General features: G+C 31.6%; 14 protein-coding genes, 2 long non-coding RNA genes and 1 other non-coding gene across 24 annotated transcripts; 11 read left to right on the top strand and 6 right to left on the bottom strand.

Annotated features, from left to right (window-relative positions):
• Positions 1–684: 684 nt before the first annotated feature.
• Positions 685–8,344, bottom strand: LOC111013028 (Ubiquitin-like superfamily protein). 5 transcript variants are annotated; one of them, XM_022287351.2, is made up of 17 exons: positions 8,189–8,344; positions 7,042–7,167; positions 6,691–6,808; positions 5,991–6,068; positions 4,637–4,755; positions 4,466–4,537; positions 4,198–4,359; positions 3,740–3,809; positions 3,467–3,645; positions 3,065–3,229; positions 2,853–2,924; positions 2,634–2,763; positions 2,312–2,548; positions 2,126–2,254; positions 1,578–1,900; positions 1,310–1,387; positions 685–723 (listed from the first exon to the last, which is right to left on the bottom strand). In XM_022287351.2, the coding sequence occupies exons 2-17, from the start codon at positions 7,162–7,164 to the stop codon at positions 715–717; spliced, it is 2,064 nt and encodes a 687-aa protein (XP_022143043.1). In that variant the 5' UTR covers positions 7,165–7,167; positions 8,189–8,344; the 3' UTR covers positions 685–714. The 5 variants fall into 5 exon arrangements, with proteins under 5 accessions (XP_022143043.1, XP_022143041.1, XP_022143040.1 ...); XM_022287349.2 differs by adding an exon at positions 7,396–7,453 and having other exon boundaries at positions 2,126–2,548; positions 8,189–8,279; XM_022287348.2 differs by having other exon boundaries at positions 2,126–2,548.
• Positions 8,345–17,723: 9,379 nt separating this feature from the next.
• Positions 17,724–21,420, top strand: LOC111012967 (S-adenosyl-L-methionine-dependent methyltransferases superfamily protein). The gene is made up of 8 exons (XM_022287278.2): positions 17,724–17,993; positions 18,263–18,363; positions 18,457–18,597; positions 18,880–18,961; positions 19,174–19,367; positions 19,516–19,627; positions 19,835–19,939; positions 21,079–21,420. The coding sequence occupies exons 1-8, from the start codon at positions 17,844–17,846 to the stop codon at positions 21,205–21,207; spliced, it is 1,014 nt and encodes a 337-aa protein (XP_022142970.1). The 5' UTR covers positions 17,724–17,843; the 3' UTR covers positions 21,208–21,420.
• An 8,860-nt stretch (positions 21,421–30,280) lies between these two features.
• Positions 30,281–31,739, top strand: LOC111013118 (PLATZ transcription factor family protein). Its single transcript, XM_022287497.2, has 4 exons — positions 30,281–30,369; positions 30,465–30,710; positions 30,834–30,974; positions 31,176–31,739. Exons 1-4 carry the CDS (start codon positions 30,367–30,369, stop codon positions 31,515–31,517), a joined length of 732 nt encoding a protein of 243 aa, XP_022143189.1. The 5' UTR covers positions 30,281–30,366; the 3' UTR covers positions 31,518–31,739.
• A 5,718-nt stretch (positions 31,740–37,457) lies between these two features.
• LOC111013004 (uncharacterized) lies at positions 37,458–41,045 on the top strand. The gene is made up of 9 exons (XM_022287323.2): positions 37,458–37,688; positions 37,785–37,975; positions 38,397–38,578; positions 38,679–38,963; positions 39,051–39,109; positions 39,206–39,242; positions 39,320–39,391; positions 39,484–39,811; positions 40,505–41,045. The coding sequence occupies exons 1-9, from the start codon at positions 37,562–37,564 to the stop codon at positions 40,856–40,858; spliced, it is 1,635 nt and encodes a 544-aa protein (XP_022143015.1). The 5' UTR covers positions 37,458–37,561; the 3' UTR covers positions 40,859–41,045.
• Positions 41,046–50,091: 9,046 nt separating this feature from the next.
• Positions 50,092–51,745, top strand: LOC111012972 (uncharacterized). The gene is made up of 2 exons (XM_022287282.2): positions 50,092–51,330; positions 51,488–51,745. Exon 1 carries the CDS (start codon positions 50,201–50,203, stop codon positions 50,783–50,785), a length of 585 nt encoding a protein of 194 aa, XP_022142974.1. The 5' UTR covers positions 50,092–50,200; the 3' UTR covers positions 50,786–51,330; positions 51,488–51,745.
• A 2,946-nt stretch (positions 51,746–54,691) lies between these two features.
• LOC111013100 (calcium uptake protein, mitochondrial) lies at positions 54,692–57,447 on the top strand. Its single transcript, XM_022287474.2, has 6 exons — positions 54,692–55,671; positions 55,771–56,062; positions 56,226–56,309; positions 56,410–56,617; positions 56,839–57,135; positions 57,226–57,447. The coding sequence occupies exons 1-6, from the start codon at positions 55,278–55,280 to the stop codon at positions 57,445–57,447; spliced, it is 1,497 nt and encodes a 498-aa protein (XP_022143166.1). The 5' UTR covers positions 54,692–55,277.
• A 1,870-nt stretch (positions 57,448–59,317) lies between these two features.
• On the bottom strand, positions 59,318–62,387 carry LOC111012988 (Calcineurin-like metallo-phosphoesterase superfamily protein). Of its 2 annotated transcripts, none has more exons than XR_015792639.1 (9): positions 61,852–62,387; positions 61,218–61,301; positions 60,968–61,002; positions 60,728–60,839; positions 60,539–60,627; positions 60,192–60,303; positions 59,958–60,079; positions 59,655–59,794; positions 59,318–59,563 (listed from the first exon to the last, which is right to left on the bottom strand). XR_015792639.1 is itself a non-coding variant. In XM_022287306.2 (9 exons), exons 1-9 carry the CDS (start codon positions 62,047–62,049, stop codon positions 59,486–59,488), a joined length of 864 nt encoding a protein of 287 aa, XP_022142998.1. In that variant the 5' UTR covers positions 62,050–62,384; the 3' UTR covers positions 59,318–59,485. The 2 variants fall into 2 exon arrangements, 1 of the variants encoding a protein (XP_022142998.1); XM_022287306.2 differs by having other exon boundaries at positions 59,761–59,794; positions 61,852–62,384.
• Positions 62,388–63,072: 685 nt separating this feature from the next.
• On the bottom strand, positions 63,073–64,578 carry ABCI1 (non-intrinsic ABC protein 10). Of its 2 annotated transcripts, none has more exons than XM_022287303.2 (2): positions 64,464–64,578; positions 63,073–64,016 (listed from the first exon to the last, which is right to left on the bottom strand). In XM_022287303.2, the coding sequence occupies exon 2, from the start codon at positions 63,914–63,916 to the stop codon at positions 63,227–63,229; it is 690 nt and encodes a 229-aa protein (XP_022142995.1). In that variant the 5' UTR covers positions 63,917–64,016; positions 64,464–64,578; the 3' UTR covers positions 63,073–63,226. The 2 variants fall into 2 exon arrangements, with proteins under 2 accessions (XP_022142995.1, XP_087984123.1); XM_088127997.1 differs by having other exon boundaries at positions 63,073–63,871; positions 64,464–64,566.
• Positions 64,579–64,721: 143 nt separating this feature from the next.
• LOC111013137 (Translation elongation factor EF1B/ribosomal protein S6 family protein) lies at positions 64,722–68,391 on the top strand. Its single transcript, XM_022287528.2, has 2 exons — positions 64,722–65,044; positions 67,737–68,391. The coding sequence occupies exons 1-2, from the start codon at positions 64,862–64,864 to the stop codon at positions 68,010–68,012; spliced, it is 459 nt and encodes a 152-aa protein (XP_022143220.1). The 5' UTR covers positions 64,722–64,861; the 3' UTR covers positions 68,013–68,391.
• Positions 68,392–68,833: 442 nt separating this feature from the next.
• Positions 68,834–68,907, top strand: TRNAT-AGU (transfer RNA threonine (anticodon AGU)). Its single transcript has one exon. It is a non-coding gene; the product is annotated as a tRNA-Thr (tRNA).
• Positions 68,908–69,493: 586 nt separating this feature from the next.
• LOC111013133 (uncharacterized) lies at positions 69,494–76,111 on the top strand. The gene is made up of 3 exons (XR_002601647.2): positions 69,494–69,582; positions 75,197–75,307; positions 76,025–76,111. It is a non-coding gene; the product is annotated as an uncharacterized LOC111013133 (long non-coding RNA).
• Positions 76,112–77,030: 919 nt separating this feature from the next.
• On the top strand, positions 77,031–80,481 carry ALDH11A3 (aldehyde dehydrogenase 11A3). Its single transcript, XM_022287523.2, has 9 exons — positions 77,031–77,310; positions 77,673–77,866; positions 77,955–78,083; positions 78,360–78,479; positions 78,761–78,897; positions 78,978–79,133; positions 79,477–79,855; positions 79,950–80,066; positions 80,142–80,481. The coding sequence occupies exons 1-9, from the start codon at positions 77,166–77,168 to the stop codon at positions 80,253–80,255; spliced, it is 1,491 nt and encodes a 496-aa protein (XP_022143215.1). The 5' UTR covers positions 77,031–77,165; the 3' UTR covers positions 80,256–80,481.
• Positions 80,482–84,867: 4,386 nt separating this feature from the next.
• On the top strand, positions 84,868–89,901 carry LOC111013007 (bHLH transcription factor RHL1). The gene is made up of 7 exons (XM_022287327.2): positions 84,868–85,389; positions 85,508–85,630; positions 85,710–85,877; positions 85,984–86,049; positions 87,236–87,301; positions 87,432–87,503; positions 89,231–89,901. The coding sequence occupies exons 1-7, from the start codon at positions 84,925–84,927 to the stop codon at positions 89,594–89,596; spliced, it is 1,326 nt and encodes a 441-aa protein (XP_022143019.1). The 5' UTR covers positions 84,868–84,924; the 3' UTR covers positions 89,597–89,901.
• A 6,710-nt stretch (positions 89,902–96,611) lies between these two features.
• On the top strand, positions 96,612–98,511 carry LOC148209938 (uncharacterized). The gene is made up of 2 exons (XR_015792720.1): positions 96,612–97,558; positions 97,981–98,511. It is a non-coding gene; the product is annotated as an uncharacterized LOC148209938 (long non-coding RNA).
• A 9,226-nt stretch (positions 98,512–107,737) lies between these two features.
• On the bottom strand, positions 107,738–109,603 carry LOC111013081 (CBL-interacting serine/threonine-protein kinase 6). Its single transcript, XM_022287451.2, has one exon. It carries the CDS (start codon positions 109,254–109,256, stop codon positions 107,949–107,951), a length of 1,308 nt encoding a protein of 435 aa, XP_022143143.1. The 5' UTR covers positions 109,257–109,603; the 3' UTR covers positions 107,738–107,948.
• A 7,203-nt stretch (positions 109,604–116,806) lies between these two features.
• Positions 116,807–122,821, bottom strand: LOC111013145 (uncharacterized). Of its 2 annotated transcripts, none has more exons than XM_022287537.2 (8): positions 121,783–122,809; positions 121,595–121,697; positions 121,435–121,509; positions 121,173–121,320; positions 120,245–120,314; positions 119,184–119,225; positions 117,503–117,625; positions 116,807–117,310 (listed from the first exon to the last, which is right to left on the bottom strand). In XM_022287537.2, the coding sequence occupies exons 1-8, from the start codon at positions 122,429–122,431 to the stop codon at positions 117,180–117,182; spliced, it is 1,341 nt and encodes a 446-aa protein (XP_022143229.1). In that variant the 5' UTR covers positions 122,432–122,809; the 3' UTR covers positions 116,807–117,179. The 2 variants fall into 2 exon arrangements, with proteins under 2 accessions (XP_022143229.1, XP_022143230.1); XM_022287538.2 differs by lacking the exon at positions 116,807–117,310 and adding an exon at positions 118,701–118,749 and having other exon boundaries at positions 121,783–122,821.
• A 4,224-nt stretch (positions 122,822–127,045) lies between these two features.
• Positions 127,046–130,729, bottom strand: LOC111012996 (zinc knuckle (CCHC-type) family protein). The gene is made up of 5 exons (XM_022287316.2): positions 130,311–130,729; positions 129,582–129,704; positions 129,152–129,251; positions 127,953–128,068; positions 127,046–127,431 (listed from the first exon to the last, which is right to left on the bottom strand). Exons 1-5 carry the CDS (start codon positions 130,617–130,619, stop codon positions 127,237–127,239), a joined length of 843 nt encoding a protein of 280 aa, XP_022143008.1. The 5' UTR covers positions 130,620–130,729; the 3' UTR covers positions 127,046–127,236.
• Between the last annotated feature and the right edge of the window lie 414 nt (positions 130,730–131,143).

Here is a 131,143-nt window from a genome sequence, read left to right as displayed (position 1 = left end):
GGTACCATAAAATTCTACACACTCCATCCACTTGCCGATCCTCACCGATATTAGTCGAATGTCTCAACCATCTACTCGTGTCTGACTCACTGATATTAGTCGAATATCTACACCATCTACTCGTTGCTACATAGATAAAAGGGCAAAAGTAATAATGGTACAAACTTCTGTGCAATTACTTCATTTCTTTTCCAAATCATTGTTGTAAAAGCCAATAAAGGGCAAGTGAACGTTGGTTTTTGCTTAAGCAGCATAACCGAAACCCGAAAAACAGTTTCTCCAAAGCATTCAAAGCAAATTTGGAATCAATTAAAAGCATAAACTTAAGAAGATGATGAAGATTCTATATAAGGACTTTTGATCTAGAAGTTTAATGGCCACTAACATATATGGGAACACCGTACATTCGAATGCTTTCTTTCCTTCTTTTGCATTTTGGGTTCCGGTTGCTGGGCAAGAGGGCGGGGTGAACTAGGAATGTCGCACCATATCGTACAAGGTGACGGGGAGGGGGTCGGGTCGGGTGGGGGAGGGGGGAGAAATGCATAAAAGAGATTGAGAAATAGTACGCTTAACTAGAGCAGAGGGCTGTGATGCTCCTTGCAACTTGTAAAGTGATTCCACTGTTGATTGTGTTTCGTGATGATTTTCCCAGAAGTTTGAAGGTGCAATTTCAGATTAAGATCCCATAATCTCTGGTCACCTTGTGCTGTATCAATCTTTCTGCATTAGAAAAACGTAAAACAAAGACAACTTTGCTTAGAAACCAGAAAATATAGTTTTGAAATTAAACGTGTAAACACTACTTTCACCTATGTATTTATTTGTTTTAAAAACGTTCCCAACATCTAAACTAAATTTTAAAAACTAAAATAAAAAAGTAGTTTCGAAATTTTGGTTTTTGTTATTGAAATTTAGCTACGAAGAAAGGTGAAAATATACTATAGAATGAGCACACACCAAGACCGAAAATCCAAAACAAAATGGTATCAAATGGGCCTGCACACTACTTTTTCTAACTTTTAAAATTTGGGTAGGATTTTAGAAACATTTGCAAAAGATTACAAACCAAAGCAAAAAAATAAAACCCAAAAATAAAAACAATTTTCCATAAGGTATCTGAGTATACCAAAAGGGCCAGAACACAATATAAAAGCCCCACTTTTGATGTACCCATTTATTCATTCTTCCGTTGTAAGTACAAGTAGACATAAACAGGCATTATAATACCAACCCCAGAGTAAATGAATATGCATGGGTAGAATGATAAAAAGGGATAAATAAATCAATGATTTCACAGGAAGAGCACCTTTTGACGTTTCGAACTTGGAGCATCTGCTTCGCCATCGGTGCGTCTGCGTGACGTCTCAGCATCCCCATTTGAACCCTGACAAACCCACTTTTTAGATCTTTATTTATTTACTTATTTTTTTCAAATATTAAGTTACAGAATGGAAATTCAACTATATATCGTTTTCAAGTCGGTATGTAATCATCATTTGCAACAGACAAATCCCCGGCTTTCGAAATGATCAGGGCAATGAAATGCACAACAGGTGGTCATTGGAATTTCTTACTTGCATGGAAGAACCGGAGACGTTTCGACGCTCAGAGGCATTGGGCTCTACTGAAGGCACATCTGACTCGTTGCCTCGTTGAGATGTGAATGGCATGATTTGATGAAATATGTTGGACAAAAACATTCCTTCATCCGTAGTTCTTGGTTCTGATTCTTGTACGTTTGAAACAGAACTTGACGCCACCGCAGGAACAGAACCACTAATTTCTTGGAAACTGGCATCTTCAATGTTGATTTCACCACCAGGAAAGAGAGTCCGAAGAAACTGGACGACGTTGCTGGGAACTTGTCGTTCAGATTCAAGGTTACTTTGAGGTCCACCTGTAGAAAACATGTCAATAAGTCAATACAATGTGAGTTGGATAGCAGCAGCACCTACTGCCTTGAAACGTGAGGTCATGACCCTGAAAGATAATGCAGTTCCAATTCTAAAGCCAAAATATCCTAACCGACCACAATTTAGTTAATTAGCAGAAACGGAAATGGAACATTATGAGGAGAATAACTAGAAGAATTTGAAGGTAAGCGTCATAATAACAGAGTTACCATCTCTTGCAGCATCTTCTACATTTTGCTGTTCCACAACAGATTCAAGAATTGAGTGCTGCTCACTGTGAAGGCCAGTAGATTGACGCTCTGATGAAGCCTGACTTCCACGCTCAGCCCTTGCATTTCCTGAAGCAGGGTGAGGAAATCTTCCAAGAACAGGATAGTATAACCCAATTGAATTACCAGAAGAATTTGAAGGTAAGCGGCTAAAAGGTCCGGGTAAAGCTGCAGCAACCATAGTCCTAATTGGCACTACTCGCACTCCAGATTCTCCGCCCATAGTTGGGCCCTCTACAGTCCTAGTGGCTGCTTGATTGGTGGTATTTTCGCCCACCCCTCTGCCCGCTTCTTGTTGCCCTGAAGGCTGCTGAGTTCCACTGCGTTCCTCTGGATTGCCATTTGGTGCCGCAGTCGATGAACCTTGAAATTAGTGAAAGGAACTATGATTACTCTATATGTCCAACAAAAGATGAATAGCTAAGGAAAAGTCAAGTTTGCAGGTTACCTCTTCGTATTTGTATGTCAATACGCCTTGGAAGAAATCCAGAACCAAGACCATGAATTAGTGCAGAGCCAGGCTGCATGGCACCCATGGGAACCGCACCTAAGCTCGCATTTTGTTGAAAAGGAAGAGGCTGTTTATAGAATTATAATTAGCAGAAGAAGATATGATGACCTCAAACCTGAAAAATAAACAAATTCAAGCAAGGTGTGAAAATATTACCTGAACCATGATGGGGTTAGGACCAGTTTGGGAAATGAAAACTGCAGGTCCTGCATTAACAACAGCTTCTGACTGCACATTGTACATCAAATTGAAATATATGGACAAAAGGTTATGTTACCATCCAGAAAATGAAAATAACAAAGAAAGAAATCAAAAACCATCTAAGTTAAAAGGGAAGCAATGGTGAAAGAAAAGGGATTAAGACATACCGGAGTTTGACCCATTCGCAACGTCATCATAGTGCGACCAAGTTCTAGAAGATATGCACCTAAGTTATTAAATATATTTCCACTTCTCCATGCAGAAGACTGGGTATTCATCCGTAACGTAGGATCAGTAACATTCCTGTGATTCTCCAGTTGCCTTGCAAGTTGCTACCAGAAAATAAGCATAAAAAAATTAATTGCGTTCTCTCCTTAATCAACAGAAGAAGCAGCTATGATCTCGTACCTAACTACATTAAAGAAAAATAAAACAAAGAGTGATATTGGAATGTTTGCATTCACCAATGAGTTTACAGATTGAATTAACAGCCAAACCACAGACACTTGACAAAGCATAAAAGCTAAAATTTTAGACTAATTGTGAGAACTAGATGGTTTAGAACGCACAAGTAGGCACTCTGAGACTTCTTCTGCAAGCATCTGTCTAGTAGAAAGCATGACTTCAGCCAATGATGCAGGAGTAGGGAAGCTTTCTTGGGTGGTGCTGGGACGAGATGAGGAATTAGAGCTGCTTTCCTCATCTCCATGAATATTAGCTTCTTCAGCATTATTTCCACCAGCTCTGCCTGCCAACCATTTCATGATAAACAAATATTAATTACACGCAATAGGAGACTTGCCATATGACAAAAAGAACTTATCGAACAGAACAGAACTTACCAATATTTTCGAAATCACGCCTCATATTACTGAGGTTGTGAGACAAAGTTGTCAAAGAATCGGGAATCACCTGCAAACACCAAGAATCACTACCATTCATTTCAACCAGATGCGTTTCAGAAAAGTCACCTCATTGAGGGCAGAGTTAAAGGACAATAAGAGCCCAAGAAAAATATTCAGAAGCTTATACATGCTTATTTGCAAAGGTTTAGTTCTGTTTTTGAAAAGTCAAAATGCTAATAGAAGTGCAAAAATCCATCAAACCAATGTACTATCATTCATCCTTTTACTTGTAAATCAAGGATAGACCTTGATAAGAAGAATTTTATCAATATAATCACATAAAGCACTGGCACTAACCAAAGAATCCTGGATATATTGACTTTTGAAAATACATATAGTAAACCAAAGATGAAAAAGAATCTGAATATCTAAAGAGTCCCCAAGTCTTAACTTACAGGAGGAGGAAACGACCCTAGAGAAGGAATTGATGGATGTCCAGAAGTGCCATGAAACCTATCAGATAGTGGCCTTGAGCCGTTGTCTCCAGATTGATGCTGGTTCAAATCTATCATCCCAGCTGCAATCACACGTTCTCCAGTTCTTTGCTGGTCAATTTCCTTCAGCATCCATCACCACTCAAATGAGCAAGATATAATTTTACATACAATTGCACAAGATGGATGAACACACTTGGGGAAACTAGAGTTCAAAATGCAAGCTTACCCTGACATCCATCCCTTCACCACCGGTTACAGAATTTGAAAGTCCAATTGAACTGAGAACAGCAGATACAATCTGTGCACAGCAAAAAGATAAAGTCTTTGGTAACACGCCTAAAATAGACTACATCAAGAACTTGAAAGAACTTCGTCATCATCCATGTCATAGACTGACCCTGTTGATTTCTGGAGGCACACCATCCCCTTGAACGGGCATACTAAAGGTTTCAATCACCACACCCGGAGCCACCTGATTGCCATGAACACGACTCGTACTTGAGTTTGGATCAGTCTCTGCAAACAACTTTCAGGAATAAAAGTTTAGCTGATATAGAAATGGTAGATGCGTCAGTTTGCACCATAGTTTTAAGTTATCTAAATGGTGAAGCAAAATAAGAAATTTCTTTCTTCCATCTGATTTTATTTTACAGAAATATGTAATATGATTGCCAAATATCATTAGAATTGAAGAAATGGTTATACAAGTTTATTATTGTACTTTAACATTCAATAGGGTATAAACCCTCATGGTGGCGCAACACTGTACAATAGGGAATAAGGGGCTATCTACATAAACAGCTCCATACCTTCCCTTCTACCCTCTTTTTCCGATTTAAAGTTTGCAGGTCTTCACCATAAAACAAGAAAAGAACTTTTTGGCAATCTATGAAAAGTGTTTATACAGGGGATACAACCCTAGGAGCCTACAAAAAGGTATACCAAGTAGAAGCAGAAAACTTAGCTATAGCCCAAACTTCCCCCCAATCTCTACATTCACCATTGAAATTTCCTTGATTCCTTTCCAATAAAAATTTTCAAAGAATGGCTTTGACTTCATTGGTCTACAACATTATTGCCTCAACCTTAAAATTCTGTCCATATGGCTACTGCTTTACTGGGTCTTTGGTCGTATGAGGGGAACAACATTGAACAAAATGTGCTTCTGATTCTCTTGGGTAGGTACACATTGCTTCAGAGACACAACCACCATAGGATGCCTCTTCTGCTTATTACACCAATTCCTACCATTTTTTTTCTTCCATGATGCTTCTTCGTGGCAGTGATGTATATTTAATCTCTCTCTCCCTCTGTCCCTCCCTATGTGTTAAAAGGTTCCACACTTCTTCCTCGTTTGCTTCCACAATGCTTCCTGACATGAATTGCCTGATCTTATTTCTACCATTAGTGATAATGCTGAATTTAAGTTACAAGAAAGTGAAAAATTGACGGAAAATTAGATTATTTCAACGTTTCCATAATCACAATGCCAGTAGTTCATGTCTATATTATGTTAGTTATTAATTTGAGGCTTTTGCTTCACAATGCCTCACAACTTAAGAATTATTCGGTTGTGCATAAGTATATGCTTCAAGGTTGTCTTCGGTCTTTTAAAATAAATGAGTAGCAGATTTTGCATGCAACAAAGCTTCTTCAATCATAATAAGGCTTATAAAAAATTCAATAAAGTATACTACTGTTTACGAAGGAATGCTAATTAAAGAGTAAAGATACATAAAAGCAGACTGAACCTGGACGATTTGGCAAACCCTCTGATGGTGGAAGAGGCTGCCTGACAACCAAATGCAATGTGTGACCATCTTCAACGTCTAACTACGATTAAGGAATACCTAAGCATATATTCCCAACTGAAAGATCAAGTGATCACTAGATACGTAATAGTGAATGATTTGCAGTACAGTATGCAATCCACCCATCAAAAGAAGATTAATCCAAAACCACATACACCAATTAGATGCCACAAACTTGTCTCTCTCTCATATTTTTTGAAAATCTCTTACTGAACGTATAATTGAAAAGCCATAGCAACCTTTCAGTTTACTCTTTTTGGATGAGAGTATCCATCACCAATTCCAAGAATTGAGACTTGAGAGTGCAACCTTCGTCCTCCTTGTTTGTTACATGCCCCAGTCGGATATATATATTTTTTTTTCAATTTAGCTTATTGATCTATTCTTATCTTCCATTTAGGTCAACATAAAAGAAGACCAAGACAAAAACAGGTCAGGTAAAAAGGATTTCTACATGTCTGCAGTAAACATGAGCACGCACCTGTGTGTGTATATGGCTATATGCATATATGAAGGGATGAATTGCAAATTATTTTACAACCCAGGCAAAATCCTACATGAAAAAGCACCTAATATCACAAAGAAAACAAATCAAATATTTTTAAAATAAAGAGATATGGTAAAATCATATAGAGGATACGGTAGGCAGACAATAGCTGATCGTCCTTCAGAACTTTTCCTCGACATATAAGCCGTTGTTGTTCTGATAACACGCCGGTTACAGAAGCAATTTGTTCTTTCAATGCAGGGACTGGCATCTGCACAAGTTTACAAAAATTAATTGAAGCTTCAAAACTTGTATGATATTTAAGTACACATTTAACTTATCTGATTTCTTGCAACTCAACATGTTAACTTGAAATGTTCGATGAAAGAAGCAGTAACATTTTTTAAATTATAAGTACATTCTTAAACATTATCTTGGGTCAATTGATCAGAAAGTTAACTGTAGCGCAAAATTTATGATCTAAGAGAAAATGAAGATATTAACCTGTTTATCAACTCTGAGAGTATATGTTTGTGAATCTAAAGTTTTTATCTTAATCTCAATAGTGGCTTCAGATCCATCAGCCTCACCACAACTGGTGGTTCCATCAACAAAATTGCTTCCCATGCTCTGAAAATCAAAGGAAAAGGAGTAAGATACTCTCACCATATCGGAGTCAGAAGCTGGGGTTTGAGACCCACGGGTTGCAATGCTTGAAATCTGGTGGCATGATAAATTGTAACTAAAACCTTGATCGTTATCCCCAACGAGGGGAACGAAATAAGCAAAATTTTGCTGAACTTATTGAGAGATAAGCATGAAGCATATACATCGTGGTCGAAAATTTGTGACTAGCACCTTTATTGCAATTGTTTTTTTTCTTCTTCAGTATCACTGTCGCTGAAACATGCTTTTGCTGTAAAACGTAAAATTAACTTCTCAATAAAACTTTACGAAGAAAAGAAGTGCACAAGCTTTGATATGCCAGTCCGATGACTAAAATACATGCTATCTAAATTTCCAAACAGTCGATATGGCTCCTCCATATAAACCAATAAAATTGAGACTCCTCCTCTTTGGTATATCTATTACTCCTGTGGGTTCTGTTCGCCAATGCTAATCCAACTTGAAAACTTACTATAAGTGAGAAACTTTTTTCAGTATTAACCATCCATTCAAAACGATCAGCTATTGAATCCAAAGCAAGCATCTCAAGAAATGGGGGAAAAAGAAGAGACACAATCCAAGCCCCAAACTAATTCAGTATATCTTCGTGACCAGAAAAAACAACACAAGAGTGAGGTGTCAGAAAATCAAACCTAGTAGAGGAAAGGAAAATCAAGCCAACAACAATCTTAGGGTTCCCAGAATCAAAACAACAACATACGGATTCAAGATTCACCCGAACAAGAAAACAGAACACTGATGATTACCCAAATTCATATTGGGAAAGAAAAAAACCCCCGATGAGCGAAAAAATGAAAAAATCAGAGGAACCCAGATGAAAACAGGGATTACAATCAATACCCTGTAAAGAAATGAAGCACTGTGATAGAGAGAGAGAGGATTCAGTGGTGCCACTGTGTGACTCTGTGGAGATGGAGGAGAAAGAGAGAAACTTTAAGGCAATATAAAGATGGAGAAATCTTACAGTGAAGCTGGGGTGGAGGTGGTAATTCTGAAGGGGCGGTGACCCTGCAAAAGAGAGAGGAGGGGGAGATGGGGAGGCCCTTGGGAGCTTTGTACTAGCTGAATTTTACAGCTAGTGACTGCATTCCTTACGGCTTGCCCAAGACAAAATTGATTTTTTTTTTTTCTCGACAATCTCCATCAAAGAAAAAAAAATCCGAACTTTTTTTTTTTAGAAAAAAACTTTGATTTCATTGTAAATGCCTTTTAATCAAATTTCAATTTAATAATATTTTTTATATAATTTAATAAGGTTGTTGAAATTGAATATGAAAATAGTTGTGTTGTTGGAAAATATTATCTGATTTAAAAGGATACATTTGGTCTTTCAATTAAAAAAAAAGAAAAATAATGAGAAAAACGTTTTTGAACTTTCAAAACTACCTAATAGAAACTTAAGCATGCTTTCAAGTGGATAACGCATATATATCTTCGAAAAAAATAATAAGTGAACTATTCAAAATCCAATTTACACAAACTTTTTTATTGTGTTTAAAAGGTCTATAAGTTTTTAAAAGTATCCCATATATATTTTTCAACTTTTCAATGTTTTCTTTGTCTGATTTACGAGATTTATTTAATATTTCACACCTAATAATTTATTAGACACATGTCTCAAAAAAATCTATTAACACATGATACTTTTTAGAAATTTATTAAAGACAAATATTCAAAATTCAAAATTTAAACTTGTAATTTGATGGAGTTACCCAAAACAAAAGTATTATATAAAAGTATAAATGATGTATAGGTACAATTGATTTATTAAAATGTTACTCGAATATAGGTTGGACCGACCTATTATTAATGTAGTCAAGGATAATTCAACTGATTTTATCTTTGCCTTTAGAAGATTAAAAAAATTAAAATTATTTTAAAATTATTTTAAAATTATTTTAAAATTATTTTAGAAAAATATTAAACTAGACCACGTTTATTACTAAGCCCAATGGGCCTGGCCTATAAAATATCAAGCTTTGATTCATTGGATCAAGTTTTAGATCGATCCACTAATTATTTTACCAATCCATATATAGGATAGTCATTTTCAATTAAACATTTTAAGAAATACTGTTTTTAAACCAAATTTTAATAGGGCAATATTGCATTGGTATTTTAAATTATGTTTAATTTTAAGTTTCTTCTTTTGTGTAGAGTTTTCATGGAAATTTCAATATTTTATGCCGTAGAAGACAATCAAGGAGGTCGGTCAACTATATTTAGAGGGATTCCAAATGATACTTGCAAGGAGGTAAACTACTCCGATGTTCAAGTCAATAGATGATCTGAGTTTAACATATCAGCTTCAGACAAATTTTCATACCTAGACTCGTGATGCGGTGGTGTATTTATAGTGGTTAATGAGGCAAATAACCGTCTCATCCATGTACTTCCCTCCTTGTGCCAAGTTCCTCCGGGCAACCACTGGTATACGCTTCGAACCGATCATTCCCCTACTCCGAGCAAATGAACATTTGGCATTTGGTTCATTTTCTAAGTACACAGTGCTGACTTATTAGGTCGGCCTTATTGGGATCCCCATAACACGTCAGCCACGAACAGTTGGACCCCAACAACCCTTAAACTCAATGCGCTAGCTTTCCTTCTTTTTTTTCTTTTTTCTTTTGTTCCTAAAATTTATTGACAAACTTGCGACTGGCTACAGCCCGAGTTCTTCAATCACCATAAGTAATATGAACCTTTCAAGTGGTTCAACTAACACTAAATGTAAATATGATGTTTGTCTATTATTCAAAAAAAAAAATGATTGTCAGATTAATTAATGCATTCGGAAGATAATTAAACAAAGTTACGATAGCTAACATGAGCTTAGTCTAATAGTTAAATCATCTTGCCGATATTTCTCTTCAAAAAAAAAAAAAATCTCAATTTGTCTATTGTGAATGTGAAGTGTGAATATAAAGAGGGAAGACATCTATATATCTACGTGCAAAGTCTAAAAGAATTATTTTATTCGATCTATGTGCATAGTCTAAAAGATTTGTTTTATTTTATTTTTAGAACGTTATATCACTGACATAGGACGTGAATAGAGACTACTAAATTATACTCGCGTGTTGAGAATTAAAAAATTTATTAAATTAGACAAGATTAGATAGAAGATACTCTGCCCTTCATTGTAATATAAAAATCAATGTATCAAGTTGATGTGAGTTATAATAATTAATATTAGGTATTATATGACAGATTAAGTTTATAAATTTGTAAGGTCTAAGAAGGATTATAGAGTGCAATATGTCAATATATATTATATCTGCAGTTTGAAAAACCTTAAAAAGCTAACATGAATATAATTCAACTGGTTGAGACATATATTTTGGTCTCCATAGATGGTTGTACTAAAAAATCTCAACAAAATTCCCTGCATAATTCCATTTTATAATTATTTCATATATTCTCCTAATTCTTCGCAAACACTTCATCGATTAAACTCAATACAACTTGCCGGAATAATCTACCACCAAAACATTTTAAAAATGTATAATCCGTTAAAACAATTATTTCCAACACAGATATTAAGAGCCAAATAAAACTAATAGAAAAATAAAAAAGAAAAGAAAGGAAAAACCATTCCACAAAGAACATACTAAAAAGTTTGAACAGAATGACAAAAACACCCCTAAAATGTTGCGGCTTTTCCGTCTTCTTGTCCCTTTTTACTTTCTTCATTAACAATCATATTTATTGTTTTCTTAAAAAAAAAATCATATTTATTTATTTAAAAAATCAGAATTATTTAAATAAATTTGATATATGTTTTTTTTTGTTGCCATTTTATATAAGAACCAAATCTAACACTTTCATAGTTCTCAAATTTACATCGTCTTTGGATATTAAATTTATATTTAATAATAATTATTAAAAATAAGAAATCACATGTTATTGATCTTTTATTTGTTTATCACACTTTATTCGAAAGCAGTTGAATATTATCAACATAATCTTAAAATATAATATATGTCAAATATATGTTAAACGAATTAAAATATATGTTAAATAATGAACGAAAATCAATATTAAATATTAAATATTATTTTGAAGGGCAAAAATAAATTTTAAATTCCTAAGATATCATTAAAATAATACTGAGTTACTAACAAATTCTAAGAGAAATAAAAATTTAAAAAAGGCCAGAAGCTTTGAAATCATAGGAAATGGATAGGTCTTGTTTGATGGGAGCATCGTCTACTATCAACATAATCTTAAAATATTTATTTTCTTTTTTACTAATTAACAATTCTCCCTACTTTTTTTTTATTTTGATAAAAAGAACAACATATTCTTTAGAACAAGGAAAAAGAATACAATAAAATTTAATTTCAATGCTTTTTAGTTCTTACACTTAATCCAGCATTGTTAAATATGATATGAAACTAATATGGTTAGCAATTTCTTAACATATATTAACAATAATTATTAATAATTTAAAATACAATAATAAAATTAAAAACATTAGAAGTAGAAAGATAAAAATGACACAATAATAAAAAAGTAAAAAGATGCATGCAAAGTATAACTCAACCCAGAAAAACGAATAATTGAACGATAATCAATTGTGCATTTCAAGAGTCAACATTTCTCAAATATTATTTCATAAAATTTATCGAATAAAAAGAATTGCATCCTCAATTTTCCAACCGACCCAAATTCAACCTAGATGGTTAAAGTTAAACCGGGAAAAAACTATTCAATGTGCGTCGTCCTCTTTAACTATTAGATGTATGGACAAAACAGTATCAAGAATGCACTATAAAATCAATTGCTCCAGTCCCTAATCAAATAATCCTCCTAAAATGGTTAGTTACCCTTAAGTTCGGTCAATAATTCAGTTCTACTAAACGAATAATGACGACTAAACTATCAAAAGTTCGGTTTCTATTTACGCTTTGGATCTCTAAAACGAGCCCTAAAGGAAGAAAAGAAAAAGAAGATATGGAAGCTAATGGTGCCTAGGTTTATGGCTTCTTGGTCCATGGTAATCTTCTTGAATGCCTGGTAACCAATGAGAATATGGTTTTCTTGAGCCCTTGTTTGGGGCTCTTGATCTCTTCATCGCCTCTAATCCATTTCCTCCATCTCTCGCTGCGGAAACCGCTGTTTTAAACCCGCCTTTCTCCAAACGAATCCCTTAAGAAGAGAAGAAAAAGTTCAATTTTTTGTTCTCACCAAACAAACCCCATCTTGAGAAAGTTGAAAAAGTTTGTACCTTGAGCCTCGGAGATGAGAAGGAGAAGAAGAAGAAGAACCGCCATTGATGAAGGCTTCATTTGGGAGTGTGAGAGAGCTTTTGTTTAGTGCAACAATGGCGGACGCCAAAAAAAAAAAAAGAGAACTTTTTTTGGTGATTTGATATTTTTGAGAAAGCTTGGAGAAAATAAAGATATGTGAATTATGCAGTGGAATGTAATTTTGGTAACCATTGTTTCTTATATACAAGAGAGAGAAGAAAGAAAATGATGGGAATTTCGAGCTACTTTATTTAAGGGTTTTTTTGTCTGTCTCTGTGGAGATGGGGGGAACAAGGGCATCAATGGTGAAAAGACCAATCATTTTTTATGGAATGTGGAATCATTGAAAGGCTTTTTGTTTTTTTTTTTTTAATTTTTAATGCTCTCAAAAGTGATAACTTTAAAGTTAACATTAAGTTTATAAAATGTATTTCTTGTTTTATATCTTTTTTTTTTTTTATAAATGTTTCCAAAATCTAAGGTGTATATTTGAAAACCAGAGAATAAATAGTTTTAAAAACTTATTCTTATGGGTAGAATTATTGACTAAAGAATTAAAATGTGTTTTAAGAAAGATAAAAAAACATATCAAGAAATTTGTGATAAAGTAAACACAATTCCTAAAAGCATGAAACTAAAAGTGAAATACTCACTGATAGGCATAATGTATTAATAACATTCCTATGTTATCTTCCTTTGGTGAAAACATGTTTGGATAATTGTTTTTTTTTAGGTCGTGTTTTTCTTTTAGAATAATTATTCATATATATATATATATATATATATATATATATAATATTCATTATTTCTCTTGAAAACAATCCTGAATAGTTAATTCAAATTTACAGTAATATTAACATACAAATTACACACAAGATTAGAGGTAACCGTAATTTTAAAAAACATTGAAAACAAAACAATATACTATTTTAATATTATAGTCTAGAAGAAAAATAAAGTTTGCAATAGAAAATCGTTTCTTGATGATACGAAATGAATTTTGAGATTCATACGTTTTAGGTTCTATTCATGAGGGGACAACTTGATTTGCCATCTACCAATAAACATATATATATACTTCAGGTTTAATTTGGAACTTTCCTTTTTCTGATTGACTAATCACAAAATATGGTGATTGATGCAATTCAATCTTGTCATATGAAATTCTCCCTTCTTTAGAAAAGAAAAAAGTTGAAATAAAAACTTTGTACTAAATTGAAGTTTTGAGATTTTACATAATCATCTCAAAGATTTTTCTTTGTACTACGCTCATTAAGAAATAAAATTTTAAAGTGACCATGATTGTGAATATGTTCCAAATTAACATAATCATCCATATTAATTTTCGTTACTTTGTTAAAATATCCAATTTTTGTCCAACTTAAATTATAGTATCTCAAATAAGTGGCAAAATATATCTTTGTTTCTATCAAACTAATTTCTATTATAATACACCCAACCAATAATTTATGAAATGTAGATTTAAACTATAATATTTTAAATAAGTGAGATTTTGTTCTTTATTAAAAATGAAAATTAACACTGGAGGGTCAATGACGACATGCCACACGTAAGTGTTGCTAGGAGTCCAATGTAGAGTCCAAACTAATATACTGAGAAGACTTAAAGCGGATCCTTAAACTAAATCTTAAGGATTGACCTAATAATATTGGTCGGATGGTTGACAAGAAGAAAACTGTCCAATTCCCCACTTGTCATTACTTTGAATTGCACACACGTGCTTCATGGAATGTGCATAATGTCTGATCACAACCTCAACCGTCCGACACATATATAAATATTTGAGGTAAACTTGTCTTCAAGTATGTGTGAGTCTTCGAACACATTCATTGAGAAATAAACAGTTCAAACTTCTACTAACTTGAGCATCAAAGTGCTCATGTCTATTTTAGAGGTAAGCTTTGATTTGATTCATTCAACTACGAATCTTTCGAACAATCAGATTTAAGTTGAAACACACTTTAAAGATGCCACCAAGAAAAATTATTTTTTTTCCTCTACTTTTTTCTATTCTAACTTTAAATATTAGATCATAGACTATATTTCCAACTAATTAAATATTCAAATTAAAGTCTCGTATTAGGATTTCAATCCCAACAATAAGGTTATATAAAGAATTAATTAAAGATAAAATTAAAATATATAATTATGTATCACAAAGTTTAAAACAAACCACCCTACCTTTTTTATTTCCACTATAAAATGTTTTGCAGTGTCAAATTTACCAAGTACATAAGGTACAAGAACAATCAGACAAACTTACATTAAAAAACCAACCCATTAACAGACAGCAAAGGTATATGATCATCAAACATGTTTTCCTTTTACATATCTATCTTGCCTAGGTCTTGTTTGGTTGTCTTTCCAACCAAAAAATAAAAAAAACTTAGATTATACTTGATTTTTTTAATCCAAAATTTAGTCTTTTTATATAAGAATATTCTAGATTTCATTCCACAATTTTGTTTTCAATTCTTTCAATAGTAATATATTACTATTTCAGATCGTGGGAAAATTTTAGAAAATTGGGAAAACAAATTTGGAGATGAACCATTTTTTTTTTAGATTTATCAATTTCAGAACTTAATTCATTTTTGATTAATTGTGATAGTTTTGGTGTTAGAATCTATATAAATAAATTAAATTTACCCAACCCATCAACTTAAACTTTTGGGTTGAATGGTGATTTGTTCATTCTTAAGATGGTATCAGAACAGGAGATCCTATCTCCATGAGATGAAGCTTTTGGGTTGAGTGGTGGTATGAAAATTCTATAAAAAAAAAGTGTTATTATTTAAATAGCTAAAAATAATTTTACAACGAATTGGTGTTGGGAATATGATCCCAATGAGAGGTAGTTTTGGAGTTGAAGCTCAGACAGCAGACATGGTTATGCGCATTTATCGGAATTGGTTTTCGCTGTCATCACGTTGTTCCATTTCAGCTTACGTTGTTTCTTTACCAATTTAATGCTTCATATAGTTCTGAAAAAAATTTACTAAATATTCAAATTAACACGATTTTTTTTTTGGTCTTGTAAATTAAAAATAACATTCTTTTTTTAAAAATAAACTCTTTTTATAATATGATATAAATCATTATAAAAGAAAAAACATTTAACTGGCGAATCCCATTTCTATGTACTGAGCAATTTAGGGTTTTCCTATTTACCCATAGTTACCGTTAAAGAATTCACAATTAAGAGAAATGAACGTAAAAATAAATAAATATTTTTTTTCAATTAAATAAATTACTGTCAATTTTTTAATAATAATAGGTAGAAAAACTATCTACTAATTGGTAGAAAATTAAAAATTAAGATCAATAAAAGGATAACATACTATTTACTGACATTTGCATGACACCATATCCACCTTATTTCATTTTGAGATATTATCAATTACAAACCGTAGAAGAAAATAAAATCAAAATTTTCACAAATTAAGAAGCATACATGGTTAAAATGCATTTACTATACAAATATTTAAAAATTAATTTAACATTTTTAAATATTTTCGATCACTTTAAATTAATTCAACAATTTTATTTGTTTGTCAACGTGAACATAGTTTAATAGTTAAGACACTCTGCTCCTTTCTCAAAGTTGGAAGTTCAATCCACCATTCCCATATTTATTGTACTAAAAAAAGTAGTGTTTTTTTCGTAGGTGCCTATTGGATTAACATCTTCTGGATCTTCGCTTAGGAAAATACCTGTCTAGCCATACATAGAAGTAATGGACTAGGGGTCAACGTCGAGTGCTTCCCCTTGTAGTCGTAGTGCTCGACTCATCGCTACTTCATTGTGACTTGATCATTCAGAATCGATTATTTCTCGATTATAATAGTAGAGACCAGACCTGAAACTGAGGATAAAATCGAAAGTGCAATAGGGGAAAGTACATACCCATGCCTAGGAATATAGAAGCGTCATCCTTCAGATGGCGACATTGCTCTTTTAAAATTGTTATCTTTTCAATACTTAATATTGATGGCATTGTATTTAGTTTAAAATTATAAAATTACTTCGTGAAATTTAAATATGGCGTTTATTTTATTTTTATTATTATTATTTTAGTACAATAATGTGAAGACATAAGAAATCGAACCTCCGAACTTGAGGAAAAGAGTTATATCAATTATCCTGAACTATGCTTATGTGGCAAATATGATGTTTATTTAATTCTAAAACTTTAAATTTTGTTTACATGTCTCCAAATTTTGAAAATATTTACATTTGACATTTACCGTTAATATCGTTAACTAAATACCTAATGTGTATTGTGTAGGTTAAACAAATGTTAGATTATCATTATTATTATTAGTACAACATTGTGAGGGGGAGATTTGAATTTACGACCATCTAATCGTACATAAGTACCTTAATCTATTGAACTATATTCAAGTTGGTGTTGGATTATTTGATATATAGCATGAGAAATGAGTAGAGATACAAGTGGAAGATTATACAAACTAGAATACCAATGACATTCGTAGATATAATAAAATAATAATGATATAAATTTATGTTAATAGACAATGAAATAAAATAAAATTTAGTCAATAGAACTTAGTTCAGAAGTAATTGACACCCGTGTCTACTAAAAAGTGAATCTCTTCTTCCCACTCGTTGTACTAAAAATTCAACGGTACGTAAGATATAACTTATTTATTTATTTTTAAAGAAATTTAAGATATAACTTATACTCATATATATTGTACTACAAAATAATAAAATAAAATTGAAAATTGTACTAGAAAGTAACGTTGAAAAAATATTCATGTGAAAACGAATGCTCCAACGCGGCACCTCTCGCGCCACAATCTGAAAAAACGCACCAATTAGCTATTAACATAACAATCATTTATAAAGTTGATAAATGATTCGTGAATTCATGGACGTGTCCATCAATAAATAAAATAATTTATCAATTTTATTTTAAAAAAATATTTTTTCAATTTAATACCACCTCATGTCAAAATATTGTCAAATCGAAAATAGTTTAGTGGTAATTAACATATATCTCCAATTAAGAATTTGAATTTACCAGTTTAAATATAGATAATTATTTTCTACTATTGTGAATTTGAATCCATTAATTAAATTCACAATTTTTTAAAAAGAAATATACACGTGCAAATATTTTTTTTAAAAATATATCTAAAATAACCAATATTGATACCATCCACAAATAAAATTTCTCCGCGGAGAGTTATTTAAAAAATAAGAAAAAGGAAATTGCAGAGATCATCATAAAAAATCGACTTCAGGGAAGAAGTTCCTTAGTCTTGCTGCTGCTGAAGGGGAAGAAGAAACAGAGTTCCGAGAAGCTCTGAATCCATTTTCATGGCGGTAGCAACCTTATTTCCTTCCCAAACTTCATACAACAATCGCCGCTATCTCTCTCGCGATTCCCGATTTCGGTCTCCTCTTCGGTTGTCCACTCGTCGCTCTTTTTCCTTCATCCGGGCGAGCTCGACACTCGTTCTTGAGTCGGTTAGCTCTACGCTGTCTTTCTTATTCCAATTATCGTTTCTATTTCTCATTTTTAGTGTTATTATTGTTAAAATGAGTCTATGCTGTATTTCGAAGTTGAATTGTATTATGATTGGGAGGTTGAGATTTGGAAATGTATTCTTCGCGATTGAAATTAGGCTGAATTCCATTATGTGCTTGGTTGTTAGGGAAATTATTTTTAGATAAATTAGTAACTGTAACTCAACTTTGAACTGTTTCATTATGTCGATTTTTTTTCCTGCTCCCAGGATTTAGGCATTCAACAAGATCAGAATTCAAAAGTTGACTTGTTTTCATGCCCTGTCTGTTATGAGCCACTGTTGAGAAAGGGCCCTCCAGGTTTCAACTTGTAAGTTGGCTTAATAGGATATCTACCATCTTTTGATATTTATCTTATTACATTAGATGATATTTTGATCTGGGTGAAGTGGAAAATTTGCAGGCCAGCTATATACAGGTCTGGTTTCAAGTGTAGAAGATGCAATAAGTCATACACTAGCAAAAACATTTTTTTAGATCTCACAGTTACTGCTGGAATGAGGGATTATGTTGAAGTCAAACCTGGGGGAACTGAGCTATTTCGGTAATTGTCTAATATTCCCTTTTCATATTGTCTTCTTGATATTCCGTTCACTTCTAAGCTGTCCTACTTTGCTTCATCACTTAAGTATTAAGTTGATATCATCCATTACAACTTGTGTTGTGAAAGTAAGGGGTACTGTATGGACAATACCATACAAATGCTACTTCCCCACTACTAAACTTTTTACTGGTAGTTATTTTTTTTTCAAAAGAAGAAAAAGTATTGTCCAGTACTGTATTATAGCAATTTTTTCCCCTAAGGGAACTATTTTGTACTTTGTAGGAGTCCACTCGTTTCATTTCTGTATGAAAGAGGATGGCGTCAAAACTTCAACCGAAGTGGTTTCCCTGGCCCTGATGAAGAAGTATGCTTCCTCTTGATCATAACACTAGCATTCAAATGTACTATGATCTTAGATCAATATTTTGATGCCATTCAAAAGATTATTCGTGGAGAAAAACAAGTCTTATTGTGTTGTTATATGAGTTGCCTTGATGTTGGATATATAGCCTTTTCATTTCCTTGGATAATGTGAATATGGGCTAATATCTTTTCTGTAACTATATACTATTGCAGTTTAAAATGGCCATGGAGTATTTTAAATCTGCTGAAGGTGGTCTTTTAGTGGATGCAAGCTGTGGTAGTGGTTTGTTTTCCAGAAAATTTGCAAAATCTGGGTCTTTTTCAGGTGTTGTTGCACTTGATTTTTCTGAGAATATGCTCCTCCAATGTTATGATTTCATTAAGAAAGATGCTGCTCTTTTGAACAGGTAATTTTATTTTTAAACTTTTCTCTTGTTTAACTCATTGGAATTGCAATCTCTGATATACTCTGCTGGCTTATGTATTAAGTCCTCTCAACTTGCAAGAAAGTGAAGGCTGTCCTGATTCGTTAATCTTCTTTTGGGTAATATGCAGCAATCTTGCTCTTGTGAGGGCAGATATCTCTAGGCTTCCCTTTTCATCGGGATCAGTGGATGCTGTTCATGCTGGTGCAGCTTTACATTGTTGGCCATCTCCTTCCAATGCTGTAAGCATTTTGTCCTGTCGGATCATACTATAGCATTTGATTTCCTACCGGTATCTGTAATCCACTGAATTCGACTAGAGGTTCTAGAATTATATTATTCTTCATCACTGCTCTCATCCCATTGTTTTCATTATAGAAATTCTCTTCTCATAAGGTTAATATTTTTCTGCTTCTTTAAGTAATGGTATTTTTAACTCTTCTTATCAGATTGCCGAGATCACTCGTATAATGCGGAGCGGTGGAGTATTTGTAGGAACAACATTTTTGCGTTACACTTCCTCCACTCCCTGGTATATAAGATTTTCCAGACAGGTATATCTGATCTATTCTCTCTCATCTTTAAAAATAGTGGACGCGAAATTGTCTCATTTATTCTAGAATGTTCAGCGATGCTTTTGAACCTTGACTACCAACCTCTAAATGCCCTGCACTTCTGGACATCGGATTAGCTGAGAATTCAGTTTCCCTAGTCATCAAGAAGCATCTATGATAAACATTAGTGTTATAAAACCATCATGGCTTGGCTTAGAGGTAATGGGTTCAAACTGGTAGCCACCTACCTGCCAAATGTAGTAGGTTCGGCAGTTATCCGTGAGATTAGTTGATGTGCACCCAAGTTGGTTTGGATACTCACAATATTAAAAAAAGAAAGATAAACATTGGTGTTATCTGATTGATATTTTATGGGTGTGAACTTGGTTATCATGCATTTACATCCATGAAGTTCCTCCTTGCATAATTTCCAATAGTTCTTGTTAATTTACTTATTGTGTCACTTCAGGATGGCAAAAAATGTGTTTGGACATCTTTCAAGAAGATATAAACAAACTAGCTTCCTAAGTAGTAAATGGAACTTCAACCTCTAAACTACAAATAATCCCAAGTTCTGCTATAATCCTTCAAATGTTCTAATACTATCTGATCCAAAACAAGCATGTAGATTGCTGCTTACGATCTTATGATAAAAACAATTGCATTTTAATGGCGAAAAGTGTGATAGAATATCTTGGCAATTCAAATCAGGAAAGAAATAGAAAGAAATAACAACTTAGGAGAAAACCAACTCAACTTCCCACTGTCCCCACTCTACCAGATACTCAATCCAGAACAAAAATTTTCTGCCTCTCTCACCAACTAATTTGATAAAATCTCTACCCTACTAAACGTATAAACATTAAACACAACTTAACCAACTCAGACATGAAGGAAAATACTAAAACATGATTGAACCATAAAAATAGGAACTAATCGAGTCCCCATTCTTTCTGCTCCTCTTTCTAGCGATGGATGGGAGGTCTAACAAAAAAGTGAATCAGTGATGATTGGTTTCTCTCTATGACGATCTTGACTGATCTAGGCTCCCTCCCTCTGATTATGAAGGATTCAATGATTTTGACTTATTCTCTATTCTAAATATGGATCTCTGAACGTTATAAATTTTTGTGTGGCAGCGTTTTTCTCAGGAGTTTGGCTACTTAACCGAGGAAGAGATTGAGGATTTGTGCAAATCTTGCGGTCTGATTAACTATTCAAGCAAAGTTCAGCAATCTTTCATCATGTTCTCTGCTCAGAAGCCTTGAAAGCAAGGTCTCAGTCTCATGTTCATTATGATGATGGGTATGTTCAGAATCGAACTCTCTGCAGAATTACATTGATAATTGAATTCAATACCATGTAAATGCAAAGGATAATTAATGGAACTGAATATAATTATTTTGTCAATAGAGTAGAACTATTTCAAGATTGAAAGACGTGTAATAATCTTTCTTTAGTTTACTGCTGCATTTGATTTATATCCATCTTTTTTCCGCAGAAGAAAAGTTGTAATTCACTCTGGAGTCGCAAAGATTTCATTATTATATTTCCTTTTTTTTTAGAAAAAGAAAAGATGGTGACATTTAATAAATAATTTGATATAAACATATGGAGGTGAGGTGGGTGGGTTTCAGACTGACACAGAGCCAGCCAGCCCAGCCCAATCCCCACGTGCGGCTCCCACGCTCTTCTTCTCACCTTTGACCAATGCCCTTTTTGTTCTAAATTATAATTTTAATTACTTTCCTAGGTCCTAATTATACTTTTATTAGCTATCAAAATATATATATATGTCCACGTCGTTAATATTATAAATGGAGATTTGACGTTTTTTTCCTTTTTAATATGATATGTGGTAGTAAGAATTTGAACTCACGACTTTTTTGATCGAAAATAGGCGATTTAAACAATTGAGCTTGTCAAAATTCTAAGACTTTAAAATATAATAAAATATAGAATGCATGTCAATGACTCGTATAATGATCTCAATCCATTTGATTAATAATGGATTATTAAAATTATGAACTAGTTACTATTATCCATCAAGTCAATCAATGATAACAAATCTAAGGAAAATATCACATTTGCACATTATGAAAAACATATTTATAATTGTTTTGGAAAAAAAAGGGTTAATGGCTCAAATTTTCTCAAGCTTGATGGTAATTATCTTGTCAATTTTCCCTCCGAGTGGGTAAGATATCAATTACTTTATTTAAAGTTGAAGGTTTAATCTCCTACCTCCATATTTGTTATACTAAAAAAAACATTATCATTATTCAAATACATAATTGAAGCACATCAATAGACCTATATTTGTTGATTTGTATATAGTATAAAGGTAAATTTCATAAATTTGATCTATATATAACTTAGTTTGTATATCTTATAAATTTGCAAATTCAATATAGCCTAAAATAAGTAAAACTAATGTATCAAATATTGACTCGACTTTTTAATTCCAATCTCAAGTTACGACCTAAAAAAAATTAGGGCAAGGGCCATTGGATCACCTTGCACGTGAGCAAACTTTATGCCAAATTATCTTTCTGCTTTTTCTTGGCCATGGCACGTGGGGTTGGCCACTCTTTCCTTTTATTTACACTTATTTATTCAATTTTTTAAATCTTTGTGTAGAAGAGTTTAAAAAGAATATTTGGAAAGAAAAAAAAAATCTGATTCGAAGATCAGTTTTGCACGTGCGGGGTACAATTTTAATTGGTCGGTTTTAAAAGACCATCCCTACTTGCTTTTACCGACCGAAAGTTCCCATTTTTATTTCCATTAGCTCATAATTTCTCATCTTTGAGTTTTAACTACAAAATAAATAAATTAAACCACAAAATAAATTAAAAGGTTAAATTTTACTTTAATCCTTATGCCTTAAGCTTTTGGCTCCTATACTTCCCAAATAATTCTCTCTTTATTTTCAATTTTTACTCGTTTTAGTCCCTGTATTTTTAAAAATTTACTGTTTTAGTCAATTTATTTTCACTTTTATCTCATTTTTTCTATAATAATTTTAGCATGACATTTCACTCGTAAATTTATTGAATTGTTGTAATAAAATTGTATCAAAGAGTTTTCATTCTGTACAAAATTATTTTGAAATTTCTTAAATAGGGATCAAAATGATATTTTTTTAAGAGTATAGGGACTAAAACAAACGTTTTGAAAATATAGAGACACAAATGAATCAAGATTGAAAGTACAGAAATCAAAATATATGTTTGAAATATACAAGACCAAAATAGATTTTAAACCTGAATTGAAATTATCGTGTCAAGAATGATCTTAATTTCTACCTAAATGATCAAGTAAAAATGTCCTTTTTGTTTGTTTGTTTTCTATTTTTTTCCAAACATTTTATAAATGTTATGTAAATTATAAACTAAAATGAAAATGGAAAAACTTACGGTAAGAATTTCAAAAATATTTTCAAAATGTAGGAAGTTTATTATTTTAAAGGAACAAAAAACAATATTATCAAACCAAACACTATATATATATATATATTTTTTTTTTCTTTTTTGAGTACAACCTAAATATTTGAATTTAATTAATCTGTCTTATATATATAACTAATAATCCATGATACTTCTTTTACCATAGTTAAGAGGAAGATTACAGGAAGAAAAGACATATCTAAAATAATATTCTATTACATTAATTAAAATAATATGAAAATAGTAAAAATGTCTTGGGAATTAAACTATACATTTTGTCACGATTGTCTGTTTGAGTCCACAAATTCAATTTAGTTACCTTTTTTCACATGGTTCAAAAATTTTGCAGCTGTAAATTAAACAAGTCCAAGAAAGTGCATTGTTTTAGAAGAAAAAATAAGTTTTTTTTTCTTTTACCTGAAATATTCTAGACCCACTAACCCTTTGATGAATAGTTTAATATTTTGGAAAAAAAGCTTTGTTTTTGCCTTCACAAATAAGAAACATAATGTTATGTTTAAAGCTTTAGAATATTAAAAATTAAAGCATAATTCAGCTCCTCCATGCCATATCTAGGTACATATTCGAATGATAGGAGAGAATAAACAAATTAACAAAGAAAATATTGATGTAGAATTTGAATTCGAGCTCCAACGTCGAATGATTCGATAAGTAGTACAAAAACAAAGTTGCACATTCGTATGGTGCTAAGTTCAACACACTTTGATAATTAAATCAGACAAATGATCGTCAGTTAAGTAAAAATTTCAAAAAAGTAAGGCTGTGTCGAACATCCACGTTGTACCCATGCTTTTTTTTTCTCCTTATTTATAGATAGAGTCTCTCCCGATTGACTTGGGTGGATCGTCGCCTTGGTTTAGGTGTGGTTCAATCCAATTGGATGGTTCGTATCCCACACATTACTTCTTTGGTCTCACTTCAAAGTAAACCTAGTACGGTAAATTTCACCCATATAACATAAAACATAAAATATACATCCCAAACATAAAAAAGTAAATATATTTTAGTCATGCATAACTTAAAATTTTAAATTAAGCAGTGATTTAATAAATGAGGTCTTTTCAAACAATTGGTAACAAAAATATAATTTTAATACAACAAAAATGTGAGGATGAAAAATTGAACCTTCCATCTTTCTTACTCAGAAGAGCAAAATTATCTTAATTAACCACTTATCTAAAACTTTATTTATTGATAAATCTTTTTTTTTCAATATTCAGTAGAATAATGCTTATAAGTGACAATTTAATTGATTTCGACTCCTCTTTAGAATTCAAATATATTTTTCTGTAGACTCTTGAAAAATAAAAAAATCATTTATGGGACGAAATATGATGATTTTTCTAAAATTTCCAAAAGCCTTTGGCTTTGATTTGATTAATTGAGAAGAGATTCTCATGAATGGTTGAAAAACCTTCAAAACTTTCGTAAGCTAACAAAGGAAAATAAAGGTTAATGAAAAGAAAAATAAAAAAATAAAAAATAAAAAAACAGCTTTATAACGTTTCGAAAGCTCTATTTGATTTGAAAGGGTTTAGGCTTTGGTCAAACTAGACGGCACAGAACAGTGTAGATTACTATTTTTTTTAATGTTAAATTACTATAACTTGATCTCATTTAATTTTAATTTGATTTCTAATGAATGACTAGTTAAGGATTTTACATTTTAAAGAGAAAATGGACTTTACAAATGTTTATAATAAATATTGGCTGCTCCATCTATTGTCAATTAATTTTGAGGAACCTCGTGAATATTAATATGATATTAGAGTTCAAGAAGCTCAAACGAGCATCCGATCTAAAAATGAGATCCGACCAAGATCAATAAACTAAAAAAATCACGATCTTGAAGGGACATGTTAAACATTCTATATTGAAAAAAAAAAGAAAATTTAAAAAGATTTATAATAGACACTAATTACTCCTCCACTCATTACTAATTGATTTTGGGCGATTAAATCACATGAATATTAATATGACTTGAGGTTTACGTTAAATGATGTGCTTCTGACGATGAAAAGAAAAAAGAATAAATTCAGTTTAAAATCCTAATTTCATGACAAATGATGTGCCCACATGGAAATTTTCGCTCCATCAAATCTATCCTTTTATTTTTTTAAAACCCTAATTCTACAAAATTCAACTCTCCAAACTTTTGCTCTTATATTACCTAAAAATATCATTCCCTCATTTATCAATATAATTTGATATTGATTTTCCATATGCATGGATTTTAATTATTTTTCTATTTTTGATTAAGAAGCTGTGATCATGTTAAACAAAATTGAATTACTAAACATAACATATAATTAAATATGACAACCTTAACATCTTTTTTGAGTTTTTCCCATATGATAATGATATGATATCGGTGAAAAAAAAAACCATTCAAATTGAACTTTCTAGAGAAAATTGAAGAGGGGTTGATCCACATCCTTGAAAGAAGCAATTTTTTACTCAAATCAAAATTTAAAATTAGTTATATTTGTCATAAGAATTAAACCTCCTTCAAATTAATATTGCAAACCCCAAGATTAGCCCTTGGTTAGAGCATAGAGCCATAAAAAAAAAAAAATACAAAATTTGAGCACTTTTTTTTAATGGGGCGTTTTCTATGTTGTTCCTTACAAATTGAAGCCAAAAACAATAGTTTAGGTCAGCTATCCATTTTGCCCTAAAACTAGTGCTTTGTGAGTTGTGCTTGTCTCTCTGTCAAACATTAGTTAATAATTTGACGCAAATATGATTTACAAAACCCAAAAAAAAAAAAAAACATTATTATTATTAGAGAGCATAAAACCATAAAATTTGAACAGGTTCTTTCATTAGTGGAGTGGTTGGGTTTTTTGATTTGTGTTTGGTTTCCATGTTTGATTCCTTTAAAACCGGATTTTATAGTACAATGCAATATGTCTTGTTCCACTTCCCACTTCTTCTCTATTATTTGCAAAAAGAACAGACAGAATACAAGGGATTTGAATCTAAAAAGCTAGTACAAGAACTTGCAAATCATGTTTTTTCGTTGGTATTTGGTATTCATGTCAATCAAACACCACTTTTTCCCCCTTTTTCTTCACGAGGGTCACTAAAAAAGAATTCCGTTGCATCGAACATAGTTTGACAGGTTAATATCATATTACTGATCTCTATTAGTTAAAGTCGGATATTTAAATCTCCTATTGACGCCTCCTTGTTGAACTCAAAAGAAAAAAAAAATTAGTATTTGACCAACAATTTGACGAATTTGGGTTTGTATGGAATAAATTTGAACATATTAGTTGGTTTGTGCTAAGGAATGAATTTTAAAAGTTTTTTGGTTTATGTAATTTGTTGTTTTGGATTTCTTAAGAATTTATGAAATATGAATTTCTACGTTTGGATGCTAATAAAATTTGGGAAGAAAAATTGGCTAGATTGACATGGGAGTCCCTAAAAATTTAGGTATATATGTAACATGTATTTGAATTACGTAGTGAAATATGAATTTCAAAAGTTTCGCGATTTTTAATACGTATGAAGTTTGTTGTTTGGTTTTCTTAAGGAATTTAAAAAATATGAATTTCTATAAATATGATCAATTTATATAGTTTACATATTTAGATTGCATAAGTGAATGAAATTTTCAAAGCTAGCTCGATTATAATATATAGTTTGGTTGTTTTGTTTAATCTCGAAAAATATGGATGTGCCTAAGAAATTTTGGGAGAAAAATATAATATCATATTTACTATTTGGCTCATAAATTTGAAACATGCGAATTGCTTTTTGGCTTATATTTAAATTTGATAGATAAAAATTGTCTTGAGAGATGGATTAGGATAAATAATTTGGAAATAGTAATTTTATGTACTAAAAGTAAGTTTAATTATGAGCTACACCATTTCAAAAGATTTTGGGCAGGATTTCTAGAAAGTATTTGTACGTAGCCCTATGGTAGGATGAATTTTAGTTGTGACGAATATGAATGAATAATTGTATCTAAATCAATTCAATAAATTAGAAAAGTACAATTTATGAGATAAAATTTAAACTCACCACCTTTTAATCTAGTTTTAGGTAATAAGTTGACAATAAAATTAGGATTCCAGATTATTCTTTCGAGAACAATATATAATTATTATGTACGTGTGAATTGTGGGTAGTGCAGTGCCTTTCTATTTAAAATTTTGTTTATTTTATGGGTAAAATTTTGGGTAAAACTAAGAAACATAGCTTTGTTCAAAGAAAGTTATATATTGGGTAAAATTTTGTTTTTTCAAGCACATTGTACATGAACATAGCTTTTATTCAGTATCAACTCGATGATTAATTTCAAATTTTTATGTCATTATTATTTACAAATTTTGTGTTATTTTAAACCTTCAACAAATGTGATTACGAAGATAACACACAAGTATGTTTGAAACCTTGAATCGCGTCGTAACTAAAGATGAAAGCCAAAAGTACAAATTGATGTCAAAACTTTCAATCATTTAGGTTTAATAATTATTACCTTATATTAGGGTTTTATGGCTACTGATTCATTAGACCTTTCCATAATATTTTTAATTCATACTAAATGAACCCATGATGATATTGACAACACTAAATGAAGACAAATCTCCCATATTTTTTATAATTTCCTTTGCACAACATTTCTAGTCAAAAACATTTCAAAGTTTCCCTCTCTCTCTCTCCTCATTTTTTTTTCTCCCTATTTTTAACTTCGTCTATATTATTGTTGAACAGTGTGCATTACTATAGGGTCCTTTAATTTAATTGTCGTTTCTTTCTCCCTTTTATTCTGCCTCTAATTACTCTTTAATAATTACTTTATAAATTAAACCCATATAAGTTTCAAAGTATCTGTATGGTAGAATGAAAATACAGCTAAAAAAATTGGAAACCTATGGCTCCAATTCAATCAACAGTCAAGTTGGGGAAGTGAAATGATATTTTTCAATCTTAAAGAATTCCCAATTGTATTTTGGCATAGCAGAGTGAAACCTTGCATGTTATGAACCCTACCAGAATTCAAATTATGATACATTTTTATTTCAGGCATTTTGTTCCAGTTTTACCTTTTGTTAGTGGTATTTTTGTCCTTTTGCTGTAAATATTGATGCTGTGAGGTTTAATTGGGAGGCTATATGAAATCTTACCATTAGTTGTTTGACACATTACATCAGTTTTGATGAATGGATTTTAGCCTTTCAATAAATGGTAATATATATGATTTTTTTATAATACAATAAGTATCTTAATTAAGTTGAGCTAGCCTTATGTTGGCATCTTAAAAATGAATATTTTATAGAAAACATAATCATATAAATATGGAGATAGAAATTGAGATCATATATATCTTTAGAGAATAGTAATTATATATCACAACAAAGCATAATTTATAAAGTTGTCTATTTTTAGGAATTATTTATGGATATATCAATTCATAGCTTAATGTTCTTACAAAATAGTAAAAAAATTGAAAAATAGTAATCCAAATATCTTTTTCTAATATGTTGTTCTAAAAAATCCAAACTTTTTTGGAAACAATATCTAATCTTTTCTCGAAAAAAGTATATCATTTAGATCACCAAAAACAATGCCAAGGTGGGGGGAAAAAAAATACCAATAAGGCAATGTTGTTTTTTTTTTTTTTTTGACATATTCTAATTTTGCATGATATTTTTTAAGATTTGCCCTAGCAATAATTATCAACCGTGTTTCTGCCCAAATCTGCCGGGTGAGATCTAAAAGGAGTTTGATTGGACGAGTTGAACATGGAGACCTGCAAGTAAAGAAAGAGCACTCTCTTAATCCAAAGTTCTAATCTCTAGGTCGGTTTCAGATAGGATTTCATACATGATTGAGTGGAGTGGTGTTGTATTTATAGGGGTTAGGTGGAATTCTTCCATTGCGAGAATTACAAATAGGATCACAAAGATAATCTCGGTAACCATTGATTCCGCTTGAACCACTTCCAAACGTACGTACTAAGGATTTCCTTTCCTTCACTTGAGGCTCCAAGTCAAAGGAGTCGAGCTACGCATGTCACGGTACCTTGAGTTTGGTGGCCAACCTCCGCTCTCATTCCACGTGGCATGCTGTGATTTTTCATTCTATAATTTAACAATATTTTTAATACTACATAAGAAAATCACTAACAAAGTAATTTAATTCCTCACATACCATTTTCAATGAAATGTTATCTATTTCAAAAAGAAAAAAAAAACTAATTCAACTTAGCTTAGGGACAACAAACCATTCACATATCTTTACACTGAAATGCCATTATCTATTTCGGACGTAAGGTCATCATTGTTTTGGTATCACCCAAAAATTTTATCTCTCACTTATATACTCACGAGATCTTCCACTTGTCTAGCCGATATATAAGACTTTGGTCGCATTCTCAACACATTCATTGAACCAATTACATAAAATTAACTCGGCTACCGATATTAACAAAACCCTAAAAACTATCTAGATTTAGAGAGAAATATCAAAAAAAATATATATATATCATTTATATTGCATCTTCTATAGAAATTAGCAAGAGATGGGCATCACAAAAGAGAGAGAGAGAGAGAGAAAAGGCAGGCTAGTAGTTCAAGGAGAGATTAGTTAGTTTAGCAATATTGGAGCACTTAAGCCAAGAAGATGAGTGGCAAAAATTGTTTAAATTAAGAATGGGAGACATAAAAACAGCACCCACGTTCAACCCCCTCTCTTATATATATCTTACTTGAAAAATATATATCAATCTCCCAATTGACAAAATGTTGTGTAGTTCCCCAAGGAATAAATTTACTTATTTTTATGTCCTTTGCTCCTTTGTGAAACTCCATAAATACTCATTTATCTCTTCATGTTTATGCCCTATTCAATTCCCTCTCTCTCTCTCTCTATAAACTTCCCATCAAAACCCAAATCTTCATTTCTAAGCCTCTTTCAAGATTTCAAGTGTTTTATGTCATCATGGTCTCTCTCTCTCTCTCTCTCCCTCTCTCATTTCTATGTTTTCTTGTTCTCTTTTTGGTGGTTCAGTTGACGATGAGGTTAATTTTGGGTTTTAGGGAATTCAAAAGCCTGCATGGTTAGAAGCACTTTACAGCCAGAAGTTCTTTGTGGGATGTTCATATCATGAAACTGCAAAAAAGAATGAGAAGAACATTTGTTGTTTGGATTGCTGCATCAGTATTTGCCCTCATTGCTTGTCATCCCACCGATTCCATCGCCTTCTTCAAGTTCGTCGATATGTTTATCACGACGTCGTTCGGCTCGAAGATCTTCAAAAACTCATAGATTGCTCTAACGTTCAGGTTAGTATATATTAAGAAGAAAAAAAAAAAGTTCAAATTCTCTCTCTCTATCCCCTCTCCACTCCTCTGTTGCAATTGAGGTTAGCTAATTTGAAGATCATTTTGTTTAATTTGTTTTGTTAGCCATATACCATAAATAGTGCCAAAGTGGTGTTCATCAAGAAGAGACCTCAAAATAGACAATTTAAAGGCTCTGGAAATTATTGCACTTCTTGTGATAGAAGTCTTCAAGAACCTTATGTTCATTGCTCCCTTGGATGCAAGGTACAATATAATTATATTAGTTTTTCTCTGACTTATGTCTAAAACTTTAATTGGGTTTGATATAAGTTGAGTTAAATTTAAGGTCTTACTTAAATTGAGTTGAATTTTCATCTTAGTTTTACAAAATTAGAAATATGATTGTGAGAATAATAGAATTATTATTAACTTGGATGAATTTTAAATTCGTGATTGATCATCAAGGTGGAATATCTGGTGCAGCACAAGAGAGATTTAGCTTCGTATCTTAAACCTTGTCATTCTCTCCCACTTAGTATGGATTTCTTAGTCCCACAAGACATGGGAGACGATGAGATGACGAATGAGACTCCTCGTTCGACAGTTGTCGACTACGACGAGCCAATGAGCTCATCTTCGGGATCTGAAAACATGAGCATAGCTCAAACATCGATCGTTCGGAAGAAGAGAAGCGGACTCTGTCTGTGCGGAAGATCAGTTAGAAAGATTCTCTCTAGTGAAGACATGGCAACCAGCATAAGCATAAGTAGAAGAAAAGGCATCCCTCATAGATCTCCTTTGTGTTAACAAAGACAAAAACTCCTCTTTCATCTAAATTGGTACTTTTTTCCTTCAATTTTTGACAATTTGACTGAAAACCCCTTTCACAATCCCACCTTTTTTTTTTAATTAACAATCTCTCTCTCTCTCTAGTCTCTAGCATTGAAATTAGAGCTTACTTAATTAATCAATTGGTCGGGGGGTTTTGTCTTAATGGCATCACGTGGCTCCCAATTCCAAGTTATGGCTTTGTGCAATTTTCTCATATATAATATTAATTACAATATTCAATTTTATATCAGATTGTGATGCTTATTATTTTGCTTTTAACTTAATCAAAATTGTCATTGCCTTGAAATTGTGTAGTCTCATCACTAGGTTTGTAATTTTTAAAATTTATGTTCTCAATTTGAAAATATATTTAAATTGTTTTGCGAAATTTAAAAATAAAAACTATTTTCTAAAAACTACATTTAAAAATGTTTATAAAAATTATATAACAAAATCAAGGAACAAAGAGATAAAAGTGATAAAAGTAATAGTAATGAGTAATGTTCTAAATTTAATTTTTAAAAATAGAAAACAAAATAAAATAGTTATCTAATGGGACAATATACAATTTAATCATTCTATATTATAGACGTCAATTTCTGAAAAATTAACAACCTTATAGTTTTGGATTAAATAAATTACATGCTAAACATCGGCTCAATTTTAGGTTACACAAGAACTAAATAACCTCTTACCTCTTAATTATCATAATTAAAAAAGACATTTTCCTGTCTATTTTTTTTGGACAAAAGACGTTGAGCTCAACTCTCTTTCTTTCTCTCTCTCTCTCTTATATTGTTGATTAAAACAATATTCTAATAAATAAATTAATTAAGATATTAAACTTTCTATCTTTGACTTCTAATGAATTTATATTAGAAGAAAAAAGTAGTAATAATAATAATAATAATAATACACGTACACAGTTACACATAAATGTCCCTCAAAGAAAATAAACAAGGAATAAAACCCCATGCTTTGACTGGTCAAATCCGTACTTTACCAATTTTTAATACATCTATATATAGAATTAAAATATTTACAGCTGTTAATATAAAATTTGATTAAATTACTACTTGTATTATATGTCATGAGGTTTTAATTTGATTGAACCTAATACTTTTGAAAATTACATTGTAGTCCTTCCACTCTTGTCAAAACATTGAAACATCTTTATAATTAAGAGATCTGTTAATCCATTTTTTACATGACAAATGGCGTAGTTCATGAGTTGATGTTTAATTTAGGTGACGTGTGAATAATTAATTAAAAAAAACAATGGAATATGATAAGTTTTTAAAAGCGGAAAATAAATTTGGGGTGGAATATTAAGGATTAGAGCTGTGAGAAATTGAGGGAAGAAGAAATTAAGTTGTTTCACTCACAGTTTTTAACTTAGTTCAGAGTCGACCCCTTTGAAAGATGAGTCTGAAATCAAAGTTTCTAATAAGGGAAACCAAGGCCCTCCTATCTTCTCATTTCGTGAGGTTGTCATGTGCTGGGTTTATAAAATGATTATAAATAAAGTCTCACAGAGGATGATCATGGATATATAAGATAAGACAATTATCTCTATTGATATGAGACTTTTTTGGTAGAACTAATGACTGGGTTATACAAAAAACGGATAATATCGTACTATTGTAGAGATACTTGGGGTACTGTTGTACTTGTCCTTAACATCATGCTCTTACGAAAGATCCCAGCACTTGGTTGGGGGAATGACCTCTTGAGATTGTAACTTGGGATATTTGCATGATATTTTCGACAATTTAGCTAGCTTTCTCATTGTTTTAGTCTTGTATTGCCTTGCCTTTAAAAAAGAAAAAAAAAATTATATTCAAATTAACTATTGACTTGTATTTACTTTTTTTTTTTTTTTCAATTTTGTGGTCGAATATGCTATTTTTCTAAATTCACACTTCAAAACATGTTATTAGTATATTTTTGAGATGGGTCATTTTGGGCCAAGCTATATAGTGTGTGGTTAGCCTTATTCCCTACTTTCATTAGTGAAGTGCTATTGGCCTTGGTAATTTGGTCTTTCTTTGGAGCCCACGTGGGCTAGTTTCAAGATAGACAAAAGAAAAAAACAAAAACAAAAAAATCAGTTTGTACTTTACCTAAGGTATAATTTTTATTTTTTCGAGACTAAAGTAGGAAAACTTGATATATAAGTCAACAATTCGACAAAATATATATATATGAGATGCTCACCACATGTTTTTCTTCATTCAATTCTTTCAAAGTTATTAAATCGCTTTTCTGGTTCGAAAATTTTCATTTTTGAAAAAACTTTGGTAGACCAATTCAATCATATTATCCTTCATTTATATTTGGATAATAAGAGTTTTTCTGATATATCATTTTTATTTACTTTTTATTTGCTCTTTTTTATTTAGCAATAACTTTCATAATTTGAAAATAACAAAATATAGATTTTAACAATGTTGAGTTCATTGAATAGGACTCGTATCAATTTGAATAATGTAATTCTAAATAATAAAAAAAAAGGGTAAAAAAAGGAGTCCTAGGTTTTATTAGTAACTTTTTTTTATTATTTTTTAAGGAAAATATTAAGGACTATTATTGGAAGGTACTTTTAAAAGCTGATTTGGGAAGATGTATTTTGTTTATTATTGTATTCTCATTTATTTCTTTTACCTACTAGTTTTAAAATATAACAAATTTAAGTTAAGTTAATTACACTTTTAAAGAAAGAGAAATCTTATCTCGATCTAAAATTTGAAAATTAGAAATAATATTACTCTAATCTAAACATAACTTTGCATGAAAGATGAATTAATAAGTTTTGTGATTTAAAAAATATATTTAACCTTGCATGATTTGCATTTAGTATTTTGTATGTAATAAGATACCTTCCCAAGATGTTTAATTAAAACTTAGTCTTGTTAAAGAATGAATCCATTTATTTTTTGGAAATTTTTTAGGGAATTTAGATTCGTTGACTTCCCTTATTTAAAACAAAATTTAAAAACATATTTTAATCGTTTGGTCGAATTATGGGTAAATCTAAAAGGATAGTTTGTATTTGTCTTATTTCTTGACTATTTAAACAAATTAAAAAAAATGAATATGATCAAGCCTAGGGAATTATTTTAATTATTATATTTATAAGCAATTTGGGGGATAGATATCAAGAGACAATAGTGATATTGGGTTGTTTGCCTCATTAAATAGAAACATAAAAATGACCTTAATTTGAATTCTAATTTTCTTAAATTAAAGAAAAATATTATTTATTTGCCAAAAAAAAATTTCTATGGTTCATTCATAAATATATATCATGGTTAAAAAATAGTATTTATTTATAATAAATATGAGGCGGAGATTTGAACCTTCTACCAAAAGAAAATGAACACATTAGGACTTGAAATTGCTGAATTATTGTTCATGTCAATACTCCAATCCAAGTTCAACAGGTTTTTTTTTTTTTTTATATATATAATTTTTATTATGTTAGATTGAGGAATAAGTAAAAAAGTATCTCAATTAAGTCTCGTTTTGCGGCTGACTCGTAAGGACTCAATTGTCCTACAATGTGAATGGTGTATATTAATCTTTTCCATTATTGATGTCATGATCATGAATGAATGTTGAGACGGACTTTATAGAAATTATAAATCAAATAAAATCTCATGCAATAATTAAATAAAGTTTACAACGTACACCTACTTTGATCCTCTAAAACTGTTATCGAGCCACATTTCCACAAAGCACATGATATACCCCATTGGAAAATGTTGACTTTTGAATGCTTTGGAACCAAGTATATACCTTAAAATGTGTGACAAAAAAATAGAATACGATTTTTATATGCACATGCCTAATATTATTATGATAATCTTTTATCACAATTTAATTAAGTTGATTATATTTATAGTCGCTTCGTGCTTTCTTTTAATTAATGAGAGATGAAACCATTGGTAAGAAAATATTTCTTTTAAAAGATATTTTATGAAGGTCTATATTCTTTTTTTTTTTTCCTTTTTGATAGGATGAAAGTCTATATTCATAGGTTTTTTTAGTACAACATGTTGGGGAGGGGATTCGAACTCACAACCTGCTATGGTCGCTTTGACGTATATATTCATAAGTTAATGAATCATAGAACATCACGGTGAATAAAAATGGAATTGAGGATTGGGGTCAAATACACTCCATTTGATAATGGAATTGAGGATTGGGGTCAAATACACTCCATTTGATAAAGTAGATCAATAAATAGTTAATTTAAAAATATATATATGTACAAAATTGATATTGGATATTAAAATCGACTTACTAATTAAATTGAATGCACGGATAAAAATAATAAAATATTCGTATACTATTTAACTACAATCAGCCAAACTAAAAATAACTATAATCTAATATATATTTCTTTAATATTTTAAAAATCTAGAGGTCAAAATAAAATAATCTCTAAAATTTAAAAACTAAAATGAGATTAAATCCATAAATTTATATTTTAACCCACTAACAAAAACTAAAAGAAAAGTTGTACCAAAAAAAATAAATAAATAAAAGAAAAAATCAAGAGATAGCAGGCATCCTATGGAATTTTGGTAATACTTCTGTTTTTTTCCCTCATTTTCAATTTTTGAATAGAAACACAAACATTTAGCGATTGTTTCGTGTTTTTTTTTCTTCTTTTAAGAAATATTTTTAAAATTATGTAAAAAATTTTAAAACCAACACAATCAAATTTTTTTTGTTTCTTGTTTACATTTCCTGTTTCTAATTCTTTCCAAAATATAGACAGAAATTTTATTTTATTTTTTTTGTAATTTATAAAATGCATAATGAATATAAAAGATAAATATAACATAAAATTTTTGAATATCTAATTTTCTTATAAAATTTTTACTTTAAAATTTTAGATAACAAAAAATAAGAAACGGTTAAAAGAAGGTTACTATTTCTTCAATAATGAAAAGGGGGAAAAATAGATATAAGATAGAGTTATATTTTTCAAACGGCTTCTAAAATTCCAACTTTAAAGTAACTCAACCATAACTCTATTTAAAAATTTATTGTTTATTCTCCAATGATTGGAGAAACGTACGTTCTCGTAATTAATTAATTCATTAATTAATTCAAACGCTTTTCTTCGCTGGTTATTAGGAGAGAGATGTGGAAAAAAGCGACACGTGGCAAGTTTTACTACGTGGCAGCACGCTACAGCGACAGCTTAAATGGTTTTTTCTGACGTGGCTTTGTCTTCGGACACACGTAATTAATCTGCAATTAAATATCCATAAGTTCCTTTGCGTTTACAAATACTAAAAAAAATGAAATCAAATCTCCATAAAAATATTGAATATTTCTATACTAAACTTTAAGTTCCACATTTGTTAGATTATTAGTATTGGATTTAGTTTATCATGATATTTGCATGGATCAACACGATGCTAGTCTTGAATTTCTCAAGAAAAAAAAAAGAACGGGATAGAAGTACGAGAGTTCTATTTCTTTTTTATCTCTAACATTTAAAAAGATAAGTAATACTTTGATAATTGAATTATAATCATGTTTATTAAAAGATATATTGTCCTACAAAAACATCATATCATAAAATTAAATTTATATACGATGATTTTTTCTTTTAATTAATGACTAATAATAAAAACTACAAATCAAATTGAGCATAACTCAAATTCAATCATCTTTCAAACAAGAGAATGGTAAGTTCGAATCTCCATCTGCATGTTACATTTAAAAAATATTAACAAAAACTCATGAAGGTGCAACAATACATCAATTACTGGCCCTAAACAAGTCTAATAAAATCTAATGAGGATGATTAATTAAATTAAAAATAAAAAATCCGAGATGAAAGTTAAGCCATATGTTCAAACCTTTTGCTTGAATTCATTGTCCACCAAAATTAAACACAAGTCTGAGAAAGAGAAAGTGGGAAATCAAATCGAGGGATCAGCTCGGATTTTGCAAAGCTCTCTCTCTCTCTTTCTCTGAATGCGAGAAGGAGAGCCATTATGATCTTCCCTCGACGCAGACCTTCATCCGTTTTCCTTCTTCTTCTTCCATTTCTCTTCTTCTTCTTCTTCTTCTTCTCGCATTCATCACGCGCCGCCTCAGACCTCAACGGCACTCTCGTCGCCGGTATTCCTAAACTCTCAACTTTCTGATTTCTTGGAGACCCCAAATGCTGCGTAATCTGATTTCGTTTTCTCGTTTCTGGGTTTTTACGAGAATCAGATAATTTTGATGGGGTTGGGGCCCTTAATGCTTCGCAGCCATTGATGGATGCAATAAACCTTACGGGATCGGATGCTGCTGCGAACTCGTCGCTGATTTTGGCCGCATACAGGACGCACAGGAAAGACCCAATTGGGGGTTTTAAACTCTATACTGGTGGATGGAATATTAGTAATGAGCATTACTGGGCAGTGAGTTCCTTCTCTCTGTTTCTCATTATTTGAGTTCCATGATCATGTTGTAATTTTGTGGCCCATTTTGGTTTCCTTCTCCATCTAGACAAATTCGGCTGTATTCTTTGTTTCATTTTCATCGTTGTTTTCCTCCAAGGCCAATTTTCTCAGCTGTTGTTTTTTTCCCCTGTTTCCTGAAGTTGAAAGAAACTTGTTAGATCATCAACTTTGATAAGTTACGGCATATGGTTAGCTCGCTTCTTGCTTGGCCTACAAGTGATTAACAATATCATTTTTGGAGGAAATGATTCAAATTTGAGTGGCTAAATTTGAATTTGGGTTCCTGTTTTTAGGTCCTCTCTGCATCATTCATTACTTTTGTTGTCCTTTGACATTGTGTTAACCATGGAGCCTTCTGCACTGTTTCAATCTGATGCAGTCTGTTGCTCTTACCGGTGCTCCATTATTTATCATTGCCGTTGTTTGGTTCCTGCTCTTTGGGATATGCTTGTTCATCACCTGTCTTTATAGTTGCTGTTGTCGGAGGAAGCCTTATGGCTATTCTCGAACGGCCTATGCCCTCTCTCTTGCTTTCCTCATATTCTTTACCATCTCAGCAGTGTAAACATCTTTTTCCCTCCAAACTGCAGTCTAAATCTTATAATGTGGCTCAGAAGTTAATATGAACATATATGTCCTTGTTTTTCGAGCCTGGAATCAGTGTTGGATGCATCGTGTTATATGTCGGTCAAGGGAATTTTCACAGCCGTACGACGAGGACGTTGGAATTTATTCTGCATCAAGCATATGCAACTGTTGACAACCTCAAGAATTTGGCAATCTCTCTTTCTGCCGCAAAGACTATCGCAGTCGATTCGATATTTCTGGCTGCACAGGCCCAGAAAGGAATTGACGACATTGGGACAAAGATCAGTTCTACTGCTTCTATTCTTACTGATGCCGTTGAAGACAATGCTCACACGATACAGCAAGGCTTGGATGGAGTGTAAGTAGAAGCCCTTGTATCAAATTCTGGTGCTTTTGATTCGATAACGCCAAACCAAGTAATAAATTCTCATGTTCTGTATCGCAGGGGACTCGCCCTCATTATTATTTCTGCTGTTATGCTCCTATTGACATTTGTTGGATTCTGTAAGTGTCTTGATTTCTCTGACTAAATGAGTTATGAACTGTGACCATAATTTGAACCCTTTTCTTACATCATTTCATTTGTGCTACCTGATCCAGTATGTTCCATCTTCGGGTTGCAGTGTATCGTAAGCACGTAAGTATACATATATCTTCTCGTTCATTTCGGTTAAGTTGTAATATATTGAACACTTCCATTCTTAATGACTGCAGCTTGGTGGTGTTTGGTTGGATTCTGGTTACGGTCACATTCATTCTGTGTGGCGTGTTTCTTCTTCTCCATAAGTAAGGTTCAGGCATCTGTTTGTTGAAGAAATGTTGCTGTTTTTGTTGAATGTTGTCTGAATTTGATCCTTTTTTCCCCTCATATGCGTTAGTGTGATAGGAGATGCATGTGTTGCAATGGATGATTGGTTGCAGCATCCGACTGCCTACACGGCGTTAGACGATATCCTTCCGTGCATCGACAATGCGACAGCAAGAGAAATTCAGACACAATCCAAGAATGTGAATGTCCAAATTGTAAGTTTGGTGAATGGAGTGATCCACAGGCTCGCAAATGCCAACCCCACTCCAGATCTCACCCCTCCTTTCAATTACAATCAGTCTGGCCCCTTGGTGCCATATCTTTGCAGTCCGTTTAATCCCGATCTCACCGATCGAAACTGCACGTTGGAAGAAGTAGAACTGAGCAAAGCTCCTGAGGTTAGAGATTTACGTTATATAGCTAGTTTTCCAAATACTTGGCTTAACCTTTATCCTCTCAAAAGTTTCAATACTACCTTTTACATTTCATAAATGTTTCAAAAATATCTTTTGAGCAAACATCCATTGATATTTTAACGGAAAGTTGACTTGGGCACATTTTCAAAAAAAAAAATTCAAGTACTACAGGAGTATGAATACTCATATTATTTGCTTGCTATGCCAGCATCCTATTAAAAATGATTATGGGATCCATAAATATTTGAAAAATCATTTATAAAGGTAAAATCATAGTATGAGTATTGGTACTCAATTTTCCCCACGTTTCATCTCTTTTCAAACTTAATTTTGTCGTTAGAGAGTCTCCTTCCATTGTCAACCGAGTTTGTTTATCCACTTTTTACGAAAAATACTTCACTTCTTGACAATGAGGATAAAATTTTGTCCTAACCCCATTAAAAAAATTGTTAACTTATTAATTTTTAAAAACGGTAGCTTTCCTCCTCATCTTCTCTCTTTTCATACTTAATCCAAACAGGTTTTCACACCAACCGTCACATTTGCTCAAAAGGTATCTTAATTTGAAACGTTTAAAGGTAGTATCGAAACTTTGGGAAGTATAGAAGTGTTTCCATTCGGAGTTATTTATTAGCAGTTTTTTTAAGCAAATCTTGCCCCAAAAACCTTGGACAGGTATGGAAGAACATGACCTGCCAACTATCAGGGTCAGGAATCTGCGGCACCACCGGGCGGTTGACCCCGATGTTCTACACCCAAATGGTGGCCGCAGTGAACGTGAGCTACGGGCTGTACCGGTACGGGCCGTTCATGTTGGAACTGGTGGACTGTACATTCGTGCGACAAGTGTTCACAGACATCAGGAACAGCCATTGCCCTGGCCTCCGACAGTACACGCAGTCCATATACGTGGGCTTGCTCATAGTGTCCGCCGCCGTCATGCTGTCCCTCATCTTCTGGGTTATATATGCTCGAGAGCGCCGCCATCGGGTCTACAACAAGCAGTTCATTGCCGCAGCTCCGGGATAACACTTGCACACTTACGATTTTCCCATCATTTTTCTTCTTCTTGTGTTCAATTTCGGCTATCGTTCTCGACATATGTACATACGCATGGACGACGGGAAGGATGAATCCACATTTTACCATTTTACCGTTTCTTACCAAATATATCACTAAAATCTATATGATATTAATGTTAATAATTTTTCAACTATTTGAGACTTGTATATATAGCTGATAACATATATGCCCATAATGGAATTTGTAGATTTTTTTAGTAGCTAAATTTAAGAACTTTTTAGACTATGGGTGACTTATTGTTTCAAAGGGTCACGGTGGTAAAAAAACAAAGAGATCGAAGTATAATTGATTTTTTAAAATTATTAATACCTTACAAATCAATTCTAAGTTTCTTAAAATTAATTTTTCTTTTTAATTTATCAGACAATATTAATGGAAAAAGAAGTGATTTTGAATAACAAAATGATTTCTACAAATTACTCCCAAACATACCATAATTTTAAATTATTAATTTTTTTAACCAAATCGATAGGTATTTTTTAGTTTAAAAATTAAAAATTATTATTCATACTGTGTGGTTTGAGTATATAGATGAATTTATAAAATATTATTATAAATAATTTTTGTGAATTTTTGTCTGTCAAATTTTTTTTCAAAAATAGTTATCCATGCCATTATTTTCTTGATATTTATGTAACATAGACATATATTTCATATTCGGTATATCACTGATAATTTAATATAATTGATATATCAGTGGTATATCAATGTAGTTATTTTCATTTTTCCATTTGAGTTGAACCTCTGCTTTCCGATATATCTATAACTTAGGGAAAGCGGTTTCTATATTTGTAATTAACTATCAATTTTTTTCTACATTTCAAAATGGTTCTTTGCTGCTTTTTTTTTTAATTTTTGTTTTCAAAAAGAAGAAAGAGAAAGATAGAGTGGGTTGTGGAGCCCACACTTACAAAGTTGGCCAAAAGACCAGTAGGCCCATTATAAGAGGAAGAGAAACAAGTGGACCAATATTTTGGTCCTCTTCTTAAAATTTGGTCTTCACACCAAATGGCCTACTTGTTTAGATTGGTAAGATGTCATTCTCATGCCCTGCCCAATTTCAAGCATTGTGGATACTCATACCCAAACCAAACAACCTTCTTGTTTTGCCCTTCAAATCTTTACTTCTTTCTTACCATTATTATACACTACCACATTTTTTCAAAACTAGATCAACTATAGCCTAGCTACTATTGGCTAGTGGTTACTCATTTCGGTGAGGTTTGATCGGGGTCCACCAAAATGATAGTCGAACTAACATCAACATCGACTCACTTTGAAAAAATAATTTCATTTTCAAATTTAAACAATAGTCGGTCGATTGGTCAAAGTTGAGGTGAAAATTAAAGAAAAATGACTTACTAGCATTAAGCAGAATGACTAGTAAGGCTATTGAAATAAGGTAACCGATAAGATCTACTAGGGTGATTATTGTGGAAAGCTATGATTATTGTTGATATTGACAATATACTAGGTTTCCTTTATCATTATTATATATTAGACATCACCATTTAAAGTAAAACGTCTTTATTTTATTCACTAAACTTTTGTTTTTGTCGTTGATAAAATGACATTCTTTTGAATAAACAAGCAAAACAACGTTGTTTCATATGTACACTTTTTAGGGAAAAAGATATTTAGGGGTGGTGATTGGGAGTGTATATATATTTTGAACCCACTTAACACTTGATTGGTTGATTTTGTATCCCGCAGAATCAATGACTGAAATCAACCAAAATTGTTCATTAAAACTACATTACAACCAGTCAAATATTGGGCTTCAAAATTGATCTAGATTTATATCCAAATTATTAATGATTAAAATAAGTTGAAAAGGAGAAATTTGGAAAGTTTTGAGAAGAAAATAATGTGTTAAAAAAAATAATATTTACCCACAATGGTTGGTTACTCATGGCACAAATTTTCAATCTTTTGACATTTGTTTGATTCTACAAAGAATTTGAAGTTTGTCAAATTCCCAAGTTCTCTAATTTTAAAATCTTTATATTTGATGTGGGTCCAAAGCATAAACTATATCTATAAGATAATATTATATGGTAAAAGTTTACTTTTGAAGGCATCCAAATTGCATACACCAAACTTGAATTGACCCTTTAATTTTCATAACATATCCTTTGGATATAATATTTGATTGGAACATTTTAGATAAGCTTCAAAGTGGAGAGCTTATTGTTTACATGTGACACCTAATTTTATAGTGGAATTTTTAAATTCTAAAATTTACTTATTTGGTCCACTTGTTCTCTCTTAATTGCAATCAAATTGAGAGAGAGACTAAAATTTAATTTCTTTTTGTAAAAAATGATTGATTTTCCTAGCTAGGAGATGTGCACTAAAAATATCATATAATTATCCCCTTACATTAAAGAGAGATAAATGAAAATAAAATATCACCTTTTGGATTCTTTTTTTATTTTTATTTTTGAGAAAGAAGGAATCTTTTATTTTTAAATAAATAGATGGGACAAATTACATTCTTTAATAATGTAAATAAATATTTGCTTTTCTTTTATAAAAAAATCTTTTTAAAAATAGGGATTTAAATGTTGAGATTAATTTTGATATTGATGGAGATATTAAACATGTTATATATTAAAAGATTGAAAATGATGGGGGAAAATCGTCTTTATTATTTTAATGAAAATAATAGATATCTCTAATGCAGCTGCACTGGAGCAAATTTTGAGTTTAAGATAAGCACAAGTCTATAGGCACACATCACTTAATTATTTTTACTATTTGAAATTTTCATATTGTCTGGACTAATTGTTTTGGAGAAAAAATTATTTTAGAATATAATTATTCATGTCAATTTGAACATAGTTCAATAAATAAGATAGAAAAAAAAGCAATTTAAAATGCTAATTAGATTTGAAAATACTTTTGATGTAAATGTCCTAATCCACTAATAGCGTGTAAAAAAAAATGTTTGAGAGAAGACGATTTTGATACTCAAGTTTAGATGCTAATGACAAAAATGAATAAATAGATATTTTATCGGGATATGAATAATTCATAACCTGAAATAGTTATAAATATCTCGATTGATGGTATGAAAATGATTAATTGTTGATGGGATCGAGTGTTTCCTTAATAAAATTAAGAGTTTATTTGATTGAGATAAAGATCTAAGTGACACTCCAGTAATCAAAGAATTAAAACAAAACTATGACATAAAATTAGGATAGAGTTGTAAATTGAGAGGAATGTATTGAGTGATGGCATGCATGACTAACAACTCACTATGTGGCCCTAAACGAGAAACCTAGCTATCTATTGTGGGCACGATATTAATCATGATGCATGAAAAGAGCTAAAGATGGCGGTCACGAGGCAGGGACGTCGGTGCGGTGCTGTCATCGATGGAAAAAAAAACCTTCTATTTCTATAACAGAAATAAGTAGAAAATAATTGAGACAAATTAAAAGAAAACACAAAAATTTACATGAAAAACTTCGAATCGAAGAAAACCCACCCACAAAGAAAATTTACTATGTGAAAATTATTACAATCACAAAAAATTCTCTCCCTGATCCTAATTACGCTAAACACCCCCTCAAAACAAATATCGGTTAAGTAGAGCTAGTATATACCAAGTTTAAAGTGTTTCAATTGGGATGAATCAAGCTCAAAATTATTAGCTCTCTTTATAGTACTTAGAGCACGCTTCTCCTAGTATCTTTTCAACTTAAGATAATCTCACTTTTAATATTTGTCAAAACCCAACAATTATATCTAAGTTGAAGAATCTAGAGTTGTCAAAAGTCGAAGAAAGACATACTTTTGAGTCATGTGATGGGCATGTGGTACGTTTAGGATGTCCATTTATAAACAATCATGTCAAGTTAGTTGAATAAGATTTGATTAAACACGTGAATTTAGATGAAAAGGTTAAAGAAAAAAGACCATGGTATTAGAATCACTTATTTCAATTTGAACAAATTTTAGTTGATTTGTAAATTAAATAAATTTAACTTGTAAGATATGAATTTTTTTAACTTGATATTTTGAATTGCCGGGAAAAGGTTATACTTATACAAAAAAAAAAAAATTATATATATATATTAATTGTTCCCTCTAAATTATGGAAAAATATACCTTTATGGTTAGTACGATTCTTATCAAGCACTTTTTTTTTTAATTATTACCAATATGATATTTATTCTTAAAAAGATCAACACTCTTTTCCTTTGGGGAAAAAAAACTACATTCTTTTTGTATTATATATATATTTGAAATGTGATGAAGTAATATATTTTAAAATATATTGTGTTCTTTAAAATTTTTATAAGAAGAAAATATTGTATTATTTTTTAACCGTGTCTTATAGACGTGAATATTATAACTTAGGGGTATATTTGAGAGTGATGGTAGTGATTTTGAAAAAAGAGATTCAGGTATAATTGATTTTTCAAAATCGTCATACAAGTGATACCTTAAAATTAATTTAAAGTGATCTTAAACTATCATAAAATCAATTTTTTAATTTGTCAAACATGATGAATAGAAAGAGAAGTTATTTTAACAAGTGCAAAACTCCCAAACACACACTAGGACAGTTTCAAATATCATAATAAGATTTATATTTGTATTTTGTTATCTCTATAAACTTTAAAATAGATTGCTTTAAGAGTGTGTTTGAGATTTTCGCATTCTCAAAATCACTCTCTCTTTTTATTGATCATGTTTGGAAAATTAAAAAATTATTTTTAAGAAAGTCTAAAAACACTTTAAATTGATTTTTAAGTATCAGTTGAATGATGATTTTGGAAAATCAATTATACTACTTCAATCTATTTTTTTCAAAATCACTAATTCTATCGATCACTTCCAAACACACCCTAAATCTGATATTTGCTTCTTTATATTTTGTTATTCTTTAAAGAGGAAATTTTGGTATTGTTACGATGGGTGGGAGTGAAGATTTGAACATTGATGATATATATCTTAACCAGTACCTTTGAAGTTTTTTTTTTCAAACTAAATAGAAAAGAAATATGTGAAGTGGATTTTGGTTTGCCAAAGAATGTTGTTATTAAATTTATAATGTTGCACCCAACTACTTTGAATTTTTCTTGGACAAATGATTCTAAACCAACCCTATTTATAATCATAAATAACCTCTCAAATATATGCTCAATTCTTTCATACGTCATTTTTGTACATAAATATTATTTAGGGGACCATTTTGTATATTAGAATCCAAAAATTAATTAGACGGTTGGCATTGAGCAATTTTGACCAACATAAATTTTTTTAATTTGGCTAAGATTTGAAAGCAAGAAAAAAAAAGTAAACAACATAATTTTCATAATTGAAAGTCTTAAAAACCAAAAGAAAAATAACCCAAACATAAATATATGGGTTTAAATTTATTTTATTATTTTGATTTTTTTTAAATGCCTAAAAAATATATGGGTTTAAATTTGTAAGTTCATGTAACTCTATTTCTAAACTTTCAAAATATTTATTTTAGTTCATCTTTTCAAAAGGTAACAATCTCAATATGAGTTTGACTTGGATACCTGTCTCTGACAAAAAAATTATGAATTCAAATCCATCAATATCATTTGTTATACTAAAAAAGTAACCATTTTACATGTTATGTTGTTATTTTATCCTAAATATTGGTCTCACTTAATCTATATGGCTTATTTATATGTTATTTTTTAGTACAACTTAAATATATGTTCATGTCTATATTTGGACATATATTAAAAACAACATTATCCATTTCTTAAATAATTGTCGGTAAAAATATTACCATAACCAGAATGTTTATTTTTTTTATTTTTTTGAATTGTACAACAGTTAGAGGTGGAGATTGATAGGAATATATGCTTTAATCAATCGAGGTAGATAGGTTAGATTGACAATTAAGATTGTTGTTAGACTTAAAAAAGAATATTTTAATCTTTACTATTATTTTGGCACTCAAAATTTGTCCACCTACCCAATCATACGTCTCTAATATACAATCCCTCTAAAACATTAATACATGTATTCGAAACTATATTATTCATTTGTAAACAAGTACCAGCAAAATAATAACGAGGACTATAATGGTGACGAAATTGATATATTAAATATTTAGGTATCAAAATGAATTAATTTCAAAATTAAATTTAAATGGAGGGCAATTTGGGTATAATATAAGAAAACACCTTATTGGATACGTTCGTCTGGACGTGTAATACAAAGCGTTACTGACAGCTTACGTGGCAACAACTGGCGAATAGGAAGACAGCTGTCAGATCGAACGGTGCCATTTTTGTCGTTTTGGCAATTTTGGGATTAAAAGGCCAAAAAGGAAAAGAGAGAAAAAAAAAAGTAAAAAGCAACTTACTAAAAAATATAAATTTTAATTAGAAATAGAATAGAACTGCAGGCTGGCTCATATAGCTGAACCACAATCCGGTTCAACTAACCCAACCGCCCAGTGGTTGGTTGGGTTAAACTTATGCATCATTTGCAACTTTTCCCACCAAAATAAAAAAGTTTCCATTTTTGTATCTTTTATTTTTGCTGTTCAGCCCTCGTACTTTTCTAAATTTCATTATTGACAAAGCTTGGCTGCTGGCTGGCATGCTCACCACCAATGGTCTTTTATCTTAATTTTAACCTTAATGATTATTTAAACACTCATATAAATTGTATTTTGATTCATGGATTTCTGACTTCAAAAATATTATTTTAGCCTTTAAACTAACCCTTTTTTTTATATTCTATTATTGGTTCGAATTGAATATATTAATTAACATGTAGACATGAATTATTTTTTTTGGTTCAGGAGTAAATTTAGAATGTTGTGTGGAGTGCCAGTGGAGAAATAGATGAAGCTGGCGTGAATAGATGAGAGAAAAACACCAAACGTACCGGACCAATACCTGAACGCATCGTACGAGCATACAAACAAGTTTAACAAATTTGAGATTTAGAACCTGTGACGAACCTTACAACAAGTTAGGTGGCTATCCTTGACGGTGACACGCACGACTCTAAAAAGTTTGAGAGAAATGTAGAATGTCAGGGGTCCCAACATTCGCTCGTTTGGCTCTCCCTCCCATTCTTTCTCTCAACATACAAAATAAACACTTGAACCTGAATCGAGGTATGCAAAAACTCTTGTACAAATTCCTACGAAAAACTCTCTACACACCGTTACACAAATTTTTATGGAGATTTTTGTCATTAAATTACAAGTTTACGTGCTCCATACCCATTTGCTCCCACCTTGTGTACTAACTTAGGCATCATAGTGCAATCAATAGAATACCACACTAAATGCTAGATTTCTATGCAAAGATAAAGTTCAAGCTAAGAGAGAAAGGCGTGACACTCGCGTGATGTTGCACCTCCCGACATCATCTCCTGATACTGTTTTATTTTAAGATTAAAATATGTTTTAAGTTTATCTTTTATAATTATTGTATTCTAGTTGTTTAGTTCTCCGATGTTTATTGTCAAAAAAAAAATCCAATGTTTATTTCATCGACTTACAAATATTTTATATTAATTTTTTTTTACAACATAAGGGGTGGAGGTTAGAACTCATGACCTTTTAACTAGAGATAGGTGTCTTAATCACATTTTATATTAGTTTATTGACTTTGAATATTATTTTATTTCAATGTTCATTTTTTTATTGTTATTTTTTGTTTGAAATTAAGACAGGTAGGAGTGGTTTAAATGACCCTAGGTTCAAATCTCTTTACTACATTTTTGTTGTACTAAAAAAGATGTTTAGGGAGGATATAGATATTAGGTTAATAAATTAATAAATAGATGCTCCCATTTTTAAAAAACTATAAGGAATCATGTTTAAATTTAATAAAATCAAATTCAATAAGTGATTATTCGTTGAATTATTTGTTCAATAATTACGAGGAACATCACATGTATTTCTGTCCCCCATATTTGATTTAAAAGATTATTATAATTTTTTTTTTAAAATTTCTCACCGTTTCAATGATTAATGATGCTTGATTGTTATTATTATTTTATGTTTACTTTATTTCTTTAACGAAAAGAATATTTAGAAATTTTAATAAACAATAACCTAAGATTCTACCGCACCTGGACACCCCATCCCCGCACAAAGACTTTATAATTATTTTCTATTGCTCTTAATATTTCAATTTAATTATAGGGGTAGAAATTGAAATTTAAGATCTCATCAAAGTCGAATATATATATATTTTTTATAAATAATCGAATATTATTTATTGCTTAAAATTGTTGTTATGTAGAATAATCTAACTAACTTGAATGATACCGAAAAAACAATTGTCTCATCCAGACGATTTTTTCATAGCTTATGAATCAGATTTTGAATTTTTCTAGAACTTTTCTATGACGTAAGTAGATTCATTAATTATCGATGACTTATGTTCGTTTTGGTCTATATCTCTTTTTATAATTATCAATTCTAGTAAAATCTAGATCATAACTTTAATTTTTTTATTTAAATATTAGTTTGGTCATATACTTTTAATTTTGATTCATTTTTATTCTTATATTTTCAAAAGATTCATTTTGGTTCCTATTATCTCAACTTCTGTTCATTTCATTTAATTTACTTTTAAAAGGTAACTATTTTAGTCCATTCATTTTTATATTTATCTCAAATATTTCAAATAACATTTTAGTACGACATTCACTCACTAAGGTAAAATATCAAAAAAAAAAAAATTTAAGAAACCTCTAAAATTTTATAAATAGAGATCAAAATGATCATTTTAAAAAAATACAAAAACTGACGTTTGGAAAGTATACTAGAGTAACCAAAGTGAAACATAACAAAAATAGCATTTAGCCCTTTTTTTTAATTCATGCGTTTCTCCCTTTAAAATTCAGTTAGAGACCCTTTGTTGGCGCTTTCTAATTAATATAACATTTTCTTGTTTTGTATATTATGAGATTAAACACAAAATTAAACATGATTATTTTTATTATTTTAGTACAAAATCAAACATAATTATGATTCATTAGTAATAGCACGAATATCTCGAATTAAAAATTTGACATGTCGAGTTTCAGAAATATACAAAAGATGAAGGGTATGAATGCAAAAGATGCCTCCCCAAAAAAGAAATATCCAAAACAGAGAAATCGAACCATTCTCTTCTGGTCCGTCGGATTCCTATAAATACATACTTGGAGTGAAGATGGGTTTGCCAAACTCAACAGCCAAACGCGGCGTATTTGGCAGAAAGCTGAGCAGAAGGCTCCAGATTCATCCTCCCTTCTCTCTCTACTGTAACGAAAATGGCGGCAACTTCTCGAAGATCGAACGGATCAGTTCTCCGATCGCTCTCTCCGTCCGGAAGATTCTACAATTGCCGTAGTTCATCCCCGTCGGCGTTCGCGTCTTCGAGTTCCAGCTTCTCCTCTACATCAGCCACTTCCTTCTTCTGCAGATCGACTTCCCCGTCGCGCGTGAAGCTTCACGGCTCGTCTCCGGTTTCCGTGCCGTCCGTGCGGTTTGCTCTTCACAGTTCCGTGTCTGTTTCTTCTCGCAGCGGTGGTAATGTTCAAGTGGTGCAGAGGCGGAGCAGTTCCAAGAGGACCTGTATGTGTTCTCCTACCACGCACCCTGGCTCGTTCCGGTGTAGCCTCCATAAAGGCATCGTTTCGCAGTCTCACGCGCCGTATTCGCCGAATAGACTGAATGCTCGTAGATCGGCGATGACGAACTCTCTGGTTAGAATCGGAGGCGTTGAAGGCGATCTGGTGAAGCGAGCTTTAGCGGCTTTGATTCGGCCTTCTTCACATCAGCAACGGCGCAGAGCCGATTTTAAGCCGAAGCATAGCCGGCTGTCGATTATGTCCAGGGCCGAAGAAACATTATAATCATTCGGTATGGTGGAATGGGAAAATTGGTTAGAAATTTCCTAATCGTCGGCTTTCCGAAGATGGAAACGCAGCGCTTCCGATCTCCGGCAGCGGTGGCGGTATCAGGTTCCGACGAATCGTGGACGGTACTTTCTTTTTGATGTGCTCCGGCGACCGAACCTGACATTCACTACAGAGATCTCTGAAAGCTCCTTGTACAAATTAATATTTTATACACAGATGGATATGAATTTGTGTACGTTCGCCAGGAATCGGCGTTCAGACCTCTAATTAGTATTAAATCCAGCAATCCATCACGATTTAATGAAACTCACATGGATTAAAAAGTTGTGTAACCACTAATCGGACCAGATGTGTAGATTTAGGGTTTGGAAAATACTCCATTACCGGTGTTGCCATTCTGTTATCTCCGCCGTGTGATTTGACGGCTTCCGTCCATTAATTTCAGTTTCTTTGGCGTGGGCGGCGAGAGAGTTGACGTGGCAGTGATCAGCCTCTTTTGAACTGCGTTTTTGTTGCTTTGTGCTTCTTTTCCTGAGAAGGTAAAAAGTTTTGCTGCTTTTTTTCCTTCTTGTGAATTGACGTGACGTGTTTGTTTTATTTTTCTCTCTTTTTTTTCTTTTTTCTTTTTTCTTTTATAATTTTTCCCTTTTATCTCTATTACAGAATTGTTTTAATTTATATTTCTTCATTTCGCAGGGATTCACTCGATGGATTTGGATTTTCAGAAGGAATGGTTTCTTTTTTTATTAACATAATTTTTTAAAAAAATTATGTTAATAAAAACAGTGGGTGGGAGCAACAGCTGGACAAAAAACAATCTGTGGACTTTTGAGTGTCAGTCCTTGGAATTTGGGTAATATCAAATTGGTACAGCCACAGCTTAGTGATGTTGAAGGCATATGACATTAAACTAATTATTTTAAGAGTAAAATGTCGTTTGAATTTAATTTTTAATTGATCTTTAAGGTTTGAGTTAATGTTTGTAATGGATGATTAAATTTAGATGACTATCAATTGGTCTAACAAAATGATCATTTGACAGTTAACATATGTTGACTAGATAACCATAACGAAAGATCTAGAAAAAAAGAAATACTATTGTCGATGAATCTAGTTGGTTGTAAAAAAATTTACTAATTTACATTATAATTTAGAACATAGTGGGTTCTCATCCTTCACAGACTCTTCCTGGTAGGACGAAGTCGCATTGATTTCAATTGATTGAATGGGTTCTGGTCTTCGTTGAAAAAGTGAGGCTTTCCAAGACGAGGGGAAGAAATAAATAAAAAGAGAAATTGGAAGAGGAGAGAAGAAATGCCATCAAAGTAAAAGATAATAAATAATAATAAAATTTGTCGGATTAAACTAAAAAATACTTGTTACTAAAATCTAATTAATATAGGTTAGCTATCACACCATCATTCTATTAGATCTTCTATCAGTCAGACTTAATATATGGGATGAATTTAAAACTAAATTTGAAACAAATTTGAACTTGGGATAAGAACGTCACTTTTGAAAATTAAATTAAAACAAAAATTTAAATATCAGAGACAAAAATGACGGCAGAGACTAAATAGGAATGAAGCCTAATCTTACTATAAGCGTGTTTAACTTTTTTTTTTTCTTTTAAAAAATCATTTTCTTTTACTTGTATATTTAGCTCAATTTTATATAATTTAATTTGATATTATATTAAAATAGTCTTTGAAATTAATCTCTCTTTAATACGGTTATAAAATGTTATTTAGAAATTTAAACTTTAAACATAACTAACAACTAATTAAGGTTCGTTTAAGAGGTTCTAATTTCGATAAATTTTAAACTGAGGCTAAATTATTTAGGTTACTTATATTGTTTGCAGTGTTTTTCAAGATATAATCTTTTATTTCTTTTTTAAAAAACTCTTTAAAGAATAATTTAAGGTAATTTTTAAATGCTTGAAATTATTTTACAAAATTTTTAGGAAAACTATTTTATTTATTTTAAAATAGACTATAGGATAATATGAAAAGATAACTTTAAAATGTTCCCATTAAATTTTAAGATAAGAAAATTAATCTTTTTTATCCTATTAATTATAATAATACGTCAATGGTTAAATTACAAATTTAGTTTTAGAACTTTTAAAAATTGCATCTAATAGATCGATAAACTTTTAATTTTGGTATATAAGGTACTAAACTTTAAATTAGATATCTAATAAATGAATGATTTTTAAAAAATAGATACAATTTTAAAAGTTTAGAAATATATTAAACTATGTTCATATTAAACAATAATAAAAAAAAGTTTTATAATTTAATTTGGAGATGAAATATGTTTGGAATTATCATTCGAAAAGAAATAAAAGGTCTCAATCGCACTGAAGAAGGAGGCCCCACCTCCACGTCACCTTAACATCAAAAGTTGATAAGGAATCTTTTCTTTTTCTTTCCTTCATTTATTATCTTTATTTGGGGGAAAATTGTGGATAAGACACTCAAAATGACAGATTGGAGAGTTGCCATGCCCACAGATCAGGTAGGGCAGATCATTTTTTTCTTAATGGATAATTCCATATTATACTTTTGAAATTTAATTTTTTCTTTTTCTAATATTGGAGTGAAGAATCCAACCTCTACCTCTGATTTTACATAAATGAGTAAGATACTTTAATTAAGGATGTTCATTTCTCCCACGGAGTCTCATCTCATGGAGACCCGCCTAAATAGGGTGGGGAATCCCCGTTTAAATTTCCCACGGGACGGGGTTGGGGAAAGTTTTTTTTCCGACATCTAAATGGGAACGGAGACGGGAATGCATTCCCCATCTTCCGTTCTCTATTCCCCGCCCTGTCTCACATTTTTTAGTATGTATGTATGTATCTATATATATATATATATACACATTAAAAAATCTTATTATTAAATTTCTATACTTACATATATTAATAAAACCATATTCTTCTCTATCCACTAAATATATAAAGGAGGATTAGAACATGTAAATAAAATTTTTATCGTTGAAAATTAATTAATTAATTAGAAATTTTGTTAAGAAAAATGTTTAATTGAGAAACAATTTAAAAGTAAAATAATAAACGGGGAAAAATCCCCATGGGGAACCCTATCCCCGTGAATTCCCCACGGGGAATCCCCATCCCGATTCCCGTGAAATTTCATGGGGAATTTCGCAGGGATGGGGAATTAAATGGAGGGTAGAAAAAATCCCCACGGGAAACCCAATCCCTGTGAATTCCCGGCCCCATGAACATCCCTAGCCTAAATTGTTAAGTTATGCTTGTGTTGGCTTTTGAAATTTACAATTAATTACAAATATAGCAAAACAGAAAAGAAAAACATAGCTCAAACCTAGCATAGAAAATATTAAAATAGCCTTGAAACGTCTATCAGTGACTATTATTGATAGAGTGATAGACATTAACAAATAATACGTATAAGGATAAAGATGAAATTGTGTAAAAATATCTAAATAGGCAGTTGAAAACATTAAAAATATTGTCATATTTGCAAAATCATAATTTTGTTGCTATATTTACAAATATAACAATATGAATGACCACCTAGTGAAATTCTCCCTTTTCGAAAGTCTATTTTAATCTCTAAGTTTTTTTAAAAATCATTTTAATCTTTATCTTTATTTTGTTTTAACAAATAGGTGACGTGGCTTCAAATATGTGTATTAACATGTTACGATTGAACTATGCTCATTTTGGTAAATTGTTTTTTTTTTCTTTTTTTGAAAAACTAGAGACTAAAATATATATTACTTAAGTTTAAGAATCGGATTAAAACGATAGGAAAAAATAATAAATAAACAAATAAATATATATAATCAATTGTAAATACTCAAATCTAGCTAAAATTTGTCACCTACAAAATAGTTTCGTCATAGAACAGCAATTGACATATATCTCCTTATGACTTTTGATGTTGTACGGAAAAAAACTTTTAAAATCTTCCACATTTCCTTAAAATTTGATGGGCCTAAAGTATTAAGCCTCAATTCATAACAATATCACCCTCTCTCTCCACCAAGCCCATTATTTATAGGCCCAATTTTTGTTTAAAGGCCATTCTTCATTACAAATGTATTGTATTGATAAATAAAAATTTGATACTTAATCAATTTACTAAAACTCAATTCCTTGGATGGACCACGAAAGCCAAACTAAATTTTGAAAAAATAGTTATTAACCATAGGCTCAGTCAAAACTCATTTTCGTCAATTTGCCAAGTTTTTACCCCTCTTTCTATCTCTCATTTTGCTTTTTTTCTCCTCCCTGAAAACCAACTAAATTTTGAACAAACCGTTATTAACCATAGACTTAGTCAAAGCCCCATTTTCGTTCCAATTTTGCCAAATCATTTACCTCTCTCCTACTCTGTCTCTCATTTTGTTTTTTGCCTCCTCCCTTAACCCTCTTCTTCAACAAGACCTGAAAGATATTCGGAAGAACTTCAAGATCAATTTGAATCATAGTATGTTTTCTTCCACGCTCTTGGTTTCAAAATCTTCTGCATCTATTCACAGAGTTGTAACTTCTCAACGTCTTACCGTTCGACTGTTCAATAACCAACTTGGAGGTTCGGCATCAACATCTCCGTCATCTTCTTTGTTAGCATCGTCTCACAACACTGGCTCGGGTGAAGAGTCGAAAAGAAGCTCCATATTTGATTTCTTGGTCAAATCAGTTTCTTCGGGAGTTGTGGCAGTTGGGATCGGATCGCTTTTATGCTTGAATTCTTCAACTTCCAATTCAAATGTATCTTTTGCCGACTTCCAAAAAGAAACGAAATGGACAATGAAAGAAGACCAATTCCAATACCCATTCCCTAATCAGAATGCGAGGAAGAAATCAAAGTTTCTCTTTGGAGGTAAGAATGTTCATCAACTAACATCAAACTTTCAATGTTTTCCCAAAATCCCATTTCTCAAAGCTTAAGCTAATGTGTAACATTTGTGCTTCATCCCAGATGATTATAGGAGAAGGGTGTTTTTTAACTATGAAAAACGCATACGAATTCAAAGTCCTCCTGAGAAGGTGTTCGAGTACTTTGCCTCTGTTCACACACCTGAAGGAGAAATCTTTATGACACCAGCAGATCTGATGAGAGCCATTGTTCCGGTGTTTCCTCCATCAGAGTCCAATCGAGTTAGAGAGGGCTTTCTAAGAGGAGAAAGAATTCATGGAGAATTATATTGTGTTCCTTCAGAATTCTTCATGCTCTTCGACATCAACAGTGATGGCCTCATCTCTTTTGCAGAGTTGAGCAATCCATCCCTTATTCTTTCACCATTTAAGTTCACTATTTTGTAAAACCTACAAAGCATACAATACTCATTATAGTAAACCAAAGAAGAAAAAAAGCCTATATAATGAGTTCCTGCAGTGTAACTTACAAAGCATTTTGTTGCCAATAACTTGCAGGTACATCTTTTTTGTTACCCTACTCAGCATACCAGAGTCCAGCTTTTCAGTGGCATTCAAAATGTTTGACATTGACAACAATGGGTTAGTCAAATCATAACTCTATTATTCGTCATTTTCACATGGTTGTCTTTACATCCAACAAAATGCTGAAGTTTGGGGTATATGTTTGTGGGTCCAATAGTGAAATAGACAGGGAGGAGTTCAAGAAAGTGATGGCTTTGATGAGAAAACAGAACAGACAAGGAGCTCGTCATAGAGATGGAAGAAGACTCGGGATGAAAGTTTGCGTGGAAAATGGTGGTTTGGTAGAGTACTTCTTTGGTCAAGATGGAAAAGGTTCCCTTCACCATGACAAATTTGTCCAATTCCTAAGACAACTTCATGATGAGGTATGTCATTCCCTGTAAAAACCGATACGTCATTTAAGAAAACTACTAATATTTAGTAATAGTAAGGACACAAGGAGAGATCTAACTTGTGACGGAATTTCTAAAAACAAAAACATCATATTGAAACTAAATGATAACGACACAACAAAAGTAAACTCAGAACTTTGATGAAATTTCAATATTGTGATCCCAATACCAAACTTCAAATCGGGTGATTGCAGATACTACGATTAGAGTTTTCACATTACGACTTCAAATCCCAAGGAAGCATATCGGCCAAAGACTTTGCACTGTCCATGGTTGCTTCGGCTGACATAAATCACATAGACAAACTCCTGGATCGAGTCGAAGCATTGAACAAAGAACCCCAATTCAGAAACATCAGAATCACATATGAAGAATTCAAAGACTTTGCAGAGCTACGCAAGAAGTTAGAATCCTTCTCTTTGGCCATTTTCAGCTACGGAAAGGTAAATGGGGAATTGACAAAACAAGATTTCCAGAGAGCAGCTTCCCATGTAAGTACCAAAACTTTGAATCTTAAAAGCTAAAACCAACTACTCAAATCAGCCTAACAACCATAAGAATAATGTGGCTTTTTGTACAAGGTTTGTGGAGTTTCAATCACTAGAAATGTGGTGGACATCATATTTCACATATTTGATGCAAATGGGGATGGAGATCTAAGCTCAGATGAGTTTGTGAGAGTCATACAAAGGAAAGAAGTCAGTTCTTCACAAGCAGCCGTAGGTGCTGGAGGGTTTTTATCTTGCTGGTTCAGCTGTTCAGCCAAATGCTCTTCTGCAAAGCTCTTCGTTCGCAGCAAGTAAAGGTTTATCCATGGCAGCAATCCTGTTTGATGCAAGTTTCTCTACTGAATTTCTCCCTAATGATGTTCTCGTAAACCTGTAAATTTTCCAACATGATAAAATAGTTTCTGGGACTTTTCCCTGGGTAAGAAATGTAATCGAATTTATTATTTTACAAGTCGAATATCGGTTTTACCTAAATCAAAATAAAGAGCTACCGAGCATTGAGTGAAAAAACATAGAAAATATAACGTAATACGGTGCCTGAAAGAGATTAGAGAAAAAGGGCGGCTCAGATCTAGAAATGGGGCAAAGCTGAGGAGGCCGGCCATGGCGGCGAACCCTAGCAAGTGCCTGAAAAACTACAACTGAGTCAGTCTCACAAACCAGCCGAGTCGCCGTGCCGATGGATCGAAGCTCCTTCACCATTGCCCTAACTTCCTCACACTCCAAAGTCCGAAATCATCATCATCATAGCCACTTTTAGAGAGAGAGAGAGAGAGAGAGAGAGATTTATTATATATATATATACACACACACACATACACACACAGTGAAAGAGAGAGAGAGAGAGAAAGAGAGGGCGAGGGTTCGGAGGGGAAATCACCGGCTGCCGGCGATCCACGGCGGATCGTTAAGTGACAGAGCGAGGAAAAGAAGGAACTCCTCCGGTCGCTCTGAAACCACGGAGCCTCATTCATGGCGGAGTGTGAGGCCCGAAACCCTAATTTTCAGACACGTCTTGTTCCTCCATTTATAAGCTCCTCTCCTTCTTCCACTTCCCGCCCTTTTTTCCTAGAAGGGATTATAAAATTTCGCAAGTATATCAATTTTAACACTACCTTTCTATTTCATCAAAATTACACTTAAAAAAAAAAAAAAAACCAAAATTACACCTTAAATTTGGGATGCTTTCCCAATTATCGCCTAGAAATTCATTGAAAAGAGTAATTTTTATCTTATGATTAGATTGCAATTAAAAATCTGTTAGAAAGGAATATTATAATATGTCAAATTAGATGGCAACAGGGTGGGACAAGTCGAGGGTCATCCCCATCCCCGCCCCATTGGAGATTTTTTCCCCGGGTGGAGATTCTCGATCAGGGAGGTTTTCCGTCCCATTATAAATATATATTTTTAATTTTTAATTTTGTGTTATTACTACTATACAAATGAACGAAAATGGACTAAATGAGATATTAGCTTAAAGTTTTTTATTAAAAAAATTAAAAAGTATTTATTAAATTAATATATATTAATATTATTATATAAAAAAATAGAAAAAGTAATAAAATATTAAACGGGGTGGGGACAGGGATCTCAATTGGGATCCCTGGTTTGACCCCGTCCTCGATCAAACTGGGGATTCCCCAACCCGATCAGGTTGGGTATAAGCGAGGATCGAACCTGCCAATTTTTTGCCATCTCTTCTATGTCAAATAAATTATGAAACATGTTTTTAATGTAAAATTGATGAAATTGATCCTACACAAAATTCTAAGTTTAAGAGAAATTATTTAAGACTCAATTTTCTAAGAAAATAATGTCGGGTGAATTTTGTACCTTAATCAAACTTAATTTTTGTATAAAACTTAATTTTCGTTAAATTTATACTTTTATGAATTTGTTTACGTTGTTTTTCAAATTACTTCGTGAATTAGCAAAAATTGAACAAAGGTTAAATTTTGCCACACTTATTTAATTTAGAATTTAATTTGATGAAATTAAAAATTTATGGTGAAAATTGATACTACTTAACAAATAAATTTTTATAATCATAGATGGACCTAACGATCCAAATGGACCAAGGTAAATACTAAATAATTTAAAATAAATAAATTCGAACCATGATTACTACCTACCTAAGATATTAATATAGTTGTCTGTGATATCAGTCCACGATGCATCTTCTAAAATATTCTTAAAAAATATGTTTAGAATTCAAATTTGTGCCCCTAAAAAGAAGTACAGATGCCAGAAAATAACAAGAAAAACAAAATGTCATATATTGCTCAGCCGTGTACAAGTGAGAGCCAAAATTCCCCAAAAATCCTCAACTTTAAATGACCTTTCTACCCTTTTGTTGGAGTTCAGTTCTATGAACAACTTCTCCTGCTGTGTTCACATAGTAGAACACCTGCCATGAAAAAGATTTAGAACATTAGAGCTTTCAAATCATTCCTATAAGTTCCATTCACAATGTCTATATCGTCATCTCTGTATATAACCTAATAAATGTCATATTCACATGACATGTACGAGAAAAATCGAACAGTATTTCATCGAAACATCCCGAAAAGTCTACAATACAACATGTCATCTCTCAGTACCCACCGTCTCTAGCAAGCTGACGCGATGGAGTAGAAACCTGTGGCCGAGAAAGACAGGGTTAGTGATATGAGAATGAGCAAAATGCACACGATATATAGCTGTGAGGGTGGGTGAGTTTCGGGATAACCGAACAACCTGAGGCCTAGATAGATTGCCTAACTAGCATCATCCAATCCAAACTGAAGGTTGAGGAGACTTACTCTCTCAAGGTGGATCTTTGAGATGTGAAGTAATTTGTCTGAATAGGACCCGGAAACCCAATGTACGCTGTGCTACCGATACGAATATTGTGAGCGCAACCACGCCTACTCAGGTATGCATTCTGGAGAGCCAAGAAAAATGCATAGGTTAGGTTATGGAGTTAGTTCTTCTATGTTAGGGAGATCGTAAACCCTTGGAAATGAAAAGTGTCAAGGATGGCTCGACTAATTTACCACTCTGTGTTCGACAAAGATTTGATGGATCGACTCGAAAAGATGCTTTGTCTCCACCAACCGAGTATTGTCTTCACAAGTAACCAATGGGTGAAACCCAACAACTATACGCCTTCATTTTGGGGGAAAAAGAGTAGTTAGAACACAAATAAGTTTGCAGCACAAAAAATTCGGGCAGCGGGATGGCAAGAAACATCCATGAATCCATCTCCAGATCCTGACATCGATGAGATTGAAGTGGCTGGAACACCACAATGATTGAGAACATCTTCCATGATGTATGAAATGTTATAACGGGTTCAATAAATCTTAACTATAATCAACGATAATTGTTAAAGAAGTTTTACCAGTTACTGTTTGATGTTTGAAGAGTTCTTTTTAGCCAATGTAACCGATTGTTCACCATGTCACTTGCCGATCCCATAGCCAAAGACTCCTAGAAGTTCATCAATAATGAGTTAGAGAGCGCGGACGAATTAAGAGCAGCAAACATACAACTAAAAAGTTGATGAAAGCAAGTTCAAGCGATTTGAAACCTGTAATAGTCCTGTATCTATGGCAACGATGTCTAATGTTTGCCCATATTGTAACTTCATCCGCTCGATGAAGTAACCCCTATCGTTTCCTCTTGACGTCTGTATACCATGCCTACATTCATAATTACACGTAAAGGAGAGTGACCCAAAGATATGAATATGCAAATAACACTGATGCACAAAAGATTACAATTTACAAGTTTACCGAATTCAGAGAACTGGTTTGAGAAGGATCAATACCAGGGAACTTTCAGCGATGAGAAATACCGCGTACCCTGTCGTTTAGAGAAAAAGATAATTGTCAGTAACAGACTAACAGCTAGAACACAAAAAAAACGAAGCCTAATACATTGATAGATTGAATGGTCCAAAAACATATCATATGTAATGTATCACGGGAGAATCTATTTCATAAGCAGTCTTCCAATGAACATTTTTCTCAATCACAGCAGTTTCAATCTTCTGGTTTTTATGAAGAAGATGTACTTACGTTCTTCATCAAGCGATCATTTTCGCCCGGTTCACGGATGTGCAAGACAAACTTTGCGTGAGAAGCCTTCGCCATCTTCTCCATCTTGATTGTTCACAAGAAACATTCTTAGAACTTGGCACTAATATTAACAAAGGAAGCACAAAACAATTGAGAAGTAAAATCCACACTCATATAATACTCTGAAGATGGATATACTAACTTTTAAAAAATGACCGTTTTGATCTCTGTTTTTTTTTTCTTATCTCGTTGTATTTGATCACAATTTCAGCCCAACAATACATTTAATGAATTTTTTGAAACATTGTCATATCTCATCCAAAGCTAAATCCTCTCTTCATAATGAATCTGATGCATACAGATCAATGACAAAGATTAAGAGTTAAACAGTAGTTTCACTTCACCAGCAGATCTTTCAAAAAGAATCAAGAATCCCAACAGGGAAATGATTTCCATGGCTAAAATCAACGACAAATTATTAAAATCTTACATTACAGGAAAGAATAAACGTTGAGAAACATGATTCTAGTTCATTTTTTATCCATAGCAATAGTAAAAATCGCCGTTAGCGATTGAAGGCAAAAGTATCAACAACAAACAAAATCTTCCCAATTAGAATATACTAAAGTTTCACCTGTTTGAGAAGAAGGGTCTCTTCTTTTTCAGAACGTAAGCCTCCCCAGACAGAAATAAAGTAGAAATCAAGAGGATTTCCGTCCCCAATCTTCAAGAAATCGTAATTTTTAGGGTGCCCCATGTTAAGAGCGAAGTAGAAAAAAGCACAGAGACAGAGCTGGGCAACGAGAGTGGGAAGAATCGATGAATCTGCCATTTTGACTCGAGAAATCTAATTCTCCCGCTCGTTTGTTTCGGAAATCTGGGGGAAAACTTGGGTTTCTTTCTATTACGATGGGGGGAAATGGAAATGGTGAATAAACAACGAAGTTGCAGGATTGGATATTGATATAATTAAAAATCTTTCTAAGGAATCATGGAACATGACTGAGGAACAAGCCCCACCACCCATGTTCGCCATTTTGTAATCTGGTGATCTCTGCTTAGTGAAGCTTAATGGCGAAGAAGGAAACAAATGAAAGGCTAATGAGCAAAAATAGGACCATTTTTTGAGTTCAAAGACTTGAACTTTTTAGTTTATAGCCTCTTGTATTTTCCCACTTGAAGACATCTTTATCCTTCTTTTGTAACCTCATCTCTCTCAAATTTTCATAGGTAAGGTTTCACATTTTTGTTGGGTTTTCTTAATCTCCTCTCTCTAATTAATAAGTAATTTTTACCCATTTCTTGTCATTTATTCGAGTATTTTTATCATTTTTGTTGTCGATTTGTATTAATTGCATCTTGCTGGATTTCAATTTCGCAAAAAAATACGTCGCAAACCAAAAGTTGGGTCCAAAATGCATTCACTCTATCCTCCCATCAATTTTCTTAGATTACTATTTTTCTAGAATATAACGTGACATTCAAGTATTATTCTTTTTTAAATAATACCCTAACTCCATCATGGTCAAGAAAGCTTATCCTATATTTAGGTGGTCACTATGATTTGCCCCTTTGGAAGCTGGAATCTCTAGCGGAAAAATAGGAGGTGCAGAGTGAAAGGAGTGGAAGTAATTTCATTTTGTTGGACCAAGACTACCCTAATTTCCGTTGTTCTTCCACTGTCTATATGACGGAAGAGACGTCGAGATGAATCGATCGTAGTCATTGCAGGTAATACTTCGAACCCACATTGTGAAAGGAATGAGCTAGTTGAAGCGTCAGACGATTCTGACGGAGAAATAATTGACATGTGTGAAAGGATAAATATGACAAACTCTTATCTAACAAAAGAAAATTGTCTTAAATTTATCTCTCATTTCCTTTTCATTTCTTTTGTAAGTATTACAAGACAAAACTCGAGTGAAGAGTCAAACTTGCCACTCCTGAATAAGGTTAGGAATGACTTGATCAAATGAGTCATGCCTGTAACCGTCTTAAGAAGTTAGTAGCTACGATATATCACTTCGATCAAGCATATCGACCAATGTCATTCTCCGAGGGAATCGTGGCGGGAGCCTCAAGATCATGGCGTCTTCAATCTCTATTGGTATATGAGTTGCTACAATAACAATCCCACCTTTCTTTCTATGTTCTGCAACGATATATTCCAGCAACTTCACCCCATCATCATCTAATGCAACTGAAGGCTCATCAAGCAGCCAAATCGGTCTATCGATCGCCAACAACCTTGCAAGCTGCAGTCGTTTCCGCTGCCCCATCGACAGCATTCTCGCTTTCTCTTTCGCCAACTTTCCAAGCCCCATCAGCTCGATAGCAGGCATTGACCCCCCTTGCTTCCCCTCGAGAACCTCGAACCACTGAACGTTGTCGAGCACGGTAAAGTTCTCTTTGATGGCATCTTTCAGCGAGAGCCAGTTTAGCTGCAGCTTGTACTGGTGGAACACTCCTGATTCTGTAATGTCATGGCCATTCCAGAGGATCTCGCCTGCAGAAGGCCTGGAGAATCCAGCTAACATACGTAGGAATGTCGTTTTGCCCGAACCGTTGGTGCCAGTCAGCACGAGTGCACCACCATCGTGGATCGAGACGTTAACATTTCGAAGGATTTGCTGGGCATTCCGCATACAGGAGACCTGGTTGAGGAGAAGGCGAGGAAGTTGTGGCCTTCTAAGAGACATTGATTGAGATATGTAAAACTAATATTCACTAAAGAACATTAAAATTCTCCAAACTAATTGTAGGCTCTGCCTCATAAAAAACTACACACACCAACTCTTCCTGCAGTAGAAAAGAAGTAAAAGCGGCATTACAAAAGACAGGTAAAGAACAAAATTTTTACACAAAAATGGCAGCAAAAGATTTCATAACCTCAGCAAACAACTCAAATTTCAATGGAAGATACACAGTCCCAAGTGGTTATATCTCATCTAGCTAATCCTGAGTTTGATTGCTCCTTATCAAAAGAGAACGACAAGCACACAAATTGGTGGAAATTCCTACTGAATGCCAGAATACCGCTGTGGGAGTTATGGGACAGAAGGAATAAGGCACAATCAAGAATTGCAGATACCCAAAAGGGGGGAGAGTGGAATTGGGTGCAAAATTAAACAAATCATTTCCGTGAGTTCATATGAAAGAGGCAAGAAAACCAACAAATTTGCATTCATTTTTCCCCTCCTATAGCCCCAACTATCAAAAGTAATACAGACTCAGCAATAAGATTACCTTGAAGAAGCCCTCCTCTCACGAAATGTAAGCGATTGCTACGAGGGAAAATCTCTTTCTGCGAAAGATTTGGGTTTCGATTGTATAAAATGAATTCTGCAACAGTGTTTCAGGATGTGGGTTATAGTTGAAAAGATCAATCTTAAACCTTAAAAAAAGGCCCCAAAATTGAGCCCTAGAAGCCCAGCTCTCCGGCCCAGCCCATTTTTCTATACCAAAAAAATTCTCAAATTTCTTTTGCCCTTGTCTTCTCTCTCCATCTGACGAAATCCTCCTCTCCCTCCGTTAAAACACCCAGCGGGGCCGGCGCCGGCCGCCATTTCATTTCTCACGGCACTCGGTTAGAATTTGCAACAGCTTTAAAGAGGAACTTGGGTGCTAAAGAAGAGGAGATTAAGATGCCTCTTTACGATTGTATGCTTTTGATGAAACCCCATGTGAAGAAGGAGGCCTTGTTGGACTTGGTTGCTAGAGTGGGCAAGCATGTGTTCAGAAGAAATGGGGTCGTCACTGACATTAAGTCATTTGGAGTTGTTCAACTGGGTTATGGAATTAAGAAACTTGATGGAAGATTTTATCAGGTGAACTTTGAAATCTCTTATTTCTTTCCCTGTTAAAGCTTTTATAATCTTCCTTTGTTGTTTTTGTAGCTGGGTTCAATCTGTAAATCTCGTTAACATTATGTTAATTTAGTAGTTGATGCGTTTTATTAGCTTGTTTTTGTATGCTTCTATTGCTTCAAAGGTGAAAAAAGTGGCATTCAATGTCTATATATTTGCTGTTTCTTATTAAGGACTGCAAATCATTGAATTGAGGATGCATTTACCATTCTACTTGCCCATTGTCAAGATTATAGATTTTGGTGTTGAAATGAATGTCAATGTATTTGTGCATTCTGATATATGGTTTTGGGAAATGGATGTTTCAATTCTCTACTGGGGGTTTGAATGGACTGCACACCTCAAAAAATAAAAAGGAAAAAAAAAAGTTCTTCATGTGCAATGGATTCCTAAGCGAACATTTTATTTTCTGTAACTTTTGAAGTTGATTTTAACCCTAGTACTATGGCTCTTGACATTCTTAAAGTATTCTGATGTACATTTTGCGATTTTCTTATTTCTATAGGTTGTACCACTGTATCCTTTGAATTCTTAAGTAGGTCTGTTTCTCCATTCTATTTTGGGAATTAGTTATTAGTTACTGCACATATTTCTCCATTTATCTATATAACCTCCAGATTTTATCCTTTGGAATGGAGCTCTTTTTTGTCTTGCTAGGTTAGGTCTGTAGTTGTTTGGCTTCCTCTTCTTGGGCTATTGTTTTTTTATTTTTTACTTTTGAAAAATTGTACTTTCAGTGAGAAGAACGAAATAATACAAAAAAAGAACTGTTAAACAAAAGTAGCCACACCAAAAGAACAAGTTTCAATCTTGCAAGATCAAACCTAATGAGAGAGTAATTACAAAAGGCTTTGGACACCGAGCCTAAAGAGAAACATGAAACCAAGCAAGAGTCCTAATGTCTTCCCAAGATCTCCCAACTCCTCTAAGAATCCTGTTATTTCTTTCAATCCACAAGCCCCATAGAACAGTTAAGAAGCCTGTCTGCCACATGTTCTGACCCCTGTCTCTAAATGGAGGGTGATGACTGATGAAGAACCTCCTCCAACATCGAACTACACTATGTAGTGTGAGCAAGGTGAACTCCAAAAGCCTAAAGCAAACAATTGTAGACAGATGGAGCAAACTGGCAGAACCAAAGGAGATCAAAGCAAAAGAGTGCCTCAAAGTGCGGGCAAAAGTATTAACCTTGCCATGTAAGACCTGTCAAGCAAAAAACCTAATCTTCTTTGGAATCTTAACTAATCTTCTTTGAGCTATTGTTATTGTAAGTCCTTTTGTATTCTTTCATTTTTCTTAATGAAAGCTCAATTTCTTTATAAAAATATTTCTCCATTGAAGTAGTAGGTGATGGACTGTCCATAATTCAAGGAAGCATCATTATCTATACTCCTAATATAAATATAGATGGGGAACCAAATAGATCTGCTTTCAATTATATATGGGAGAAGCAGGGCTACTACTTAGTTTGAACAAGCATAAGAACTTAATTTTCTTAGGGTACTTCTTACTACTAAGTTTTCCATATGGCCTTCAGTAAACTCCTATTATTATTATTATTTTTTTTTTTGATATCTGGGAGTTGGAGCTTTGCTCCCCTATACCCAGGGTACCCGCGCTCGCTCCAAGGTCTGGACTCGAGAGACGTCAAGGGTTTTTGGAATTAACCTCATCAGAAGGTTTAAACTTGAGACCTCTAAGCCAGTATGATCAAGAGACCCCAAGCATTTGCCAACTGAGCTGCCCCTCGTGGGTCATTGTCAGTAAACTCCTATTAGTGTTTCAAGTTATAGAATTTAGACGCTCGAAGAACAGCCACATGGTCTATGGGTTCTCAAAATATAAGAAACTGTTATTGTCGTAATGTAAGAAACCCACACAGCACACACGTTCACCTCAGCTCTTTGATAGGCCGAGGAACTCTCCTTAGAGAGCACACTCTAAGGCCTTCTACACGACCAACAAAATAATCATATAAAATAAGGACTCTCCCACCCACATCCTCTAGATGCACCCACACAAAACTGTCCTTCAATCTCTCTTCTTGCCTTCTTTCTTCCTCGTGTAGGGGAATTGTATGGCTGGCCTATCGTTCCCATCAGCAAATGAAGCTTCTGATTTTTGTTTCTCTCCAAGCATCTAGCCATATGACGGTACCTTAACGATAGGAGAGACTAGAGAGGGTTGAGTGCTTGAGAAGACTGCTTGGACGACAAGGTTAATTGATCTCCCTTAGTAGGTTGTAGTTATGTTATGATATTATTTCGGATTGGTTGAAAAATATGCTTATGATTTAAATTTTAATCCATCCTTTCTTATCAAAAAAATTTTAATCCATCCTTTCTTATCAAAAAAAATTTAATCCATCCCCTCAATGTTGACTGCTGTGCTTGATTTGGCTGACGTGGCCCTTGCAAATAAGGGAGGCATAACCATGTGATCTTTGTATATTGTACTATGACATTGATGAATATTGAACCTTCATTAATTGAAATTGAAACTATCGAAATTCAAAGTCCCTACCAGATCTCTTCTGTGCATCATGTGTTTGTCAGATGCACCGTGAACTGTGAATTTTTCCGACTCTGTTACGGTTTATATGATAGATCCTGAATTAACTAATGACATTGTTACTTTTTTCTATATGGTAAAGGGCCAACTTATGCAGATGACAATGATGGCTACTCCCAACATGAACAAGGAGTTACATTACTTGAACAAGGAAGATCGTATGTTGCGATGGCTTTTGGTGAAACATCGTGACACAAAATATGGGTTGGAATTCCTTAGCGAAGACGATGTGAAGGGTGAACTCAGCAAATTTCCTCGAATTGGTATAATGGGTGATGATGACACTGATGAAGAAGACGATGATGATGATAATGATGAAGAATACGATGTGGAACAAGAAGAGAGCAAAGGAGAGTGATTTTGCTCGTCTCTCTAATGATCATGGCCCAAGTTTGAACTTGTTGAAGGACCTCTGCCACAATTCTTGTAGTTTCTTTAGTTGTCCATATCATCTGTGGTTCTCTTATATCATATTGGAAATGCATGCATAAACCAAAGGTCCTTAGAATGTCATGTTTGGAAGATGTTCTCCAAATCTCGGGTTCGAGCCTCTAGATGGGAAGTTTATGAAATAAATTTTTTTCATGTCTTTTGAAGTCAGTGTTGGATCACGTGGTGTTTTTTTGATGAGTAGTAGGGTCGAGCTTGATACCATGAATATTAAAGAAAAGTGTAATCTTGCTTGCAGTGATATAGTATTAAATGAAGAAAATATGAGACTATTTAGACGAGTTTTAGTCCTAAGTGATGTTCAAACATAGTTTTAATTCTTCAACTTTATGTTGTTTTTGTCAAATATATTTTTTTTTAAAATTAAATTTAGACTTTGATATATCAGTTATTGTGTGCAATGTGACATTAAATTCAACAAGAAAACTAAGGTTAAGAGTTTTGTTTGTCATATCCTAAGATCTATAAGGTTGGCAATAATGAAATATTATTTCTTAAAATTATAAGCATTATTTTTAATATAGCATTTCCAGAATTGGTTTATTAGCCTTTATTGCAGAAAAGAGACGTCTCTTCCAAATGTGAAGTATTAAATTGTATTTTTTAATAGACTATTTACTTTTTTTTTTTTAAAGAACGTAATATCTCTTGAAAGCGTCTCTTAAAAAAAAAAAAGGTTTCGTTAATGATTTGAATTAATATATATTATACTCTTTAACAAGGCCAACAGCTTTCATAGCTCAGTTGGTTAGAGCACCCGTTTAGTAAGCGGGAGGTCTTGAGTTCGACTCTCAATGAAAGCATTTTTTTTAAGTTTGTGATTTTCATTTTTTAAAAAATATCCATCTCTCCTCTCACTTCAACCAACCTATATTAATTCATATATATATTTTTTGTACAGTATAATTCATATATTAAAAATAAAGCGATCCATCCATTAAATGATTAACAATAAAAGAATAGTGATAATCAAAATAATTATTTATTAAAAATTTAAAAATTTTATTTAAAAAAAAGTCTAAGAAATCATTATATATATTTTGTATGACAAAAATAAAATAGTTTAAGTTCTAAAAATAAATATTTTATAACTTAAACTGATCCTAAAAGTTCACCAATTAAAATAGGATTTAAATATTCTATTTAATTTTCTAGTTTTTTTTTAAAATTATTTTAGTTCTGGTTGTTTTTTTTCTATAAATCATTGAATAAAAACTTAACCTAACCTAACATGTTTTAAAATATTTACATAAATTCAGAGATGAAAGCTCCTTTTTTTTTAATTTTTTTTGAAATTTGTATTTAATTTTCAGTTGTGCAACTTCTCTTCCCTCAGCTATATAAACTGGTTTTCTTCCAATTCTTTCCTTCACAACAAACAAAGAAAAGAAAAAAAAAAAAAAAAAAGAGTCCTCTCCATTTTATTTTAATTCTATGGAGTAGCTATTAGTTCAGCCAATCCAAGAACAGACGACCAGGTTTTCTCTCGATTTTTGCATGTAGTCCAGTATTATGTTTGCTAATATTATTCTGTTTATGTATAATTAATTAATTTATACTTTTTCAGAAATTGAAATGAAAATAAATTAAAATGATGATGTTGGTTAATGGAAATAGAAATTAAATATTTAAGTATTATTAGGATATCGATTATTTCATTTCTAGCTAATTACAAATACATTAATTAAAAAGTGTACTAATACTATTTTTAATTAAACAACAATATATTTTAATTTATTGATGGTAAATATTTCTTATTATAACAATTTATTTAATGTTAAAAAATTATAAGTAGTTAAAATAAAATTACATTAACTAAAAAGGATTAATATAATTTTTATTAGAATAATCATCAATAAATATAAAATATTATTGAATTTTATTGTTCTAATATTTAATAATAGTGATTGTTTTAACAATTTTATTGATATTGATTAATAATAAGAAAGTAAAATTAAATAGAAATTGTAATATTTTATAACATCCATTCATAAAAATTGTATACACTTTTATTAGAAAAAAATTATTAATAGTATCAATAAAGAAATAATACAAATGTAAAGTAATTAATTAAAATTATGAGCCTCATTAATAAATAAGAGAACACTGTCAAAAAAAATAAATGAGAGAGAAATAGTAAGAGTTTTAAAATAATTATTAGATAGGTGTGGGGCATGAAATAAAAGATAAAATAACATTATGGAAGAGAAATTGTAATTTTAGGAGTTTGAAATGTCTCATCGATTGATTTCATTTCCATTTTATTAAATATCTAAAAAAGAATAAAACTTTTCATTCATTCGCTCCTTGAAGTAAACAGCCTTTAATTTTTTTGTTTTTTTGTCTGGTTTTAAACTTTAGTATTTTAATTATTATCTGGCAATAATCATTTTTTTAAATATTAATTGTAAAATAAGATCTTTTAATAGCAATTTATTTATTTTACTAATCTGAATGTACCTTAATTAATTAAGATACCTATATTTGACTGAAAAATCATGAGTTTTTAAATCTTCACTCCATATGTGTTTATTTTAATTTCTAACTTTATAAACACATATTTTGTTTCTTAAATAGAATTTCAAAAACTACTTTCAAATTTTAAAATTTGGATAAAATTAAAAAATATATTAAAACTAAAAAGATGGCTAGTAAGCTAGTTTTTCTAAACTAAAAATTAAAACCAAACTTTATTGAATGAAGTAGCACATGACCATTTTTTTTAGACAAAAATTTATTACAACTAAGTACATTGAAAATATCAATTAACAGCCAAATTGTGAGATAGGAGAAAAGTTAGATTTGTATTTATTGTTCGAATTAGTTGTGATTTTTGAAAAATTACTACCATCTATAAAAATAATTATGATTTTGCTTTCTTAAAAAAAAAAAGAAAATTATAATTTTGCTAGGTAGAAATAATTTCAAAAAGTTTTTATTTCTAAATAATTGCAAAAATATTTGACCTCAAATTCCATTAGGAGAGGTGCACTTTTCATTCCCCTAAGGGGGTTGGTGGGGTTTCTTGTCATTTGGTTTTTCAAGTTGAAAATTCATTTAATTATTTCTTTGTTTCAAATTTACTTTTTTTAAGATAAAAAAAAAGAATTGAAGTAATAATCTTTTTGCACCATTTCTTAGTTTAATTAATTAAGTCTAGCTCCAAGCTTTGCATTTTAGTGTGAGATTTTTTTTTTCATTTCTTGAAGTTTTATATATAAAAAAAAGCAACTAAGTTGATTACTTATAAATTAATCAATCTAAAACTAGATTAAAACTGAGATTTAAGAAATATAAAATACAAAATTTATTTTATGTTAGGGTTTTTTTTAATTAATGCCTCAAATTACCTACTTTTATCTACGAAGGGTAAAAAATTGAAAGAATCCTATTCTACTTTTAATGGATATTTAGAATGATAAATTGAGAATTTTTCAACTACATGAGAGGTGGAGATTCAAACTTTCGACATTTTAGTTAATTATATATGCTTTAACTAGTTGAGGTATATTCCGACTAGCGAGATGAACTAATTCAAATATAAGTCAATAACGAGAGAAAATATGACGATTTGAAAAGACAAAATAGTCCTACTCTTTTATGATAAGCCAAAGAAGTGGTTGGATAGTGAGGAGAAAGCATTGAGTGCAATTCACTTGTAAGAATGCCATTGGCCCCTTTCTTTTTAAGGAGCCTATGATATGGAGAAAATGCTTTTTAAGACTACACACCTAACAGTTCTATCATAGATCAGCCACAAGTACCTATCCAAAATTCCAATATTTAATTACTTCCCAAATAGGAATTCTAAATGGTAAAATTATCACAAGTATGTGATAAGAAATTCTCAGGGGCAAAATTTTACCTCCTAATTTTGTATATCATAATCTTCCAGAGTTTTTATATCATTTTCTTAATCCAAGAAAAATTGAGATCAGGGCAACATTTCGTCTGTGCTTATTGATGTCTCAAAAAACAAAATCGACAAAACCCAATTCACAGATAATCAGTCAATTCAAGTTTAGTAAGATTTTTTTTTTAAACTTGAGTTGATATTAGTTTGCTTTCTTTAAAATTAGAAAAAAAAAATCTTGTTTTGGGCACATATAGTTGGGATATTATGAGGCATAACATTTCGTTGTAAGTGATTTATGGGGTAAAGAAAGCAAAGGGGGAGCTTGAGAAGGGACCATCAATGGCAAAATGAAGAAAAAAAGAACCCTAGAAATTGCCCTTTTTGCTTTGTGCAACATATGGCTGTGGAATATGACACATATATAAATGGTGGGTCAACTTTGCCCTCATTTTCTCTCACAATGACCATAAAATACCCCCACACTTAAAAATCCCTTTGCTGCACCATAGCCACAAAGTTGGCTAAGCCAAGCTTTTAATTTGAAGGTTTACAAACCACACAAAATTTACACCAATCTTTTCACAAATGCACACCTAACACTTGTCTTGGTCTTTTTATTAGTCTATGATAATTAAATTAATTTAATTAATACATATAGATGCAGGTGGAATAAATTATTTCACGACAATTTAATAATCTTTTAAAATATCAAGTTACGCCTATCTTTTAAAGGTTATAAATCAATAAATAAAAGTTACCAAACAAATTTTTAAGCATACCTTCCATAAATTCTCACTATGCATTATATCCACCGCACAAATTTCAAGATGGGACCTCCTCAATAAATTATGACCTAAGAGAGGAAATAATTTGAACTTTAGGTTAGTGACAAAAAAGTCTCCATCACAAACCCAACTTTCTTGGAGGAGGGAGGGAGATTTTTGTTTAAAAAATAAGTCATAAAATTTTTAATGTAAACAAATAAGTACATAATGGGTTTGAATAATTGTTTTCTTTTGTTAAAAACTAAAAATGTATTAAGTGATTAATTCTTTTTTCTTTCAAAATTTGCATTAACAAATGGAAATTTAGGAGACAAATACCCTTTTTTTTTTCTATAGACAATTAATAAACCTTTCAAAGTGAAGTATGATAAAAGAGTGCTTTCAAAATTATTATATGCATTTTATATGTTTAAAAAATTTGAAAACAAGGAGAAATAGGATTTTTTGTATCTTTATTCTGTATTTTTATTTTTTTTGGTAAATAATGTGAAGGGATATAGTTGTATCAAAGGCACTACTCTCTATATGTAGAAATTGATATATGTGAGAAAGGGAAAGGAATGGTTTAGGAGCATTTGCCCATAAAGAGAAATAAAACATTTACACATACCCTTATCAATACAAACTAAAATCCCAAATATTGGTGCACTCTTTCCAATAGACTTTAAACTCTTTTGACTAATTACGTATTGTTTTTCTTTAAACACACCTACCTATCGATTATATTCTTTTTACCAACATCTAAAGAAAACATATCACACGTTCTAAGAAGAAGAAAAAAACTATCAATTTTTGGAAATGTCGGTGATAGTTTGAGAGAGAGCAAAATCATGGAGACCGGACTCAACTACTCAATTTTAAAATTATAAAACTAAATTGAAATTAAAGCACAGGAAAAAAAAAGTATTTTTACTGAGTAAACAATACCACCACTAACTTCATATCTTGACCACCTTTTATCCAAGGTTATTGGAAACCTTCAAAGAAAAAAAATACATTTATCAACTATTTAAAAACTTTGAAAAATATATGATATTTCATCGAATCTTAGAAAATTATGCAAAGGTTATTAAAAACCTTGGAAAAAGATTATGGAATGTATTTTGAAGACTTTCGAAAATTTTGACTATTTTATCCCGGTTATTAAAAACCTTCTGAAAAACAATACATTTACAATAAATATTTGAAATCTTTGAAAAATATATTATTTTTTATTGAAGGTTTTTAGAAAAACTTTTAAAATTATGCACTTTTTATCCAAAGTTATTAAAAATCTTCGGAAAACATACACATCTATCAATAAATTTCACAAAGCTTTGGAAATTGTGTTATTTTTTATCGAATGTATTCTGAAGACCTTGGAAAATAATTCACATTTTTATCCTATCGAAGGATTATTGAAAATATTTGAAAAAATTACATTTATCAATAAATATTTAAACCTTTGAAAAATATATGATCTTTAAAATTATACATTTATACATTTAAATAAAAACCTTAGAAAAAATTATACATTTATCAACAAATTTCATAAAATTTTGTAAAATGTGTTATCATTTATCGAAGATATTTGAAAATCTTAAAAAGATTATTCAAAATTAATCTCCTTTTTACTAAAGGTGATCGAAAACCTTTGAAACAAAATATATTATTATTGAAGGTACTTACAAAAACCCTTCAAAAATGATCATGTACTTTTTATCCAATATTTATCAAAAACTTTCTAAGAAGATAAGAATTATTTGTTTTTTAATCAAAGTTGCTAAAAACCTTTAAAAATAAGGTTAGAATCTATTTTTCAAAAACCTTAAAAAATGTTAACTTCTTTTTAGTGAAACTTCGGAAAAAGTTATTTACTTTTTTTTTTTATCAGTACAACTTTTTATATCAAAAGGTTATTAAAAATCATTGAAAAAAGATATAATATCATATCATTATTATAAAAACCGTCAAAATGTATAATGTTCTTATACATTTTGTTGTTAAATTCTAACCTAATAATGAATGAGTTGTAATAGCTTCATTTTTTTTCTTCTTTTTTCTTTAAGTAATAATTGCATCAAATTGCCATGCAGACAAAAAAAAGGAAAGGAAAGAAACCAAAAATAAACAATAAAAAAAAAAGAAGTTGAGATGGACAAAGAATAAAGAAAGAAAAATAAAAAACAAAAGTATAGTAATTCGCGTCCCACATCGCTAAAACCAAGAGCAGAGTCTTTGTTTTTATTGACCTTAAGGAAACGACCGCAACGGCGAATGAGATCATGACCCAAGTGGTACAATCGGAAAATTATAAATTGATACCTAAAAACGGTGAATTGGGGTGTGCAAAGAGTAGCAAGTCTTTTGCTCGAAAGCTCTCGGAATATATGAGTACAAATTTTCAAAAGGTTTTGAACCTTTGATAATTGCTACTTAATAATTAATTAGTATTTTCTTTTCTGTTCCTAGAAAATTATGTAAAATTTCTGGTGAAACAATTACAAGATACAAAGATTTTGATGGCTCAGCTCTCCCATCTCCATTTTCTTACCAAAACTGGCTTCCACTCTCAATCATCAGGTTCTCTCTTCTTTACAAACATTCTAATTACTATCTTTTAATATTTTATCTTACAATCATGTTGACACGTGATAAAATAAAATGGAACGAGGAATGTTTCGTGTTTTTATTATGAAAAATATTATGCCGAGTTTGATTGAGATGACGAGATTATTTGACGTAATATCGTCTTTAAAAGTTATTATTTTCTATATAATGTCCTCTACCATACGAGTCTGTTTGATATTATGCGATTTTTATGATGACATATTAGGAGGGTTAGCATAGGGATCATCAATCAATTTTTGTACATTAATTTTTTTTAGTACATTGAAAATGAGTTCTTATTAAGGGTATACCAAAAAAGTCTCTGAAAATTAGGCAGTTTATATGATTTGAAAATGTAAGTGGGTCATTTTTCTTGGTTTAATTAAATGAAGTAATTTTTTTACTTAGAAATTTGACCCTGAAAAACGAAATAAGATACTTGGTGGCATACATTTTTGTTATGATTTAATAAACTATTGGGAAGTATATAAATTTGTAATATTTTAAAAACGTGGTATATACTATCTTTTTATAGTGATCTTAAATTATTGTTGGTTTTAGTTGAGTGAATTATACTCAAATTATTTATTGACTAGTGTTTTAAATACCAATATCAAACATATTTTTTATTTTATTTAAATTTCAACCAATTTGATTTTTTTTTCCTTCTATTTTCTATTGCATCAAAAGAAACAGGTGGTGTTCTTGTTTCTCTCAAGCCAACGCATCCAAAGAACCAAATTTGCTCTTGCCAAATGATGAATAATTCAGGTTATTACACATGAAACATGTGTTCTTAATTAGTATTTTTCTTTTATTTCTAATTTGTTCTCTAATATTTTTCTTTAAACAATTTTAAATCTTAATAAAAATTTTAAAGTAGATCCTTTTTTCCTTTTCAACTAAGATATGCTTGGGTCAACAAGTTTAAATTTGTTTTATAAATTTAGTACCGTTTCTAAAAATGAGTATTTACCAACAATTTTCTTTGTATTTTAAATTTAACATGATAGCTTTAATATTGTGTTCACTAATTTTATTATTGTAGTCTGAGTGAATGAAATAGTAAAAAGAAAAACAGTAAGATGTACGAGTTCGAGAGAAAAAAAAAACATTTGAAAATTTATTGGTTTGTAAAATATCAAATATTAGAAAACGAAATTAACCAAGAACTCATGTTCAACGAGATAAGTCTCTATATTTTATATTTTTGTTTTCTTAATCACTTTCTCGAACACACTTCCTCTATCATATTAAAATAAAAATGGAAATTGAACGGTGTTATTCTCTTAAGATAAAAATGGAAGAAATTTCTTGGATTAACAAAATTACCACATAAAATACCAATGAGAGTTTTAGTTTTATGATACACGTTTTACAAAATTAAAAGAAAAAAAAAAGTTTACTAAATAACCCAACATATACATGATCCATCCCTTTCATGATAAATAAATACACAACTTTATATTTCAATTTGTAATTATTTAAAAACTAAAAACCAAAATAAAAAAGCAAGAATATACTTTTTTTTCTCTTTTTTTTTTAAGAATTTTTTTTTCTGCTTTACCATAAAAAGACAAGGAACAGTAATTACCGTTAAGCTCACATGGCGAAAGAGAAGCCACGCCCTGCCTTAAGCTTCTGAACCAAAAAGCCGTGGTTCTTCTTCTTCCTCCTATATAAACCACCAACCCATCACCCAAAATTCAGCCACAAACTTCACCAGTTCTTTCTTCTGAATTCGCTTCACTCTCTTCACTTTTCTTCTCCAAAAGGGATCTTCCCCGAATCCCCAATTCTTACAATTCTCCAGCTCTTCTGATCGATTTCCATGGCGGGTAATGGGGTTTTTGCAGAGATTCTTGACGGTGAAGTGTACAAGTACTATTCCGAAGGGGAATGGAGGAAGTCATCGTCCGGGAAAAGCGTCGCCATTATCAACCCTACTACCAGGAAGACTCAGTACAGGGTTCAAGGTATGGCTAGAAGTTTAGAACCCCTGTTTTTTGATGGTTTTCTTTTTGTTTCTTGGGAAATTTTGATGATGGAGAGAAAACCCACTTCGAATTCTGGGACTCTGAAGCTAAATTTATGAGAAAAGTGTTGGTAAATGTTATGCATTAATTGGAATATTTGTGAATCATGACAGTGTTTGTGTTCTGTTAAACTAAATACTTAAAGTTGATGGTATATGAGAAAGGAAATAACATTGTAGAAGTTCGAATATAGGATGTTTTGCTTTGGTTTCATGTTAAATGCTGTTTAACCCAAAAGTTTTAAGGTGACATTTGTTCATTTTTTTAGAGTTTTGTAGATAATTTATGGCATTGGTTAACAGCTTGCAGCCAAGAGGAGGTAAATAAAGTGATGGAAATAGCCAAAACTGCACAGAAATCATGGGCAAAGACTCCATTATGGAAGAGAGCAGAGCTTCTTCACAAGGCAGCTGCAATTTTAAAAGAACACAAAGCCCCCATTGCTGAGTGTTTGGTGAAAGAAATTGCCAAACCAGCGAAAGATGCAGTAACTGAGGTATAATTAACTTTTTACAGTTTTTTGTTGTTCTTCTTCTTCTTGTTCTTGGAATGAAGTGATGATAAAGGTTTTGAATGGTGTGAAGGTTGTGAGGTCTGGGGATCTTGTTTCATATTGTGCTGAGGAAGGTGTGAGGATCTTGGGAGAGGGGAAGTTCTTGGTTTCTGACAGTTTCCCTGGGAATGAGAGGACCAAATATTGCCTTACTTCCAAGGTACTTTTTCTGCTCTGTTTTCCCATGTATGAGACAAAACTAAAGTATTTTTAAATGATAAAAAGCACTTTCTGCTTTAAATATTTGTGCTTGGCTGGCTAACGTTTTAACTTTCTTCCTTTAATTACTCTCTAAACATATTTTTTCTAAATGATCTCTCTCTTTTCACACTCTCTCACTAGTTCTTTTAACGTATATATTGATTCTTGTTAGATAAAAAACACTGCAAGTCTCTAATCTGTTTTGTGCTTTCACTTTTGAACTTGAATAATCCAGATCCCACTTGGTGTGGTTTTAGCCATTCCTCCATTCAACTATCCTGTCAATCTGGCTGTCTCGAAAATCGCCCCGGCTTTGATTGCTGGAAATTCCATCGTCCTCAAGCCTCCGACTCAGGTACATACTACTTTAAAACTAAATGATCTCACCAATGTGTTCTCCATCAATGACAATTGAACCGAATAATTCGACAAAGCATTCGTTCATGCTTCAAACCGAATGTAAACTCGTGTTCTATTGAATTTAACTCTGTTTCTCTTTGTGGTTCATGACTTCACAATCAGTTTATCTGTAATTGAAATGTATATGAGAAAACAGAACAGATGTTTAGGCTCATGTAGTATATTGAATAGAGTACACAAGTCTCGATCTGTCTTAACGCTTTTACCGTAATTCAGGGTGCTGTTTCCGCTCTCCACATGGTGCATTGCTTCCACCTAGCTGGTTTTCCTGAAGGCCTTATCAGTTGCGTCACTGGAAAAGGCTCTGAGATTGGCGATTTCCTCACTATGCATCCTGGTGTGAACTGTATAAGGTAAGTACTGCTATGTGTTCCATATGATGGTGATTTATGAGGTCTTCCATTCACGTGACTCGGTGATTTCGTATGCGCAGCTTTACCGGTGGAGATACTGGTGTTGCAATTTCGAAGAAGGCAGGCATGATACCTCTTCAGATGGAACTGGGAGGCAAAGACGCTTGCATTGTGCTCGAGGATGCTGATCTTGATTTAGTCGCCGCAAACATCATAAAGGGAGGATTTTCTTACAGGTGAGATCAGATTCTAAACAAATTCATCAATGGTTTATTCATGAATAATTTCTAGGCTCATACGACCTCGAAAACGCCTGCTTCCGTTCATATATGCACTCCCTCTTTCCACTCTTTGACATGAATGAAAATTTAAACTTGGCTGATCTGTTGGAAAGAAAGATTACTTGTTTTTGTTCTTCATCCTTAGAACAGAATAGATTTTATAGTGAAGAACTGAAGAACTTGATGATCAACTTCTTACCAAAATCATAAGCATGTTGGATCATTTACTTCAAAAATCTTTTTCCATAAGCTTAAAGCTGAGCATCGACTAAGTCGTTGATACTTGTTTCGATGACAGTGGCCAAAGGTGCACTGCCATCAAGGTTGTTTTGGTAATGGAGTCCGTAGCAGATGCTTTGGTCGAGAAAGTAAAGGTTCGGGTGGCTAAACTAACGGTTGGTCCCCCTGAAGACGACTCAGACATCACTCCAGTCGTGACCGAGTCGTCAGCGAATTTCATCGAAGGGTTGGTATTAGATGCAAAGGAAAAGGGAGCAACATTTTGCCAAGAGTACAAAAGAGAGGGCAACCTCATATGGCCATTGTTGTTGGACAATGTTAGACCAGATATGAGGATTGCTTGGGAGGAACCTTTTGGACCAGTTTTGCCAGTCATTAGAATCAGTTCCATTGAAGAAGGAATCCACCATTGCAATGCTAGCAACTTTGGACTTCAAGTAATATGAAAACGTGTTTGATAACTATTTTTTCTTTCTCGTTTTCTTTTAGTGTAGGCTCACATATAAACTATTCTTATAAAATGAAAAACAGGGATGCGTCTTCACAAAAGACATCAACAAAGCCATATTGATAGGCGATGCAATGGAAACCGGAACAGTTCAGATCAACTCCGCACCTGCCCGTGGGCCTGATCATTTTCCATTCCAGGTACCCTAAATCTCTAAATACCCACTATTATTTTTGAAATGTGCATCGACTTTACCGATCCGGGCGTGTGGACAGGGAATCAAGGACAGTGGAATCGGGTCTCAAGGCATCACCAACAGCATCAACATGATGACCAAAGTGAAGACAACAGTTATCAACTTGCCAACACCTTCCTACACCATGGGTTAGTTTAATTATTTGTTAGCTTAAGCTCTTAAGTAGTTTTAAAAAGCAAAATATTTGGTTTGAGTTTTGTTTGTAGCCTCTAAATTTCATGTTATCTTGTTAATTAGTTCTCTTCTTCCTTCTCCTACCACTTTTTCCTTATGAAATCATTAGCAACTAGCTAACTTGTACTTTTTAATAAATAAAATTGCAATAGAAGTTATTATAAAGTTGTATGCTTTCTTTTTTATATCCCTTTTCGAAAAAAGAAACTCATATCGTCGCAACCATCTTTGAAAAATTTATTAAGGATTTATACCTATCCAAAATAATTACAAAATTTGTCTGAATCCCTCGCCAATCAATAAATGGATCGGTTAAATGTTGTTAATGAGAATAGTAATAATATGTCTTCTTGGTTTCAAGTACACGAATATGAAACTGAAACAAGATTAAATTTTAAGAAAATTACAGTAAATATAATTAATATATACTTTTTTTTTTTGTGAATTATTATCCATAAAATTTAATTTGCTCCCATGTGTGTTTGTTTGTTAGGAACCAAGTCTGTTAGTAAAAGAGCCCTAGGGCCCAAATTGTGAGTGGATTTGACAGTGTGGGCCCAATAGAGCAACAAATTTGAAGAGGCAGCAACTGAAAAATATTTGGTACTTTTCCAAGGAAAATTAATTAGATTAAATCAGTGTAGAATAAAACCAATGCCAATTTTTCAATAGTAGATTAAATATTAGACCTTTTTTTTCTTCATATTTTTACTCAATTTTTGTGTTTCAATGGTGGGTTCAGTGCTTGATTTGTCTCTGTCACTGTAATTCTCAGGTTAAGACAAAGATTTTGTTAAATAAACTTTTGGTTCATTTTAGCATAGTTCGAGTCGTTAGACATTAGTATATCTAAATCTAGATTTGTATCATGAGATAAAGATTATTTTGATTTTATTAATGAAATACTTTTGGGCCTATAAGAATATATAATATAATCGAGCAAAAAATTAATTATTTGTGTATGAGAATTTTCTTTTGTTAGCACATACAAAATATTTTAAAACACGAGTAAAATTTGTGATTTTCTTTTACATTTAAAAATGTAGGATAAGTGAAAGTTCACGAGATTTTTTATTAATCGATTCGATGGTTTCCATTCTTAAAGTCAAACTCAATATTTTAGGGTTAAAAAAATCATATGATTTTTAATTAAGTTCCCCATCTACCCAATAAGATCTCTTGTTGAAAATCAAAAGGTGGAGGGCTTTTAAGTCTTCATATATGTTGATGTTTTTTGGGTAGCAAATAACAATAATCTCAAAGCCAACCAATTTTGTACCCAATATGGCCAACACCACATTCCCACTTAACTTCATTATATATGATGAGTAAAGTAATTAAATCAAGATCTTAATGCAAAATCAAATCCACTTTATTGAAATTTTCTATCATTTCTTTCCCTAACTTCATTATTATGATGGATTTTGTCGAGCTGATTTGAAACTTACGTAAAAATATATGAATCACGATGAAATGAAATACATTATATCTAAATGTTTTACTTTTAGGATCATCGAATTGATAATTCACAATTTAATAAATTCATTCCAATTTGGTTGGTTAATATGTTCTTTTTGAATGAACAAATAAACTTAAAAATTCACTCTCATACATTCGCATAATTGTTTATTTTTTTATACATCAATTATATATGTCATTAATAAAAAAATGATAGGCACCTTTTCACCATTTCCTTCACCTAAACTTTGTAAATTTTTTGTTATATATGATACGATATGATATTAATGGCACATGTGACATAAATCTTATTTACTAAAAATAAAAAAACATATATAAAATATGCTTAGAACAAATTCCAAAGCAATTTTCTAATTAAAGCTAAGGTAGGAACCATAGCCACCTAGCTCGTTTTGGAAATCCTAAAAAATAATATAATAATGACCATATGATAAAGAAAGATTTTTAATTATTTATTCAAATTTTATTTTCTCATATGGATACAATATATCAATCCTTTTAACACTTTTTTTTTCATCCATATGAGTATAACTTAACGGTATTGATATCTACAACTACTCTCCTTAAAGTTGAATGTTCAAATTCACTTCTCCATATTTGTTGTACTGAACAAAAAGTACAAATTTTTCTTGAAGTACATCTTTAATGAATAATAAAATGTCGAGAGAGTTCAATAATGATAAAAATACACTATAGTTATTTATTTATTTTTTTTATAATAATGTCTCTTGTTCGATCTTAGTTTTATTTTTCAACGATTTCCACGTATATACAAGATACGTTGGATGATGATAAAAGATTATTTTAGATAATATGTTCGCAAGTTTAGAGACAAAGAATTAAGAAATAATGATACATTGTATTAAAAAATATTAGTATATTTAAACTACATATCAAATTAAGAATACAATACATGCATTAGGACAAGAATTATGTGAGCTCAATTAGCTAGGTGATCTATGGATCTTGTGGAAGTAAGATAGTTGTTTTTTTTAAATTATTTTTCTTCATATTTAAATGCATTATTGGAAGAGATAGGAGAGAGAGGGTAAAAGGATGATGTGAAAATTATATATTTTAAGGGTAAGAATGGTTTCAAGAAATATTTTAATACCCAAAGATTTGGAAGACAATGTGTAAGGTAAATATGAACATTATAATATCTTGAAAATGTGTGAACATTTGAAAAAATGGGAAGAGGATGTGTTTTTGACTTTTTCTCCTTGTTAGAGTATATTATAAGATGCGAGAGAGATAAGTTTTTGTAGACGAATTTCATTGTAATAATATCTTGATTTTGAATTTTAAGATTGATTTGTAAATAATGATGCACTGATTACAACTCGTCCAATTCGAATATACTTTAGCAAGTAAGACATTCATAGTTTTTTTAAAGTTGAATATTCAATCATTTACCATTATATTTATTGTACTAAAAAAGTTCGTAGCAGCTTTTATTTTTTCTTTCTGATACAAAAAGTACCACTAAGTCATTCTTTAAATATCTTTATCTATCTATTTTTTAGTAAAAATTAAATTGATAAAACTGCACCACGAACTCGTGAATATAGCTCAACTGTAAAATAAATAATAGATTCGAAATGCGAGCATTCGTGCACCACATTTACCATTTATAATTTATGTAATTACGAGTGGTTTAAAATTTAATTTTTTTTTAAAGGTTATTTTACCTATATTTGAAAATTGGAAATTGGACGCTCCTGAATTTTGTTTACCTAACTGACTCGCCGAGATTAGTGTCAAAATTAGCGGGAAAAAATGAAAAAGAAAAAGAGAGAAAAAAAGGAATTTTGTGGCGGCTATTTTTTAGGCTACTTGGGTATGCCTCTTCCATCTCCACTCGCTATTTTGTGGAATTTTCACTCCACGCGCTCAAAATCTTTTATATTTCAAATTTCCGGATAAATGTTGTAATATTCATGTCCACAAAGAAAATGAAAAAAATTAGAGAGATGGTGGAATATCAAATCTTCGACCTTATTAAGGACAAGTTTTCCTTTGCTATAATAGGTTAAAGTATCATAAATTTGCAGGCTAATATCTACACAACTATGCCTTATAAACTAATTAAAATAAAAAATAAAATTAAAACATCCTTAAACTCTCCTTTAAAGGAAAGGTTTTAACTTTGGTTTTTCTTTTTCAAGGCCCTGAATGTTAAATTTATTTTATTTTGGTATTTGAATTTTTAAAATATTTATTTTATTTTGCTATTTACTATAGTTTTGTAATACAATATCCATTTACCTAACATTTTCTTCAACCAATCCAAGTAGCATCAATATACATGCCTATATCAATATATTAATACAATATTTAAAGTTATTTTTATCAATTTGTTGAAACCAAAATTAGTGTATAAGTTCAAAGACTAAAATAAACTTTATGATAGTTTCGAATCAGAACAAATATTTTAAAGATGGGTGACGAAGTTCATTCAAGTTAAAAGCTTTAGGATTGTTTTTTTAGTAGCAATTTATTTATTTTTTCTTGTATCGTGTTTCTGTTTTTTTGGTCTCATTTCTTTTTTTTTTCTTCTTTTTAATAAATAGAAGCAGAAATGCATTTGAGAATTTTTCTTCTTTCTTGGTGGGAAACCATTTCTTGATTTTTGTCCTCTAAAGTTAAAAATTTGTATGAAAATTTTATTTTTTATATTGAGTAGTGAAATTTTGTATCTTATATTTATTTTTAATACTTGTTATGTATTGTATAGATTAAGGATGATAAAACAATATTTTTAATTTATGTATGGGAAAAAAACTGAAAACTAGCAAAAAAAACAATAAATTTGATTATGGCGTTTGATTTCTTAAAATCTAGAAACTAGAAGCCAGAAACTACGGGCCTATAATGACAAAAATTGTGTTTCTACCCCTATTTAAAATAGCTTAAATGGTGATCTTTCCTCACGTATTTATTTTGTGACATTTGATTTAATTTTATAAAAGTAAAATTTAGATTCGTAGAAATACAAAATATAGAGAAAGTGAAGTGAAGGTTACGCGCCTCCTTGGCTGCAAAATGACCAAATTGTCTTCATCTTTCTGTATAAAATCTCAGTAATACCCACTTTCCATCGCTCTCTCTACTCTGTTTACTTCTCGACGAAACCCTGCCGGACTGATATGAGACTCACCAACTCCCTCTCCGACCTCCATAGCCACCACCACCGCAACCGGCGGCCGGAGTCCGACGCTCCTCAACTCCAGAGCCACCTTCACAGCTCCCACTTCGATCCCCCTACCTTCTCCCACGACGACTTCTTCGACCAAATGCTTTCCACCATCCCCCCTTCCTGGGAACTCCCCCCCTCCGGAGCCCTGTCCGACGACGCTCCACCGCCGCCGCCGCCGCCGCAGCCTAATCCTGATAATACCGCGTTTCAGTTCGATGAGTCGTCCTCTGCCACTAATCTGGCTTCCAAGCTCAGCGGCTACCAGATCAGCGAGACGACTGCGAAAATGGCGATGACGATGCTTCAGCAGCAGTTACTGATGTCGAGAGCGATGGTGACTGCCGCCGATTCAGGACTCCTTCCAATGCCTGGTGCGAACCTTGAGGATTCTTCGTCTTTCAAATGCCCTAATCCGGTACTGAAATTGATACTTTCTAATTCAATCGCTAATAATCATTCAATTAGAAAAATTAGATTTCGAATTGGTACCGAACTCTATCCAATTCCTGAAATGAAATTGCGTAATCTTGCAGATTGGTGACGGTTCTGTTCCGTCTCTCTATAATGAATTCGCCGGATATCTGAATGCCTCCGGTTCCAGCCACAACCATAACCATAACCATAACCAATCTCAGTATCTTCATCTACCTCAGGCAGTAAGTTCGTTCTATCGTCCACTCCTTCAAGAACACAACCTCACCATTTTTTTTCAACTCCATTACATTAAATCTGCAGGGGAATTCACAGAAACAGAGCTTCGGAGCTCCAGTAGCAGTCAATAACCCACCTCCGTCTAACGCTCCGGCGGGGCATGGTTCCGGCGGTGCTGCACCGGCTCAGCCTCGACAAAGAGTCAGAGCTCGCAGAGGACAAGCCACTGATCCTCACAGTATAGCGGAAAGAGTAATCGAACATTTTCATTTTCATTTTCTTTGTTTCGTCCGTTTTCCGTTAACTAATTTCTTCGAATCTATAATCCATCTTTATGATTTCATTCGATTTTCCACAGCTACGAAGAGAGCGAATTGCAGAGAGAATGAAAGCTTTACAGGAACTGGTTCCAAACGCTAACAAGGTCCGTTTCGTCATTCTTCATCTTGTTAGGGTCTTTACGGTAATTTCGGTCGAGGTTAGGCTATAACTATAAATACACGTGTCGACAGAAGGTTCCACCTTTTATTTATCCAACGGTTCTACCCCGTCAAATTAGCATAACCTCTCTCTCTCTCTCTACTTTTTTTTTTTTTTAAATTTTTAAATTTTCTTTTTTATATCTTTCCGTGCGTACCTTGTATTCGGGGCAGGAAACCGTACTCTTGCTTGGCGGGATTTGTATTTTTCTTTTGACAAAGATATATATTGTAATTAAATTTTATATAAGGGTATGGGGATCCAACTTTTAGAATAAGCTTTAATCATATAATATGTGTTGAATAAGAAAAGGAATTTAAAATTACATTTTAAGATGTCTAGTTGATTTAGCATATTTCCTTTAAACGATTCTTGAATACTATTTTTATTTACTCAATTTCTCTTAATTAAATATGTGAGAGTTTTTTTTTTCTTTCTTTTTATAAGGATAATGTGCAGAAGAATTTTCTTTTCTTTTATCAGCCATAGTTGGCGGATGATATGGGTCACTTATCTACTAAAGTTTGTTTTTATTTGTATGTCTTCCAAAAGTGAAATGTAAATTTTGATATAAATTATGGATCATCATACCATAAAAACTACGGAAGAGCCCATTTGAGAAAAATTGTTTTTGAACAATTATATTGTTTACTCACAATATTTTTTTAATACTTTTTTTTTATATATATATTTGGATTTGAATGTCCAACAATTAACCAGTTTACTTTGTTTTTGTTTTTGAGATGTGGTCAATATTTAAAGCAGAATATTTAAAACTAGGGGTTGATTGATATTTTTTATTTTTAGTTTTCTATGTAATTCCTTCTTGTTATAAAAAATTTGAAATTTAAACCAACTTTTTGGAAGAAAAAAAATTAGTTTTTAAAAATTTGGTTGAGAATTCAAATTAAATATGTTACAAAGGAATGTGAATAATATATTAATAAATTGTGAGAAGTATAATATTCTTAAAAATAGAAAATTAAAAAACAAAATTGTTATTAAATGGGCTTAAATTATTTTTAAACTATGCCTTCTTAAGTTATACTTAAATGGAAGTATTTGGCATGAATAATGATGAAAATGATAGAGCATGTGGGATCTAAAGGGGTTGAGTTTTGGAATGACAGACAGACAAGGCTTCAATGCTGGATGAGATCATCGACTACGTGAAATTCCTCCAGCTTCAAGTCAAAGTAACATCTCTCTCTCTCTCTCTCACTACAAAATAAAGATAAACTAAATAATTTGAATGAAGTTTTTAATGGTTATTTTTTTCTTTTTTAATTATGTGGTATTGCTTTTCTTCGTTGGCTGCGGTTGCAGGTTCTGAGCATGAGCAGGTTGGGCGGTGCCACTGCTGCCATGCCTTCCCTTGTAGCTGATATTTCCTCTGAGGTACCAAACATTTTTACTTACACTTTATGAACAAAAATTTGCCATGAAAACGACAGCGTACCCCCATTAAAAACTTTAGTTTTTCGCAAACAAGCATCATCATGGAAAAAGATGTTTCAAATCCTTTAATGATCATATTTTCATCTTTGTTCATGATTTACACCTTGCTTGAGAATGTTTACTGATCTCAATATCTTTAAAAATACCTTTTTACAACCCATAAGGAAACTAAATAGTACTCTCAAAAAGTATTCTTCAGCACAAAATGAATTGCGAAACTATGACTTCAAAGATATGGATTTAGGTAATGCCTGTTTGGATTGGGATTGTGATGTGAAAATTGTTTCATGTTGAGGATCTTAAAGGTCATTATTGTAGTTCATATATATATATATTAGCTATGTGAATTTATGTTGGTAGCATAGACTTGACTTCTTAACTTTTGGGATTTGATTTGAAATGTAACATCTGAGCCGAAATTGGGAGTTATTGTTTGGAAAACTTTACTTGGAAAATGTAGAGAATAAAAAGTTTAGTAAGATACAAACAAGGAGAGGAAACAAAGAGGGTGTTCCAGTCCACATCCACATCCACACCCACTTACTCTGGTCTTTCCCCATTGTCTTAAACCAGTTCTCCATGAAACTCTATCCTCTTCTCAATTTTCTCTCTCCTCACTAAACGACAATTTAACTCATCACGCCTACCACCTCTCTCTCTCTCTCTCTCTCTCTCTCTCTCTCTCTCCGAGACATTCTACTTTCCACCCCTTTTTCTATCCAGCCACTCATACCATACCTGAAGTTCCAAACCTAAATAAACATCCAAATTGCCCATGAATCTCAATGACCAAGAATTGGCAATTGACGCGGGAAGGAACTATGGAATACCTAGAATCTCACAGAAAGATGCTGTGCCGGGTGACTGGAATCCTCTGAGGTCAACTGAACAGGCTGACAATCGGCAGAAGATATATATATAACATGAAAGAAAATTTGTTAAAACACACCCTAGGTCAAAATCTTGCCAGCATGATTCAGTAATTTTAAGATATTTTACTCGGTTAAAGTTCAATTTCATCATCTCCAATTTATTATACTAAAAAACACCACTTACCATTTTTTTTAGTCCTCAATTGAACAATATATATTACCTCATGACTTGTTAGTAAAAAATTCTAGTCCATGGATAGAAATCTCCCTACTTATTAAGGATCCTACGTTGAAAAGAAAAAGAACCTAACAATGATTTATATATATATGGGTTACTCCTCTCATTGCCAATTGATTTTGAGATAGAACTTGAATATTAATATGGTATCAGAGTCCAAAAGCTCAAACGAATCCGATTAAAATCGATGAGCCAAGTTGAAAAATACTAGTGACTAAAAAATAAATAAAAATTTATATTTTCTCTTTCTCTATCTCTTCCTGACTTATTAGTCAGAACAAGTGTGAGGTAGAAGTTTGAATATTTTCGGAATGAGGGAATAGGTTCCTTAACCATTCACTGTACATTTACTACATGTATTTTTATTATTGATATACTTCTTAAACTTGTATATTACCATTGAGTTGTTATAGTTTAAACATTGTAATAATTTAATCTCAGAATTTATTTCGTTACAATTTGGTATATGCTAGCATCTAGAGTTTAGAATAAACTAGACAAAGGAGGAAGTAGGTGAATATATGGAGTTTCATTCATATATATACATGTCTATGTAGGGTGGAACTGACTGTAACCTGTCCAACGGAGCCGGCGGGGCCGCCGGACGGACCTCCGCCGGTGCTCCCTCGACTAACGACGCCATGACGGTGACGGAGCACCAGGTGGTGAAGCTCATGGAGGAAGACATGGGCTCCGCCATGCAGTACTTACAAGGCAAAGGCCTCTGCCTGATGCCCATCTCCCTGGCCACCGCTATCTCCACCGCCACTTGTCACAGCCGCCCGATCGTGGCGTCGAAGGGCGGCGGAGGAGAAGGCCCTACCTCCCCCGGCATGTCGTCGTTGACCGTTCAGTCAACCACCTTGGGTAACGGCGCGATTAACAGAGCCGTCAAAGATGCCGCCTCCGTTTCGCGGCCGTGAGAGATGACAGACGGCGTAAGAAAACGAAGTTGACCTGGTAAGCAAATGCCCCCCCACGACTAAAGTCTAGGAAAATATGGCTCCCCCTTCAGTGCTCCAATACGGCGCCGTATTTGCCTACACTTTAGTAGGGGAAAAAAAAGGCTTTACTTTACAACAACCGATGAATTATTCTCTCTAACTTTTTTTTTTCAATGTATATTCCCCTTTTTTTTAGTTTTATTTAATGTTAAATTATTGTTTCTGTCATGTTGGAAATTAAATGAAATAATAAAATATTGGGTAATAATTGCCTTAATTAAAAATGATTATGATTAACCATAAGATGATTACTTTTTCGTGGACCATATGGTCCCCTATATGAAGATTAAAGAACATAATTTTATTAGTTTAATGAGTTTCGGTTGGTGTTTGTTTTTTGATTTTTTAAAAAAATATGTAGATTAGGACTTAAGTCAACCCCAATGATTCTATTGGATTTGTTTGATTAATTAAACAAGCTATGTGTTTTGGCATGTAATTGTTTAAATAATTTGATTCCATTCTAATGGTTAGACATTGACCTAAGTTATTAAAATTTTAATTTTTTAAAAGGAAAGTAGACTTGTTTTACTTACAGTCTGTGTTGATCAATCCATAGTTGAATTCTAAAAACATATTTGTGATGTAAACTTTTTTTCCTTTAATTTTTGAAATTTGATTAAGAGTTTAGAAACATTCTTAGAGGTCTAAATTACAAAATAAAGAGACTAGAAATATTTGATTTATATAAATAATTCGAAGTATGAAAAATGTTTTTATAATTATTAAAGAGGTCAGAAGAATAATAGCCTTGGAGTATTTTTTTTATTCTCATTTATTTATTTATTTATTTTTGTAAATTAACATAGAGGATGATATTACTGTTAGACCAACATGCTATTGCTCTCATATTCTAAGTGGGCCTAATTGGGCTCATAATTATGGGCTGGGCCGTCGAGTTTTTGCTGGCCTGGACCTGTTGTATTGGTGGATTGGACTTTTCTTGTTTAATAAAACTAAACTTAAATGATCCATAAATAATCGAATTAAAAAGAAAATGTATTTCCCTTACAAATATTTTTAAGATTAAAATATAATTTTAAAAGTTTCTTCATCGACCTCATACTTTGATCAAAGGGTAGTGGGAAGTTATTTGTGGATATCTCGAATAAGCCGTATTTTATTTTGAATGATTTTGGGCCGAAATTTTGTATTAGTTGAAAATTTTGAATTTAGGTGAGGTTTTAGTGCATTATTTTGATCAAAAATAAGGAAAAAAAAATTGGGGCCAATCCTATTTATTATCCCCAATCTAGCTTGTTAGATTTTTGTGATTCATTTCAGAGAGCAGCCATAAATAGCTAAATTACCTTATTATTATTGTTATTATTTGTTAATTTTCACTAATAGTAGAGGCAACAGACATGAGATAAGTTTTGATTTTTAAATTGTAACAATAAGGCAAATTTTAAAAATTTAGGACTAAACCAAAACCATGTTAGATCACAAGGATTAAAATTTAAAAATATAATGTAACCAACAATTTTAACGTTGTCCAAATAAACTATAAATTAAATAAACATTAAAGATTTAACCATTTAGATTAAGAGATCTAATTTGAAAGAAAGAGATGATGAAAACATAATTAAGAAAGTTAAAAAAAGAAGAAGAATATAACAACCTTTTAGTATACCATTTTATTTGATTTGATTTAAAATCCAAATCAAACACAAAATAAATGATAAGTCTAAGATATAGGACTAAAATTTCATAATCGTCATTTTGATTTTTGGTAGTCATAATAATTTGTTATTCTTCACCATTTGGGGTTTGAATGAAATTTTCACACAAGAGGATATAAAATTAACATAAATGTTAGGAAAATGATTTAAAAATTTATATGAACTTAAAAAGCATTTGGAAAAAAGAACCAAATATAAACCTATATCTATGACAAGATTGGGGCAAATAACTATCTTAGTCTAAACTTATTTAGTAATAGTTCATTCAACTTGGCTTCTGAGGTTCAAATCTTTCTGCTCGTGTTAGAGATAATGTTAATAAATAATAATAATAGACAAAAAAAAAAAACCTAAAGAGGGAGAAAAAGTAGATTATAATGTAGGCCAATTTGGGAGATGGGAGAAAATATTAAAACTCAACCAACCACATCACCCAACTCTACAAGGTCTCAATTCATCTTGAATCTACTTGGTGGGAGTGGAACTTACTATTTTCTATTTCTTTTCTTAACAAGAAATTCATTTTTTTTCTAAAAGAAAAAGGTTATTTTTGATAAATATCGATGTCAAGAAAAATGTATTATTGACTTTCAAATGGATCATGAAAATGTCCATGAATAGGAACATCGATGTCAAATACATATCTTACCATACCATAATACCATATACGTAAGTTTTTATAAGCTCATAAATTCAATATTTATCCTATCAAATAGTGTCTCGATCTCATTTTTATCTTAATATTTCGTCAATACTTTCAAAAATTTAGAAAGAAATTATTGATTTGAAATATTCTGAAAAAATATCACAAGTTGATGAAACTTTAGAATATATCCTCAGTATCTAATGAGGGAGATGGAGGTACAATCATGAGAAAGAGAGTTGAAATTAAGTGGAGGGAGTTTGAATCCATTATTAAATTTGAGCATGAAATTTCTCTATTTGGTATATGTGTTTCGTACCAACTTGCATGCTCGTACATCTTATTAGGATTTTCAAATCATTCAAAGTCAATAGTATAGTAGAAAACGCTCTTGGTTGAAAAATATGTCAAAGGATTTCAAAGTGAATAAGGATTTTCCGTCATTTTGGAGCTTTAAAGTTGATAGATTATGATAAATTTAATCATCTAATATTAATCTCAACATTTACCTTCTTCACTGTAAGTTAGAACATTTACCTTCTCAATATTGACCAACGCTGATATGGAGAAGAAACAATATTGTAAGAATTTGAATATAGGGCCTCATCTTGTTGTGATTTCCTACCTATATTTAAATCTAACACAAAACATAAATTTTTTTTTAAAGAACACAAAACCAAAAAATTAATGAAATGATAAATTTTCTACATCTCTATAGCAACTTAGAAACCTATATGAAATTAAAGCTATATTGATCCTTAACACTATATCTTATAAATATGGTAAATATTAAAAAAGTAATTCCATCCTCAACTCTCAAGTTTCTTGAGATCTCAAATTACAATCACAAGCATTTAATCTAAAATAGAAAATTGAATTAAAAAAATAGTCATTTTGATGGTTCAAAGACAAAAGAAAAAAAATTGAACAAAGTTAAAAATTCAGGGAAAAAACAGAATTTGAGCCAACATTTTTCTCTACATAGATTAAATGATGTTTTAAGACACATATAATACATTGGTGTCAAATTTCTAAACGAATTTAGATTATTGCTAACTAATTAATGGAGAATTAACAATAAAGTACAAAATTAAGGGAGGATAATATACAAATTCACTTTTTAATTAACATATTGAAGGGAAAAGAAAAAATAAATCTTGAAGACACCATAAATTAGTATATATCCCACACACAATCCATAGTGGTACAGCTGACAAGTCAATAAGGAAATTAGGGGTATTGATAAAAATAAAAAAGTTTTTTTTTCTTTATTTATTATTATTTTGGTGTGTGTGGTCTGTTCATAGCCCTAAGTGCAGTGCTTTAAGATTTCAAAATCTCACTTTTTCTTTTATGGAAATGTGGAATACTCTTGCTCAAAAAAAAAAAAAAAGTCAATGTAGAGTGACACATCAGACATTATTTCAAAATTAATCTTTTAAAGTTTCAGACACATAATTACTGGAAAAATATTAAATCACATTAGCATTAGTGGAGTGTTGTGGTAGCTTTATATATATAGTGCTAATGAAATAGGATCAATATTTTGGAAAAATTAAATGTATTAGCTCAAATGTTTGTTTTTCGTTTCGATACAAACAAGTACTCAGAGGCGTCCCGTTGATTCTCTCGAGACTATACTCTCAAGATTGAATAGCCATAACAAATTCATTTAGAAATTGAACGGAGGAAAAGGTGACTAAATTATTGGTCCCAATCACTCATCAAATTTGAAAATGAATGACCTTTGATTAATATATATATATATATATATATATTACGAATAGTTGATGCAACTATGGCCTTCTGTTCTCATTTTTATGGTCTTTTTGGTACTCAATTGAAAACCCATTTCAATCTCTAGTAAATAATAATGCTTTATATATGATGCATAAGATTTTTATCACTCACACCACTAAAAAATCCATTTGGATGGTTCAAATTTTCCATTAAATTTTGTTCATATATAACCGTTTATTTCTCTTTATCAAAATGTGTTGGGAATAGTTCATTTTGCTTATATGATATAAAAATTTAGCCTCGTAAAATGCATCGGCAAAAGATATTTCCATAAATATTTATTCTAAAGCTTTTAATGAAAGTTGATGTTAAAAACTTCTTCTTTCATTTTTTTTTTCTTTTTCTTAGTTCTTTATGATTTTGTCAATGATTTTTTGTATGAGTAAAAAGTTTATTTCTAGAAGTGATTATATGACACTTCCTTTGACTAACCTGTTTGAAAAAATGGCAAGCAATAAAGTAATAGAATAGTAAATTGGTGTACGGTTGGTTGATACTTTCAAGTAACTTATATTTATATATATAGTTCTTTTTTTCTCCTTTACAAATTTATCACATTTATGAATTAGTAATTTCAATGTGTTTTCCATCACCAAATATTGTAGGGTCAGACGGTTGCTCCGTAAGATTAGTCGAGATGTACGTTAAGTGGCCTAGACACTCACACATATAAAAAAAAAAGAATTTATGACCGAGTAAATTGATGAATTATTATGTAAAATTTTAAATGTGTTGTCACTCTCAACTTTTTATTAAATGATGTAGGTGAGCCTTTTCCTAACTAATTTCAAATTCAATCTATTGGAAAGGATAATAATTGAATTGTACTAGAAGACATTCATTATGATCATAATATTTGTGGGAAGACTTTAATTTCATTGTAAAAATTACTAATAAATAATTTAGTTCACAATTTCATATGCAAAGTTTGGTCAACATTAAAATTAAGATTTTGTTAGCTTTTACCCTAACATTAGAGAGCCTACATTTGGTATGTACAATTATATATTCTAAACTACCCATTTATTGATCTCACATGTCTCGACCATAAAATTACATTAACTTCTATAACTTACTTTATTATAAAGTCAAAAGTTTTCAAATTGGAGAATTATATTAAGAACTCGAAACAAAGCAAAATGTAAGAGATTATTTGGCTTATTCACGCTTGTAATAAGTCTATATTTACTAAGATTAGGGTGGTTAGTATAAGATGGTAGAAATCTAAATTTGTATCAAATGTATTTTCACAATTAGTAGTAAAGTTTATAGTTTTTGAGATTAACAAATAATCTTTCAAAACCTATCTACCGTATATAATCAAATTTATACAAATCTAACCTATAAGTTATTCATCCGCTAAAACGCAATGTGAATCAATGTGTGAGAATCAAATTTTCATTCACTTTGATGATGTTTATTAAATTGCATGAATTTGTAATCACTCCTAAAGAAGTTGTAATCTCATTCACCTCCAGCTTCATCAATTCCATTCCTTATTCCGTGGCCCCACGCCTTTGTAATTATTTATTATTTTATTATAATTTAGTTTCAGTTGATATTATTCTATTTTTATTATTTATTATTTATTAATATTAAATAGATTGTCATAATAAAAAATATTTGCTACAAATAAAACAAATTAAAATTTATTATTATTTTAATTAAAAATGATTTAATACACAATGCTATATTTATAATCAATTAGAAATGAGAAATTAGTATAGTAGTAATTGTCATATATCTAATTTCTATTTTGATTCCAACAACATCAAATAAATAACATCACCGTTTCGCCAAAACGAATATAGCACAAAAGTAATTGACATATATCCCGAATCAAGAGATTGTACGAGTTCGATCCCCCATTGTACTAAAAAAAATAGCATCTCCATTTCGATTTGTTTTCATTCCTATTTCTTTCTATTTCGATGGCTTGTAAGTAAACGGATCTCAATGTAAAAGCAGTCAGAACGAAGAGAAAACCAAAAAAAAAAAAAAAAATTTCTCATCTCTAAATGGGTGGTGTTGTTTAACGGTCATCTTGTGGTGTGTGGAATCCAAATCCAATTAAATATCAACACACAAGACTTCACAAACTGTCCCTACTCCCTAATATACCACCACCCATTCATCTCACGGCCTTCAATTTCTACCACTCAAATCCATCCCTAAACCCATTCAAGTTTTTCTCGTATGACCATTAAATATTCGTAAATGAATTAAGTTTACTCTAATGTATCAGTAGTTTTATCATATTTAATATGGTATCAAAGTCCAACAAATTAGATTGTCAATTCGAACCCATAAATATCGATATGACATCAAAACAAGAAGTCATGTGTACGAATCCTTATAATGTTTCCACTTATTATTGATTTTCACTTTTTTCGCGTTTTACAATTTTCATTAGATATTTATAAATAAATTGAATTGGTATAAATTAAGGAGAATATGGTACTCTCTGGTACTAAATTTTTTTCCACAATCTCTATCCTCCCACCTTCCCCATTTCTACATCCTTGATGTCTTTTCTTGGCAATATCAGCTGTCAACTCTCCCCCTTTCTCTCTCCATAGAAATTTACTTGTTTAGATAAACAGGGATCTTTTATTGTTTTTTTGGATTTATTCCAATTTGATCCAAACCCAATAAAAGTACAGGAAAAAAAAGAAAAAAAAAGTATTTTTTCCACAAAAAAAGAAAGGGAATTATTAATTAAGTTTATTCCTACAAGCTAGTCAATTACATCTATTATGACTGGACAGATCTAAGTTTGATTCATCAACTTGCTCTCCCATATGTACCATTCATCTCTCTCTCTCTCCCTTCATTTGTTTTTATATATTCTCAGAAATGAATGAGTATATGTGTGGTGGTTGTAGACTGAAGCATGTCTGCAACTTTCCTTCTGGGTTTCTCAGGGAAAAGGAACTAAGAAAAAATCAAGATTTTTAGAGAAAAAAGTGAGGAGAGGGAAATTTTGGGTTTTTAGGATTTTGTTTATTCAAGAAATGAAGATCAGAGACAGAGAGAGGTCAGAAAGAGGGAAAGAATCTATGTTTGAGAGGAGAAAGATAAGGGTTTTTTTCCCTCTTTTTTTGTGCAGGATGTGACCAGAGAAAAAAATAAACCCTAATTTCTTATCTTGTTTATATGGGTAGGGTTTGGCTTTGGGTGATAGATCTCAACAAAGTTCTCTAATTTGCCCCCCAAAATCCATTTCTTTACTCCAAATTTTCTAAATTCAAGCTTGCCTATACTTCAAACACAGACTTCTTAAATTCCTCAAACGGCGCCGAGAAAGGGCTTCCATAAGAAAGGGGTAGAAATAGGGGTTCTTTTTTTCCTCTCTTTCAATACCCAAAACCCGTTTATTCTTAAAATTCTCCAAACTTTCTAGTAAACCTGCACTCCAGACACAGACTTTCCAAACCCTCCACTTAAATCCCTAGGTTTAACCTTTTGAGGCTCGAGATGTCGAATCAGCATCCCAAACGACACCCGAGAAGGGTAATTTTTCCATAGGAAAGGGGCAGCAATAGGTGTTTGGATGTATACCCAAAATTGTGTGTAGTTTGAGGAAAGGGCTGCAGATCTGATATGAGTAAAAATGTGTGGCAAATAAAAGGATAAGGAATTGTTATGAAAACCCTCAGAAAAAAGGAACAACACAGACACAGAGAACGAGAGAGAGGTGACAGAAGAGAGTGAGCACACGCTGCAGGCAATTGTATGAAGTCCATACCTTTGCGGGTGTGTGCTCACTTCTCTTTCTGTCACTTCCTCTTCTTCCTTCTTCTTCCTCTCTCACCATTAATGTTCAAATTCTGACTCTGCCTTTTTTGCAGATGACAAATGGAATCACACACATTAACACTACAATCTGAGCCTCTATACAAATAATATCTTTACTCTTTCTATACATGCTTTTCCCTTTCTTCCCTTTTCTTTTATTGTCCCCTTTTCGCCTCTGTCTGCGGTTCTAGTTTCTCGTAATCATTAGATGTATGGTTTTTGAAGATGTGTTTGACCGGCTTATCAGCTCGAAAGTGTTTGGTTACGTAGGACTTGTGTTTCCGCTTTGATTTGTTTCTGACTATCGTCGTTCTTGTCTCATTGCTTAATTTAGTGTTATTGTTCTGAAAATTTGTTCAATTTTTTGTTTCTTGCAAGAGATTTTAAGACTTCGTATAATTGGAGGGTGTTGACGACCATCCAATATTATAATTGATGTTGCGGTATTCATCCCCGAAAGGGAGGGAGAAGCGCGGGGTGCATAGTTGGAGAGAGGTATTTCCCATTGAGCCACAAATTCACTGCGCCACCCCATGGTAGTGTTTCTTGCAAGGGATTTAGCACTGTTGGATTGGTATTAGAAGGGAAACATATGGTGGTTGCTAAATAAGGAAGAGATTCTTTTTTTCTTTGTTTCTTCACTCAAGGAAGGTCTTCACTCAAGGAAGGTATGCACTTTTTGCTTATTTTGGATAAGGCTTTTGGAGAATTTTTTTTTTTTTTTTTGCCTCCCTCTCTCTATCTCTCTCTCTTCTAATTAACAAGATTCAAAGCCATTTGATCTATTTTGGAGACACCAATCATATGTATGATAATTTTAATAGCAAAACTTTGTAGTTGGTTTAATGATGATCTGTGGGGTGTATGATTATATTGCATTACTTAATAATATATATATGATTACCATATCATTAATTATATATATAGTTAATAATGGAAAAAAGAAAAAAAAAAAACTTGTTTTGAAAAGTTTGATAAAGTACTGGTTTTGATTGTCTTGATTAACTAAATTGTCTATACTTTGTAATTTGTGCTGTGGATTTATTTAAATATTTTTGAGGTTGCTCTCTATCTGCCTTTTGTCTAATCAAATTTCTTAGGTATGTGTTGAATAAAAGTCCCTCTCTCATATCTTTCAAGAATAGTATTTTATTGTTTATGTGAAATAACTCCTAAAGTTCTCATAAGCAAAGTCTTAGGTTTGTATAAATTTGTAAACCCTAATTAGGAATATGATTAGAGATCTCACTCATTGGGTTAGTTCATCTAATTGAATTATAAACTTGAATAAGTGGTATAATTAGTATTTCAATCGATCTTTTGAGGTTAACTAGTTAATTATTAGTGTTTTGTGGCTAAATGAGGATTTAGAAAAAAAAAAAAAAAAGTATTGGTTCTTTTGATTGTTTAGGATGATTGTCGATGAGTTTCTGCATTTTATTGCTAAGTTTTGGGGATCTTTTTTACCAATTTGATTTTATGGCTAGCTAGGTTGGGATATTTTAATGGTTGGATTTTGGGTAATTTTTGCAACTTAATTTTAAGCATTTTGTTGGTGGGTCTAATTTATTAGTAGGTTAGTTGTTAACTTATTTAATTTAAGCTTTTGGTTAGATAACGATTTTGATTTTGGTTTTCTGTTTTTATAAAATATGTTAATCCTCACAATTTCTTGTATAGTATGTCTTCCATCTTTCTTACAAACACATCAAGAATGGATCTCAACCAAATTTCAAAAACAAAAACAAATTTTTAAAAGCTACGTTATAACAAACAAAGAAGCATATGATAAGTAGTGTTCTAAGCTTAATTTTCAAAAACATAAATAAAAAATAAAATGATTATCAAATGAAGCTTTAACGTTGAGAAAAATATTAATTTATTATCATTAAGGCAAGAAGCGATTTAGTTACTTTTGTGTTATACATGATCTCTTGTTTATGATCTTGCTACTTTTCATGTTGAAAATATGTTCCAATAATGAATTTAGTTTGTGTTAGATGTTGAGATGTATTAATTAAGTTGAATATTTATTTTCAATAACACTTTTTCATCCCTCTTCACACAAGGAGCTTAGACAACCATTTAAATGTATATAAGCAGCATTTTAAATGTCGGACTATCCCAGGACTATCCCATTCAATTTTATGTAAATGTGGATGTCGATGAATATTTCGAGAATAATATTTTACTCTTTTTAAATAAGTTAACATCTATTATTATTAATATTGTGTTTATATCGGTGATATTTATTTGTAGGTTTTTTTTCTTGATTTCATGTGTAGACGTTGAATTACATATGAAAATGTCGACATGTTGAACTACATTTAATACTCACTACATTTTTTGGTTAAAAAACTTTCAGAGATTTTACAGAATTATAGAAACTCTTTTACTATTCATGGATTACTGTGCACTTTTACTGTCTGCTATCTGTATCTTTTATTGCTTTCAATAATGTTTTGGAGATTCTTTATCAATTTAAGAGATATTCTGATAGTAACAACTCAACCATAAAGAAACTTTTTCAAAATACAATAAATGTCCAATTTTGGTCAACTTTAAATATGTCCAATTTTGGTTCATATATTTTGCAGAGGTGGAACCAAAAGTATTTAAACCGATAAACTTGATTGTTGAAAATCGATTCACTTGATTATTAATTATGCATTGTATATACTTGCAATTTTACACGAGTTTGTGTTTACTCATATATTTCGAGTAGTGATTCTTTGGTATTGGTGTGTAAACGTGATTGGTATAGAAGAAATCAACCCAACTTTAACTTTTAATTTTATTGTAGTACAAATTTTTTTTAATACAATAGAAAGAGGGAATTGAATCTTCGACCTCTATGGAAAGTGCAAAATGTCTTAATTGTTGAACTACGTCCATATTAGCCTAATTCATGTTTGTTGAAGGTCGGTGTTTCAATATAAATGAATTAAGTCTCAAATTTTAAATAAAATATTACTAAGAAAAACAACTTTTCACTATTGTGACCAGCTTAGAAACAAGTTAAACCCCAATTATTAGGCTAGATGTAAAATAATTTTTCACTTATGTGAATATAATATTTATTATTATTATTAGTTCAACAATAGTGAAGATAGAAATCGAATGGCAGTAGATACCGTACTATTAAACTATGGAGCCAAATAATAATATTGAGTTATTTTATTTATTGTAATTTGTTTTTTACCATTATTTTTGGAGATTCTGGAAAGCAACTTTTAAAGAATGTGGGCTTTCGGGCCTCGTTGGGGAAATGGAAATTTGACCCTTTCTTTGTTACATTTTACAAATTATGCACCATGCATATATAAGTTCTAAAAATATTATACTTGTCTATTTAATTTGGATGAATATAATTAAAATTTTATCCACCGTGAAGTACGGTTAGAGTAATGATCACTTTCTAAAAGAGAACAACCATCTTTCAACGAGCACCAGATGAAACTTGCGATTATGTGCTAAAACTCTTGGAATATAAGATAACACACATAATTCTTTCCTAACTAAATTTTAGCTTCCATTCATAGTCATGGATTATATTTTCTTTACCTAATTTTCTTCTTTTGTAGTTGGTGTTATAAATTGGCCACACTATATATATTAATACCAACAACTTTGCTCGACTTTTTTTTTTTTTTCCTTTTTGGTTCTACCGATTGTTAATTAGGCTTGACCCTATTGAGAGATCCTAGTCAATCAATCGACCCAACATGTATCTTCTGGAATGTTGTTACACTTTGTTATTCCTTATTAAATAGGAGAATGTTGGCCTAAAGATTATGAGGCTAAGATTTTGCTAGATATATAGCAATGGAGATGGATTGGCATCAATATGTGTGGAAAAAGAGCCACACAAGTGGCAAATTCAATCAAACTTCATCCATGTGCTTTTGCTATGCTAGCTCTTACTTCTCAATCTAACTTTCCACAGCTATCCATTTTGAGAATTGACATATCAAAAAATTGATAGAAATAAAAACATTAAACAAACAAATCTCCCAACCCCCAACCCTATTCAATTTCGTGACGAACTTGCGACCAACTCAAAAATGTATGTTAGATAGGTAAATGCAGGATGGATTTGGGGATTTTTTCCTTAAATAATTATTTTTTAAAAACAAATGACAAAACTATGGTAGGTTTCAAAGTAATTACATAAATAGGGTACATAAATCGCAGGGGTGGCCTGCGATTTGACTAAAATCGCAGCTGTTGGCCGCGATTAATGGCGAAATCGCGGTCATTGACCGCGATTTCACTAAAGTCGCAGCCATTGGCTGCGACTTCTCCCTAACGTGGTTCCACTAGAACCACGACTTTACTGACCGGTCTTTTGTTCTTTTTTTTTTTGTTTTTTTTTATTTTGAGTTTCGAAGTTGGCTGCGATTTCCTTTTGTTTTTTTCGAGAATTTGGAAGTGCAGCCACTCCGTTTGGAATTTTTTTTTTTATTTGGAAGTTTCCTTTGTTTGTTTTCCCTCTTTTATTATCTTTTTATTATATTGAATTTTGAGGTCAGGCACTTCCTTTGTTCTTCTTCTTTTTTTTTTAATATTTTTTTTAATTTAGAAGTGGCAGCCCCACTTCCCATCAATATCCTTTTGTTCTTTTTATTTATTTATTTATTTTAAATTTTATTTTAAAAAATCACAATTTAAGAGGACTAAATTGTATAATATGAATTTTCTCCATATTCGAAAAATAGATTATGATATAATGGACCAATAATTTAAAACAAAATAATTATAAAACAAACAAAACCCTAATTATCGATGCCCCAAATTCATGTAGTTTATACCTTGACTTTTATGTTTTTATTAATTTAATATTTTTTTATCGATTTAATTTATATTAAATTCAAATGTTATTATAGACGAAGCACAAGAAGCTAAATGACATTTTAATAATCGAATTGGTTTTGATCTAATTTTAAACTTTCAGACTTTAACATTTTAATCAAAATTTAAAATATAATAACAAAAAAAATAAAAAATTTAATCACATCTTAATTAAATTTCGTAATATTAATAAAATAACAATATATAAATTAAAATATAAATAAATAAATAAGGGTACGCGACTTCCAAAAATAAAAAAATAAAAAGGTGAAAGTGGCGTACAATGTATGCAACTTCCGCCTAGTCACTTGCCACGTCAAATATACACGTTTGCACAGAAATCGCAGACATTGTACACGAGTTTTGACTTTTATTTTGACCTAACCTATTTTTGTCAATAGTTTTGAAAACCTAACCTATATTTGATTTTATTTATTTAAATTACATTTATTTTGTAGTTATTTTTAAACTAATTTTATTTTTGTAATTTATTTTTAAAACTACATTATTTTTTGTTTTCTTGCCTTACCTTCAATCTTCAACTCTCTCGCCATTGAGTATAGAGTTTAAGTCTAAAAAAAACGTAATTAAACAATGGCCCACATAACAATTATATCGAATTGATTTTCTTTCTTTATTTTAATGATTGATTTTTGTAAACTTTGGGTGTAGTTTCCACGTGTCCTTTTCTTTTTTCTTTTTTTTTCAAGAAAAATTCCAAAAATAATAATTTAAAGTTGAACATGGTACACAAAGTGTCTCTTGGTAATGGGTTAAAGCTAATTCAATCATTGTGAAAGGTATTATTTATTATTTTTTTTTCCAATTAATTGCAAATTTATGGTTTATTTATTGAATTGTTAATGCTAATTAAGTGTAAACTTTTTGCAACTTAGGATCATTAAAACACCTCCCCCATAAGAATACAAGAGCATGAATAATTATGCAGCACTTCATTTTTGTCTCTTTTGAACATCTCATATTGGGATTTTTAGTATATAAATTTGGAATAATTTGGAAAATGTAAAGTTTTATTTGTAATTTATTATGATTATTAACCCAATAATTATTAGTAAAATAAGTTGCATAAACAATGAATCAAAATCTGCGTTGAGTTGGATAGGATTATAGGCCCTTTTTTATAATTAATTTTAATTTAAATATAGTTGTGATTAATTATTGAATTCTCCTAAAGTGTTTTAATCAATTGAACCATGTTCCTGTCAGAAATAAAATTTAACTCATTTAAATAATACGTGGATAAAAATAATTTAGGTTGACAACGTTTTCCGGCTTGAATAATTGAGTTGATATGCAATTCTCTTTTGTCTTCTAATGTTACCTTTGAAGGAAAAAAAGAAAGATAAATATATAACCTAACCTTCGAAAATATAATGTTTTTTAAATTAAAGAATAAAATTATAGAGGTATGAATAAACTACCATTATTATCAATGAATACCAAAAAAAGTTAATCAAAAAAATATCTATATTAATGTACGAACTCAATTAATTTGGATATTAACCATGCTTGTTCTTGAAAATTAAAACGAGGCATATATCTCCAATCAAAAAGTTGTAAATTCGATCTCATCCCACATGTGTACTAAAAATAAGAGATTTTTTTTTAATAATTTCATCAATAATAAAAAATATATATACCTATATCAGTACATAATGATAATGTTTTCAAATCCGGTCACATTAAAATCATTATTCACAAATCCATGATTTAAAATAAATAATTTTATATACTCTTTTTTGAAAGCATACTAAATGTAAAATGGCTTATTTTGAGAAACTTACCAATATAGTTTTACTTAATAAAATATATATATATATATATATAGTTAGTCGATAATAATCTTGTTGGAACATCTTCAACTTTTATTCATGTTCTACCTATTTATCAATCTCATTGAATCAATCCCACATGTTGTTTCAAAGTTCAATATATATATATATTTTTTTTTTTGGATGTAAAAGAAAGCAAAGAAAAGAATATATATAAGAAAAAAAGTTGGTGAAATAATTGAATACATAAAAATGATTGACAAGATATATAACATGATTTGAATTATTGAAATTTAATTTTAGAGAGAACATTATTTAATAGGAATGGAATAACAATCGTTCTTTTGTACATCAAATCAAATTTAATTTGTCTAGGGTTGATGATCATGACCATTTTTATAATAAAGTTTAGAGATGCTTTAATTATATATTTGAGTCTTTTAATTTTATACTTTTTCTTTTTGAGGTTTTGAAAAATCTCAATTTCGGTCCCTCTTATTAGCTTTTTGTTACTGTATTGTACGAAAGTTCATTAATTATTATTACTTTTAGTTTTGAGGTGACACATGACAATGAATTAATTTATTTTATATTTCTTGTGTTATGATTTTTTTTAAGCTCAACAATGATACATAGAGTAGAAATTCAACCCTCTCATTTTTTTTTTGTCGATAATAAATTTCTTATAATTTAGTACTACTACTCTCTTCCAAATCAGATTGACTGCAAAATTCACTTTTTTTTCTTAATGTATTACATTAGAAATTAAATATTAAAGAAATTTTATTAAAACACAAAAATATTAAACCCATTTCTATCTCATTGAAACATAAACAAAATACATGAAAATTTCTATATATTATAAGATATTTTCTCATATTTTATTCTTCAGTCACGAAATAAAATATATATGAAAGTTCAAGGACTAAATATCCGTTAATTTAAGTAACATTAAATGGTGCTCTTTTTTTAGTACAACATGTAAAGGTACGGGATCGAACTTAACATTTTGATTGGAAATATATATCAATTACTGCTAAGTTATGTTCGTTTGGATTAAATGATACTCTTTTTAGAACGTACGAGAGTAAAAAAATTTGAACTTTAACCTTATCAAAAGGGTAGATGTAATTTTAATTTAAGCTTCAGACATTATTGGTTATTCATTTTTCTCTTATATTCTTAAGTCTTCTATCGCCGTTTAGGATATGTAAAATTTTGAGAACAAAATAGAAAGATGGGTAAATTTTTTGCATTAATTTGGGACAACTACTTCAAAACTTGTTAAAAAAATGATTTTTTTTTTTTTTTTTTTGAGAAAAACACAAGGTGTTTGATGATCGTCCCAAAGAGGACAATAATAGGTACAATGTGCAGTAAGAGATAGCAATCTTATGGCCAAATTTAAACAACCATATGCCCATATCCTCTCCTCTATTTAATTATCAACATTGGATTCCTTTTTTTCATTAATATATATTGTGAACTTAAAAAAATAATTAATTTCATTCTGATCTTTCAACTTTTAAAAGATCATTTCAATTGTTACCGTTAGTTTTTCATCGTCGGTTGTTTAATGAAACGCTACAGAAGGCATGTAATTTTTTATTTATTATTGACCTAACGAGTAGATCAATATTTTTGAAGCATATATAATGGGTCGAGTTGGATTTTGAAATCAAATATTATTTCTGTTTAATTTGTGTGGCTAATAAAAATTGGTAACAAGAATAAAATTAATGGATTTTTATGCAAAATTTAGAGAATAAGGTAGAATGTCTAATAATTAAGGCAAAAAATATCATCTACTCAATTAATTTTGTTTTGAGATAGATGTTTACGACTTTGTATTTTTTCCCTTATATATTTTAAGATGGACGCAGTTATATGGCCGTGCCAACTAGTTTCAAAATTATCTATTTATTTGTGTCACTCATAGTTTAGAAAAAAAAACTATGATTTCACGTTTTCAACGTTTAGAATTAATTTATCTATTACGAATTCTTCTTTTTTTTTGTCATCATGAGCATAGCTCAACTAATCAAAGCACATATCTTGAAGTAAAAAATCCTGAGTTTGAATCCCCACCTTTCCATATCGTATTCAAAAAATTCTTTTTTTTTTTTTGGAACTATTTACTACCTATCACACATGTTACATTATTTTTTTGTCATAGCAATTTCTTGAAGAATCATTTGCTTGTTTGAGAGAGTTTTGGACCACTAATAAATTCAAATGATCTGTCTTTGTTTTAGGCCAGGCAAAATGTACATTATTTTGGCTATTGCTGTATAGTTCATCTTTTTTTATTCCTCCTCCTCCTTTTTTTTTTTTTTTAATTTCATCTAACAAGTAAAGAAATTTTAGAAGTTTTGAACAAACTTTCATATAGCTTATTTTATTTTAATCCTTAAATTTTAAAAAAATATAATCATTTTATTTTACTCCTTAAATTTTTAAAAGTATAATCATTTTAGAATTTGTACGATAAGTTTAAAATAAATCATTTTTACTAGCGTTGCATATAACAAACCAGCCGTGAAATTAAATTTAAAAAATAAAATTTGTCAAAAAAAAATTTTAAAGATGGTGACAAAAAGAATAATACCTTTTAGTTATTTTAATTTTATAATAATTACAATTGATTTTCATTATTATTGATTTCCACTACGATTGAGAGTAGGTAAACGGGGCCTTAACGATTAAAATATTATTTCAGCTTCTAAAGTTTTACCTATTTATAAAATTTATAAAAGAAACTATATTAGTTTCTAAATTTAATTTCATTATTAAACTAAGAAAATTCACAAAAAAAAAGGAATAACATGATCTATTATATTGTAATATAATTTTTTTTTACATTCTTATTCTTTTCTTTTCTTCCTATACTTTCTTTTTTTACATATTTTTAATTTTCTAATTTAAATGAATTAATGTACTCATTCACTAAATAAATAACTCTATACAATTAATTATATTTATATATTACATTTATATATAAACTATACTTCAATTAATTTATATAATATATCCATTTATTTCTCATATTTTTAATATTTTGAAGGAATTATTATTAATAACATTTATTCTCCTTCATCGGTTTCTCCCACCCATAAAAACTCATTATTACCCTAAGTTGAGCACTTGACACATACAAGGAAAAACTTCCAATTTTAATTCTTTTAATCCCTGCTTTTTTTTAAAAGTTAACCATTTGTTATCTATTTACAAAATTTAACACACATTTTTGCACCTTTATGTCGAGCTGTAAAGAAAATAAAATTAACAAAAAATAAAAAAGATAAATCAAAGCTATGTAAAGGGTTGTTTGTTAAGACTTAATCCCCACCCAACACGGCAACTATAGATAAATAGAAATGACCTTTTTTCTCTTTTCCTTTTTTTTTTTTTTTTTCTCTCCCTCTCTATTTGGTGCGTGGCTGTGGCCAAGTTAATGTCCAGAAGAAATCATAGCACAATTCCCAACATCAAATTGCACAAATCGGAAATGGACCATCGATTCATCATAATCAACAAACCTAAAAATTAACAAACTACAAAGAGATCGATTTCAGAGGACGATCATACCCATAATCATCTGATTAAGAAAAAAACATTCAAAACCCAAACCTCTCTTCTAACTTGAAATCACAATCTCCCTATTCCATCTCTAATGGCGGAATCCGATTAATCATTCATCTTCCTCAACCTGCCGTTGAGTTCCCCGTCGGAGAAGTCCACACGATGTCCTTCAGCGCCGGCCGGAGCTCCTTGCTGCAGAACTGCTTATACTCCAACGTGTCGCCGTTGTCCTTCTTCACCTCCACCATCAGAAACGACGGCGTTACGGCGAATATATCCGCCGCAATTGCCAATTTCCCCTTCCGCCCCTTCTCTTGCCCCTGCAACCGGACCCTGCACTCGCTCTTCTTCACGTCGAATTTCACCGCCTTCGCCACCTCCTCCAGTTTCGATATCACGCTGCTCGCCGGAGACGACGTCGCGAATCTCAACTCCTCTTTCTCCTCCCTCTTCTTCTCCTCGAACAGCGGCGACAGATCGAACCCTTCCGATAGAGAAATTATGTGGAACGCGTTTAATGTCTCCGCCGGTTGCTTCGATTTCGTGAAGTTCTCCTCCATTTGATTTTGTTCTTGCTCCTCCTTCGTAATCACAGTCTTCGGTACCGATTTCTTGAACCACGACGACGCCATAATCTTCGCGATTCCGATTCGCGTCACCGGGTTCGGGTCGAGGAGCTTCGTGATCAGCCGGCGGGCCTCGGGGGAGAACCACGGCGGGCACTTGAAGTCGCCTCTGTAAATTTTCCGGTACATCGCCACCATGTTGTCGTCCTGAAACGGAAGGTATCCGGCGAGTAGAACATAGAGGATGACTCCACAAGACCACAGATCGGCCTTCGCGCCGTCATAGCCCTGTTTTCCGATGACCTCCGGCGCGACGTACGCCGGAGTTCCGCACGTCGTGTGCAGCAATCCGTCTTGCTTCAAGTGCTCTGCGAACGCCGTGAGGCCGAAATCGGTAACCTTAAGGTTACCGTCTTCGTCGAGGAGGAGATTCTCTGGTTTCAGGTCCCGGTGGTAAACTCCGCGGCTATGGCAGAAATCGATTGCAGAGATCAATTGCTGAAAGTAAACCCTAGCCACATCCTCTCGCAATCGACCTTTAGCAATTTTGGAGAACAGCTCACCGCCTCTGACAAGCTCCATGGCGAAGTAGATCTTCGATTTACTCGCCATCACCTCGTGGAGCTCCACAATATTCGGATGCTTCACCATTTTCATAACAGAGATTTCTCTCTTGATCTGCTCCGTCATGCCGACTTTGATAATCTTCTCCTTCCCGACCACCTTCATCGCCACGCTCTTTCCCGTCCGCAGATTCCGAGCATGGTAGACCTTAGCGAAAGTTCCGTGCCCTAGAAGCCGGCCTAATTCGTACTTGCCGTCGAGCAAACTGGAGTTGCCGCTGTCTCTGCCTTTATCCGCCATGTTTGCCGCCGAATCCGAACTCGATTGAATCGAGATGTGTTTGATTTTTGGTAGAGAGAGAGCAAGTGAAGATTAAAGAGGAAAAGGGGGAGAAGAAGGCGAGAGGAGGTCGATGACTTCACCCGTCTTCGACGTGTTTCCGGTGGCAATTTCTGCCGCCGACGATGAAGGTTTTGGATCTTCCGATCAACTCAGACTGAATCAACGATACCACTCTCATCTCTCCGCATTCCCTGCAGAGTTTCTGAAACCCTACAATTTCCAATCGGCGATTTGCAGATTTTTCTCTCTCTCTTTCTTCTGGTTTTTGTTTTCCTTTTTCTTCTGTTCTCTTCGGAATTAAATGGCCTTAAAACTTATATAATGGACTTTCGGAACGAAATTACCTTTATGCCTTCACCCAATTCTCGGATGACGTTATTTCTCTGTTTTTTCTGCTCCAAATAATTGAATTATTAGCATTGTATTAATAACGATTTTACTTTCATTAAAGAATAATAAAATTATCATAATAACTCGTACTTAATTCGTTTTCAGTTTTTTTTTTTATAATATATAATTCATTTTTAAATTGTAGTCCTTATGCTTTCGATAACATTCTTTTTATCTCTGTATTTTTTAATTTTTGTGATTTTTTATGAGTTCATTTTTATCTAATTTCTTTCCATTATAAATTTCGCAGTTTACTTTAAATTTTTTGAAATATAATCATAAATTTATATTAAAAAATTTTGATTAATATTGAGATTTACAAATAGAAGCCACATTTGTCATCTTTTCAAAGTATCAAAATGTAAATTTGTTCTCACAAAGTACAAGTACTAAAACACACAAATTTTGGAAGTACGGTGATTGATTAGAAAAATGATCAACTGTGGATAGCTCGAGTGGTCGACGAACATTTAAAACATGCATAAAGAGAGAAAAGGCTTTGACGCTCAAATTAGTCTAAGTCTGATCTATTGTTAGAGAGAAATAGTAGTCTTGTAGAACTCATAAGTGAGGTGAAACTTCCTATTTATCGGCTTTCGACGGGCAAAGCAGCTCAGTTATAGCTGCTACATAAATCACAACATGTTGGTAAAAAAACGATAAAGAGCAACGAAGCACGCTACATTGATCAATGGCTCGTACTTTACAAAGAATAGCAACTCGGCCTTTTTAAAGACACATATGACCATCAATTCATACGTTAGCTAGCCAAGAGAGGTGGTCGAGTTGCTATTCTTCTTCAGAGACTAATGCTTTAATGTTGAAAGTTATTGTGGTGATTTAGAACTTTCTGACTTACATTGACATGTGACACTTGATAAATCACCTTCAATATACAAGACTAAAATAAATGTTTTGAAAGTATAGAAACTAAACAAAAAGTACAAAGAAGAAGCAGAAAATCTAGGGACTAAAATGGTATTTAATTTACTATGGACATAGTTAAGACATACTTTCTCGACTAAAATGTCATAGGTTCGAGTCATACTCCTAGTCCTCTTGTTGAACACTTAAAATTGCAGCTGAATGTAAAAAAAAAAAAATTAAGAAAATATATTTTTAAAACTTAAGAGAAGTTTGGAATTAAGTAGAATACCAAATACCAATACATAACAAAATTGTAATCAAATATTTTGAAACGTTGCTAGAAGACTAGTGAGACATAACCATCTCCCATTCAAATTGGGTATTTTCTTTTTCAGTTGTAGACAATGGAAATCAAGTTGAATATGAAATTTCATTTCCTTTTTTTTCTTTTTTTATACAGTCTTTGGCTTCGATGTAGGGAGATGTTGTTTCGTATATCAATGATATAGGTCGAGTACGTTTCGTATATCAATGATATAGGTTCGGTACGTTTTATTCTATCTCAAAAGACAAAAAAAAAAGTATTTTTGGTATTAATTAACTTATAATAATACTTTGACAAATGGATTTTTTTCGGTTTGGATCGATTAGAATTTTAAATTTAGGCATTAGGTTGATATTTATGGTTCAATAAACTTTTAACTCATGAAAGAGTGTATTTAAAAATGTCTAATTTTAAAGCATTATTGAGTATGAGTTTATGATGGATTGAAAAAAAAAAAGAATATATATATGACAAAAGTTTAAAAAGAAAAAAGGTGCCTATATTCTTTGTCGACAAAAGCAAAGATGAAAGATTACACCACTTTAATCTATCTATTTCAAGAAAATAAATATAGCAGAGTGATTTTTCAGAACTAAAATTACTTTTGTCATTTTTTACGATCACTTATCAAATATTAATGTCATTTGAAAGCGATATTGTCAAAATTACTTATATTTAATAGTAATGTGTTATGTTTATATAAGAATGGCTTTTGAAAATGATAAAAGTGATTTTGAGTACACAAAAACTTCTCCAAAACATACATGTATAATTTGAAAAATAAAAATAAAAGGTGAAAAATATATAATTAAAGTCATCAATAAATAGAAGAATTGTGTAGTATTTTCAATATATTATTATGATATAATTTAATGATATGTCTTCTTATATTTAATAAAAATTAGAAAACTCTCGGTAAGAAATGAAATAAAAATATAAATACAAAACAACACCTCTAGATTTTTATTTTGCCAAAAGAGAAGAAATAACTTTGAGATTTTTTTTTCCCTTTTTTTAATAGCAAACTTTAGAATTAAGATAAATATCAAATCTTTAACCATGTGTTCTCCTTATCAATATTCCATTAGAAAAGCAAAAACGAAAAAATAATAAATAATAAAAAAAAATCTCCCCAAAACGACGTCGTCTATTTCATTTGATTTCCTCGTAAAACGGGTTCAAAGTCGGTAAGGAAACCGCCCAGAACCAGGATGTGCAATTACAGTTATGCCCCAGGAAGAAGGAAGACGGATTCTGATTTGATTGGTTGGTCAATAAGGGGTGGGACCCACAAGAGTGGGTGTCAATTTTTTAAATTATTTGAATCCCGTATCCCGTTAGTGGTGTGAGGCGGAGGTCGGGGGAGGGTAAAGTTGTAAACTCACGAAATTTCGTGTGCGCTGTCGAGAATTTATGTTCTTCTTCGTAGATTCATAGGGAAAACAGTTTTTTTGTGTGGGGCCCGCATGCATCTGCAACTGCCCAAATTTGTGGTCCCACCCCACGCTGGACTGTCACGTGGCATGCAAAAAAAATGGGAAATAATTTCATGACCGATCATCATCATCATTCAAATATAATCATATGAGTGGGTGATACTATCAAAGCTTCTCTCTTTAACCCCTAAAAATATTAAATTACAAATACTTTCGAATTTTCTTCATTTTAATTCACCTAATTTTAATATTATTTTGATTTCTATTTGTTGAATAAAACATCAAAATAGTCGTGAACTAAAACCTAACCTTTAGGAAGGACATGAACTGAAATGAACCAAAATTAAAAATAATAAAAAAATTTATGATCTAAAGAGGCAAAATAAATTATTAAATATTATATTTGTTTGCTATAAACATTCTTTTTTTCCAGAAGGAAGCATAACTGATAATTGACATATATTTTCAATTATGAGGTCGTGAGTTTGATTTCTCTCTCCACATACATAAAAAAACATTCTCTTTTTTAATACAACATGTAAGGTAGCGATTCAGTTCGCTTAATTGAAATAAATGTTTTAACTCATTGACTAAAGTTGGGTTAGCGTATTATCTCATTATAACCTACTTTCTAATAATTTTTAAAAAAATCTCAAATCACATTTTAAGTAGGATAAAAAAACTCAATCAATCAGAATTTATCTTAATTGATTATGACATCTATTTTCGACTGAAAAATCATGAATATGAATTTATAACTATACACGTTGTATTAAAAAACAATTGAAAGTCAAAATAATATAAAATATGATGCAAATAAAGCATATGGAAAAATTGAAGGGAAGTCCAAAGATGACGGAGATGGCCGCCACCCGTCAGCGGGTGAACGTTTGAAGAAGCGGCGGCGGAGCCAAAGTTAACGTTTAGTCAAATTTAAGGAACGGCTCTTCCGTCACTGGACCCACCGTCCCCCGGCGGCCACTATGCGACAAAAGTTTATGTCCACTCATCACTTTTTTTTTCTTTTTAATTAGAAAACATCAATTACAAATATAATTTCAAAAACAAAAAACAAATAAATAAAAATTCCGTTTTCTCGCAGTTTCGAATTGCTTAATTTTAATCCTTCAACTTTGTTTAAATAATCACCCTTTCGTACCTAGTATATTTTTTTTGTTTTTTCTTTTCAAATTATGTTTTTTCAATACAACAAATGGAGTTGGAGATTGTAAATTTAGTTAGAGATAAGGATTAATTATGGATGATTAAACTCATGTTGATAAAATATAACAAATAAATTACGAAAAAACAAACATAATTTTAAAATGAAAATCGTTATTGGAACCTTAGTTTTTGTTATCTATGTTTCTAAATAATCGTAGGAAACAAACATAATTTTGAAAAATATATTAAAAAAATGACGAAGTAAAAAAGTAGAAAAATGTTAAAAATTGAAGGACTAGGATAAAATTTAACCCTAAAAATTTAGGTATGGTAGGACCATTGACGCAACCCAAAGAGAAAATCTATAAAATTGATGAAAACAAATTTGTAAATGAGGACCGTATTATAAGGATAAGAATAGGTTTGTCATCAAGATTTTATTGACTTTGAGGAGTATAATTTAATATTTTTGATTGGTTTAGTAGTCGTTTTTGTCTGTTTGAGTGAGCTCATTTAACATTTCGAGACATCAATATTTGCTTTTATTTTTAAAAATCTAAAAAAAAAAAAATCCAACTAAACCAACCCACTTACGTTACTTATCCAAGCAAAGAGAAGAAGAGTCCAGCAGCCATTTTGCAACCACAAATAGAGATATTAGAGAGACACCTTCATTGACATTTTCATTTACTAAGGGCTATGCATTTGGTTTGGGATATTGCCTTCAAAATGCTTGACTTCTTGTCATCTTCAATGGCACAACCCAACATTTATTAGTCCTCTAATTTACGAGTTTGAAAAGTATGAATTTGTATCGCTAAAAATATAATTGCCATATTAATTCAGGATAATCAAACTCACATACCAAGGACATAAACCCGTCTTAATGACTCTATACAATGTGATAAAATATAACACCAGAAACAAAAATGAATAACATAGACTTAAAACATTATCTGATATAGAAATTTCAATAGCAAATTGTTTTTCAAGAAAATCATACATCTTTGCACTTATGAAATAGCTCAGTTGAACTTAACTCTACGGGGTAATCTTATTAAGAGTGGCTTCCATTATTAAAGAACTATTTATGAATGTAAATTTATAGTGTTGAATAGAGGGAGTAAGTACTACAGAGTGGATAGTAATTTTGTATCTGTTGTAATTCAACTCATTACATCATTCTTTAATGATTCTAACATAGTGGTAATGCACGTAAGTAGTATTCATACTCGTTTAAAAAAAAGGTTAGTATTCATATTGAAACTTTTTCTTGATGAAATATATAAATTAAAATACAAGCTTAGTCTCACAGTTTGTGTCCATAGTTCCCTCGAACTTTACCAAGTGTCTAATAAGTCCCCAAACTTCTAATTTTGTGTATAATAGACTTCTGGCCTATTCGACATTGTTTAAATTTAACCTTTCTACACAAAAAAAAAATTAATTAATTAATTAATTTGGTGTCAAATAAAATCCTAAATTTTCAATTTTATGTTTATAAAAAAAAACAAATTAAAAGTTAAAAGAATCTATTAAATTTTATTTTTTATGTTAAAAAACTCGTTGCACACAAGCCAACCTAAACTCTACCTCCATAAATCGTACTAAAACAGAAAACCCTATTACACCCAAAATTGAATATTCAAAGACATATTAGACACTCTTTAAAGTTTAAAGACTTGTAAAAGATAAGTGTGAAACTTCAGGACTAAAATTGTAATTTAACCAAATATATATATTAGATACAAATGGATCGAACTTACACCTTTTAGTTGGACTAATAGATACAAATTGTTAAACGATATCGTGATTTGTAACAACCACTCCCGATAATTTCTCCTATTACTCACAATAAATAATGATTTGCTGACAGGGCAACTTTGAAACATATTTTCTAAATTTTTTAATATCTAGTACACTATGAAGTTTACTACTAATAAAACCAAAAATCATAAAGAATAGTAGGTATAAAAGATTTCCCAAAAAGTACTTCTTTGAACAATTGCCAATTTTTTAGTAAAAAGTGATTATGAGACAAATTAGAAATTTAACCTATTCCTTTTCAGAAGGAATTTTTTCATATGAAAAAAAAAAAATCAACATATATTAGAAAATTAGTAAAATTCTCTCTCTTCTCGTATTTTAATTTTAATAAATTGACCTTATCTTTATCCATCTTATTCGTACCAGAGATTATCACCACGTCGATGTGTTAATCCTAATAAATAATTAAAAAAAGAAATGAGTGAAAGACAAAGAAAAATAATATTTGGATGTGCTTTTTCAGAAAAGAATAATAAACAAATACAAATTGGAATGCTAAATATAAAAATAACAAAGAACAGTTTTTTTTTTAATTAAAAAAAAAGGACGAAGTTTTCTTTTACTGAAGGAAGGTAAAATTAGACTCTATCCATTGCATTAAGGCTATTCCCCTGTGAATTAAATGTATCACATGTTCAATTTATTTCTCCTTTATTTACAATTTTGAACAGAAGAAAATTTGGAATTGATATCCCCTTTCAAACATGGAGGAGTATTTGATATTTCTATCGACATTTTCAAAATCTTTTTATAAATTTTACAGAAAAAAATAGAGTCAAGGTGGTCCTCGAGATCACCTGGATCCCACGAGGCGGTTTGGTCTGAATGTAGAAAAAAAGAAAGAAGAGAAAAGCTCGGATTCCTTTATGAGGTCCTATCCCACTTATCTTTTTGGTATGTTGAAGTTCGTCTCCCTCTTCCTTTGCTCAATTTTTTCATAAAATTCCGTCTGTATTATTAGTTTAAAAATATGCCTCATGAGTACCTTGGCTTTCATTAAAAAAAAAATGATAAAAATAATAATAATAACACAATTTCATGATCGGTTTGAGAATGTACATTTACATTGAAATCATGCTTTAAACTTCTTAATCTCACACGATAATCATTTTATTTTTAGTTTTCTATTTTTAAATGTTAAACTTAGAAACATCATTACTTCCTTTGTTTAATTATATAATTTTTGTGAACTTATTCAAAATAAAAAAAAATGGTTTTCATAAACTTTTTTCTATTTCTTAAATTAAGCTAATAATTCAAATATGTTTTAAAAACTTATTAATAAAATAATACAAAAACAAATTTTTTTTATCCATGAATATCCAAACCTGCTCTCGCACACCTCAATTAATCTCACGGGCTAACCACCTGATCCTATTACATTAAGTTGTGAAAGTAACTCGTAGTATAGTAAATTCTATATAGGTGACCACGATAGTTTGAGAATAATATTTCTTAAAAGAAAAAAAAAAGAAGTATAATTTTAAAAACTAGAAACCTAAAAACGAAATGATTATAAAACACACTTTGTATTTGATGAATATCCCCTAATATTTCCAACTCCATAATCATAATTTTAATTGTTAGGCCTCGAATCCAAACAATTTTTGAGAGCCCAAAATACAAATTCATCTCGAGCCGAGATTCAAACCTTAATTTGTTAGAGGTATTATGTGGGTTGTCTCTCTCTAATTACTATTTTCTCGCTTTTACATTTCGAAGAATTATTAGTTGATTTTTTAGAAAATAACCATTTCTCCATTTTTTTTTCTCCTTCGTAAGATACATGATGGCTTTCTAACATAACACATTCATTTACATGGAAATTTCGACCTAGCTATAAAGAACAGAGAAAAAGAGCCTCAAAATTGATCAATATTGTCTCTTGAGCTTTGAACTTACCGAAATGGTGTCGTTACTTCGAGCTGCTTCCACATTTTTAACCCAACCATCTCTTTCTGAAGACTCTTGGTAGTACCGAAAGCTCACAAACACTATGAAAGCTGCAAAATCATACCTCAAATGTCAATATATATCGTGCCTGTTTGGTGATGCTCTCATCTATTTGTCTTTAGTAGGAAGGGTACTCAATGTGTTTTGGGTATGTATGAACTATGTTTCCGAAAACCAATTGACAATCTAGAAACGAGTTTTATCTGTAATATCGAGATTATATTTGGGTTTGAAATGGTTACCTGCCCAAATTCGATATAGAATTGAAGAGAAATTCCATGTTATAAAGAAGATGGCAATGGCCATTCCCTTCTTGTGGGAACATATCTTCCAAGAACTCCAAAGAAATTTCATCCAATGATCACCTAATTTCCAAAAGAGAAAACCCAAACATCATTAAACACTCAAAAAAAGACATTACAAAGTATCCTCAAACACGCCCGAAATCATTAGTGAAAATATTCTCGACTGATTTGATAACGACGAGTAAAAGAAAAGCATGATCACAAGAACAAAGAGCTAAAGGGGCCAAGGGATTTTGAAGAGTTTTGACGTAGGCATATATTGAAGCCAATAAAGCAGGTAATCGTTGCTCGAAAAAAAAAGAATTAAAGATTTATGGACTAAAACTAAATTTTAACCCATTATTTCTAAAATAAATATTCCAAACATTGTATATGAAAATACAAAAAACAAATTGTTGTAATCCTGTTTCGGTCTCTAAATTTTTTTACATTTAGTATTCTTAGATTTTCAAATTTTCTCTTATGGTCCCTAAATTTTAAAAATCTAATTTTTTTTTTTTGGTTGGACAAATGATTAACATATTGAGATTAGTATTAAGGTCGGTGAGAAAATGTTAGACAAAAAGATATTAGATAGAAATATAGGGGGGACAAAATTTATTATTTTTTAGAAATTCAAATTAACAAAAATATACCAAAATGACACAAAAAGGTCTGGAAAAAATCAACGTATTATAAATTAAAACTCGAAAATAGACCGAAACCAAAACAAAATTAGGTCACGAACCCAATAGAGTTTTAAATTTTCGAGGATCAAAATAAAACTTTCACTATCGATTCTTTAAATAAAAAAAAAAAAGAACAAAAAATTAGGAGACAAAATCCTGTAGAAAAATTGAAGAAAGTAAATAAACGAACGGCCATGATGTAACCTCATATCACACCATCCGACAGATCTGACACCCAAACGTATGAAAAGAAAAGAAATCACCGACAAAGAATAAATAAATAATCCCTTTTTTTATTTTACCTCGTGAAGGTTTAAGTGGGCCCCACCCAACGTGACGGAAAAATTGAGTCTGAAATTAATTTTATTTTTCTTCCAAAAGAAATGATCGGAAACGTAGCCGTTATTTGAAGAGACAAAAGAGAGGCAGAATGTGGGACCAGGAGAGGGTCAAACAAATCGACGTACCAGAACACAGAGGCGTACGGTAGTTTGTTGTACTCGGCCGTATGCAATTCTAACACCGATAAGGAGCCAGAAAAAATGTTAAAACGCTATTTTTGTCCCTCTATTTTTTTGTTCGGTCTTGAACTTTTAAAATATACATTTTATTTATTTTAATTTTTTCTATCAAACTTTTAGTATGACACTGCTTTTGAAATATTTATGTAAATATGATTTTATATTAAAGAATTTTAGTTATATGCAGAATTTATTTTAAAATTTTATAAATAAAAACTAAATGGTCCATTTTAAAAAATTCACGGACCCGAACGAAAATTTTGAAAATATATAAACTAAAATGAATCAAAGTTGAACATACAATGACTAAAAGAAATATTTTATAATTTAAAAATATAGAGATGAAAATAAACCAAACTTGAGAATACAAAATCAAAATAATATTTTAATTAAAAAATAAAAGTAAAGTTAGTGGCGATATATATTTACCGTGGGTAATTAATTTAGGCAGTGTGAAAAGCGCGAAGAATCCTGTGCCAGTAAAATCAGTACAACCATTTGTCAGTCAGTACCCAAAGAAAATACAAAACAAAGCAAATGAAGAATAAGCTAAAATATTATTAATTACTAATTAATTCCCTTTTCTAAATTTTAGAAGTTCCAATTTAATCTTTTTATAATTTAGTTAACTTTTTTTTTTTTCTTTCTCAACCTTGACAATGACTCCACTTTATTATATTTGACTATCAAAAAAATCATAAAATATTAAATTTTAAGTCGATTAGTACCTTAAATTCTTATCCTCTAAATTCTTTAAAATTTATAATTTAGTTAAATTAACTTGCACCTTACCTTGAGAAATCGAATGTGTCCCAAATAACATAAGAGTAAATAACTTTAGCAAAGTACATCACGCTAACTAACTTTGGCAAAATACAATTTTTATTCTGGATACTTATTTAGTTCATGAAGTTTCAAAAGCGACATTTTTGGGCTATGAGATTTAACAAATATTTTAAAGGGTTCTTGAACTCGTTTGTTCGCTTTGAATTACTTACTAATTTGACAAAATATATTAATTCCATAATATTTTTATAGAGACTAGGGAAAGGCAAATGAGGTCCGGAAGAGGAGAAAAAAAGTTTAGTCATTGAAGAAATATTGTTAGTCAATTATCGAACCAGTAAGAACATTTTCTCAAATCTCAAGAACTGGAGTGTCCATCTTGAAATCCCAAGGACCAAATAAGTAGTAGCAACCGCAAACTCCAATGACCAAAAGTACATTTTGCTCCCTAACTACCATAATCTTTTAACTTTCAATGACTTTTAGAAGTGCCTTGAAAGGTACTTAGATTTTTTAGATCAATATAAAATTCAAAGTGCTAAAGAAATATGGCATGTTACACACAACTTTAAAAATTTAGGATCCAAACTCGTAATTTAACTAAAATCAAATCAAAATTCGATAGTGAAATTTTAGGAGTGAAATATATATATATATATATTCTGGAGGGTAAATGAGTAAAAAGGACATGATAGAATGGTTACCGCATTTGACAACATTCCAAAGAGTGATGAATTTGCCCCACTTCGCTAACACAAACAGCAATACCGCCAACTGCACCATACACAATATTATATATTACATCAAATAAAATGTTCTATATAATTTCTGAATCAAAATTAATTCTTCAAAATAAAAATATAATAAACTAAAAAAAAGGAATGAATGTATTATAATACTTCAAAAGCTTAATTTTATCATTAAAGTACTAGATACATTAAATAGTATTTTAATCTATATGCTTTCCGCCGCTCTATTCATTCATTGTGATCTCTATACTTCGAACTTTAATGATCCCACCATTAAAAGAAATTGTCATTTTTATCCATTTATTTTATTTTTTATCTTACCTATTTCATGTATTATAATACGACACTACACTCCATACATTGCTTCTATATATAATCATAATTTTATATTATAATATTTTTGTTAGTTAGAGAATGTGTGTTAAGATTCCGTAAACAATGGCTGAGCCACTTTCTAATCATACACCATAGGCATTTTAAAAATTACTAATTAAAATTAAAGTAATTTAATGAATCAAAACGGGAAGTAAAAAGAGAGCAAAATAACATTTCAACCTATTACATATTAAATTTAGTAATACCATTAAAATGGTAATTTAACAATTCAAAAAAATAAATATTTTTATTGTTAAATATTATCTTCACGCCACCCAATAAAACAATTCTAACCGACACTACTATAAATATAAAAAGAAAAAGAAAAACTCCACCCAAATCTATCGAAAGATAATATTTTTATAAATGCCACAACAAGTAAGAATGGGATTCAATTTTTTTTACAATTTATCCCTAATTAGTCATTTTTCATTAATTATTCAACATAATTATATAAATATACACTGAAACTTATTTTTAAAATATAACAAAAAAAAGAAAAAGTTACCTTCATGGTTGCAGAAGGATCTCCACGGAACAGAGCCTTAAGATTTTGTAGCAACTCATTCACGCAAGGAACTAATCGTTTGGCAAATCGAATCATTTCTTCTTCTCCAACCACGTAATTTTCATCAACCCCACCAATTTCTTTTCTCCTGTAATTTTCCCGGGAAAATCAAATAGAAAAGGAAAAAAAAAACTCAGAGAATTGCCTCTAATGGCTTCTTTTCAATTCTCAAAAGCTATGAAGAAAGAAACTCATCAATCACCTGCCAAAAATCGACCTGTGGAGGAAGATGGCAGCGAGAAAAAGAAGACCCAGATGGGAAATCACACTGATAAAGCTGCAGAGAAAACAGAATCAAACTCAAAAGCCCATCTGAAGCTCAATAATGGCGGATTTGGGGATTTTTTCCATTTCTTCTTTACCTGATATTGATGTCCTTGATGAAAAACGAGAGGATTATAATGAAATTCCCCGCCCCAAAAACCAGCGCGGATCTTGAGAAATCTCTCCACATTATTAAATCCACTGCAAAACGCCAAAGATATTAAGGAATTGAATTAGGGGAAAATCAAAATGAAAATGAAATGAAAATCAGAATTTGCTCTCTCACTTAATGTCTGCAGTTTCTGTTTGTTTCCCGGGAAAGTTTCTGCCGCGATTTTCTTGCGCTCTGGTAAATTTATTTCCTTAACATCGAAGCTTTTTTTCTCAATCTCTGCTTCTTCTTCTTTTTCATGGGCGTCGAAGAAAAGTTGGGGAGCTGAAGAAATGAGCTTCTCTTTGCATTCATTAAACTCCTCGAAGTTTTTCTCCGGCGAGTTTTTCCCGATTCCGTTTGCCGGTCTCGTACCACCGGCAGATTTGCGAGTTTGATCGGTCTTCTTCCTCGCTGAGTTCTTCTCTGTTCTCTCGCCGGAGACTTGAATCGGTTTGATTGGGGGGCTGCCGTTGGATCTCAATTTCCTCGCCAGAATCGGGCTTTTCCGATTCTGTTCATCGCCGCTACTCGGCGACTCATCGGGTTTTTCCTCAGCGATGAGGATCGAATTAAAACCCTCCTCCGATTTCCACGTCTTCCTCCTCGCGCCGCCACCGACTCCGCCGGGAACGGCGGCCGGAACCCCACATTCGCCATTTCCATCGTCTCCGTTAAAAACCCTAATGCCACCTCTGACTTCATCGAATCTGATCCTGCTCTCCCACACAGAGCCCGCCACCACGCTGCCCCTCGCCGCCGCCCTCCTCCGGCTCAAATCCATCTCCTCCGCCGACCGGCAGCAGCAATCTGGAAAACCCAAGCTTCGAGAAGATCAACAATGGCGGACAGCAGAAAAATGAAGGGGGAGAATTTTTCTGTTACGCCAAATGGTAAGTATTGAGTTGGGGAAAAGGAAGATGTGGGTCTGGTTCTGGAATTCTTTTTCTTTTGGGTTTGAATTTTCTCTCACTTTCTCGGGAATCTGGAGGGGAAAATGGAATTAGAATTTAGAAATATGATTTGGGGACTTTGTAGGGTAATTATTCGAATGGAAAGTGACAAACTTTTTTTTTTCTTCTTTTTTAAAATTTTTGTTGTTGAAGTGTCGAAAGAATTGAGAGGTCAGGACAGTGTCCAAAAGATTGCCATTTTCAGAAGCAGACAAGCAAAACGTTAATGTCTGCACACACAAGCTCCGTCCATGGAGGAAGAAAACAGATTCCACACAATTTTTATTTAATGTCTCCATTTCAAATATTCATATTCTTTTTCAAATAATGATTTTTATGAAGCAGAAAAAAGAAATCTAGATTTATCTAAACTCTTATCTATTTTTACTATACACCTTGCACTTGGATAATAATTGTTCTTTTTTATTTGAGAAATTGTTACAAAAAATAAAAAATAAAATTGCAGTTTTGTTATGAAATTTAATTGTGAAAAGCTTAATTGCTTAAATTTGGACCAACCAACTTGTTGAATGTTCACAGTTCACACAGCAAAGATGCAGCTGGTGACAGAGAAGAAATAAAAGTCCCTTAAAACAAAAGGACTAAAATTCCATTGGCTGAAAATAAATTATTAGTTTCTTGTTCATTTTTTTAATATAATTGATAAAAGATATGTAAACATATTTGATATTCCTTTTTATTTTCTCGTTGTCTAAAATTTCAAATTAGAAATAAAAAATATATATATAATTCAAAATTTATTGTATTTTATATGTTAAAAGATAATTAAATAATACTTGGACCGATATTGAAAATAAAACAAGATTTTGTTGCTTCAATTTTGAAAATGTTTTTTTTAAAAGAGAGCTTATTAGACGATTATATTTTTGCAAGTGGAGAGTGAGAAATAAGTAGTAAATGGAAATGTTACAAAACGGGCCAAAAATGACTAAAATCATAGTTTTTCACACCGTTTTTCTAACTCCGCTCTACATATGTATATTTATTATATAAAGTTGGATAAGTTTCATGAGAAGGTTGTTGATGTCGATTTTTGAGCAAGTACCGCATAAGTATAACATAGGTGTCACTTACACCTTTGTCTCAAAGCTCTTGGTTACCTGCAAACAAAATCTAGCATTCTAATACTTAAATTAGAACTTAAGTTGAGAGTAAATGAGTATGGAGCAAGTAGAGTATATAAATACGATAACTTTATGAAGATGAGAGTCTCATTGAGAGTGTGTCAAATGCTTACAATAAATTGTGTAAGAAAAATTAGCTTGCTCGATTAGGGTTGTTGGTTTCTTTATATATGAAAAGAGAGAAAGTTTGCCAAGACACTGGGACAGCATGTTGCACTTAGGGTCATAGAGACCACCATCGTACCATTCCTCTTCCTCTGCATTCAGTAGATGAGGACGCGACGATACCTTGGACGATTCTCTGAGGTGTATTGCAGTTTGAGTACAAGGTCTCAGCATGCACCTTACTTATTGGCTGTCCTTCATATTGATCGTCCAGGTGTGCTCGATCCCAGAGTCAATGCACTCAGGTGTGCTTATGACACGTGACACCTTGAATTTACTCGATAACAAAAGTCATAATATTTTTTTATACATTACTCTTATTACTCCGACTTGAGCTTATGTAGATTTGCCCCTGAATGTTCTGATGTCCGATCAAAGTTGATGTTGAACTTATATATCAATTCAAAAAAATTGAGCCAAATAGAGAAGCGTGACGCATCTACAAACATGGAACGCTTCACTCATTGAGGAAGTTCAAGAAAATTAATCTCTAAACTTAAAAAAAATTAATAAAATATGACCAAAAAAAAAAGTTACGATCATACCCACCTTTTATAATCAAGAAATCTATTAAACACAATTTCTTAAATAATTTAGAGATTAAATAGGTCTAAGGAAAGTAATTGAAAGAAAATTAACCCTCGCAAAATTATAAAATTTTAAAAAGTTTGTCCGCCGTGTCAGAGGATGTACGACATCTGTTCAAACGTCTAGCGGCGGAAAAAGCGGGGTCAGAAGGGCGGTGGAACGCCACTACGACGCCGTTTCCAATGCCCACTCGGTTCCACCGACACAAAATTATCACAATTTAATAGTAGTTAAAAGACAATATGGTTAATATATTTTTTTTCTTTTTTATAAAATTCCAATAGGATTATTAAAAAAACATTTCTAATATTCCCAAAAATATATATATACTTTTAAATCTTATACTTTCACCGAGTTAAAATCCGATTTAGTATTTCAATTATGCAACAATTTGATTTCCGTAGTTTAAAATTTATAAATAATATATATCCTGAACATTTTTATTAAAATTAAGTGTTTGATTTGTATTACGTAACGATTTAAATCTCTGTAATTTTTAAATTTATTTGGTCTTTCGTTAATTTATCAATCTATATGTATAAGAAATTCTCTTAAAACTTAATAATATTTTTTACGATAGAACTAAATCAATATAAATTTTATGCTTCAGATACTTACTAAAATCTCAAAACTAAATTGTTAAAAATTAAAAAATATACAAATTAAATTATTATAAATCAAAGTTCATAAGCTACCTCGTTACTTTAATGGAAGTATAAGTATCAAATAATTTTTTACCTTATTAATTAAACGCACAGTAAGAGAAAAAAAAGTGCATGATTGACCACTTTATATTGCGATCAGAATCTAATAATGATTAGGAAAATATAATTAATAATTAAACGTGCAACACTTAAAAAGAATAAATAAGGAAAAAAAAAGTTCATAATTGATCACTTTATGTTGCGATCAGAATTTAATAGTGGGTTTCTTTAAAGCTATTTAATTGTAGTGAGGGGCATGGGGCAACATAATCAATAATTGCTAAATATCTAATTTAGTTTATGCCTCTTTTTTATTTTAGTTTTATCTTTAAATTTTAAATCATTAAAATTTTCAAATTCTTTCATTTATATATTACACATTTCTATTTTAGTAATAAAGAAGGATGATGTTTGAATTTGAAAAAGTACTCATGAACAATACGAAATGGGGATATTATTATTATTATTATTATTACTACATGGGTGAGTATGTCTCTTTTATTGCATATTTTTTTCAATATTTTTTTAATTTATTTATAGTGTTAGAGGATAGAGAATTTAGATCTTCAATCGTATCAAAATACTACTAATATTTTAATCGTTGAGTTATATTTAAGTTGTGAATTTGACACTATATATTATTATTTTACTTTAATATTGATATTTTGTAATAAGAAAAATTTACTTTAAAAATGTAATTAATAATTAAACGTCAATCTAAACATAGTTCAGATTAAAATATCTGTACATTTTATTTGGAGGTCAAATTTCTAGTCCACTAAAAAAAACATTAATAATTAAATGTACTAAAAGAGAAAATGTATAATTCACCACTTTAGATGGCATTGGAACAAACAAAGAACCTAGACTTCAATTTACTTACTTTATTTGATCTTCTTTTCAGTGTGTTAATTTTAATGCAAAATTGATCAAAAGAATGTTGATGTTGTTGGCGACCATTATATATAGATGTGGACCTCATGTCATGTTTTTATAGCTGTTTTCTTTTTGTTTTTAAATAAATAGAATATACTTATTCTTTTTTAAGCTTTTAAGGATTGGTTGACTATTTTTTTACCTTAAAATGTAATTTTCTTTATTAGTTGTCTTACTTAATTAACAAAAAAATTAAAATTTTGTTTCAATTTAATTTGGCTTTGTTTTATTTTCACCTCCATCTTATTCTAATTCGAAATTTGAACTTTCAAAAAATAACAATTCAATAATTATTTTTATTTTGTTTTAAAAATCGATGATATTAACTTCCTAACTTTGAGGAGGTGTACTAACATGTTAAGCTATAAAAGTTGGAGGCAATCAAAGAGGGGATAATAATATTACAAAGATCGAAATGGTTATTTTCTGAAAGTTTAAAGGTTAAAATAGACATTTTCAAACTACCTCTCAATTAGGTGCCTTCATTGTCAATAGTCTATACATAAATAGCCAACCAGGCAACAACCCTTCTTACAAACAGGCAATCCATCTTCTTGCAAACTATAAAATAAAACAAAGTTGAGTTATGTTCAACAAAAATAATAGTTTAAATACTATTTTATCTCTAATACTTTTAATTTTTATTCATTTTGATCCATATAATTTTTTTTAGTCTCTATATTTTCAAAATATTAATTTTTATCTCAATTCTTTTAAAAAATAACTATTTTAGTCCCTTTATTTTCTTTTTCATCTCATTTTTTTATCACAATTTTAACATGACACTACACAATAAATTTCTTAACATATAATTATAACTATGTAATAAAGAGTTTCTATTTGTGTTAAAATTTTGTAAATAGATATTTAAATGGTCATCTAATGAACAAAGTTGAAAGTATAATACTGAACCAAAAGCAAAAGTGAAAGTATTTAATCTAAAAATGATTAATTTACAATGAGACCCCTGTTGATTAACAATAACTTTTAAAAACGAGTAGACTTAGAAAAGTCTGGGGCCTTCACTGGCCAAAGACCACAGCTTTTGAGTGTAATTATAACCTTGCCATCAATCAAAAAGGCAGGCAATCACAGGAATCAGGCAGTCTGCAAGGAGCGGGCCTTGCTTGCAGCCCTTTCTAATGCCTTCAACCTGTTTGCTTCCATTCGAACTCTCTGTTCCTCTGTGATCTGAGTTTCACTTGAATTGCTTCTATTTGGCTCTTGGTTGCTCACACCTTCCATAGTTTCCCCAATGGTGTGGGAATCACTTTGTAAGTTCTGCAGAGGCTCCTACGATCACGGTTAGCAAAACCCATCGTTAAATTAGAGAGAACACAGGAAGATGTCTCATTTTAGTAGACCTTGATCTTCTACTACATCAACAGTTACTTTAGAACTTAAGGACACAGTAGTACAATCTATAGAACAATACTAAAACAAGCATTTTCTTTTCGTGTCATTGAATGACTATTCCATGACCGAATATAAAGATATAGCAATAATTAGAAAGTGATCACCTCATAGAATAAGTTGTAGAGCAAAGTAGAATCCAATGGGGCATCAAAATATTATAAAAAAATCAACCTGACAACTTGGAAAATTGAACTACAAAATTTTGGACTGAAATGAGGAAGCACTAGTTTGCTTCATTATGACTTCCTAAGACCTACGTTTATGATTCATGGTAAAATTTCCTCCTTACTCAGTTCAAGGATTGGGATGGTTTCCTTCTAAAACTACTTCAATATCAATCGCAGGGATGGAAAGTAAACCAAGCTTTAAAAGAAATAGTGAACAGAGAAAGACATTACTTCAGTAGCTTTCTCGTAAATTTCCTGAAGCATGTCTTCTTCCATGTCATCAGTACCATTATTCCTCAAAGAAGCCTCTTCCGGATTATCAAATAAGTCCTCCGAGTCTTTGGCTTCTGCAAACATTAGAAGACGGGTTTGAGGTTCAAGAAAAGGGATACACCCAAATAATGATTAGTTATAGAGTCGCAGAATATTTTAAGATTATAGTTTAGAACATGAGAGAAAAAAACATTCAAATGGATCGGATTTTACTCTTTAGGTTGCATTTCTAAATACGCAGAGCCAAGTACACATATCAAACCATTCCCCAACCCTAAAATCTGAAAATTAGCATAAAATCTATAAATACAAGCAAAACTTTGCAGCAGTTGCCCTGACTAAGAACCATGAAAAAGAACATAAACCACAATATATTTTTTCCAAATTACAAGTGCAACATAATGACTACTAGAACTTTGGATGTACCACAATCCAATATAAGTTATAACCATTCCAAGCACTTGACTACTTGGTGTGAAATAAACTGAGCATGCGAGGGTCACATATATTCATGCACGAGGAAATATTAAGAACCAAGCTCCATTTGGCAAATGTGTACACAACAAACCCCTAAAATCTCATAGCTTAAATCAAACCATAATATGACTTAAAAGCACATGGCCTTAATCAAAAAGCCTTTGACAACTGCGTACGAATATATGTATATATAAGAAAGAAAGATGAGAAGGTGATAGAGGTGGTAGTAACTGTGATGGTAGGTGGAGGTTAGTAAGGGCTAAAAACAAAGGCCACCTACAACTGTTCAATAATTTTCCATCATTGAGCAAAATTAAGTTCACTGATCCGAACCAGCTTATTAGATAGCTTAGATAGGTTGAGCCATAACGCCAAATTGATGCATTAAATGTTCAATTTTAATTTATTCTCTTTTATAATTATTTCTTGCTTATTTATTCTGACAATTCAATTTACTACAAGTTTATCATCTAAATCAAATTTGAATTTTCTAAATAGAGCTAGAGTCAAATAATTATAGCGCTTAAGAAGAATTAGGATTCATCTTAGAGGACAACACGCATCTTGCTAAACACTATAAAATTTGATACCATATAGCTGCACTAGTTCCATCACGATCAAACAGCTTATGATAATAATGATATGCGTCTCTTTTCATAAATGAGAGTACTAGAATTTACCTGTTTCATTATTGACGTCTTCATTTACAGTGGGTGACTCGCGCCACTTTGTAGGATCCCCTCCCCTGGCAACTCTCTCTCTTAGTTCTCCAAGACTCATCTGCTCAAAAATATTTCAAAGAAGGCGAGATAGATGTCATATAATAAGCAAATTTGCTCAAAATTGATTTGGTTCGATAGGCAAGGATTAATTTGAAACATTACAGAGTTAGAGTTTGTTATGCATACCGCACCATAATATAATCCACTGTCTATTTTGGTGCAATGGTTTCCTAAGAGCAGTGCGTTTAGTTCAGATGCTAGCTATGTTATTAGGCAAAACTTGTGTAGTTTGACACACATACCAATCCAGTCAGCCATATATGTACACCTTTGTTATACCTTCATTATAAAAGATAATATAAAGTCAGGGGTCATGCACATTTTTTACCTTAACACGTTTCGTAGCAGCTACTTGTTCCACCTTATGTACAAAATGTTCGAAGGAGTAGTAAGGGAGTATATGAGAATGCCATTCCCTGTATAAGCCAATAAAGTTTTCCAAATCACTGACCTGCAAAACGACCATCAAAAGCATAATTCAATCAGCATAAGAATCAAATCATTAGAAAATGATAGTGGATGAGAGGAAGACAACACAGCGTTGATGAAATACACATGATTATAATTGAGTGGAAACAAGCTTTCAAACTGGTAAACTACTACTGAACTATCAAGGTAAATTAAGATGTGATATCGTCTATTTTGAGTCTCTCACAGTTTTGCTTTTAGTTCCCTCTAAGACAGATGTTCAGCGGGATTTTTGGTTGGCTCCCAACAGCCTGATCTCTCTCGAAAAAAATCCAAAAGAACTCTTTCTTCGCAAATCAAAATGTTTCTAATCATATATATGTCAATGCAAATCAGAGGAATATAACAACTACAAACTTTTACTAATAAGACAGTAAACTGAAGTGAAATTACAAACTACCGCATAATTTCCTACACCAGCCACGTTCATAACAAAGACAGCTAAAAAACGCGCCAGACTCAGAAGAGTAGTAATGATTTTCCAAACCTCTTATTCCTTGAGCAGAAATGTTGAGATAATTCAAACAAAACCCCATAAATACCAGAACGTTCGCAAGGATTGGAAAGGAATCGGATGGAGAAACTTAACCTCGTGTCCACGGCCGCGATATTTGAAAGCGCGAGGAAAATGGCGAAGAACGTAACCGAGGCCATCCTCAGAGAGAAGTAGCTCGGGAGTGAGCTTGGGCCTGGTTCTGGGCGCCTTCTTGGGCTTCTCTGCAACTTTCGAAGGCGCAGCAGCAGCAGCGCCAGAAGAGGAAGAAGGTCTGGAAGAATTGAAAGTGGAATCGGGATTAGGAGCGGAGGAGGGACAATCTCGAGACCAATGGCCCGGCTTCCCGCACTTGTAGCATCCCGTCGGCGGTGCGACGGCGGCGTTGTCCTTCTCCTTCTCCATGTTCGAATCACTCGGCGGCGCGGCGCTCGGAATCGGAATCGAATATTGCGATTATGAACACCACAAACAGCCCCTAAAGGACTATTGTGGCGGAGCAGCGTAGCTTATCGTGGGCGCGTTCCATTTGATGATGCCCATTTTCTTGATCTTTTGGCGGGAACCTTGGCGCCACGTAAATCGCAATTTTTCCAAATCAGATGATTGGAAATTTGCTTATTACTTCTAAAATAAAATTTTGGGAGTTTTTAAATTTCATGTTAAGCCATTATTTTATAAAGGCACGTTTAATCACTTTCACTATGTTATAATCACTTATAAATTTTGAAGATTTTATTAATGAATTTTTAGGAGTCCAATTTTTTCACTCAATGCTGTGATTTATGCAATTTAACTTATTAAATAATAAAAATAATCAACTGTTTCTCGTTACTCAATACAATAAATATGGGGACGGAAAATTGAACATGTGACCTTTAAGGAAGAGCAACATCAAACCTTTAGGAAAATAACAACTCATGACCTAT

Source organism: Momordica charantia, assembly GCF_013281855.1.
Source record: "Momordica charantia cultivar OHB3-1 chromosome 8 unlocalized genomic scaffold, Mcharantia_2.0 BLBB01000008.1, whole genome shotgun sequence".
NCBI lineage: Eukaryota > Viridiplantae > Streptophyta > Magnoliopsida > Cucurbitales > Cucurbitaceae > Momordica > Momordica charantia.
The sequence above is the reverse complement of the archived record's forward strand: the minus strand, read 5'-3'. Positions and strand labels throughout refer to the sequence as shown.

What these genes read in the sequence shown, in the direction of transcription:
- LOC111013137 (XM_022287528.2), top strand. Translation starts at nt 64,862, where the DNA reads ATGCCTCTTTACGATTGTATGCTTTTGATGAAACCCCATGTGAAGAAG. An exon ending in TTGATGGAAGATTTTATCAG is followed by an intron (nt 65,045 to 67,736) that starts GTGAACTTTGAA and finishes TATATGGTAAAG; the next exon opens with GGCCAACTTATGCAGATGAC.
- LOC111012996 (XM_022287316.2), bottom strand. Translation starts at nt 130,619, where the DNA reads ATGGAGAAGGAGAAGGACAACGCCGCCGTCGCACCGCCGACGGGATGC. An exon ending in AGACGTCAATAATGAAACAG is followed by an intron (nt 128,069 to 129,151) that starts GTAAATTCTAGT and finishes TAATGTTTGCAG; the next exon opens with AAGCCAAAGACTCGGAGGAC. An exon ending in TTTACGAGAAAGCTACTGAA is followed by an intron (nt 127,432 to 127,952) that starts GTAATGTCTTTC and finishes CCGTGATCGTAG; the next exon opens with GAGCCTCTGCAGAACTTACA.
- LOC111013100 (XM_022287474.2), top strand. Translation starts at nt 55,278, where the DNA reads ATGTTTTCTTCCACGCTCTTGGTTTCAAAATCTTCTGCATCTATTCAC. An exon ending in TTTGACATTGACAACAATGG is followed by an intron (nt 56,310 to 56,409) that starts GTTAGTCAAATC and finishes TGGGTCCAATAG; the next exon opens with TGAAATAGACAGGGAGGAGT. An exon ending in TAAGACAACTTCATGATGAG is followed by an intron (nt 56,618 to 56,838) that starts GTATGTCATTCC and finishes GGGTGATTGCAG; the next exon opens with ATACTACGATTAGAGTTTTC.
- ABCI1 (XM_022287303.2), bottom strand. Translation starts at nt 63,916, where the DNA reads ATGTCTCTTAGAAGGCCACAACTTCCTCGCCTTCTCCTCAACCAGGTC.
- LOC111012988 (XM_022287306.2), bottom strand. Translation starts at nt 62,049, where the DNA reads ATGGCAGATTCATCGATTCTTCCCACTCTCGTTGCCCAGCTCTGTCTC. An exon ending in AGACCCTTCTTCTCAAACAG is followed by an intron (nt 61,302 to 61,851) that starts GTGAAACTTTAG and finishes TGAACAATCAAG; the next exon opens with ATGGAGAAGATGGCGAAGGC. An exon ending in CAAAGATCCACCTTGAGAGA is followed by an intron (nt 59,795 to 59,957) that starts GTAAGTCTCCTC and finishes TCTCGGCCACAG; the next exon opens with GTTTCTACTCCATCGCGTCA.
- ALDH11A3 (XM_022287523.2), top strand. Translation starts at nt 77,166, where the DNA reads ATGGCGGGTAATGGGGTTTTTGCAGAGATTCTTGACGGTGAAGTGTAC. An exon ending in CGAAAGATGCAGTAACTGAG is followed by an intron (nt 77,867 to 77,954) that starts GTATAATTAACT and finishes AATGGTGTGAAG; the next exon opens with GTTGTGAGGTCTGGGGATCT. An exon ending in AAGGGAGGATTTTCTTACAG is followed by an intron (nt 79,134 to 79,476) that starts GTGAGATCAGAT and finishes TTTCGATGACAG; the next exon opens with TGGCCAAAGGTGCACTGCCA.
- LOC111013028 (XM_022287348.2), bottom strand. Translation starts at nt 7,164, where the DNA reads ATGGGAAGCAATTTTGTTGATGGAACCACCAGTTGTGGTGAGGCTGAT. An exon ending in GTGAAGGGATGGATGTCAGG is followed by an intron (nt 4,360 to 4,465) that starts GTAAGCTTGCAT and finishes TGGATGCTGAAG; the next exon opens with GAAATTGACCAGCAAAGAAC. An exon ending in CTAACCCCATCATGGTTCAG is followed by an intron (nt 2,764 to 2,852) that starts GTAATATTTTCA and finishes TTCTATAAACAG; the next exon opens with CCTCTTCCTTTTCAACAAAA.
- LOC111012972 (XM_022287282.2), top strand. Translation starts at nt 50,201, where the DNA reads ATGGCGGCAACTTCTCGAAGATCGAACGGATCAGTTCTCCGATCGCTC.
- LOC111013118 (XM_022287497.2), top strand. An exon ending in TAGATTGCTCTAACGTTCAG is followed by an intron (nt 30,711 to 30,833) that starts GTTAGTATATAT and finishes TTGTTTTGTTAG; the next exon opens with CCATATACCATAAATAGTGC. An exon ending in ATTGCTCCCTTGGATGCAAG is followed by an intron (nt 30,975 to 31,175) that starts GTACAATATAAT and finishes TTGATCATCAAG; the next exon opens with GTGGAATATCTGGTGCAGCA.
- LOC111013145 (XM_022287537.2), bottom strand. Translation starts at nt 122,431, where the DNA reads ATGGATTTGAGCCGGAGGAGGGCGGCGGCGAGGGGCAGCGTGGTGGCG. An exon ending in ACAGAAACTGCAGACATTAA is followed by an intron (nt 121,698 to 121,782) that starts GTGAGAGAGCAA and finishes GGCGTTTTGCAG; the next exon opens with TGGATTTAATAATGTGGAGA. An exon ending in CACAGGTCGATTTTTGGCAG is followed by an intron (nt 121,321 to 121,434) that starts GTGATTGATGAG and finishes GGAAAATTACAG; the next exon opens with GAGAAAAGAAATTGGTGGGG.
- LOC111013007 (XM_022287327.2), top strand. Translation starts at nt 84,925, where the DNA reads ATGAGACTCACCAACTCCCTCTCCGACCTCCATAGCCACCACCACCGC. An exon ending in CTCACAGTATAGCGGAAAGA is followed by an intron (nt 85,878 to 85,983) that starts GTAATCGAACAT and finishes GATTTTCCACAG; the next exon opens with CTACGAAGAGAGCGAATTGC. An exon ending in TCCTCCAGCTTCAAGTCAAA is followed by an intron (nt 87,302 to 87,431) that starts GTAACATCTCTC and finishes CTGCGGTTGCAG; the next exon opens with GTTCTGAGCATGAGCAGGTT.
- LOC111013081 (XM_022287451.2), bottom strand. Translation starts at nt 109,256, where the DNA reads ATGGCGGATAAAGGCAGAGACAGCGGCAACTCCAGTTTGCTCGACGGC.
- LOC111012967 (XM_022287278.2), top strand. Translation starts at nt 17,844, where the DNA reads ATGGCGGTAGCAACCTTATTTCCTTCCCAAACTTCATACAACAATCGC. An exon ending in GGCCCTCCAGGTTTCAACTT is followed by an intron (nt 18,364 to 18,456) that starts GTAAGTTGGCTT and finishes GAAAATTTGCAG; the next exon opens with GCCAGCTATATACAGGTCTG. An exon ending in GGCCATCTCCTTCCAATGCT is followed by an intron (nt 19,628 to 19,834) that starts GTAAGCATTTTG and finishes TCTTCTTATCAG; the next exon opens with ATTGCCGAGATCACTCGTAT.
- LOC111013004 (XM_022287323.2), top strand. Translation starts at nt 37,562, where the DNA reads ATGATCTTCCCTCGACGCAGACCTTCATCCGTTTTCCTTCTTCTTCTT. An exon ending in GTAATGAGCATTACTGGGCA is followed by an intron (nt 37,976 to 38,396) that starts GTGAGTTCCTTC and finishes AATCTGATGCAG; the next exon opens with TCTGTTGCTCTTACCGGTGC. An exon ending in AACTGAGCAAAGCTCCTGAG is followed by an intron (nt 39,812 to 40,504) that starts GTTAGAGATTTA and finishes AACCTTGGACAG; the next exon opens with GTATGGAAGAACATGACCTG.